The sequence below is a fragment of the Indicator indicator genome, chromosome 8, assembly GCF_027791375.1.
Source record: "Indicator indicator isolate 239-I01 chromosome 8, UM_Iind_1.1, whole genome shotgun sequence".
Classification (NCBI taxonomy): Eukaryota; Metazoa; Chordata; class Aves; order Piciformes; family Indicatoridae; genus Indicator; species Indicator indicator.
Window position 1 is genome coordinate 11148974 of NC_072017.1, and position 144179 is coordinate 11293152.

The 144179-nt window shown below is 40.1% G+C and overlaps 2 protein-coding genes across 7 annotated transcripts; one reads left to right on the top strand and one right to left on the bottom strand.

The window, feature by feature from the left end:
* The first annotated feature begins 826 nt into the window (after positions 1-826).
* Positions 827-21809, top strand: PDGFRL (platelet derived growth factor receptor like). The gene is made up of 6 exons (XM_054383163.1): positions 827-881; positions 7339-7633; positions 16325-16476; positions 17104-17397; positions 17686-17825; positions 21621-21809. Exons 1-6 carry the CDS (start codon positions 827-829, stop codon positions 21807-21809), a joined length of 1125 nt encoding a protein of 374 aa, XP_054239138.1.
* A 5611-nt stretch (positions 21810-27420) lies between these two features.
* On the bottom strand, positions 27421-116353 carry MTUS1 (microtubule associated scaffold protein 1). 6 transcript variants are annotated; one of them, XM_054382888.1, is made up of 16 exons: positions 114356-116353; positions 112057-112252; positions 100959-101135; positions 97354-97359; positions 96483-96617; positions 94756-94845; positions 93542-93589; positions 57657-57874; positions 43456-43522; positions 34734-34948; positions 34098-34203; positions 33044-33117; positions 32841-32936; positions 30303-30419; positions 28846-28943; positions 27421-28094 (listed from the first exon to the last, which is right to left on the bottom strand). In XM_054382888.1, the coding sequence occupies exons 1-16, from the start codon at positions 116351-116353 to the stop codon at positions 27878-27880; spliced, it is 3858 nt and encodes a 1285-aa protein (XP_054238863.1). In that variant the 3' UTR covers positions 27421-27877. The 6 variants fall into 6 exon arrangements, with proteins under 6 accessions (XP_054238863.1, XP_054238861.1, XP_054238860.1 ...); XM_054382886.1 differs by lacking the exon at positions 97354-97359 and adding an exon at positions 98205-98206 and having other exon boundaries at positions 93542-93592; positions 94744-94845; positions 100955-101135; XM_054382885.1 differs by lacking the exon at positions 97354-97359.
* Positions 116354-144179: the final 27826 nt, after the last annotated feature.

A 144179-nucleotide genomic window follows, 5' to 3' on the forward strand; every position in this document is an offset into this window, starting at 1 on the left:
TGAGACTCATTTTCTTTAAAAGAAAGACTGATCACTCTTTTCACAATATAATACTTGGTGGTATCATGAATGTTTAAAAAGGGAAAGGCAATGAAAATACAACTACTCAATCTGTTACATAATGGACGATCCAAGAAGTTGCATAAAATGCAGATTACTGCATAAAACCCCTAAAAAGTTCTAGGCAGGACTGTAATAGGGCTGCAGAATGAAAAAGAGACCCTGATGTTTCATCATCTTACTCCACACCTGAGCTCTATTGGCTCTTTACCGCTAATCAGGTACCCCAGGATATCCGGTTCTGGCCAGCCTGATCTAGTTGGAGGTGGCCCTCGCAGGAGGGTTGAATAAGATGACCTTTGAGGGTCTCTTCCAACCCAATGCAATCTGTGAGGCGGTGGTGGAGAAACCCTGGCACCGAGCTCAACCGCCCGGTGAGAAGCTGCAGAGGAGATGGAGCTGCACAAGGATGAGTTCAGGCTAGGAACAAGCAGGTCCGTCTTCCCTGAGCCGTGAAGCGCTGCAGCAGGTGCCCTGACCGCCAAGGGTGCCCTGACCGGCAGGGGCGCGTGTCGGAGATCCCCTCGCGGCCGGGCCCTGCTGTGTGGCGTCGCGGTTCTTCCCTCCCTCAGAGACGAAGCGCAGGTGGCTGAGGGAGCTACCGCTGGGCCTGCAGAGCCGCGACGTGCCTTCCGTTGACGAGAAACCTCGGGCAGGGAGCCCCGGTGTCGACCGGCTCCTCCCCGCGCCGCGGCCCGCCGAGGCGCCACGGGGCCGCCCCCCGCCGCCGTCGCTGCCTCAGTCCAGCGTCCCGGCCGCTCCCGCCATGCGGCTCTGGGTGCTGCTCAGCCTGCTGCTGCTGCAGGAAACACTGCTACACGGTGAGCCGCGACCCCGCGCCGCCCTCCGCTCCGTCGGGCTCCCCCACTTTGCGAGCTGCCTCGGGCTTTCTTATTGCCTCTCTCGCCGCCGTCAGCGCGGCTGCCGCTGCCCCGCGAAGACCGTGACGGGTGCTTGCCGCCGACCCCCTCCGTCAGCCCCGCCACGACAGTCCCTGGGGCAGGGCCAGGGGCCATCGCGAGGGCGGCGGCCGGGCTCCCGTCCTGCTTGGCAGAGGCGGTGGTCTGCTGGTCTGCGGCCAAGAAGCCGCCGAGACGTTCTGCCGGAGACCACAAACGTGGTTTCAATCATGCTGGGGTTTTGGGAGAGGTGTGTGCAGACGTCTTGCCCTGCGTTTTTTCTGTTTGATTTTTAAGACTGCGCTTAAATCTGTGTTGCCGGGGCTGGAGGAGGGTCAGTGCTAGACGTGGTGCTCGGGTTTGTTGAGAGGACCAGACTCGTAACTCAGTTTCAGCTCCTGAAGAAGAAGTCTTGGTGGTGAAAGTTTTTGCCTGGGAACCAATCTTTGGCTTACATAGACTTAAACTAGGCAAATGACAAGTTGTTGACTTCTTCCAAAACGAGAATTAAGTTCAGAAGAATTCTGAAATTCAGAAGAATTCAGAAGAAACTAACAAAAAAAATTCCTTTGTTTTTCACCATGGACAGTCTTGGGGAACAAGACATATGTAGCCTGTACAAGGGTTTGTAAAGAAATTGGAAACAGACTCCAACATGCATGGTGAAAGGCAATGGAGCAGATACCACTAGTGATCCAAGAGGTCATAAGGAGAAAAATCATCTAAGGCTATAAAAAATAGCCTCTGAGGGGTTGTTAAGCACTGAAACAAGTTGTCAGAGGAGGCTTATAGAGGCTTCAGTCTTTGCAGTAATTGGAACTCAACCGGACAAGGCTCTGAACAACTGAACGGGGCTGGTAAGAAACTTCCAGATGTCCTTTCCAGCCCAGTTTTTCTTATGACTGCGTGTAAAGGAATTGCGCATTGGACCAGTGTGGTGTGGGAGAGGATTTCTGCTGCAAAGTTTGATCTGTGGGTGTGCAGTAATGCATCAAGAAAAGCGTTTTCTGATTGAGAAATAGACAATAAAAAACACAAAATGAGCAATGAGTTGTAGCTTGGGCAAGAGATTTCCCAGGCCTGTGTTTTTCTTTGCCTGGTTTGTAGTGAGGTTTAACAAAGTGCTTCACACTGTCATTCAGAAGCTTAGCTACAGGAGAAAGTATCCTGGCATGTTTAATGACAATTCTTTGTCTCAAGCTAGAAGTGTAAGTCTTAATGTTGACATTATGATTTCAAACTAGACTTCCTAATTTAGTTTATGAACATGAAATAGGTCCCTCCGGATATTCTATATGAATATTGATGTGTTATTTTGTATTGTCTTTGAGAAGGCTGAGGGGAGATCTTACTGCTTTCTACAACTACCTGAAAGGAGGTTGTGGTGAGGCTGGTGTTGGTCTCTTCTCGCAAGTAACAAGGGCTAAGATGAGGGGAAATGGGCTTAAGTTGCACCAGGGGAAGAAAATGCCACAAAAAGTTGTCCCACTGGTCTTATTACATTAGCTGTGAACACAAAGACTCTTGCCTTTCATCATAATCCTGGTGCTTAAGAATTATTCTTTATGATAACTTCATACTTGAGTTGCTTTTTTTTTTTCTTTTTTTTTTCCAAGGAAGGCTTAGTATTAATGAGAGTTGCAAGGTCTGTGATGCTTCCAAGATGTATCATGGGGTCTGCCTCATGGAATGGGTACATCTAGTGGATTGTGAATGCAATTTCTCTGGCCTTCTTGAATTACACCTGTGCAGCTGTGAAACCAGTGGTGCACATGGTTATAGGTGATGTCTCAAGTCAAAACTGGGTGTTTTTTTTAGCGTTATGTAACTGACACTCCTTTGGTGTGTGTGTAACATCTGTGAGGACAAGGGTAAGGCAAACATTAAAGGACAGGATGAGGGCCAGGAGCAAACGTTCTCTGTGGTGTATTTCTGTGATGTGCTGATGTGCGGTCTTCTGCTTCAGCATGGTGAGTTAGTAGGGACCCCGATTGTACTGTTGTAGAAAAGGGAAGTTGATGCCTCTTAGAATGGACTTTAGGAGCTGATCAGAGGTAGAAAGGAGGAGTTTTCTCAATATTTTTCTACAAAGTCTTGGCATCTGTATTAAAAAATAATAAAATTCTTGCTGGATTAAAACAAGGAGAGCTCTGGAAAAAAAAATTGCGATATCCCAGGCATGGCATATTCCTGTAAATGGGCTAGTTGAGTTTGTTCCTGTCCAGGGGAAAGTCTTGCAGTTTGGGTAAGGAATGTGGTGCATTCGTGGAGCGATTTGATTGTGTGTTCCTTTTATCTCAGGTGGTAGACAACTGTACCAGTTAATTTAGTGATTGAGCATGCAGGCTCTTGGTTCCACAACGAGAGAAGGCAGGATTGTGAGGTGCAGAAGATGCTGATCGGGACAGACTTGGAGGGAGTGTTGGGGGAAGTGCACGCTCGCAACTTGCTTGGAAACAACTTCTTGGATAGCAAAGCAGAGAGGCAGAACTAGGTTTTCTGTGCAGGGAGATAAAAGCTCTCATGATGGTGTTTCCTGAAGTGCCCCTGCAGACAGACACGAGTCCCACTGTGTACCTGGAAGTGTGGTACAGCAGGAAAGTGTTCAGACTCACTGGGAACTACAGAAACCTGGAACAGACAGAGCTTGTGTGGACAGGAAAAACTTCATCTAGAGAAAATCAAAACCAGGCTTCTGGCACTTAAAGTTGAAATACTTTCATAGAGGAGTCTTTAAGTGTTTCTTAAAGGCAGAGTGTCAAGTGTGGGAGAGCATACAGTTTGGATGATGGATTTTTTTGTTCTAAGGTCTTTGAACAACTGTCAGGGTTGAGGTTAGGAAAGCATAGTGGAGATAGCAAAGAATAGTTTGAACAAATAGTCCTATTTCAATAGGGCTTTGAGGGGAGAGGGGTAAAAAGGGTGGCTGAACTAAAACTTGTGCAGTGCCACAGACAAATCTGGAAAGTACAACAGGGAGGTGGAGCAGTTGGTTTGAAATGAGTGCTTATCCAAAAGGCACATCAGGCCTATCAGAGGCACCTTCTAATATAAGGGCCCAAGTTATACAGGAAAGATGGAGTAGCAAGACCCAAGGGAGAAGTGGCAGTATGTGTTGAGAAAGCTTTGATGTTAAATCTGAATCCTGATGGGTTTTGTCAGTAAAAGCCATCTGAACTGAAATCTCAGCCCTGTGGAGAGCAGTCAACCTGGTTACTGACCACTCAGTGCGATGGAGGGAATGACTGAAGAGGGATGATGGAAATTTGGAGGGGCAGCAAGGGCTGGATAGAAAAACAAAGGAAGAATTATTTACTCTTGTGTAGGTTAGATCACACATGTCGAGGTGTGATGCTGAGTGCAATTATTTAGGTGCCACAAGTGACGATTTCTTACAGCCACTGCTCGGAGAACCCCTGAGAAAGGCAGCAGTTCTTGACTTGATCCAGAGCAGTACACTGGTAATGGGATTCAGATGTTGTTTTAGAACAGTCAAACTGTAGTTCTGATATTCTTGCAGGAATAATGAAAGCCAAAGAAACAACTGATTCATTTAATTTTGGAAGAGGTGATTACATAACATGAGGAGGCCAGTTAACTCCCATATGGATTAAATATGCAAACTGGAAACAAAGTGTTTGAGAAACAGCCTGCAAAAGGAATATAAACCCAGCCATAAATCAGTTTCTTCTGATGTTCAGTACTGGGGTAAGGAGATATGGCAGCAACCTTTGTAAGGCTCATAGGAACAGGGGATAAGAAGGAACACCTACAGAAAGTAAAACTTAGATTAAAAAATTATTTGTGTGCACCCATGTTCCCTATGAAGGTGCTGACTACAACATTGCTGTCTTGGTGTGAAACCAGGAAACAAATGCTCTTGAACAGGCAGCCTTACTCAGCATGTTGACATCGGAGTCACAGAATGGCTGAGGTTGGAAGAGACCTCTTAGAATCAGTCCAGTCCAACCCCAAGGTCTGGTGCAGCCACCTAGAGCAAGTTGCCTGTGTCCAGTCAGTTTTTTGTAACTCCATGGATTCATCCTCCACAGCTTTTCTTGGGCAACCTGTGTTGGTGCTTGACCATCTTAAGAGTAAAAAGCATTTTCTTGTGGTCAGATTGAATTTCCTGATTTTAAAATTTGTGCTCACAAGGCTCTGTGCCATTTAAGAGACGTGGTGTGTGTTTACCTGGACTTTGAGAAGTGGAAGGCTAAAGCAGTGCAAGGTGCCCAGCTGCAGTGTGAAGAATGTCACGAGCTATCGGTGGCAGAAGTCTGGAAGTGCTGCTGTTCATACTGCAGCCAGTACCAGTTTTAATTCATGCAACTTAGTGTACAGCAGGGCTGGTTTTAATTCCATTGGGAGCCTGTTGATTGACTTGTACAATCAAATAGCTAAGTATTTTCAAGTGGAAGGCCACGTTGTTGTGGTCGAGGGGAGGAATAAATTAATTACCCTTACAAAAATAAATAATAAATGATATGGCAAACAGGTATTAATAAAAATAGTAATCCTTTATTAACATGAAATATGCTGAAACTTGTTAAAAGGATTGTTGTATGGTTGGAAGATAATTTACAATGGGAATTATGCAGTCTTAGGGCAAAATACAAAGTATGCTGTGCAAATTAGGAGGCAACAACCTGGAAAGAGAAAGTCCCCAAGAGCAGACAGTGCTCGATTACAGCGGGGGGAGGCTTGATAAGAACCGTTAGACCCAAAGGGCAGTGAATTAGTTACTCACAGCTAGTTTGACCCACATAGGGATGCCGCTGCTGCTGTGTTAGCTTTGGGGCGCTCTAGTACAGCGCTGGTATGGCAGATTGCCGGCAAGGAGAGGTTTACCTCGTGGCCCCAGGCTGATCTGGCTTCGGCAGGCAGTTAATGATGCTCTTCATGATGGGCTCTTGCTTGGTTCTTGGGTAAACTGAGGCACAGCACGATTCTGGTGGCAAGGGAAAGCAGGCTAGGCTTGTGGCTTCTCCGGCTCACATGTGTATGGCTCGTGGCTTTATCCCAGGCTCTGGACCAGGCACTTGAGGCAGGGCAGGGCAACTCAAGGCAGCTTCTATGGGGTGAGTCCAAGTAGGCTTGAAGCAAGGCAAGGCTTCAGCAGGCTTGAGCAAGGCAAGGCAAGGGTGACTACAAGTCACTTGTATATATACAAATTGCCAGAGATCAGTTCATCCAATGGGGCACTGAAACTAACGTGTAGCTGCCCAATGGAAAGGTGTTCTGCCAGGCTATAGCTATAAAAGGCAGAAGCAAGGACTTTGTATCTGGGGGAGCAGTGGTCAGCTTACGTGCTCTCACCCCAGATAAACATCTTGTTTACTAGACAGGCAGGAGTCCTGTCCCCTTTGTTCTTTTCCCGCGTTGCCCTGTTCTCCTGCAGGAGGAAGGGGAGAGAAAGGGACCCTGTCTAGACATCTTAAGACCTGTCTGGATTTGTACTGGGCCATGTCATGGCCCTACCAGGACACACGTTCAACATGAATTAGCTGTCAGGCACAGGTGATGGAGTTTTTTTAGTGTCTGGGGGCAGCAGTTCTAGGCTCATCTCACAAAAGATCTGTGCTTCCTGCTGCCAGTTAAAGTGGGAATACCTTGATTTTTTTTTTTTTTTTTTTTTCTTGACACCTCACTTTCCCATTTCCTTGCCCTTTTTAAAGGCAGCTGGCCATCCCTGTTGTCTGTATCGGGTAATGAAGTCTCTTACCATTTGCTTTAAGGCTCTCTTTTCATCTGGAGTGTCAAAATAAATGGCTGTTACAGAGAAGTGATGAAGTGAATACTATCTTCAGGTGACTTAGGGGCCCTTTCTATTTTTACAGTACTTACTGTAAAAGAAGAAAACTGCTTCACTACTTGTATTTTATAAATCAGCATGAGGGTCCATGCTTGCCTGTTTCTTCATGTGTCTCTTAGGGTAACATGGTGTGTGAGAAGGTGGTGCAGAACTGAGGAGTGTAACATACCTAGGAAGATGGAGAACTTGTGTAGCACAACATACTGAATGGCGATGACCTTAGGTAGAAATGATGGAAGTAACTGGAGACACAGATGTTGTATTTCTTTCCTTTTCCTGTTGTAATATTCTCATACCTTGCATATTTGTCTGTTCATGTGAACTCTAAGTACAGATTTTCCACATGCTGTGGAAAGCTGTCTTTTCCTTTTTTGCCAGGCAAATGGGTCATTGCCAAAGACTTAAAAAACTTTTGGAAGTTAACTCTTACTCATTTTTAGGCATTCTTTATACGAAGAACAAAACTTCTCTGTGATAATAAGGAAGTTTTTTCTTTGTTTGTTTAAAGACTGTACATATAACCTTTTTCTAATCAGTAACATTGCCTTCTTTTCTTTGGTTTCCTAGTTACTGGACAGCCTGCAAAGAGTAAGCGTCCAAAAGAACCTGGGGAAAGCAAAATTAGGCTTGTTAACAAAAAAGTGAAACCTAAACACCCCAAAATGAAGGAGAGAGAATCTGTTGACTCATCTTTGAAGTCCCAGTCCATACTGACACAGGTGATGGATAAAGGTCGTTTCCAGAAACTAGCTGCCACTTTAAGCCTGTCTGCAGGACAAAGCCTAGAACTGCGATGTAAGGGGAATAATGTCACTTGGAGCTACCCTTCCTACTTAGACACCTTTAAAGACTCCAGACTCAGGTAAGCTATTTTTCATTTTTGTTGTGGGGGAGGGAGTGGAAAAAAAAAGGCAAAACACAACCCAAGACACATCCTCAACAACCAAAGAACCCCCAGAACTCTTTTTGCCTGCCACTTTCAACACTTATCATTTGAATTTTTGTTTGTTTACATTTTTACAATCAAGATGTTCTGCCTACTGGTCAGCAGGAAAGAACGAGCACTATTCAGTTGTGCTGCCCTGTGGTTTGCACTGTGGAGTAGTCTTGTACCTTGTGAACTGAATTTCCTTTAGATGAATTTAAAAATAGATGTGATTCAGCTGGACATCAGTGTGTACCAGCCAGTAACAGGGAACTGTATTAGAGCTAATCCAAAGTAAAACACTCAAAATGCATGAGTGTGGATGTCAAGTACTCATTACCAGTTCTGCTGATCTACAGATATCTGCTTCTGGTGGCTGTACTGGTTGATAAAGTAGCTACCACCTGAGACACTAAGATTAGTTTCTTGAAGACGCTCAAACCCGTATCTCTCAGCTAGCAAAAAAAGACACCAATCACCATGCTAAGGACCAAGGAAGAGTGATCTTTACTTTTTCAGTCAGTTGCCTTTGTGTGCTGAAGAAAGTTGCAGAGTTTGTGGTGTGATGGAGTTTAATGCTGAGGACAGTCACCTTGGGTTTAGGAAAGCTTTTTTTCTTTCATCTAGTGATGTCCTAATGGAAACTACATAGCTGCTAGAGCAGGAATAGGAACTGATGACTCTCCCTTTCACTGGCCCACCAAGTGAGTGTCCTGATGGTCTAAACATGCTCTCTAAAACCCCATGCATTTGTTTCCTTCCCAGTGTTTGAGGACGGTGCACATATCTAAATGTAGATTAAATGTAGTAATTTAGTTCTGTGTTTGAAATGGGAGGGATGTACAAGGAGTTTAAGGATATCTTGCAAAGGCATTTTTTTGCCACGAAGAGTGTTTGTTTTCACAGGCTGTTTAACGGAGATGTATGTGTCTATGAAAGACAAGTAGTGAGGAGGCTGTGATGGCACTGCGAAAGATGCCCTAAGAAAGAGCTGTAAGGAGCTTTTCTTGGATTATGACAAGCAAAGATATCAACTCTTACTGTCCTTTTGTTCCTAAATTAAGCACCAGTATGTATGCTCTCAGTAAATAACTGAGGTTATCTGAATCTGATCTATCTCACTTGACACTGTGTCCTACAACATCCTCCTGGCTGCCTATGGCTTGGATTGGTGTATGCTTTGCTGGGTTAAAAATCACCTGGGTGGCCAGGCCCAAGGAGTGGTAGTCAATGAAGTTAAATCTAGTTGTTGGTCAGTCACAAGTGGGGTGCCCCAGGGCTCAGTACTGGGGCCAGTTCTCTGTAATATCTTTATCAGTGATCTGGATGAGGAGATCAAGTGCACCCTCACGAAGTTTGCAGATGGCACTAAATTGGGTGGGAGTGTTGGATCTGCTGAAGGATAGGAAGGCTCTACAGAGGTGCCTGGACAGGCTGGATCGATGGGTTGAGGCCAGCTGTATGAGATTCAACAAGGCCAAGTGCCAGGGCCTGCCCTTGTGTCACAGCAACCCCATGCAATGCTGCAGGCTTCCTGTGGGAGAGTGGTTGGAAAGCTGCCTGGTAGAAAAGGACTTGAGGATGTTGGTTGAAAGCTGGCTGACCATGAGCCAGCAGCGTGCTCAGGTGGTCAAGAAGGCCACCATCATCCTGGTCTGTGTCAGAAATAGTGCGGCCAGCAGGACTATGGAAGTGATTGTCCACTTGTACTCAGCACTGTCAAGGCCTCACCTCAAATGCTGTGTTCAGTTTTGAGCCCCTCACTACAAGAGAGACATTGAAGCAATGGAGCATGGCCAAAGAAGGGCAAGAGCTGGTGAAGGGTTTGGAGAACAAGTCCTGGAAGGAGCAGATGAGGAAAATAGGGTGGTTTAGTTTGGAGGAATGGAGGCCAAGGGGAGACCTTACAGCTCTCTGCAGCTACCTAAAAGGAGGTCCTTCACTGAAAGGATTGTCAAACATTGGAACAGGATACCCAGGGAGGTAGGGGAGTCATCATTCCTGGAGGTATTTAAAAGACGTGTAGATATGCTGCTTTGGGACGTGGCTTAGCAGCAGATTACTGTTAGGTTAATAGCACCTTAAAGGTCTTCTCCAGCCTAAACAATTCTATGATGCTATCATAAGTCACTCTCAGTTAAGTAATTTTTCAGATACATTCCTCTGCTTTCTAGCTCTCTTCTCAAAGAGGAGTGTTGAAGATTGGCACTGTGATCTAGCATATCCTTCTGAAATCATATACCAGTTCTCTGAGTGCTTCCCCTGAAGGATGAGGAGTTGAAGAGCTACCCTGGCTATATAAACTTCTGTAGCTAGTGCAAGGCTTCTCCCGTAGCAAGTTCCAGCAGCAGGATGGAGTCTGCTATGGGCTTATAGCAGTGATACCTCTCAAAAGATCTTGTGGCTGATGGAAACAACCACTGCTTTTGCTTTGCAAGAGGCTCAGTTTCACCTGGATTTGTTGCAGTAGGTGGCGTTTATGAGCTGCAGTACAGCCCTGTTCTGCCAGCAGGCTAATGCTGCATGTGCAGACTGATGTCAGAAGATCTCAGAGTGGTTTGAGTGGGAAGATCATCTACTTCAACCCCCCTGCCATGGGCAGAGACACCTTCCACTAGATCAAGTTGATCAAATCACAGTTCAGCCTGCCTTTGAACACTTCCAGGGAGGTGATATCCACAGTTTCTCTGGGCAACCTGTTCTATTTCTTCACTGCTCCCATAGTAAAGAATGTCTTCCTTATATCTAATCTAAATATAATCTCTTTCAGTTTAAAACATTACCCCTTGTACTTTAACTGCACTCCCTGATAAAGAATCCCTCCCCATCATTCCTATAGGCCCCCTTTAAGTACTAGAAAGCCACATACACCAGCAGGAAATCTGTGTGTGTGTGTGGTGGTGGTGGTTGTTGTTTTCAAATGTACCTTATGCCTTGTGCATTTGAAAATAGATTGCTGGCATGACTAGCCTGTAGACCTCCAAGTCATGATATCTGAGTCTTAGCAGCTGGTATTGAAGAAGACAAGGCAAGGATTCTGTTTTTTTTGGAGAGGAATCTGAATGCTTCCTAATTATTTATTTGACCATCTATTCCTCTTTTACTAATTGTTTTCTAGTGATGCACGTGGGGCAAAATACAAGAATTTATGGTGGGTTGGGGGGGGGATTAATTTCCTAATCATGTTGTTTGGCAATTGTAGTACTGAAATAGTCTGGAATTCTGCTCAATCAGCAATTTACTCTTCCCATTCAAGTTCACAGTATTCAAATATTTTAACTATAGAAGAAAAGTTAATAATGTCACACAAAAGAAATGCTGGAAGACATTTTGACTGGGGAGTTAAAACTTGCCTAAGTGTTTTATGTTCTTTTGTGTTAGGCTTATATTTAAGGTTCTATATTGAAATGTCTTTAGAACAATTATTTTAAAAGAAGTTATTGAAGCAGTAAGGCTGAGTTGACTGAATCAGCATTTTTTAATGTAAGCAGAAGATCCTATAATTAATAAGAGAAATTGAAACATAGGTTGGTACCACTTTTCAGAGTCACAGAACGGTAATAATTTATGGAGGCAGTGACCACAGAATCTTGTGCATCCCATTTTTAATATGACTTGAGTAATTCTCAAGGTTTTTGCTGTAATGCTAATAGGTGCATATGAAACAGTCTGCTTTAGAGAATGTGGAATATAAAATTTATATTCCATGGTTTTAGAAAGCTTTGATTTTATGTAGATATGTAGTGACAAGTGTTACATAAGAAGTGAAGTGGCAGAAGAAAAGGTTAACAATGTTATCTTAAGAGGAGCTTTGTTCTCCCTTACTCCATACAAAAAAAGAGCATGCACCAAACACCAACTACAACAGTAAATTAAAAAAAATACTGCACAGTATTTGAAAACAAAATGCTGAATATAGGACAAAGGGGGAGAAATCTGAAAAATTATTAGCAAATAAGTTACAGAAAAAAATTTCAGTCATCCAAACAGATACATGTCCAGTATCTTCTAACATATTTTGAATACATAAAGCCCAAGTATGAAGTAATCCCTTCATTACCAGTTAGTGAGGTGTGGAGCGAAACTCAAGCTAATAAACTGGGCAGGGCTTTTTTTACCTTGGGGTTTCAATGCTGGCTTTGGTGGAGTTGGGTCACTGGTTGAGAAAGTTGAGTTGGTGGCAGCAGCTGAAGTGGTTAGGATCTGAGGAGGTAATGGATAGTGAAGGAGTGGGTTGCCAGGCCTGGAGGATAGGTGAGGAGGAGGGGCAGCAATGGTGAGGCCTTTAGAATTGCTGGAGACTAATAACTTCCATTCTTATCTTTATTTGTATGTCTGTACAGTGACAGATGCTCTGACATCCAATTCCTGTTTTTCCTTTAAGTAATAGGAGGGATGTACAAATTCAACTGGTTTAGTGGGAGTTTTAACACTAAACAAGACGTTTTACATATCGTGTGAACTGCTGACATCCTGTAACTCTAGCTGCTACAAGAGGAAACTTTAAGGACCCTGGCATCTAACAGAATTGGAATTAGGGGAGGCAGAAGAGACCTTAAAGTTCAGGGTGATGAGGGTGTTGTAGCTCAGCTGGTTGGAAGGTTTGTCAGCAGCAGAGGTCCAGGGCAAGAGCTGATGCTGAAGATGTTTTCTGTATCTTGTGGTTCTGGGAGAAGAGGATGTTTTTATTTGCAACTAGTTAAATTTAGCATCCACCTGATGTATTTCCTATGGGTGGCTGCAGAAAGAAGTAGGGATCAAAGCCTTTTGTTTTGTTTTTTTTGTCTCCACGGCATGCCTGTCATGTTTTTAACTCACCCCTGTGGTAAGGAGAATACAACAGCCTGGAGGACAATATGACTTTGAAGATGGGAGGAATTATTTCTCTAGTATTAGAGGCTATTAGAGGCTTTATCTTTGTAGCTATACTTTATGACCTGATAAATAACATTTTTTGCTTGCTGTACTAGAGAGTCTTGTATTTTTAACAGGTCTGCAGGTGCTACCATATGCCAAAATTATCATATGGGGGAAGGGAGAGATGCTGAATGAAAGGAAGAGGAAGACTCTTTGGCTGTTTCTTGTTGAGCTGGAGGAGAAAGTATCTTTCCACTGTCTTGAATGGAGCAGATTAATGGCACATGCTCAGGTGATTTGCTTAGCTTTGGAGACTGTAGAATGCAGTGCACCTCTGGGGAGAAAGCTAGATTCATGGAAGTTTGGCTTCTGAGTGAAGGACACACATCAGCTTGCTTGTATTATCTGTAGTGCTCTCTTGCCTTGTGCTACATAATTGCACCCTGCAGATAACTTTGTCTGAAAATTGTGTGTACTGCCCAAAAATCTTGGTGGTCAAAGCTAGCTCTTGCACCTGCAGAACAGAAGGGCTGGGATGCTGTTTTGTAAGATTGTGTGTAATAAATTAATGACTGTGGACTCACCCAGAAACTGGATCTGCAGCATATGAGAAGGATTAAAAACTGAGAGGGATCAAAGGAAAAGAAGGGCAAGCACGTTTTCCTTATGCTTTATAGCAAAATTCTGCTCTAGATTAAGGCAGTCTAGGTTGATGTAGTCTCTGTTCTGCCCCACTTGGAGTGTGAATCGCTCACTTGCCAAAGACTGGCTGCATTTGTCACAGAAATACACTCACATGAAATGGAATTGCTCCAGTGGAAGCAGGTGGGGCAAAGAGCTGGGCATGCATCACATGCATATTTGTGTGTGCATGGGGTATGTGAACAGGAGCACTCAAAAGTGAGGAAACTGTATGTTATAGAGGGAAAAATTAGACTGCTTTCAGTGAATGCAGGCTCCTGCTGGCTTAGTGGGATGTTGGTTGTGCTTCTGTATAGAAATAAATTTCACTTTGTTCCGTGTGCTCCAAAGTCTGAAAGCTGGGGATTTTTAACTTGTGTTAACAGTAGGATGTTATGTTCCTCTCCTAGAGAGTTTGAATGTGAGATTAGCTCTCTTTTTTTCAGTATGAATGTAGCTGCTTGAGAGGAGTTTTCTAGGTACTCTGAGTGATGTTATATATACTTTGTGTGTGTGTATATATATAGTTTAGCCTCTAAACTTGGCATTGTTTTTCTGGCAAAAAACTTCAAATAACTAAAGCTTAATAAGATGAATGTATGGAATAAGATTTTGGAGTAGTTTTCTAGTTTCTTAAAACAGCCTTGAAATATGTGTACATAGACCACATCTAAGTTTTGTCTTCTGAGTCAGATTCCCCAGCGAAATAGAAGTTCTAGTGAAATAGAAGTTATCCTGGAAATACTGATCAGCTGCAGGATTTACCATTTATAATTTACTTTATATGGCTTGTTTTGTCAGCTTAGTATGGTCATAACACAAGTCCCAACACTGCTACCCTGAGCTGCCAGGTTTTGCTAGTGCATGTTTGTGGATGACTACGTCGTTAGGCTGTTTCCATTGATTACTGGATAGCTTGTTCTCAGTTAAGCAGAACACGCTGTACAACACTTAATTAACTCTGACCTTATTTTTCTGTCTGTTGGTATTTTGAGCTATATAGTTCAGTGTCTGCGTTAACTGTTGCAGGCAAAAAAAATATTCTGGCATAATGGTGTCCCTGTACTGTTGACATCTAGTGCTAGACACTAGAAAAGCATTTTATGGTGATGTAATCACATAGCCTATGAAGTGTGATCTGTGAAACTTAATAATGATAATACAGACTAGGACTTGTTTTGGCTTTTGCTTTTCATCCCGTTGGGTATGATACACAACAGAATCTTTGGCATGAATAGGAATCTCTCAAAGCTTATCCAAAAACTGAAGATAATGTATAATGTAAGATAGTGTATATGTGTAAAATGAAAATGCTACATGATTCCAAAAAGCAGAATCAGACAAGGTCATGTAGGACAAGCACATTTGTGGGTAGGAAGCATGATTTGCTTGTTTCCTTAGGCAAGCCTCAAAACTGCTCTGTGGTGAATGAGTGAGCTAATGGTGTCTGAGGGCTTTAATGGAAAAAATAATTCTCAGTTAGCCCTGCTTGGGTTGTGTATTTGGTGTGGGTTTAATTTCTAAGCTACTGGCCTTGGCTGGAGGCTGAATGTTGGGTTATATTGAACCATTGCTTGTGTTTGCTGGTAGTAGGGCAGACTGCTAGCAGAATACCTAAGGAGTCAGAAATTTGGGGAAGTGTCTGTAGCTGGAGGAGTGGCCTGTGTTAAGCAGTTACTCTGCCTGCAGTGCAGCTGTAAGCAAGCCAGAGCACTTGCAGCACAGTAACAGGGCACTTCAGAGGACAATTTCTTCAAAGCATGCTAATCCCAGAAATAAATGATTTGGTCAGGCATGCACATTACAGAGTAACTGTCACATTTAGAAGAAACAGGAGGGTAAATATTTGGAGAACCCAGAGTTGAGTAAGAGTATGGGAGCAGTGCAGACTTCATTCAAGCTGTGTATTTGTCCAGACCTGGTTTGAAACACTGAAGTTTGTAGTCAAATGCCTAAAACTGGAAAAATCTCTCCTAACTTGGTTAGAACAGAAATGGCCTTGTGGGAAACCTTTGTGTTCTGGATGCGCTACCATGTAAAGGGAGGTGGTTGAAAATTAGCGTTTTTAAGGGTCAGAGTAGCAGTGGAGTGCATTAGTGCTGCTACAGGATTGTCCTGACACGGTGTCCTGAGAGCTGGTTCTGTTGGACTCTTGATTTTGCAATCCATCAAAAGGCAGCACAACAGATTACTGCAGACAGATGGTGTTACAGTTAGCAAAGAGCCAGGCAAACAAACCTTAAAATAAAAGAACAAGAGGAGATCGTAACTGCTGAATTTCATTGGACCTTTGTACCTTAGAAACATTGTCACTGTCTATATATATATATATATATGTACACAAATTTAGAAACATTTCCACATTTACAAATGTCAATCCACTGAGAGACGTATTAGGAAAATTTGGGAGAAGGAGTAAAAAAGCAAATGAAGTCCAAAATAATCACAAAGGCTGAATTTTGTGTAGTTAAGTGATGACACCATCAGTATGCCTCCAGCAGTTCTGAGGGTTGATGAAGAAACTCCAGTGGGAGCATGCCAGTGAGGTGGCTTATGGCAGGGGAATGGGCAAAATGTCTTACTTGCAGAACAAATCCTGGGTGAGATATCAGCTCTTTATGATGTTTTTTTGCAAATGGAAACTTGGACCAGTATGTTAAAGATGGCAGAGAGTTCACACTGAAAGCAGACAAAAATCATCAATTATTTAACTGCTTACTACTCATGAATTATCTCTGTATATACTGTTGAAACAGTGCTACAGTTAATGGTATCCAAAAAGGACTGAGGTCCATGCAGGTTGGCTTGGACTATAAAGTACAGGGTATACATGAACAAACTGAGACAAAACATAGATGAACATATTTTCTACAGCAGTCATAGCCCAGTTTCAAAATGGGGACTGAAAGGAATCCCAGAATGAACTGTACAAGATAAAAGCTTGCAAGTGCTCATGTGGTTAAAATCAATAAAACTACTCATCTAAATAGGTAGAAGTAACAAAAAGATCAACAGCAGAAATGAGCTTCCAGAAACGTACAAAGAGATACATCTGTGCCTGTCTGTGCCTTTCGTTTTTGTTCTCCCCAGTATAAAGCAACTTGACAAGTACAGTCAGCTGATCTTGGCAAACTCCACTGCAGCAGATACAGGTGAATATAGCTGCTGGCTTCAGCTGTGCAACGCTAAAAAATGCAGGAAAGATGAGACTAAAACAGGTTCAACGTACATCTTTTTCACAGGTAATTAACTCACTAGGGGATTACTAATGGAAATACATTTGCTAGTAAGACAGGAATAATGCTGCATCAGCAATTTCATCATCAAGAATTTTCTTCCTCAATTTTCATCTTCTTTTAGTGGATGTTAAGGAAGACAGGGATGGTGAGTAGAGGAAAAACTACTTGCCTAGTGTGATTTGTGAGTCCATTTTCTTTATGGATTATGCTGAAGTCATATATATGAAATGGAACATCTCTTTCTAGTAGTATCTATATCACCAGTGCTGCTGTGTTGTTTTTTTTTTTTCCTGTGTGTCACTCTTTAAACTAAACAGAATTAGATCCAGATGAGTATTTGGAAACTTAAATCTTAAGAATTTATTCTTTATTTCTTAGGATTAAAAAAAAATTGATTACACTTTTATTTTTGATTTAATGTTTTTAAATGCAAGCTATGTAAATACATACTCAGATTAGAAAAGGTGGTTTTGTTCTTTTGTATGTGCATATTTAAAACAAAAAGCATTGGGTTCATTTTAGTGTTGCTCAGAGCTCTTTTGTCATATGTGCTTTCTCTTCTTTCTGTTAAACCAATTATTCTTGGTTAAGTATAAGAGTTATTCTAACTATATCACCTCTTCTGCACAGATAAAGAGGAACTTTTTGTACCTACTCCCAGTTATTTTGAGATTGTCTATCTGAACCCAGATAAACCTGCAGTCATCCCATGCCGTGTTACTACTCCTTCAGCAAAAGTTACTCTACACAGGGAATTTCCAGCAGAAGAAATTGAAACCGATGGAACTGATATCATCTATGATATGAAGAAGGGTTTTGTCTACCAGCACCCTACTTTTGATCATAAAGGTATTGTCTACTGCAAAGCAGAGTCGCAGGGAGCACCTCAGATTTCCATCAAGTATCATCTCCTGTATGTGGAAGGTAAGGTGCAGTTTTCTGACTCTTGTTTCTTCTGCTGACATTATTTAGCGAACAATTTTAAACAAAAACGTTCAAATAAGTAATGCAATCACAGAGTCTTGATCAAAAGTAAGTGTGATAAAACTTTGTGGTTTTGAATTCCAGCAGTTTCCCTGTGTAGAGGGAAAAGTTTTGGGTGTACCTCACCTACATACAGTATTCAGCAAACTGAGGGGAAAAAGTTGACTGTCACATTTTATCAATATATTTAACTTTGGAAACTAACTTTTTGTTTTCAAACACTGACAGTTCCCAAGGGCCCACCTTCAACCACAATTGAGGCATCATCCAATAGAGCAGAAGTCAGTGACAGTGTTCATGTGACCTGCACAGTCCTTGGGGAACCAGATGTAGATGTGAACTTCAGGTGGCAGTACCCAGGGCAAGAGGTAAGAGATGTATGCCCTGGCTGAAATGGTTTGTTCTTTGTGAAAACAATGCTTTGAATGCCAGTGTCTAGATTTGATGTAAAGTCCATTTCATATTCTGCTGTCTGCCTCTTGCTACCTCAGGCAGCTGGCAGGAGGAGGCAGCACATCCCTTTTGAACTTCAGCCCACCTTTCCTTGAGAGTCTAGGAATAGCACAGGAATAAGGCTTGAGAGCTCTGCTCATGTGGGCAAAAATCAAGCCCAGCAAAGCTCACTCCTCCTTCAGATTTCTGTTCCAAGGACACTTGGCCTTTGGCAGCGTTTACAAAGAAAAGCCTCAGACAGGGTCAAAGCCAGCCTGCTTCAGGAAGCTATTCTAGAGCAAGCCCCAAAACCTCACTGAAGCCTCTGCATTTGATATCCCTTCCATCTCCATAGCTTGGGCACATGAATCAGCACAGCACAGAATCTTTAATTGCTGCCCACATCCAGAGATCTGCTTCTGCCCAGCCACATCTGAATGAATTGACTGGAAACATCCAGTGAATCTTGAACTTTGTTCTTTTTTCTTGCAAAAAGGTATCTGACTGGCATAATTGGTTGGTCCCCTCTCTTCTGCCCACCAGTTACAGAAGGGTCAGGTACTGCTGTTTATCCTAAGCAGGCTAAGAGCAAAGGAAGAACTGCTGGAAGGTGAAACTCTTCGCCAGAAGACAGGGATGCTCTAGGACCTGAGAGTTTGCATTGTATTCCATTTGCCAGCCCTAGTGATGCTGAGTTGTTAAAGGACAATGCAGAGCTTGCTAATGAGGTACTTGTATCAGCACTGCCAGAAGTAATGGCTTAAAGTGAGAAAATTCAAATCTAAAGCCCCAGAAGTTTGCTGTAGCACTCTGCTGTCATGGGAAGTGTTTGCCTTTTCAGGGGAAAAAGGAGTGAGAGAGCACAAAAGAGATTGGAACTGCTGATGGAGGCAGTAGGTATTTAGAACCAGGTTTTTAGTCCTTGCTTAGATGTTAGTTCACCCTTTCCTTTCTACACCCCTTTCCCTCCACATTCTTCTTCTTTTTCTTTTTTTTTTTTTTCCTGCTTGTCATAAGTTTTCCTGCTGAGAGTGTTGAAGTCAGAGTTCACAAGCAGTTACTATCCTTCCCTGTCTGCCCTGTGCTGGCTTTTAATGAGGTCAGCCTTGAATTTGGTGAGGTGTTTTTTACTGACAGCATGAATTAGTTGAAAATCTGAAGAGTAGCTGCTGGAAGAATCAGGTAGAATTCCTGCTTCTGGTGTGCTTTTGAAGGTAGGAAGAAAACAGAAAAACGTGAAGCTGGTGGAGTGAAAAGTGAAATGCTGGGGAAAACTGAAGTGCCTCCAAGTCCAGGGAGCTGTGGAGCAATAGTGTTTGAGTTAAATGGCTGATGTCTTCCTCTAATTTAGCTCTCAGCATTACTTTGATTGAGATGCATCAACAAATGACAGTGTCTCTATCCTTAAAGACAGTTCTGTAACTTTTAGAAGGATTTTCTGTCTTGGGAGAGGAGGAGAAGAAATGCCCCTGTTGATCATGTTGGCTTTGTTTGATAGGGATTTTTAGTTTTTGGTTTTGTTTTTGGTTTTTTTTTTTTCTGTATGTGGTTTGGGTTTTTTAGCTTCCCTTGCTACCCTGTTTATTGGATAGTTAGGAACTGGCTATACAACCCCCAATTTTATGTCTTTTATAACTAACTGTAATTACTAAGAACCAAAAATTGAAGGTATTAAATTCTAAACTCACCCTAGCTTTCTAAAGCTTTGTATCATATTAGCGTCCAACCTTGATGTATAAAATAAATAGCCTCAGCTCCAGCAGTGCCTTATCTTTGGGTTTCTACCCCAGCAAAATGAATAAGTAAATGTCAGACTAGAAGTACTGTATGCTTGTTGGAGGCTTACTAAAGAAGTATTCACATACTGCAAAGTAAAAAGGTAGTGATGGAGGGAGAAGAAACCATCAGAGATGCTGGTTAGACACACCTTTTGTGCAAGAAAAAGGACTGACAAAGTTCTAAGATTCATTGGATGGATGTTTTCACTCACGGTTCCCCATGCAGGGAAATTAGTGATAGTTCCCTGCCACCGCACCCAGCACCTGGGCTGTCTCCAACTACTTGATGCCTGAGCAGAAGCAGCATTTTAATCCCTGCTTCCTCCCAGGTACATTGCACTGGAGAGACTCTCATCTCATCTATAGTCACTAACCTCTCCTGTTCCCTGCCCCTTCACTCATTTCTTGGATTTATTTTTTTTTCCCCTTGCCACTCCCTCACAGTTATATTTGCTCATTCAGCTCCTGTGAAAACACACTGATCCAGTCCCTCGTATGATTCCCTGAAACTGGCTTCAAAGCAGAAGGCAATTAGTTGGAAGAAAAACTGGGCTAGCAGGAGCCCAACCAGGCAAATAAGATCTGCCTTACATGGCTTTTACCTTCACTTTCAGTAGGGTCAGCTGCTCTAAGAACTGATTTAATCTTGAATTACATGTGTGGTAGTACTTGATTGCAGGTAGTACTTAATTCAGGCTGGGAGCAGGAGGCAGTGCTCTGCTAGGCAGAGCTCTGCTAAGTGGCTTGATGCCTTCTAAAGGGTTAAGAATTTCTAGATGAGATCACCAGCGTCTCCAAAACAGTTCTTGTGAGCTGTAAGTAGCTGCCGCTTCCTAGGCATTCCCTGACTGCACTGTCACTCATCTGTAAGGTTCAAGGAGAGTGGCAGCTGCTGCTTACTGGTAATTTTGCAAGTGTGAGATGGCTCCTTTTGCTGCCATTAGCTTGAGCCTTGTAGTGTTGTATTGGCCAATGGGTAATCCATCTGCTTCATGAAGCAGGAAGAGATGGCTTCCAAGCAGAAACCTCTCTTCACAGTTTTATCCAGGTTATTGGTATAACACAAGCCAACGTAATTTAAGCTGCTGATGAGCATGATGAACTTTGGGAGGAAAAAGACTGCCTTACTCTGTCTTTGGGCCAATTTCTCTTATCTCCAGAACTTTCCAAACTCCTGAGATGCCAGGGAAATGTGCTCTGATAAACAGTCCCCTAGAGAATTCTCATGGAAGACGGAAAAAAAAAAAAAGAAAAGCCTGTTACAACTCCAAAACCAGCAACTTCTAAACCCCTTCCTTCTAAGCTTCCTTGCTTGCACTTGAAGTTGCCCTTTGGAAAAGCATGCAAAGATTAATTTAGCAGCATTTGTGAATCGTTACTGTTACTTGTGTGCTATCTGGTACAGTGCTTCTGAAACCAGAGAATGAGTTAGTTTGCAACACAGTTTAAAGCCAGTTTCTGTGCTAAAGGAGAACTAGGTAAAGTTTGACCAACTAACTCATGCCACTGCTGCTTTCCTTTGTGAGGCGTGCTGAAAGTCTGACAATAAGCTCAGACATCTATCCAAACATCACCCCCAAGGTACCTCACCTATTTGATCCAGTACTCAAATGCAACCTTAGTAAGTGACCCACAGCTGCAACTGAGTTTATTCATGTACTCCAGGCAGAGCTTTGGCAGCCCATTACTGATCTAAAGCACAGCACCTGCCCTTGTGGAAGAGGCATAGTATTATGCTTATTTAGCATTACTTCCTTGTAAGGTCAGTACTTAATGCAGGAATGTTGCTGCAACAGCCAGACACCTTCAGTTTCCTCACTTGAAGGATGATTCTTGGATATAGGCTCCTGAGCTCTTGCTTCAGGATTTGATAGGGTACTGTCACTGAATACACTTTGCAGAATCCTGTGGTTTCTTATGTGGGTGGGTTGTTTTGTTTTTTCTTTTAAACAGTCTGAGAGGCCTGTGATTATCCAAAACTTCTGGAGACTGATCAACAGAGGAACTAGCCATACCACAAGAATTTCAAAGAGCGTTCTTCTTGTTGAGGATTTTGAAGCTGAAGATGCTGGAAACTACATTTGTACAGCTCAGAACCTACATGGAGAAACAGCAGTGGCTACTAAAGTTGAACTAAATTGATAGGAAAGGCTGCTGGACATAGAATGAACAGTATGGTATGTGACAGTATAGCCATTTATTTCCTTTGTTAATGTTTAAAAGATTTTTTTTTTCCTATCACTGTCTCTTTATATATATATATATATATCAATGCATTCCATATTTAGCATCCTGCCAGGCCACAACAGAGCTCCCTAAGCCCAGCAGTAGTCAGTGGTGAGTTAAAGTTTAAGCCTGAGCATGCATGGGGCTTATTATAGTTAGGGGTAGGTGCTCTTGGGCCTTCCTTTGATAAGGTCTTTTTCCTTAAACTCATAAGGTTGGGCCTTTTTTTGTGTATGTGAGCATGGAGAGGATGTTAAATATCTTCCAAAATCCACCACTCTGGTGTATCTCTTCTGGTGCTGTGCAGTACTGTACATGTTGAAAAAAAGAAAAGAAACAAAACCCAACTTGTTACAGAATTAGCCAGTAGCAAATGTTTATTTTGCAAGAAAAAAAAATAAATTTCTGAACACTATGAAAATGTAAATGTGTGAGTGTGTGTGCACATTTGTATGTGTTCATTTGATATATATAAAGACAAAATTCTCACTTCTGGGGAACATGAATACTAAATCTTTATCAGGGAGCTAGAGGGTATCTCCAGAGACGCTTAAGTGGTTAGGGTATGATGATTTTCCTATTGCTGCATTCTTACAACCTTTTAATATGTAGCTTGCTTAGCATTCACTCATCAGTGGATGGGTAGTGTTATTATATTTACTAAATTATGTAGCAGAGTTGTTTGCTAAAGGTAAAAACTTGCATTTATTTACATAGTGTCATTTACAGGAAAAAAAAAAAACCCACAAATGTACCAGCTTAAAGTTCAGTTATACAGGAGGATCTCCTTCTTGGTTAATAACAAGTTCAACTTGACTGTATTAATTTACTTAGAAGGAAAGGAAAAGTGTGTTGATTTACACAGAATAAATAAGCCCTGGGTTTAGTTGCCAGTATCAGGGAGCAGACTTTCCACAGGACAGGTAAGAATTTGAGAACAATGTTGGTGGACCTTTTGGCAATGTTTTTTCCTCCCAGGCTGAAGCACAGAATCCATGTAAGCTAGAACTTCCAGTACAAATATGTTCAGAGGAGGTGCATGACAAAAAAGTCTTCATATAAGTCTTACTATTTACAAGGCATGTGGAAAAAACAACTAACCCTGAGCATACAAGGAAGCAAACAAGGAACCTCTTCCTTGCCTGTGTGCTTCAGGCTGCTTGTGTCTCAGGCTGCATTTGACTGGAATTCATAAAGCTTGCTTCTGGTGAAGGCCTGAAGTAAGCCCTTTGATTCAGATGGTAATTCCAGCTTCTGGGTATGGTGCTGTTTTGAGTAGTGATGTCCAGTAAGTACCAATGTAAAAACAGCAGCTTCTCTATGATGTCATTAACCCAATCATTACTGCTGCTAATGAAAACATGAAACAAGCTTGCTGAAAGTTTTTTCTTCATCATGCAGGAACTAAACTAATGTGACCCTTACAATAAGTATCCATGGTAAAGGCTGAAATGAAATGGCCCTACGTGTCTCCTGAAATAGGCTTCACAGAGAATGCCTGCCAGATACCTGTAGTAGTGCTGGCCTCTGGGACCAAGGTACTGACCAAAACCAAAAAAGGTAAATACAGCAACCAGTAGGACCAACTGTAAAGGTGTAAGAGGCAGTTCCTTGTTAATCTTCCTTCTCCTTGCTATTAAAACGTATCAAGATTGTTACACTGGTACCCCAATGACTAACCACACAATTTCATAGCAGCACCTAACAGAGGTTTTAGTACCACTTATTTAAAAATAAGTCAAGTCAAGCAAGACTTCAATTTCACCCAAGTAACTTTAACAATGCCTGAGCTTCTGGATTATGCTGTGCAATGTGTTCATTCCATTTTAGCATTTCTATTAATCAGAACAATTGATTTCCTTTTGAACTACAGGAGCCATGCCAACTTCTTAAATGTCAAAGTGCTTTGGAGCCTTTGACAGTTGATTTCCTTTATAATATCTGGCAAGTGGGAGATAGCGTCACCTGTTCAGACTTGTCCAAGAGCATAGTGTTTCCATGTGGCAGCATCACTTCCTCTGTTGCAGTCTGACAGGAGAGGACAAGGTGATGTAAATCCATTGCTGCATCGTTGCCTGCGTAGTCACCCTCAGGTTAGTGGTTGTGTGTTCCCTTCACATGCAGTTCTCAGGACTGAATAACTACAGAAGCAGTGCCTTCAAGGAAGACCTTTTGGTGTGGTTTATTCCTGTACTCCAACTTTGTTGTTTTGTTTTCCCCCCCAGCAAACACTGTGAACTATGAAAATTATTTAATGTATATTTTACATAGTTCTTACTTTACCAAAAGCCTCCCGGGCAGGCCTGATTCTTTTCACATTGATGCAGTTACACATTTTCACATAAATGAACAGTGACACAGAGTAACAGAATGAAGCCTGGGAAATGAAATTTAAGTGACTTGTCCAATTCATAGGCCTGGAGCTGCCAGTATTGTTATTTCTATTTCCATACCTCAGCTACTACTCTGCTACAGCAAGGCAGCAGCAATGGACAGAAGGTGTTTGATTCTTAAGGGTTCAATGATTATTCCAGCATTCTGATGACCTTTTTAACTCCAGCTCAGTCCTGAATTATTTCCTGGCTGTCAGACAACTACAGGTTTAAAGATTAGTGGTTACTTACTGTCTAGAAGGAATTTCCTGCATGAATTGTGTGGTACCAGTTTACATACAAGTGTCTTTAGTGTTTGTAATGATAAAGTTAAAGCCGTTGTTAGCATAAGGAAATGATGCACCTGAAATCTTTACAGCAAATACAGCACAACTCTAAAACGACCTTTATGGTGAAGTATCTAAAGGAGTGGTTACATGTTTTCAATTGTTTGAATGGTAACAAAACTACTTGGTACAGATAGAAGTGTCAATGTTAACTTCCTTTGAAACTTAATCATTAGAATTGGAATTGCTAGTTAAGGTTGAGTGTCTGAGAAAAATGAACTTTATTGCTTGAATAGTACTAGACCTTTGGCAGATAATTAGTCAAGCAGGTTTCTAGCTTTTCCTGAAAGTTTATGCTAAAAAAGTCACTGGATCAAACAAAGCCTTTGCTAACACATGGTGTTTAGTTAAAGCTTGAAAAATTAGTATTTCAACAGAAAAACACTGCAGCAGTGTTTACAGGTGAACACAATTATTTAATTCTTTTGGACCAACAGGACAAACACTAGACAGGTACTTCTGTAATCTCATTTTTATACACAAGGATTCTTCATTTCCTCATAAAAGCATTAAAAATTCTACATGAAAGAAATTTAGAGGTGAGGAGTCTCCTGTATTCTGGAGGGAAGCTATTGACAAATGAACAGCCTTTGTATTATGTACTGTACTATACTTATTTTTCTGTGCTGGTAGCCAGGAAAAGCTTCTGCCTCCCTGTTACTTGAACAGGTAACACTAGATTTGATCTTCATGCACCTCTGCACTCTCCTTGCATCTTTTATTTGAGGCACTAATATGGTAACTTAGATGATAAAGTTCTTATCAGTGGCTAAACAACTGTTCTTTTGACATGAGCTATTAGACTGCTAAATTCTAGGTGGCTTTTTTTCATACAAAAAGATGTCCTGAATAAGGTAAGAATTTTAATGAGTCCTGGAGGATGCCTTTGCCAGGCATATGTGCATTGGGTCCCTATATTAAGCTGACTGCACTCAAGTATTATTGCTTAATTCTGTAATGCTATCTACAGTCTTCCTTTTTTATTGTAACAACTCAAATTGGATCCTTAATAATTACAAGCAAGCTCTGTGTAACTTTTACCTACATTACAGTATCAAGGGCAGAGTTGAATTTTTCTGCATGTTAGCTGAACTTTAATTTGTGCAGTGAAGCTTCACTATTGTTGTTACGCTGTGCTGAGCAGACACTAAGGGGGTATAATATTTGGAAAAAGGTTTCTCCTTTGATTAAAGATCATTTGACTAATACAAGCAAGAGAAAACCCCTTCAATCAGTAAAAAAAAATAATTATTTAATAAGCATTCAGCTTACATGTGAGCACATCCCTTTGACCACAGAAAATAAGAACGTTCCAAGATACACTTTAAGTGAAGTTTTAGCCCACAGAGGATTTTCATAGTTAAAATTTGAAATCCCTACAAAACATTAAGTACTGACACCACTAACAAGTGGTATATGTACAGTGCCCTAAATAGGATTAGAAGGGAGCATAATGTTCTACAGAAATGGCACCCTTAACTTGAACATTATGGGATATTAAGTGAATTTAGTGATGAAATAGTCAATCACAAGTTTATTACAAGTTTACTTACTGCATGAGCACTATTAACAGTCTTGTTTATGTTTCTGTTCCTCATTACTAACCAAGATTTTTCATGTCTTGGGTAAAATGGCTTGAAGTGGTTCTCCAGTTAAGTTTCCTAAACATTTTCCATTCCCTTGATTACTGTCCCCAAGCTACTGAAAAACAGGGAAACTCAGCAGAGACAATTGACAGTAACAGTTAAAAGTCCAGCTTTGCAAACAGCCTTAGCTGAACAGCAGTGTAACAATGGTCCTGGAAGTGGTACTGCAAAACCTAGGCTGTTGTAAGCACAGCCAGTGTTTTGTAATACTAACTTGAAGCTGAACCTGTGTTTAGTAGGTACAATGTAGACATCTTAAACAGGTCTGACCAGGGGTCTAACAAGGCAGACAATTACCTCGTTGAAGCTGAAGCTCAGCATATGACATCTGCAGAATCATTGACACCCTCAGCCTCCAGTTCCAGCAGCCAGGACAATTTTTGTTTTCTCTAGTCTGCAGAACCTCTCGTACAGGATCGTTTGCCAAATGGCCTGGCAAAACACTGGTACCCTGCAGTCTAAGAGAGAAGGTATGGCAGAATATATGCACAGCTCTACCACTTCCCCCCTTTTCCTGAAGAATGGTAGTCAAATGCTCATGCTTAAAAATGCAAAGTGTGTCACCAGATGCACTGGAATTCACAAATTGCTTAAGATTCTTCTTGAGAATTGAGTTAATTATGCACCCGATGACAACTGCTGCATTTTTCTTATTGGCTTTCAAGTCTGCATTGAGTTTATCCTCAGCAGATGACCTTAGCAATGGACATGCTATTTTGGGGGAGTAAGTGGTTCCTTTCCAATAGGCAAGATCATAGGTGTAGGTTTCTAAACCTGCTACTCAGCTAATATCTTCCAATCTACTGTGGTTCTCACTATGACCCTGTTGACTTGAAAGCCAGAATTCACTATATCCTGCAAAAAAAGTCTCCTCACAAATGGCAGTTGTGCATGGCTATTAAACCACACATCCATGCAAAGTATGGCTGCAGATTCAGTTGTTTTTTAAATTTAAAGTTGCATGCTCGGGTTGGCCAGGACACTAATGAATCAGTTGACAAAAAGTTTTTCATGCCTTTGTTTTTTTAAAAACTGAACTGAAGCCAGAAAGATGAAGGAAACTAACCTATACTACTAGTGGCAGTTTCTCCTCATTCCTGGATGAGGGTACTCTGTGCTAAAAGCATGCATGCTGACCAGGTTATTAAGGAAGTAGATGTCAATATATAGTCTTCAGCTTTATCCTTTATTACGTACACAGCAAAGAAGGCAGCATTAGACACACGCTCAGTGTGTTACATCCACTCCATCCACAGCACACACACATACAGCCTTAAAAAAGTGTCTGTGATAAGGAACATAATATAAAGGTTGTGATCTTTTATCTCTAAGCCCCTGAGCTTTTTCGTATAGTTGGGTGAAAAGGCAATGAACAAGTCTTTCCTTGCTCTGGAAGTGCTTTGTGCAACGATGTCCATAGAGGTCCTAAACAAGTCTTTTTGGGAGGAGCAACACAACTGTCTTGCTCCCACAGTCTCAGTCTCTTAGCGCCATTTTTGCACCAAATAGTTTCCAGTTATGTTTACTTGGCTAATATAGCTCTCGCTCTGGTGATTAAAGTCAGGACCAGTTCTGCAGATCAGAAATGAAATGCAGCCCCCTCTTTCTCTCAAGAGATGTCATCTCGGTGATACTGTGGGACTAGAGAAGTTACCAGAATTTCGCGGGGACTGAAGAGGCACAGATGGAGAACTGGGAGACAGTTTTCTGGGGCTGCATAGGTCACCATTGTGCAACTTCCACAGGAGTTCTTCATTTTCCATGGACAAGCGTTTGTTCACTTTTGATTCTTTCTCCAGTGACTCCTGCAAAACGGCTTGCTCCGTAGAAAGTTGCCTGCAAAGGTAAGATGTACATCAGAGCATATCACCCAGGTTGGAGGCTCCTGTACTGAACTTAAAGAAAGGTTTTGAATTGCATAAACCTCTGCTGAGCTTGCAACTAAATTATTTCCTTAAAAGGAGGATTTTGCTTGAAGAAGGCAGGAGAAAGTCCCATTAAGAAATATCTCTAGCAGTCAGAAAAAGCATCTGAGAAGTGAGAATTGTCCTACTTAGCTTTGAAATGGCCATGCTGGGTCTTATAGGCTCAGCTTGACGTACATAAATGCAGGTAAACTAGAAGAGTTTACTCATCCACTCCAGCAACAGTTGAAATTAAGAGAACCTCAGACCCATTTTATTAATGTTAAATATTGCTATTTACTGCAGAGTAAGACACTGCTCTAAACTGGGGACAAATCACTCAGCTGCAGTGGTTAAAAGCAGTATCAGGTCTAGCTCACAAGCCTTATAGATTGGCTCTTTCCCAAGATGATATTCCTCAGTTGCTCTTTCTTTCCTGATATACTGCTTTAGAGCACTGAAGCACATACTCAGCCTTTAGCCCCTTAACATCTGTTCCTGCTTGTTTTTATACATAGGAATGCACATTTGTAGAGATACAAGTGGGGGGAAAAGGGATGGGATCTTTCACAGAGTACTACACAATCCCCATCATGAATATTTAGACAGAATTTTCATTCTTGCCACAGGAATGCCTCCCCCTGCACCATAAGAACATCTAAAAGTCCCCAGCTATTTTTCACCTTGAAAGCTCCATGTGTTTGTCCATCCGAGCTTTTAATTCTTCATTTTCTTGCTGAACCTTCTTTAATTTATCCATTAAGACTGTGTTGGTCTCCAGCTTTGAAAAGGAAGGTCACAGTTTTAAACCCACACATGAACACATTGAGCCACTGACTCAGCTATCACAGATGTTCATATTTAAACTCACAGATGAACACATCAAGGTACTGTCCAGCTATCACAGATGTTCATAATCTAGAGTTTGCAGACCTTGTTAGAGTAAGCACAAAACCCCAGAGTGAAGTGAGATTGAGTTGCATCAGTGTTCTGTGCCTTACCCTTGCATAATAGTGGCCTTTTGCCACTTGTGCTGATTTAGATACCAACAAAGGAGGAACAGGAAAGGGATCTACTAGTTAACCAGTACATTCTGCTAACTTCTGCCAGTGATGGGCAGCAGTTTTAGAAGCTGTTGCAGACAGAGGATTGTTTAGAAATAACGTGCTAAGGTTAAAAATCAAGAGCTCCCTTGTGTGGATTGATCTCCCTGTTGCTCTCCTGATTCCACTTCTTTGCTGCAAGCTGTTATCCAAAGTCAGGGATAAACAGTGGTTAAATGGTCAGAGAGTCCAAGCGCTTCTATACTGTGGCCAACCTCTGTTCAAGAAGATGAAGCCTTACTAGTAATTTACAAGTAACTGTAGACCAGGGCAACATATGATGCTGTACAACAGTGAACACCGGGCAGGACTGTATTCCTTTGTTTCCAAACCTCCTTCTACACTTCATTAAAATTCTGCTTAAGTATTGCAACAGTGTTCGAAGGCTCCACCCAGGATAAGGACCCTGTCCTGCCACAAACACGAACATGCTAAGTAATTACAAGTTCTGCCCCCACAACTCCCTTTTTGTGAGGAATTATGCACAGATTGCACATCCACAAAACTAAACAAGTAGCTTAAAGATTAATAGCTAAAATGATTGACCTAAGCTAATCAAATTCAGATGAACACATTCATTCCATTTCATATTTGACTCCTCCTTGTTTTAATTAGGATCATTTCCATGTTAATGTTTTCTTGACAGTGCAATCTATCTTCCGTAACACTCAAGCAATGGTAGCAGGTGAAGATTTTTTTAATTTCAGGCAAGGGGAGAAGTGAGGAAAGGAAGTGTAGGAGAGACTCCCAGATAACCCTGTACTAACTTACTAATAGCTTATGCAAACCAGTACTGTCTTAAGAGCTAAAAAGGTCATTTACAGCATCAGGCGATTCCTTCCCCCCTTTTTATGTTATAGTCCAATGCAGATATAGTTGTACCTGCAATGTGAACATGTTATTGTTACCATTTCAAGTTTCCTTTTAAATAAAAACAGTAAGAAGTCCTGGCACATAAGACTGACCACCCTGACTTCACTATCAGAACATCAGACACAGTCCAGATCTGCATCTGCCAGACCCCAAGGAAAACTCACCAGCTTTTCCATCTTCATTAATTTTATATCCTGCTGATGGAGTTTCTCGTTCTTGATCTCCAGCACTGCTTTCAAACTTTCCAGCTCCTGTTCCAGGTACATAATCTGTGGATTTTTCTGAAAAAATTCCAGAGAGTTTGCTTAGTATCCTGAATTTCAGGAACAATTCCACTATTTAGAAAGAGCAAAAAAATGACTGTGGTAACAACAGTTAGTTGTTCTACATGAAATCAAATCAAACAGGTTAAAATTAAAAAAAGATCTGCTACCACTTTCTTCCCTGAATTTGTCCTTTGGTGTAGGTGAGTAGTTGTAGTTTTCCATACAAGCTGTTCAGAAAACACTTTAAGCACAAACATGCAAAAAAACCCTGTGAGTCAAAGGAAGGCACTAAAGCTGTCACAGCAAAACTTGTTTTGCAGGAGTGTCCAAAGGCTCCCTTTAAGGCTAGGAGTTCCAAGATTTATTTCTTATTACTCATAACCCATCCCAAGAGATAATTAGAGTAAACATCTGAAGAGTTTTCAGATGCTGGAGTAGTTAAAAAGGCAGCAGAAATTCAAAGCTATGAACTTGACTGTAGCTGATTTTCCCTCTTTTGAGTCTGAAGGTAGCTGCTTCATAGAAAATTTCCAAGTTTACATTCTTCTTTAAGCCCAGCAATGGAAGCAGGCATAAAAACCTGCACTGCTCTACAAGGACGACTTAGCTACAGTATAGCAAGTTAGGCCTTTCTTTTTCATTTTTCCTTTTTCTGGCATTGTTTTCCAGGGGGTGGAGGGGAGAGCAGGGAGAGGCTGGGGCAGGGTGAGAGCTTTCCTAGAGTGAAGAATTGAACACATGAAGTAAAAAATATATTTGCCAGATTTCAAGGGCAAAGTCACAGGCAAAAATAAGGAGAAATAAAGCAAATCTCAGTCCATTTCCAGGTATCTGAGTGGAAAAAAACCAAACCAAAACAAAAACCAACCAATGATTAAGTGTGTTGTGTAACTAAGTTTCTCTTAAAATCAAACCTTGTTTTAGCATATTTGGGTAAGAATATTGGTGTGCCACGTTGAGTAACAGCTTCACTACTACATCAGAAACCTAAGACTCAGAAGGCAATACCTGCAGCAGGTTTGTGCGGTGCAGACCTACAGGGAGAAAACCAGAACATTTCACAGGTAATGAGGGCCTTATCTACGCATTTCACTCTCCTGTTTTTTGGGATGGTGACATGAGTGATTCTTGTTTAATTTCTGCTTTTGAAAAGAAGTCCATGGGAGTGCGTCATGCTGCCTCAGAGGAGGTGACAGACAATTTGAACGTTATTCCTCCCTTTACATGGAATCAAGAAAGGTGATCCTGAAAAGTTTAAAGCCAGCTTACAATATGTTCAAAATGTATCTTTTTTCTTCCCTCCTCTTCCCCTATAGTCTTAAAATGTCTTTTAGAAGTTACATCTGAACCACAACATTAGCTATTCATAATAAAACAAGAGGGAGATAAAAGGACTGAAAGGCCTGCATAAGATATTAGCAAAAATGCTGGGAATAACAAGTGACACTGAGTAATACTGGAGAGTTGGAAATACAGCTGTCTTCAAATAAGTAGTGGGAATTCTGGTAGTGCAGAGTTGTGTTTAGTACAAAAGACTATAGTGGGTCCAATCAGCCTTTATCTATATAGAGAAGCTTGAAGCTCATCCTCTGCCTTACACTGTCAGGATGCAAAGTGCACTTGCCAGCTGTGTAAGGGCATGCCTGTAGAATGCAGTTCAAACTCCCAAGCGTACAACATGTTCTCTTTGGTATCATCTCTCCCAACCACAGCAACAGTGTGGTTTTAGACTGTTCTTGCAGGAGCTCTGTCCTGCCACTAGAATAACCAGTGACAGGAGGTAAAAAAAAAAACCCAACAAAAACACAGAAACACACCAACCAACATTCCAGTGAAAACTAGGACAACTTCTACTAGAAGCCTACTAGGCTTTCTTTGTGGGATAAGCAATACTAGTGGCATTCCAGTTATTTCCAGGTAACCAGAAAGATGTGCCTGCTTCTAACTCTCCTAGCACATGAGAAACCTCCTCTCAGAGCACTCAGGAGCAACCTAGACAACAGCAGCCTTGGGAAGAAAGATAGGAGAAAAAGTCTATCTGAAGGTTAAATTAGCAGTAATTATGAATCAGCTTTTGAATAAGTACATTCAAGACTCAAGCAGAAGAGGTGAGTTTGCAGTAGTTATGTAAAGCTTACATGGATCATCTTGCCATTAGAACATTTACCGACTGCCTGGCAGAAAGCTATGTTAGGGTCTTCCATTTAACTTAGGCTGTAACTTGCATCACTGACTCAACAGCTGTATGGATTTATAGTGTTAAGGTTAATACACAACATTGTAGTGCTTGGGAAAAACTTCTGGCAGGCGAGCCATTTACATAAAATATTTATCAGTATGGGAGCACCATCAGGCTCAGTTACAAATGGTGCAATAAAATAAACCCAGGTTTACGAAGTCTGCTCATCTGCATTACTCTTGAAGTTCAACACTTACAAGATTGGCTTTTTCTTTGGCTATTTGTTTTTGCTCTTCTAATTTCAACTTCTCATTCAGGGAGTCGTTTTCACATTTTAATTCATGAATTTTTTTCTGAAATTAAAAGATATTGTATAGTTAGGCCAAGAATTCAGTGCCCATCTCCAAAATACCTTTCAAGTTTTAGGCTGTTGCAATGACCCCAATGACCCTTAACAAACCTCCAGCAATTCTTGCTTCTCTTTAAAGGAATCTTCAAGCAGCTTCCTTTCAGATTCATGGGCACTCTTGAGCTCTGCAACAAACGGTTTTTGCAGATTTTCAATACAACATAGGACATAACAATATTTTGAAAAGCAGCAGCACAGAAAGCCAGCCAATACACAATATGCACAGATGCAGAGGCAGTGACCACATCTATCATCAGCTGATCCAGAGCATGAACAAAGTACCAGATTTATTGCTGCTTTGGATTTGTTGATTGCTCCCTTGCATATCTTTTCACTAGCTGACAATGGGTCACTTTTGAAAGCATTCACCTACCTGCAGCAAATGGATGATGAGCACAAGAATCACAGATGGCAAAGCTGAGATTCTTATGGCAAATAGTCAAAACTGAAATTGTGAATACCAAATACTTCTAGTAAAACATTTCCTTTCCTGCTCTGGAGATGCCACACAGGAATTTGTTCTTTGTCAGTGGATGCATCACCAGTTTTAACAATGCAGAAGTAACACTGGAAATTTGGTTATCAAGTGGAGGAAGAGGGACAACGGGAATCACCATCACTTAAATCAATTGGATGCAATATCATTTATAACTAAGCACACTCATCACCCCCTCCTTGAAAAGCAACCTTTGCCCCAGCACACTGTAAGATGTGTAAAATACTTCTCAATGTTCCCATGTCAGTCTGGCAAGCACACAGCCTCACTTGTCCTCAATGCCAGTTTTGAGGTGCTCCTTATAGAACTATTGGGGTGAAAGCAGTTACTCATTAACATGAAACTGAGGGAGACTGCAAATGTTACTGAAAGAAAAAGTCACCCCTACTCTTAAATTGCTCTAAAAGTTTAATTCAGCTACAATGGGATCATGATTATTTCTGTATATAGATTAAGATACACTCAATTCCAAAAAGGAGGAGTTCAGCCAAGTTTTTTAAAGACAGCTGACCACCAAGAACAAAGTGGACATACTGATGAAAAAAACCTTGAGTTTTCATTTGTAACTAGCAGCACTACAGAGTGTGTACTTGAATACAAAATACTTGCCTGAAAAAGAGGATTCATACTCCTTTTTCAGCTCCTCTACTTTTTCTGAGTGGCTGTTCTGAAGTTCCAGCTTCAAGTTTTCATGCGTGATGTTTAAGTTGTCCACCTGCAATACGATGACTAATTTTTCCCCCTGTTTACATATGTCAGCCCTTGTTTAAAGTATAGATCAAATGGCTTCATGCAGTATGTTGAGTACATTTTAAATGGTCATGGTAGCACTGAATGGATGGTCCCAGGAAAAGCTAAACCACATACAACACAAAACAATCGAGAATGATGCCGTCTTACAGTTTATGGCTGCCAACAGGGTGATACATGCATGTCTCACACATGGAGCTATGGCAAGGCAAGGTCACAGACCAGGGGTGTGTTTCTATAGATCTTAAAATTCAAGTTGCCTGAAATATCTAATGGAGCTGTAGAAAGTCATTGAAGTCTTGCAGGCCACAAGAAATCACCACGTTTAAACACAAGATCTGGACAACTTAGCAGAGTAGTATTTTCATACTTAGAGTGAAGGAGTTCCACATTAGGTAAGTAACTCCGTTATTAGCAAACCCCAGGATTCTCTAAAGGCTCACTCGTAGCAGAAAGCACTTGCTAGAGAACATTTCTACTTTGAATGTCACAAACCTGCTCCTGGAGCTGCGCTTTGTACTTTTCAGCTTCTTCAATGCAGATACTTTGGAGTTTCTCACATTCTGCAGTGTAGAACTGTTTAAGTCTCTCTTCCAGCTCAGCTAAATCATTGTCATGTTTCTGGTTTAACTTCTGCAAATACCCTTCATAAGCAACTTGTAATTCATTTCTGTCTCTCTCCAATTTCTCACAAGCTGCAGAAGTGGTTACTGAAGATGTGAAAAGAAAAAAAAAGTAAAAAGTAATTGGATCAACAAGTTCAATGCTAATTTTACCATTTTCATTGAAAGTATTAAAGATGATGATCACTCTGCATGGCAACGTGGTTATACAAATAGAATTTATCTATGAAATCAGCACCACCACCAAGGACACATGAAAAAATTCTTGCAAAACTATTGAGTCCAGTGTGTCTTATGCTGAGAATTAATTGAATCTAGTTAAGCCAGCAACCCATATAGAAAGCACAAGTCTGACAGTTTGTCACAACATAAAAGAATGAATCTCTCACAAGAGACATTGGAGTGCTCAAAAAAAAAAAAAAAAGATAATTGGATTTGCTACTTTACACTACTGAAATGAGGTCAAATTAGGTGTTTGTCAGAGTACTTAGATTTTTTTATATATAAACCACTCAGCTGACATTAGTCACATTCAGATATGCAGCAGAGAAGAAATTCTAAGCCTGACATGGACTGCCCGGTACAGAGTGATACAGAACTGCCAATATGCATGTGCCCAAGATACTTCAATATGCAAGACAGAATAGCTTCAGGCAGAAAGTGCAGAGCATTAAGAAAACAGAAGGAACAGCTGTACAGTTCTATTTACATCAACACAGGTCAGCTACAAAGACTGACTAGGTTTGTCTCCCCAAATTACAGCTGAATAAAAGGCAAAAGCAGAAGTTGGTAACTTGCACTTCCGAGCCTGCAGTTCAGCATTCCCAGCTCCAGCCAGAGAGGCTGAAATAGGAGTCATTTTCTTACTGTTGGTATGACTGGAGCAAGAGCCTTATGCAGTTCTAGCTACACACAAAGCCTGGAAGCGAGGTGAAACAGGACCTCAAACACAAGTGCGTGGACACTGACCTTAAGCAAAATTGCTTCTCTAGTGTTTTGGTTTAAAATAAATCAGTCAGATAAGCATCTGCTTATGAAAAAAGTCAACTAAAACATCAACTTGATCTTCAGTCAGATACAGGAGAAGCCACGCATGCGTACACACACTTGATAGCAGCTTGGCACACTGCCTAAGCAGTATAAATATAAACCCTATGTAAAAGCATGGGAAGATTCAAGGATTCTTCTACAGATAGTACAGGAAATTCTCATCACAGCTGTGTTTGAACCTTGAAACACATAAATCACAGCATATCCAAGGACCAATTCCCAAAGTCGTACTGGGCTTGGCTCTAGGGAAATCAGCCTGCCCCAGCAGTGTGCCTCAAGTTACACAAGTTCCAGATTCCATGCTCATCAAGAGCAAGAGGAACTCCATGAATTATACTTGCACTCTTTAAGGAAACTTTGAAGAAGTCTTGGCCCTGCTGCCATCACTTGGAACCTGCAGTTGAACTAGAAAGCATAAGAAAGTGAGCTGTCCTGCATGGAAATCAATGTGCATGTGTGTCTACCTGAGTTAGTTTTAAGAGCAGGCTTAGCTCTGTGCTAGGACTGTATGAGAGATCTACTGATGAGGACAGATGTAAGCCAAGCTGTTCATTTCATGACTAGCAACAATGCAACCCAAATGAAATGTATATACAACATTCTCTGCAACTCAAGTAGATTTCACAGAATCACAGAATGTTAGGGGTTGCAAGGGAACTCAAAAGATCATCTAGTCCAACCCCCCTGCCAGAGCAGGATCACCTGGAATAGGTCACAGAGGAACACATCCAGGCAGGTCCTGAATATCTCCAGAGAAGGAGACTCCACAACCACCCTGGAGAGCCTGGTTCCAGTGTTCTGTCACCCTTACAGTGAAAAGATGTTTCATCGTGTTTACATGGAAATACACTACTTCCTATACCAACACCAAGAAAGGTTTTATTTCCGTTCTATTATAATTGGTCTCTTTGGGGGGGCCAGGAACTGAACATTTGGCTTTCACATTTCTATCACATCACACTGACAAAAGTTACTGAATATGCTCTGCATTGTCATGGTTTTGGGGAAGAGTAAACATCACAGGTAGGGACCATTATTTTATAATGTAAAGAACTAGGCAGCAAGCCAAAGAGACAGTACGCAGCCAACCACACAGAACAGACCTGACCATCTACAGCAGAGGAAGGAGGGTATAGCTGAGGGACAGGCAACTCACATGCCTCATTTGAGATAACTCTAGCAAAGTGCTTCAAATGATCCACTTCCTTTAAAACCAACAGAGGAAGAAGCAAGCATCCAATTCTTTATTTGTAAGGCTGCAGCTATTCATTTGCCTCCAATTCAGCTAAAAGAATGTGCTGCCTATCATTGTCTTATCTTTAAAGCATCAGCATGCAGAACTTCAGATGATGCAAAAGCACTTCAGAAAAAAAGCAAATAGCAAACCACACCTTTGTCAAAGAAAACAGACACATCGGGTCTTGTTCAGCCAGTTCCCCGTTCAGATTTATGAGGACTAATGTTACAAAGGCAAACAACAACTTTTCAAACTTGTATTGGCAGTTGAATGTTGTGTTACCCTGAAGGTAAGATCTGGCCTCCACAAAGCTGGAGGCTGCAATGCTTGCTTGCAAATCACAAGCCTGACTTGAATCCTCGCTATCTGAACCAGAAGCAGAACCACCACACCACCAGTGAGTTCTCAGTATCATGGTGGTGCAAGGAACTACGTGCCTAGTTTCAACAAACACATGGATTGAAGAACTGTCAATCTGAAATTATGAGAAGTCCTGTAAACCAAAGTTTGTCCTCAAACTCGAGATTCAAGTGACTGCAGCAAGTATTTTGCACAGACCCTCCAGTCTGAATCACAGAATCATAGAATCAAGAAGGCTGGAAGAGACCTCAAAGATCATCGAGTCCAACCTGTCACCCTAAACCTCATGACTATCTAAACCATGGCACTTCATGTATGACTCTATGCTGCCCTGTTTTTAAAAAAGGACAAGCCCTGAAAAAGGCAACTTACTCCTTACCTTTGGTCATTCAACTCCTGACTAATCAAACGAGATGGCACCTAAAGTTTTCCTCACAGAATTGGTGCTTAATTTTGAAGAAAAATTTGTAACTAGAACCTGTATTCTCCCTGTGTCACTCACACACACACACACAAATGATCTATTTTGACTTCTCATCCACTTCAAAGACTCTTAAAGAACATGCCTCAGAGCTTTCTGCACAACTATTGTGCTTCCTCTCCCTTCCTAAAGCACTTCCCCCCACAATTCCACATCATCATTATGCCATGCATTATAGCAGACCACAGACTTTGAGCAAAAAAACAAGAGACAACTGTTCCAACAGCACTTGAGAGAAAGTCAAGCTAGAGAGATTCGAAGATGGGCTATCCATTTGTTCATCGAGTTTGTTCAGTCTCATCTGTAACACTAAATGGTTTCAAGCTTTAAGGCTTGGCAGCCAGAAGCAAGATTTACTTTTTTATTCAAACAGCAAAGCCATTAACATTTCCCCCCCCACACCTGGTTGTCCCAAACTTTCCTCCCAGTCATGCAACACTGTCTCTCCCTATATAATTACAACAGAGGACACGATCACTCTATATTCCTAGGCTTCTTAACACCTGTTCATTGTAAATGCAGAGTCTAGTTGTTCTGGGCAGAACCACCACCTCTGGCTACGGTGGGAAGTTTCCCAGCTTTGGTAACAGCATATCTTGAGAAATGCTGATTTTTGTGAAAATGACATTCACCTGTAACAGTAACAATGGCCACTTGCACCTGGAGTATTCCATTGCAAAGCTTTGTGTGCCAGAACTATAAACCGAACACCTGCAAAAAGGCACATGGCAGCTCCCTGCAACGGTGCAAACAGCAGTGGATCCAAACCACAGGAATTGTGGCACCAGCTGAAGGCCTACAAAAATCATCTTCTTTTGTACTATTCCCAAGAAAATCTATTTCATGTTTTCAGTAAAAACTGACAAAAGATAATAAATTATGCAATATCTCCTTATTACAAAATCTATTTTTTAATTATAAAACAATTAATCATCCAGTTCAGTCTGTACAGCTAAAATGCTGATACAAAAGCTTTTTTCTAGCTTACATTCCCCTAAAAGTCACCATACCACAGCTCTAACAAGATCAAACACAGTGAATTGTTATTTTTTTAATCCTAAATTAAGCTCTTTTGAAATAAGTGATCTTTATAAACTTGGCTACGTCATTGGCTGCTCTAGTTACGATTTATGAAAATCCATTAGACTGACACTTTCAATCAGAGGTCACTAGGACAGTAAGCCAGCAGCATTTTAATAGATGTGGGGGATGTGAAAAGGGAATAATTACCAGAAAACAGTGTTTAGTATGGCGTTATGTATTGTTGTATATAACCTTAGCACTTAACTTTATATTTCACACTGCAAGACCTATTGTGTATGTTTTGTTGATGAGCAAGTCTGCTGTAGACACAAAAACTCTTTTCCTTCCCCAAGTAATTTAAAAAAATAAAAATGGTTAACTAATAAAGACCAAGTTTCTCTTGGTGTCACTTCTAGGAGATTAGCAGTACAGGATAATAAACTATACTTCGTATTTTTGTTCTTGGGCAAGTGGAAATGAAGCAGGTAGACCCAAAAATGTGTTTTAAGCTACATCTAAGTGAGTATGGTAGAACACATGTGAAGCATTCAGATACCTGCCTGGAAGTTAGTTCTTATCCTCTAATGCTGCTAACACTACAGCGTCAACAAGCAACCAAGTGTACAATGCAGTTAAGCCCTGCCCCAAATACTTAATAGAAATATCTACCTACTATTAAGTATTTTTAAGGACCACCTGAATCTGCAAAATGACTTTCATTCCACCTGTCTGTAAAATATTATAGTTGCTTTTTTTTTTATTCCAACCTCCAACACATTTTAAAGGTCATTTGTTAATAAAAAAATAGCAGTAAGGTATTTGGAAGAAAACAGCATTCATCAATTGCAGTGCAGCATCTGGCTGTACAGGGTACATGTAAGCCCCTCCAGCCTGCTGAAAAAGGCTCACAAATGAAAATCTTCAAATGGCCAAGGCCAGCACGGGCTGAGCCAGCCTTGCACCTGCTGTTTTGTAGCAGGACTGAGCTGGAGCACATCCAGCAGAGTTGCAAAGAGGCTTCGAAACAATTGGCTGCACAATTAATTTAGAGGAGTAGTTTCGTACCTCTGAAGAAACATGCAGCCCTTGCAATTCCTACTTACGTAATTAAACAAGTAACCAGAAATAACCTATGCTAGTTTGCATCTTCATAAGGGAAACAGGTTGATAAATAGGACATTTGTACCTGCTCCAGGCTCCCATAACTAAGTTATTTACATTCAAACCACAAAGTCTTTGTGGCTAGAGATTTTAAGGAAACTCAAGTTGAAAACCTGAGTGTTGATGAATTTGAAGTCCTTTGGCAAAGCTCATTCCCAAGCATATTATCACTGCTAATCGCTGCACGCATTTCCAGCTATTGAGAGCAGAAAACTGTCCAGTAACCCACCTCACGTTCTGCACAGCCATGTGGTTGCTGTCAAAGGCAGGTTCTGGGATCCTAATACATATTTAAATCATTAAACAAAAAGGTATTTTGGTAGAAAGGCTCACACACAGTAACTGCCCAACAGACAGCTTGACAGGAAGCCAGTTTGATTTTGCCAGGAGAATCAAGAAGCTTGGGAGCACATACAATTATACTTCAAAGCAAGAAACAGAGGAATCCAAACTGGGCAGGGTGCAAGCTGCAGGAGATTTCACCTTACTGTCAACCATGGCAACAAGAAGGGTGCGGGATACACTGAAATGGGCACACCTGGTTCCTCCTCCTAGACTGCCTGCTCCCAAACAGCAAACTAACAGGCACTTCAAGCACAGCAGCTGGAGCTCAACATAAAATGTACACATGGCCAAAGCAAGACTCAAACTATACTTAACCACCTAAGCCAGTCTGAGCCTAGATAATACTGTGAATCAAAAATCGTGGTACTTATGTCAAAACAGCCTATGGGAACCTTAAGTTCAGCTATATCCATTTAACACTGGCAGTAGAAAGCTGATTAGCAGGTGCCTATTTAAAAAGATTAAAGCTACTGTAACAAGAATGCTTTTATCACACCTTGTCAACAAGTGAGCTCTGGCTGGCTTATTTATTTTTCTTAATTTTATTTCTGAAACATCTTTTTTAAAGCCAGATGGAATTCAAGACCTGTACAGTTTTTCATTTCTCTGATTAAATTCACTCCCTTTATGTGCTGCAGAGAGAAGTACAGACAGACCAGACATGTGACGTGGTTGAGACAAAGGAGCTGCATGAAGATAAATGCTCCAATGAAACCATGGTCTGGAAACCTTACAAAGGGAAGTGAACCTGAGGCTGCCACTCAAATGCTCCTGTGGAGCTGACCCAGTAAGATCAGCTCTGTGAGGGGAATAACTGAGGACCTTATCCACCAGCATGCCAGCCAGAATCCCTGGCTGACAGCTCTGTGCATTTAAGTATCACAGATCCATCAAGCTCAGATGCATTTGAGTGCATCTGAGTGCATTTCTAGGTATCAGCCTACTGAATGGCATATTCTTGCAATGGTAATGCCATAGACCAGCTCAGTAGACTGTTAATCAAAGTGGGAAGGTAGGAAGTTTATGGGTAGCTCATTTAAGAGTGAAGCACCCTTAGAAGGAACCAAGCTTTGGGAAAAACCAACCAACCTCATAACCAAAACACCCCAAGAAGTGGTAATGGGCAAAAGAAGCTGGCTAGCATTTGGTCTGCCCATTTAAGCTGAATTCTGCCGTTCCTGATACATAACAAACAGTACCCAGGTTGACAAAGGAAAAACAACATAGGAAAAGAAAATAAATTATGCAGGCACATGGAAGAGTAAGGACTTCTTGTTCCATCAGCAATCCTTCCAAAGTCATTTTCTTGATAAGGTAAACAAATGGGTTTGCCCAGAAAGCCATATGGATGTACATTAAAAAATAAATGTTTAGAACACAACTTCATAGGGACTGATTTTGACAAAGTCTCCAGGCTCTTTGTTGTCACTTCAGGCTAACTGGCTGCAGCTGATGGGGGACACAACCCTTCATCCTGCTGTTCCTTCCCATTTATTTGCTTGAGCACTAGTGCTCCTTCAGCTGGTTTACATCCCCAGGCAGCTCACTCTGTGGCTCAGTGCATGGCTGCCTGGGCAGCAGTGCTGGCACAAGGCAGGACAGAGGGACCAAAGACTGAGGAAATCCAGACTCTTTCAAAGCCAGCCCCTACTGAGACCTGCCTGAAACAACTGCAAAACTGCAATCCAGGTACTTCATAGAATCATAGAACGGTTTGGGTTGAAAGGGACTTTAAAGGTCATTTAGTTCCAACCCTCTTCCATAGGCAGGGATACCTTCTGCTAGATCAGATTGCTCAAGGCCCTGTCCAACCTTGATACACCCCATTCACACATCTCCAGTTTTATGCACCATCAAATAAAGCTCCTGGAAAGCTTAACCCTCTAACATAACCCTCTAAACTGGATGAGAGTAAAAATGTCAAGTAGGGAAGCTGCACCCTGTTGCTTCAGCTGGGAGGACAGGGAAACCTCTCCTTCCTCACCACACTTCCAACTCTTGCGTATTTGCTGGGGAACATCCACCTTATTAATCAGTGTTACAAAACACAAATTAAATGCACCATCTGCATGCAACAACACCTACATTCACACTCAGTGTAGGCTGAAACAATACTCAGCTTTCAAAGCATGTCAGAATAAACATTTCCAACTTTTCAGTAGTAAGTAATGTAACTGAAACTGCTCCACATGTATTACTTCTATTTTTAAATCTTTTCCTTCCCTTTTTTTAAAAAGGGTTTCACCATAACAGAACTGTGCTTTTATAAAACTCTAGCTTTACTTTCCAGCCCCACCATTTTCAAGTCAATGACTTTCTGCACACCGTAAGATGATTCTACTTTGAGTTCAAATATGTTATATGGTTACCAGTAAATGGAGTTAAATCGAGCTTCAAAGCCTGTAAAACCAACCCCTGCACATTATAGCTCAATTTTGTATTATAGCTGTCCACTAGGATGAGTTCAAAGATTTTTCTCTCATTAGCCCAACAGCATTTCCTTCTGTTAATTCTACATTCATTCACCTACGAGCCACTAAGGCAAAACGCTGATTTTGCACAGTGCGTTTTATTGACGATGGAAAAGTTTATGCATTCTTTGCCAGCAAACCTTGAGGAAACACTGTACAAGTAAACTGAGGATCAAACAGAAGTATATATACTGTCAGCCATACCCCCGCTTTCAAGGGAGTGCTTTGGTCATCAGACATGTTTTGCAAGGAGGCCCCGCTAGGCGCAGTCAGATCAGTGCCAGGAATTCAGTGAACCTGGGGTCACGCTGTCAGGGCTCCAGAGAAATGCAGCGATTAAAGCATCTGAGCAGAATTCAGTCAGGGAATTAGATGACTGCCATTACAATACCAGGACATCTGTCTTTCTACAGATCTGTTTTGCTGCATTTCTGTTCTTATGAAGAATACACAAATAAATTCTTACCTAGTTCTCCTCGAAGGTTAACTAGTTCTTGAGATAACTCTTTCTGCTGTTTCAGTGCTTCCTCCCTCTGCAGAGATAAAAACAAACACACACACACATACAAACAAAACATTTGGTTACTAGAGATCTGAGCAGGGCACTTTCCAATAATTAACTTACAGGGGTTCTGTAGGAAAACAAAGAGAGGAGGAAGAAGCCAAGATATGAATCATTTAGGATAACAGTTCTGTTGTTACAAAATACACAGATGTTCTCTGTTGTTAAGGAAGTTATACTTTAAAACAAAGAACAGCTTTTTCCAGGATAACACTGCAATTAAAATCCTACTTCGCAGCAATTAATTATATATTTTATGGTGGGTGTAGCAACATAAGCCTCCAGAACAAATCAACCAATAGCTGTGAAGGGCACAAAAGTACAGTAAACATGTGAAGGACACATGCATTAATATTTATCTTAAGCTTACTCAAACACGAAACCAAAAACTTTGCTAAACGCTTAGCCTTTCACTGAGGAAAGGCACAGCTCTGCTCAAAGTTGAATGCAACCCACTCCCCACTGCTCACAGCTCTTACTTTAAATATGATGTCTCTTATACTAAGACATCACACAAATCCATGCTCACCACAAGCAGAAGCACCCATCTCCCTGCTTTGCCTAGGAGCTGCACCTCAGCCAGGTGAAGGTGGCTGGCCAGGCTCCTCTGCCCTCAGATCTGCACCCCAGGGAGAAGCCGAGCCACAGCCACAGCACAGAGCTGCTCCACAGCTCGGCACCTCACACCCATGGCCATGGCAGAGGACTGACTTCCCACTGCCAGGGCACTTCCACCTTGCTGAGGGCCAAGCTCTCATCCAGCTCCCGGCCACCGGAAAAGCACTGCAAAACAAATACTCACTACCCTTTCTGCAGCACACTGAGAATAGAGGCACAGTTTGCTGCTAGAGCAGCCCATCTTCCAGCTCCAGCAGCCCCCCACTCGGCCCCCCGGCACTCATAGGCGACGTGCAGGTGGCAGAACCACCGGCCAGGATGGTCTGGCCATGGCCAGGCAGCAGTGCTGAGCACTGGACCTTGCTGAAAGCTGGACCTTGCCTCTGCAGGTTATCCTACTTCCGCGCCGATCGCTCCGACAGCGGCAGATACTGCAGCTTCTGCAATTGGCACAGGCAGCCAGCGAGCACTTAAAGCCACAGCCCTTCTTTTATGAAAGGCGAGCCCCAGACAGGAGACTGATCGATCTCCGCTTGCTCCAACCGCAGCCAGGGTGGCAAAGGGACCGCTGCCCTTCTCTGCAGTAATGGAGCTAATTTTTAGCTGTTTTGAGCTTGCTGTACGCTGCTTGCACACTGAATGTGTAGATGTAAAAATAAGCCACGGGAGGCCTGAGCTGAATGGGAGAGACACAGAGCAGCCTTGCTGCTGTCCCTGCCCAGGCTTGTGTTCACAGCCCATGCGCATGCAAGGAGCCTGAAACTCACTTTGCATGCTTTTCCTTCAGCTAGGGCACGCTAGGAAACTCACAAATAATAAACTGGCCCAAAAATCACTTGGACCTTTTCATTACTCACTACACAACTAACCACACACTGTCAGGGCCACACCTGCAGCCAGTTTCCCTCAGGGGAAACCTCACCGTTACAGCAGGTTCCCCATTTGTCCCCCTGGCCAGTCTCACTGCAGGTCTCCCAGTTATGAGCATCACATCCTAGAGGTGGGAATACCCACTCCTCCCTGCCTGCAGAACAAATAAAGCAGTAAAATACACCATTCTTAGGAAAATAAGAGAGGGAATGAGCAACCAGAAACCACTCATGTACTGAGGTCTGACACAAGACTAATCAAAATGAGTGATTATTATACTATGCACTCTCATCTTCTGTTATAGGAAATTATTCTTCATCTGAATAAAACCCCAACAAACCTGGTTAGATAAAAGGGCCAGCCCTTTACTGGAAATATTTGTAATTCTTACCTTGTATGGGAAAGACCCCCTTTTATTCACTGCAGTTTAAGCAGTCTTAATAGTTATTTGGACACTGACACACTGGCAGGGGTATTAAGTAGCTGTGTTGTAGCTTTACATTGAACATTTAGAAGCTTTTTACAGCGACAGTGGCTAAGATGGAAAACCATGCCTTGCCCTCCATGGTAAATTCTCAGGAGAGCAGAGCTTGGTTATTGAAAGGACTAGCCCTCCTCAGGAAGGAGAGATGAGTCATCTCACTCCTGTGAAACACCAGTTCCTGCTATGGACACAGCATCTGATGATGAAAATGTGAATGCTGCAGTGAGGTATTTGAGCTGCACCTTAGCACGCTGGGACACAAGCAGGTAGTGGATCTGCAAGTGAATATAATAGCAAAGCACTTTCATTTTCATGCTGTGAGCGCCTGATGGAATTTTTCCAAAGCACTTAAAGTAACCTTGCCCATTACTAAATTAGTGTACAAACACTCCTAAATTAGCAGATGTATTTTAGTTTTAATGTCCCTCCTCCTTTCTCTGCGTAATCTTTCTTTGTTCCAATTCTCATAAAATCATCTGTGAATCTGATTTCTTCCAGCCTGCTCTGTCAGTGAAACACCTCAAATTTTTCTCCCTCAGCATAGTGGCTGGATCACACATCAGACCCTTTGAAAACACTAATGGTTTTGGGTAGTGTTTCCAAATGGGCTGCCTTACAGTATGCACATTTGGTATTTGTTTTTAGTTACAGCAATTTGCTGAGAAAAGAGCATGAGATCAGAATATACTAAAGGGCTGACAGAGGCTGAGACTAAAAACCCAAAATAAAACATCATCCTACTGATTTTTTAAATTTGTTTTTCGTGTTTCTTGCTTTCTGCTGCTCTTCAGCTTTGTTGCCCTTTTGTTTTTTACTGGTGCTGTTTAACCTTGTACCTCAACCTCCATCTTATCCATTCCTAGTTTCAAAATCAAGAAATACAGACAGAGTTATATCATCACTGCCTGTTAAAGAATATGTTCAGAAAAAGCTAGCCAAAGAGATTGTCACCCAAAATAAGTTGGTCATATGGTTAACCAGCCCCATGAAGTAGTCAGACTGACTAGCAGCTAATTTAGCAACCTTTATCTAAGAAAACTGAACCTCCAGGTTTGGGAGTCTCTAAAGAAAACACTGAACTTTCCAAGATCTGAAATCTAAGTGTAGTAAAATACCAAAACCCACCTGAATAATCAAGTAAGGGTCATCTTCAGTATTCAAAAGACATGCATGCATGTACTTTGGGCTGGAATATCATAAAACTTCCTAGTTTATGATTTACAAGATTCTACTAAAAATATAATCAATGCCAGAAACTGAAAGAGCAGATTCAAGTGGAAGCATATAAGATTGAGCAATTTTGGCATTATTCATTTATCCAGATAAACCTGGCAACAAGGATCACCTTTACTTAGTTACCAGAGGCTCAAGGAGGGTCTTCACACTCATTTAAAGATGTTTCTGGCACAATTTATGAGTTTATGCCAAGATCATGTAGGGTGACTGGATACTTATTTTTCTTATTTCAAAAAAGCCTATTGTAGATGCACAAGAAATCCAGTTGAGGTTTAGCCAAAACATTCTCCCTACCATAAACATGGAAGCTGTAGGAGAAAGGAAAGAGAGTTTGGGGATAGAGGCTTTGCCACAGGCAACATCAGGGTGGTGCAATTCTGCTATTGTATGCTACAAAACCCTCCTCTCAGCTAAAGGAGGAGACTTTGAAAATTTCCAGTTCTGGGAAAGCTGAGGCAGTTATAAATCCTTCATGTTTTAAAACATTGACAAGTGAGTTCAGGGGGATGCATAACAAGGACACTTGGGAAGGTGAGGTATGCTCCACCAGAACTGCATGGAAAAAGAAGAGGTCCGAGACAGGGGACAGGAGAACATGACAGTTTCGAGATGACAAAAATGAACAAGTCAAGAATGGAAAAAATGACCAAATTTGTCATTGGTGTTTGTGTAACTGGAAGTTACACAGCTCAGTTACATGCTTAAGAGTATTTTTCCTGGCAAACAGCTGCTTTTGCGAGAGCCTGAGATTTAAACAGACCAGCCCAGGGTCATTCTAGATACAAATTAGAGTGAAGACATCCACATCAAACTGTTTCCATGGCTCTGCTTTAAAAGCAGGAAGCTCTACAGAAGTCTACATCCTAGAATGAACAAAGAAAGAATGAACCAAGCATGCAAGCAAACAACCTTCCTGGCTATGTATCTATACCAAATCTTCTCATGAGAAAGGCACCAGATACCTCCAAGGCTCAGGTTATGAGCAGTTCTCAAGCTGGAATGGGTGGGTATTCTTCAGGCTCCTTTGCATGCAATTTTATGGCAAACTGGCAACTATTTTCTTGAGAGAACATGGAACTAATTGGACTAACCATTTTGGTTTCCCAGCCCAGTCCTGCTACTGGTAGGGAAAGTAGGCTTGCTATGGGAGATCCATGCTCTGCCTGAACATCAAGGCTTCAAGAGCCACAGATAGCCTGTGCCTGACCAAAAAGCCCCATTCGCACTTCACAAGTCCTTCAACAGCTGCTCTATGCAAAAAGGCAAACCATGGCAGAAACCAGACTTCAAAAGTATGCCTGTCCAAATAAGCTAACACCACCCATCTGGTACCTGTTATCCACGCATCACAATTCACACTCTAAACACACTCCTAGAAACAAAGGATGTACACTTTTCGAGTTGTACTCAAGAAGGAAGAATTCACAAGAACCAATACTGAGAAGTTTATATTTGAATGCCTAAATATGAGGGTTTGTGTGTAATTTCAAGCAGCTATGTCACACCAGTATCTATGTGATAAGCTACTTATCAAAGTTGCCTAGTCTACCCTGTGCAATATATCGTCTCCTCCAGGACCTTTGTGGTATTTCAAACTTATTAGCAAGCTTCATTTAACAAAATGCTCTCGACCCCTTTTTTTTTAAACCTCATGTTAATGTTTCCAGGTCTTCCGCACAATTGTACTCACGTGAAGCCTTTTGTCTTCTACACATAAACAGGTTCAGAACAAACCTCATACACTGCTGCAACTGGGAACTGCAAAGTGCTAGAAAGCTGCAAAGGAACAGACTCAACCCACTCTGAGGTCCTGAAATATCTTAGAGAATCAGGTCATAACTTTTCCCATGACAAAAACATATTGTGCCATAATGGAACCTTTCCCTCTATCCCTCAGGCTGGGATACAATACAATCTTCTCTGACCAGAGAAGATGTAGTAAGGCCCAAGTGATGCTGGTATCAAGCACTCAACAGCATGCAGGCAGGCAGCTCTGAGTCACATACAAAGGGCAGCAACTGTACCTGTCTCAGGCAGAACTGGTAAGTGGAAACAGCTCTTAGATCAACCTTCAGCAGTACACATTGTAAGCAAGTTATTTCAAGAGTCAAAATGTACAGAAGGAGAACATTAAGTGTCAAATATAAAAAAATCCTACATTGCTCTTAAAAAGCATTTTATTAGACCAGATTTGTTCAGAGAACATAAGGCAGAATGTGTTTAAGTGCTTCCTGTCACACACAGGGTCAAATTAATTTTATTCTGGGAAAGGAAAGCCTGGTTTTTGAAAAGTCATTTGCTCAAACCACAGGCACTTACTTCTAAAAGTCAAATTCAGAGAGCAACACTGAGCATATTAAAAAATAGTAATAAATTATGGTTACTTGCAAGCAGTTCTGAGTGCTTAGACTTTACAGGAGATGGTTTGAATGGAAGCCTAGAGTAGCATTTAACTATTAAAACTGGTGAAGTCTCAGCTGCTCACACTTCGTAATTCATAATGCATCTTTCTCATCTGAGCAGATACTCTTCTTATGGACAAAGTGTTAGAAACTGGAGTCTACTACATCCTTGTGCCACACTAGTCATGAGAAGGTGAGCATCATCATTTTCTGTACTACAGAAACTGAGTCATGTCTTTGCATAAACTCCAGTCACTCACATGTCATCAGCTATGGCCTGAAGGCGATTATGAAGTGGTAACAAAAGGGCCATTCATGTCCGCTTTGCAGTATGACATTTGCTTTGATTATTTTTGTCCTTATACTACAATATTTCTACCAGCTCCTGTTCCTTCTGCACTGGCAAAACTCAATCCTCTAAATAAATCTTCTAATTAGAAGTCAACAATTTTAGAAGTTGTTTAAAATACAGAAAATCCCCACACCACACAACAAAGTCAATAAACTCCACCTGGCCCCTACCCTGCTTAAAAAAACCAAACAACCCTTAAAATGACATTTCATTTGCATCACTCAGAGGAAAAAACAAGCTAAAGAAATGAGCCAAGAAGTTCTTCACAATGAGAGTGGTAAAATACTGGAAGAGGTTGCCAAGGGATGTGGTTGAAGCCCCGTCCCTAGAGACATTCAAGATCAGAGTTGATGTGACCTTAGGCAGCCTGATCTAGTTGGAGGTGTCCCTGCTCACTGCAAGGACAAGACGACCTTTGAGGGTCCCTTCCAACTCAATGCAACCTGTGAAACTTGCATGGCAAACAGGCTTTAGTCCCCATGCTCCATGTAGATTTTTTGAATGGAGGAGCAAGCTATTCCTGCAGTAAAGTAAAAATGCCATTAATCATCTCATTAAATGAAAAATAAAAACATCTACAGCAAAATTGCTACTTCCAAATTACTACTGGCATACACATACAGTAGCGTATGCATTGTCTTCTTACCAAATGCAACAAGCAATCAGTTTTTACCTTGACTTAGTACTTCAAACAAAATTCAATTAAGTCTCAGACTGCAACACTTAGGAGATTAGCTGATGCAGATTCATTGTAATTTGTAGTATTTTACTTCTCATACGCTAAGTACATTCATGGAAAATCAGATTGTTATTCCCTGATGCTTCGTGTGAAACATTAAAGCACAGAACCAGCCAAACAGGATTCCTGTGAGTCAATATTTAACAAGGATCTTACACTTGCAGGCTTTTTATGCTTTTACAAGCTTTACATGGGATCTTTGTTTTCCCATTTTGAAGTGATGTCCATCTTCATGCAACAACTTTACTAAGTTAGGCCCTGGTGTAGTAACGGGGGATATTTAATTTTACCTCTCTATTACAACCTGCTTTCTATTTTACAGGGGTTTTGAACTCTAATGCACATTTTCCCTGGCCACACAGAATGGCTCCTTTCTTCCTTGTAAAAACTCTGATCTCAAAAAAGAGTTACCTTGAGCGATTACTCATTTCCCAGTATTTAAAGTGGGGTTTTTTGGGGGTGTCTTCATCAATCACATCTGAGCACGAGGCAAAGTCTCCATGAGGTACCATGGGGCTTTAACAAGCTACACTGTTACAGCTAGGTTCTCACATCTATAAAAGTTACAATTATCTTTATAAGCTGCTTTGAAATGTTAGGATACAAGATCCTATGCTGAAGCACAATATTACAGCATTTGTTTCACATAACTTTGTTAAGGCTGTTTAGAATTTCATCTGAAAAGGCAGTACAAAACAAGATGGAAACAAGAAGCAAAGATACTATTTTCTTTCTTCCACCAACCCCTCCCTACATATCTATGTAATAGACCATCAAGCTTGCTACTGCCACTAATGCTGCATCTTCTTGAAAAAAACTAAATTAAAAGAATTAACGAGCTACAGGACAAGACTCCCAACTGTCTCCAGACATAACTCATTCTAAATACTCATATGCACCCAATAAACTGCTTAACTGAGGTGTCTATTTGTACCACAGCCTAGTTTCACAGTAATTAATGGATTAAAATATTTTTCTGGATGTTAGACCTCACAAACCTCCAGCCTGTTGCCAAAAATACTCTTGTGCACCAGCAGCCATGTGTTATAGGGACCTTGAGAATAATTTGAAACTTGCTTTCCAACAGCTACCTATCACATGCAAGCTGCCAGAGTCTACATTTGCCTTACAGGAGGAAGCTATTGTGTTTTCTCAAATGCTCTACTGAACAGAACATACTTGAGTTCCTCAAGTTCGAAACGTTATCTTTTTACCTTTTTTTTTTTAATATGAAGAAACAAAAAAAATATCTAAATTAAATATTCCTATTCTCTCTTACAAAATGTCATGTCCATACTTTGGGAAGCCAGATTGAAAGAGCAGAAATACACTTTGGATGAAAATCCTAATGAGAGCTAGTCAAACCTGACATTAGGTTCTAGAAAATCAAAACTATAAATTTGGTTTAGACAGCTGCTCTAAATGAGAGGCCTACCAATAAATTCTGAATTTATAGGCTAAAAGATGACTTTTCAAAGGTTCTTCCTTTTACTATAAATGGGTTTGGGTTTAGAGATGCAATGTGCTCCTTAAACTGGCTTTGTATTTTTCACTTCATAAATACAAACATTTTCTGCTGAACTTCCAAAGAGGCTAGGACAAATTTTTCTGATACATATGTCTATGTATACCAAGATGGGGAAAAAAAAAAAAAAAAACTCATTAAGATACTCTTGCAGTCATCCTCATGTCAGGAAATGCCAGTTGTAGCAGCTCATTTACCAATGGTTAATTTCTGCTTCCACCTAGAAATACTGAAGCCTGTTTAAGCTTTAGGTAAAGCTTTAGCACATTACTTTGTTTGCTTCCTGTGTCACATCCACAATTAGTGCTACTCCCACGTATTATTGTCAGGGCTCTATAGCCTCTCAAGTGGCATTTCCTTGTATGAAGAGGGAAGATGTCACCACACTCATTCCCAGGTAGAGTATAAACTGTAAACACCAGTCTTCCCATAACCATACCAAAAGAAACACAAGAGTGAAATTTAGTTTCTGTTCATCTCTGAAGCACCCTGTGGCACAGATAAAAATGTGAAGCTTCTTTCTACAGTGCAATCTGTTGAGAGCTCTCAAAACACTTAATTAGATTAATTTACTAAGCTAGAAGAACAGAAATGGGTGTTTACAATAATTAAACATTTTACCATGTGATTTTTTTTTTTTTTTTACACAGCCTGAGTCATTCTGAATATGTCAATTTATGCACTAAAACCAGAGGAATCAATTAACACTTTGAACAGTGACAAGGCTTTTCGAGTCACACTAACAATGCATTTCCTTTTCACTCACAAGCAAAATCTCCCTTAGAAAGTCAAAACCAGATTTAAAAACAAGCTAGTACTGCGCTGCTTAAACAAACAGCCTCCACCCCTTAACAGGTAAGAGTTTATGTACAGCAATGAGTTAGAGGTTCAAACTCTCAAGCTACAACGATCATGCAGCCTTGCAGGGAAGGCAGCTCTAAGGCAGGGGAAGGGGCTGACTTCTGAATTCTGAAGCCCCAGAACGTGAGTAGAGTTTCAGACACCACAGGCTCAGTTTCATCAGTTGATGATGTACCTGTAGGACACCATGAAAACAAGTAAGATTTTGGGATTTTCCTTCTCAAGGCAGCATGTGGCTGCAGGGAATAGCTGCAGACCTCTTGGGCACACGTTCCCACTGCAGAATCGGTGGGTCTTCACTCCCACTCTTTAACAGTGAAACACTGCACAGAGGCATAGACTTAACACTTTGGGTATGGACAGACATATAAAACTAGACCCATAATATTTTTCTTAATTCGTGACTCGGTGCCTAAATTAGCTTCTCAAGGCCAGGCAAGCAGGAGCCCGTGCAGACATGAGGGTAAAGGGAAGAGAGGGCAGGGCTGCAGGAGTGGCAGCCACAGCCTGACTTACTGCAGGCATGCTAAACCATGTCTTTCAAAAACCTATGTGAACACATCTGTTACTGGAAGGATAAGTAATAAATTCAAAATTAAAATGTAATACTAATACCAGAGAATGTTAAAAGATAACTCAAATGCAGTGGTGCAGATTTCAGAGCTTAATACAATGAAAGGTTAATGGTAGATGGCTTTCCTTGGCACTTCATGCTCTTGCTGTAAACCGTTGATTTCAACATTTCCTCTGTAGCAGCGCTTTTCCTTTCTCATTTAAACTTAAAAAAAAAACAGGAAAATACTTATGAAGTCACAGGAATTACCAGAGGATCAGGGGGAATGCAGTAGTGTGGAAAGACTAAGCTTGTTTTTGAGACTAACCCACAGTTTGACGTATGTTTCTGACACTGCCAGTGCACATGCAGCTCTCTAACAAAAAACTTGGTGCATCGTAGTGTTCTCTCCAGCTACACCATTCCCTGCATCAAGCATTCTGGTTACCAAGAGCGTTTCTATCTGTTGTTAACACAGTGCACTGGCAGCTCCTGAGAAGTAGAAACAATTTTTGAAAGTTTTTAAGTTCAGAAGAGTCTTCATAAAGGTAGTGAGGTATATAAATTCCCTGGATAAACCCTGACAGCTTGAGCATGAAGGTATCGTCAGAGCCAGTTGTTGATACTGACAGCTCAAGATAATGGCTGCAACAAACAGGTTTGAACTCAGGCAGAGTTTTGTGAGAGATTCCAGCTGGGCTAGAAACAGCACAGCAGCATTGCTTAATCTCATTTAACCCTTCAACAGCAGCTTCTCAACTTTACTCCATGATGGGCTGGCTGCATTTTTGACAGAAGTCATTGCCAGCAAGTCCTGATTCCATTCACAGCTACCATATTCAAAATGAGTTCATAAGGAGCAACTTTAAATTTGTGTGGAAATGCATTGGGACCTTTTTAAAAAAAAAAAAACAAAACAAAACAATAGGAAAACAAACCAAACAGATTAATAACTTCAGCTTTGCAAGGAAAATGGGAGAGGCTGGGGCAGGTTTTGGCAAGAGGCTCAGGCTGAGCTGCCCATCCTTGAAATGACCTAACAGCTCACTCCAGCTCTTTTCTCCAGCCAGGCAGGATGTCCTCAACCCTGTCTCACCCTCACATGGTCTCTGACCACACATTAGGATGGTCCATGTCACTCATCTGGCAAAGATATAATCTTTCTTTAGCAGGGTTAGCTTTCCAGTAGTTGCAAGTGAAACCAGCCTTCTGCAAGGACACATCAGCAACAGAGGGGTGCAGAGCAGATTCTTCTGATTACAAGAAGCTGCTTCAATCAGCTTACACTGCATTGTGTCACTTCACACTTGCCCTACTGAGAGATGGAAGCACAGCTTTGTTCTTTGTGTAATCAGCTAAACACGATTTTTTGGTGATTTTTTGTTTGTTTGGGTTGGGTTTTGGTGTTTGGGTTTTGTGTTTTATTTGTGGTTTTTGGTTTTTGTTGTAGTTTTTTTTTTATGGAAAAGCTGAAGCTATCTCCAATTGGCTCCTTGCCTTATGAGCTAAATCCCAACCAAGTTTATCCCTGGGTTTACCCAAAGAGTTTCAAAACTACACTTACCCATAGAGATACTCCAGAAAAAAAGAAGTATGGCCAGTTGAGATTAAATTAGTTATACCAGACACCACACCTCACCAGAAAGGAAAGGGGAAAAAAACCCAACCACCCCACACAAAACCCACCTACATAAAAAAAACCCCAACCGAAACAAACAAACAGAAAAACCCAACAAAACTGACCACCAGCCAAATAAAACAATGGGTAAAAACTAAAATAAACTACAAAGCTCTTCACAGTAATCCATAAAACCCAGAAACCATAGAGGAAGTTTCCCCAGCTAATCAGATTCTGAGCATTCCTTGTATCTCCAATATCTCCATGGCAGAAGAGTCCTTCTCACCCCATGATAAGTACACAAAAGTAAGACAGTGACTCTTCAGCCAGAGATATCTTATCCTGGCAAAGGAGAGAAAAACCTCAATACCAAGTTTCAAAGCTCAATTTCATGTGTTCAGAGACAGGGTTACTCATTTTACACAATTTGGCAAAAATAAAATTTCTGTTTTCTATTTGCAGAAGAAAAAATGAACAGTAAGAAGGAAGAAAATTACTAGTTTTCTCCAAGCAATTCTTTCTTCCCTCCATCTTCATCATCACTTCCTACCCTCCTCATTTTGTTATTTTGTTGTTGCTGGTTTTGTTTTTTAAATAACCATTCCTGTTATTGTAAAAAAAAAAAACCCGAAACAAACAAAAAACCCACCCCAACCAACACCACCACAAACCAAAAGAAACAACCAACAACAAAAAACCACACCAACCCCCCAAAAACAAGAACAAAAAATTAAAAAAAAACCCACCATGCTTAGACTACGTGGTGTGTAAAATAGCCTGGAGGAAGTAAATATGACCTTTTAATAGGAAGACGACTGTGACACTGATTAAGCATTCCTGAATTTTAAAAAGTTGCAATATGAAATATGAGAGGAGAGTCTAGGGCAAGACATCTAATTACAGAAGTTCCCAAAAATCAAGGTGCTTATTACACAGTAATTAGAAGACTGCACAGAAGTTTAGCAGTGAGAATTTCACATACAGTTTTCACAATTTTGTATTAGCTGACAGACATCCAAAAATCCTGTATCAAATTGCTTTGAAGATCTTAAACTAGATCCTTAGCAAATGAAGGTGTTCTAACCAAGAGTTAAAAAAAACCCCAAACAATAAACAGCAACAACAAAAAACCCCAAGCAAAGCAAGCCCACAAAATTAGCTCAGAGCCACTTACTCTTACTGAGTTGAATCAGAATTGGACTTAAATGCAGTACCTTTAGATTAAATGAGAGCAAGCAGATATCACACAAGAAGAGAACGTTATGTTTCTGGCAGCACTCTAAGACAACTCAGCACTTTTTTGTATACCAGACTACAAAAATCACCAGATACTGGAAAAGCTGAAATAAAATTAATATCAGTCTTGGAACATTAGTTATAAGTGCAAGGAAAAAATGCTATTAAAGCCTGCATCAACCGTTGCAGCAAAAATCCAAAACTTACAACTTTCTTCACTTTTGACTTTCCTTCTCTCAGAAGTTTTCAGAACAGACCACAGCTATCTAGTGTATCTCAAACCGATTGAGTCATTATGTATGTCAAATACACTAGAACAAATTAACATTAGATCACATCATATTAATTACACTCAGAATTTTAGTTACATTTTAGTTACATTTCTAAATTATTTTTTAAATGAAACGCTGATAATTTTAGGATACCACCAATAATGCAGGATTAAATCAACACCACCAGTATAATTTACATTTTATTCTGAATAGCTCAAAATCGTATCTACCTCTTCTATCCAGTGTCAGACAACAAAGCAAGGTCATGCAGATTATCTGTTGAAACTTCTCCTTCCTACAAGGGCAGAACTTGAAGCATATACTTGGAAAGGTACTCAACCCTGAAGGACTCTGACCACAAATTTTTTAAAACTAAAAGTGATGTGAAGCTGCAAAAAGGCCATAAAACCTAATATGTTGTGGTCTGTTGTTTTTTTTTTTTTTTTTTCTTCCTGTCCATCTGCTGCCAGGAGCAGGTTTACTGCTGCCTCCACAGGAAAACAGAAACAGATGTTACGGATATTTTCAGAAGCCCTTGTTGAGAAGGGGTAGAAAACTTAAAAGCCAGAAGTGATTAGCTGGAGAGGTGAGCCCAGGTAAACCTCATGAGGTTCAACAAGACCAAGTGCTGGGTCCTGCACCTGGGGCTGGACAATCCTCATTATCAGTACAGATGGGGGGATGAGGCGATAGAAAGCAGCCCTGCAGAAAAAGGACTTGGGAGAGTTCTGGTGGATGAGAAGATTGACATGAGGCAACACTGTGTGCTTGCAGCCCTTTGCTCTGGTGAAACCTCACCTGGAGTACTGCATCCAGGTCTGGAGCCCTCATCACAAGAAGAACATGGAACCTGATGGAGCAGGTCCAGAGGAGGACCATGAAAATGATCAGAGGGCTGAAACACCCCTCCTGCAAGGACAGGCTGAGCGAGCCAGAGTTGTTCTGACTGGAGAAGAGCAGATTCTAGGGAGACCTAATAGAAGCCTTTCAGTACCTGAAGGAAATCTATAAGAAGGTCATAAAGGGACTGTTTGCAAAGGCCTGTAGTGATAGGACAAGGGGCAATGGTTTTAAATTAGAGAAAAGTAGATTTAGGTTGGATGTTAGGAGGAAATTCTTTACCATGAGAGTAGTGGAACACTGGGATAGGTTGCCCAGGGAGGTAAGTTGAGGCCCCATCCTTGGAGTTATTCAAGGTCAGTCTCAACAGGGCTCTGGGCAACTTGATCTAATGGAGGATGTCCCTGCTCACTGCAGGGAGGTTGGACTAGATGACCTTTGGAGGTCCCTTCCAACCCAGACCATTATATGATTCTATGATTAACTGCAAGATTTTTACCTTGGACTGCAGGTGCTGGATCACAACTGTTAACGCTTCAAACTTCTGGTTGCTGCATGTCAGGAACTTTTTCAGCTGCAGGATGATTCCACTTTGGGTCTCACATTTTGTTTTGTACTGCGTCAACGCAGCTGTTTTTGTGACCGGTGAATGCCCATCTGTGGAGGCTCGAGTCTGTATGCATGAGCTCTTAGGACTCCGTGGCTTGCCCTTGTCAACTGAAACAAAAACAACAACTAATTACCATGCACTTCATGTAACTTAAAATTTGAAACACAAGTGCAAAAGAAAAAGTAATTGTAAATTCTTCTGAACCTATGAAGAGAAAAGGTTATTTCAGTAGCAGTTCCGAGCACACACTATCATCTGCCCGGTTAATTTCTAGCACCATAATGTTGTGTACATTTTGTACTTCATTCTCACCTTCAGCCATTTCTGTGGCTTACTTTTCAACATACTCTTCATACTGGGCTTTGAATAAATATTTTCATAAAATGTAGTATCTCTGTCATCCAACCTATCCAGTAACTTCTAGCATAAAATTTGACCACTTCCATTTGCAATATATTATTTCATATCTCCTGAATTCAAACCCATTTTCCCTAGACTTTGACTTTTTCCTTTCAAAATTTTCATTGCAAAACCTCCCCTCTCTGAAGCTCAGGTCTGATTATTTTTTTTTTAGCATCAGCAGTTTCAGTCACAAGGAAGAGATTTTAAAAAATGCTCTAAAATGCAATAAATTTCAGGTTTGCCCTGCCACTATTCATGGTCCAAGGGTTACATTGCTAACTTAGTATTTCCAGTTATGTTGCAACCTCAATCCCTTCACAGCACACAATCATTTCATGTCAGAGGAAACCATGTTACATAATCCAGTGCTTGACTCGTAAACACCATGAAGGTTACAGGCTTCTCCTGCTGCCTTCAGACTGGAAAAGGAGTACAGAATTGCTGTGCAGAGAGGGCCAACCTTCCCTATTTGATCACACATAGAACAAGCAAACACTTTTGCAATAAAAAGCTGATGCAATACATAACCCTTGCCAATTTAATCAAGCCACCTAAGCACATTACTTTGTTCAGTTTCAACTTAACAAGATATCTTCAAGATAAAGTGAAAGACCTGAGAGATGAGATTTGAAGGAAAGAAAAAAAAAAAAATAGGAGCATGCAGAAAAACAGGGATAAACTAAGATAAACTAACAAACAGAAGTACTCGCTCATCAATCCTTTCTGAAACCCAGGGTTTGAAGGAATTGTCCCACAGGTGCAAGGTTCAATCACACAGCTGGAGATAGTGTTCATAACAAAAGCTTCAATTCTAAATTCATTTTAGCCTGACTGATGCTCAACTATTGCATTAATACATCAGCCTTGCACAGACTCCACTTGTTTTCAAAGCACCTGAAAACAAGTTTCTTTTTCAAAATACTGTCGTCCTTTATGCCTCTCTTACTGAGCCTGGTATGAAAATTCCTCCTAAGCCTATTAATTTTCCAAATAAATCCTCTCTAGGCAAGATTTACTGTCTTCCTTCATAGCTAGAGAATTGTCACCATACTGCTTTATCATGGGCAGATGCTCTTGTATTCTTGGAGATTTCACTGCCCTTCCGCTCAGAGATGCTAACTACTAAAGAGTTTCAATCAGAAACATAACATCCTGCAGTTTAATAGTAGAGCTATTAAAAGGTATAATCAACATGATAACCCAAATCAAAATATGAATCTGCAGGGGAAAAAGATCAAGCTTGGCTGCTAGTTCTAGTTAGCTTTGAACCTCCATTTTAAGTAAATGTGGCCATTTCTTTTCTTCTATTGCAGACATAACGTCCTTTGAGTAGACATCTTTAAAATGAATGACAGTTCACATTTGAGAGCCACCCTGTCAGATCTCCAGCAATTGTATGGAGAATACTGTGTTTGGGAAAATAGTTGTTACCTTCTGAAGCTCCTTCAAAAAAGACACAAGAGACAACAATCAAGAACAGGAGGGGGGAGGGGGAAAGGGGAAAGAGCAAGGACTAAAGAATAAACATGAAGAGTCAGTCCTTCCCTGTCCTAATGGCTCATATACTCCTACTCATTTACTCCACCTCCCTTCCTGAATGCTCCACTTACAATAAATAGGGAACTAGAACACTCTTGATTTAAGGGTACTGGGTAAATTCACCGATACAGATAGTAATGATATCATTTAATTAACTACATGAAATTACTTTTACACCCATCTGACCCTGTCAGAGCTGCATTAAACCTGAACAAATGTTTGCAGACAATTTTCCTTCTGGAAAAAACCTAACATCATATACAGTTACCTAATTTAATTTAAATGCAGTGATACAACAGCTAACCACGAACAAGATGACTGCAGATATACACAGTTTTCAGAGTTCAGACAGCTCCACGCTCCACACCACTGCTTTTATCATGGAGCCCAGAGTACCAAGTCCTTTCCTAGAAGCTCATTCAAACATTCAACCAAGCCAAGCCTGGATACTACACTAAAAAAAGCTGAACAAAACCCATGCACTAGAGAAATTCAGTGACATTCCTGTTGGCAATTTTATCAGATATATGCTAGACACAGCCACTTCAAATGCTGAAAAGCATTTCTCTGCTAGCATGAACCCTCTGCAGCATGAGCTGCCTCTACAGATTAACACCAGTGACACTTCAATGCTTATTTATGGCCTGTGTACCTCTGGGCAATGACAGATTGTTTCCAGATTCATATAAAAGCATGCTGTTGTGTCAAAACAAAAGTCATGCTTTCATTAAAACAAAAGATTGCAAGTCTAATTACTGATACAACACATCAGTACTGGGATAATTTAAAGCCAGTATTGGTTACCAGCACAAGCCCTCCTCACTTCTGCTTTCTTGTCAGCTTTACCTTGTAAAGCAGAACAACTTCCACCCTTCAGTTAGGTTCCGGACTCCTCTCCAACAGTATCAAACCCAAACACTGTACCAACTCTAGCTGAAGCACTCAGTTTCTGAAGACAGAAAAGCAGATGTTCAAGCAGAGCAGATAGTACATTAACCAGACAGAATCACCAGCTAATGTCTATCCTTATTCATATCGCTAAAAGAAAAAAAAGAAAAAATATAGCAGCGATTTTGCAAACACTAAGCCTTTTCTTTTGATCAACTGATCATTCACAGAAGATTCATTATATTCCTGGCAAAAATAATATCCCATGTCTTTGGAGAAGGTTCAAAAATTCTTCCACTTTCTGCACAGTTGCTACTCGGACAGCAGCAGCTGATTCCAGTTTTTTGGGGAGAATATTAGACCCATCCCAAGCTTTTCCATAGAGCAGATTGTTTCCCGTATGTAGCTGTTCTAGTTAACAGTGTTCAGAAGCAAGAAATACACAACTGTCTGTAGAGTAAGGTGTGTTCCATAAACTTAAATGTAAGTGCTGGACTATTGCCCATGCTTGACTGGCTATCACAGAGCTTGCCTGGTTCTGTAATTTCATGAACCTCTCTATCTTGTGCCCTGTTGCTGGATTACCACATGAAATATTTATCACCTACTTTCTGGTGTACATGTCCAAATTAAAGCCTTCTTTTGCCTCTCATAGCATGTGCTAGGAAGGTCTGTGCAGTAATGTCTACACTAGCAAGAAATAATCTTCTTTAAAAAAGAGATTAAATTTTTAAAAAATCCAAACATTTCTTAAAAGCATTCCAAACAGCCTAAACAAACTACTTGAAAAGCGCAAGTAGGAACAGCCTCACTTCTCTCCCCACACTTTCGCAGTCACCATTTTCTTACCCCTAAGCACCTTCTTTACACATTCCTCATCCAAACTGTTAGCTTCCACAGGTTTTTCAAAACCTGTGTGTGTCTTCTGAAAGTATCTTTCAAAGAAACATCCTTGCTCAACGTTTTCTCTTGTAGGAAGATGCAGGCTGGTAAACACTTTCTGCCTCTCCTCCATTTTCTGGAAAGCTTTGTCTACACATGTTAAATTGGTGCTCACTTCTTTGATCAGCAAGACCAGGTCGGCTTGAGTATTTAATCGAGTTTCCATTTCTTCTCTTACTCGCTGGATTTCCTCAAGCACAGTTCTTATATCCAAGTGACTGGACTTCACTTCTGCTTTGAGATCTTCTTTCACCTGTTGCTGACTCCTCTGCAGTGCTAACACTGTTCTGATTTCCTTCTGAGATGTTTCCACATCACGCTTTAGTTCCTTCTGTCCAGCCTGCATTGCTTCTTGACTAGCTTTAACTTCTGCCAACAGAGCAGCAAGGCACTCCATCCCAAACCCACAGCAGTCACAGGACCTCTTCCAGTGTCACAGCTTCCAAGCAGTCAGGAACACTCGTGAGCTGGCAGCAGATTTCCCCAGATAGCCAGAGAGCTGGTACATAGCCCTTGGTATGATATCCTACCTCAGCTTACAGCATGCTGCCATGAAGGTACTAGGCAAAAATCTAGTGCAGGGTGAGACAAAGGCACTAAATAAAATACTTCAATAAGCAGGGCTCTGAAGCCAGAGCTCCTTCTCAGGCCTCTGCCAGAGCACTAATCAGTTTAATTGGCAGATTATGCCACACCTGAATTTTTTAAATCTTTTGCTGACATCATTGTAGGTGGGACGTCACCCCAAAAGCCACTCCCAACAGTCACTTGATCTGCGCATCAATAAAAGTATGTCTGGGCATCAGTAACCAGGTTTGTTGCAACACAGTCAAACGCTGCAAGGCAGCAGCGGCCCTTTCTTTCCAACACAAAGGCTCAAACAGAGCCAGAATTGCCTGCAGGAGCTGAAAAACAAACAGCTCAACAGTGCTTAGTTATTACAGTTGTGTATTCAACATGGTGATTATGCACCTGTCCTTTTGCTAATGTTTGCAGTGAGGGTTCAGGAGTAGATCTGTGACCACCTTGGACATTGTCCATTCCCACTGAATGCCCTCCTCATTCCCACAGCTAGGCATGCTCTTTTAACAATCTTTAGAAGAACCTAGATCCTGGGGAAGCCCTCTAGCCCTAAACAATAAATAGTTACCCCAGCAAAATAGGAAAACTGACTAATGAGTTATTTTTGGCACACTAAGGATGCTCCCTTTCAGCTACCAGGTCTGTGTTAACTATGTAAAAGCTATTGTTTCTTACTTTTAAGCACAGGACTCATAATTGGTCTAGGCTCTATGTAAAACATGGTATATTAATGACACCAGGCCATCAGCTGTTGTGTTACACAGGAACATAATTACCCAGTGCTTGGATTCAATTTGGGAAGCAAATAAAAAAAAAAAAAAAAAAAGAACAACACAATGTAGATCTTGCTCCATGGAAGAAGTCAAGTTCTGCCTTCAAAGAGACGAGCTGGCATTCAGCATAACACCCAGCATTCAGAGCCTGCAACGAAAGTTTACTGTTCACTTTCCAGTTTGCCTCCTACACTAGACCAGGCATACTCACAGGACCAGGAAGGTATCAAAGGCACGTTGTCCACACAGAGTGCCTCACAGCTTGTAGGTTATCTCCTGTCTTGCTATCACAGTGGTATCACAGCCCCTAACGGACAAGATGCCAGTAGTGGAGCTTTTTTCCAGGTCTTTGTATCACCTGCTAGAAGGTCAGAAATCTCTGATGAGATTTCCTCAGCACAGCTACAGGCTTGCAGGTGTAGTTTCTTCCTCCTTCAGCCCCTTGCCCCATTTCTAGCTCAGGAGCTCTTGGAATAGCTATCCAGCATTAATATTTACATACAGTTACCACTAAGGACTGGTTCACAAAACAGACTGCAGAAGCACAATCTGAAGTTTGAATTCAGGTAACATCTTTGACAAAAGAAAGAGTGCCAGGTATGAGCACCAGCAATATTTCTGCTGGTGCTAGACCAAACCCTTCTGTAATTCAGGTGAGCAGTGTAACAACACTTCATTCCAACCTTCCCCATACCTTAGTTGTTCCTAAAACTCTCACAAATGGAGGCAAAGGATTTGCAAAGATCTTATCAGCCACCTCCTGTCAGCAAATTGGAATCCAGTTGAATTGATGTCCACTGGTTCTAGTATGATACAGGCGCAGAATGGGTCCCTCTGTTAGAGGGATTTTATTCACCATGCTTAGTGATGTAACCACCCAAGATCTAAGTTCCTGGCAGCCCCAAGGGCCCCACTTCTCTTTCTCCATGTATGCACCCATTCTGATTGCCAAGTGCTCTCTGCTGTAAGATAAGCTGTGAAGAAAAGCTCTCCTTGGAAACAAGTCCTGCTCTATATGGAAATATTAATTCCTCCTAGAATGTTATCAGTGTGTGTGTGTTACTTTCCTCACTCAAACTAAGAGATCTCATATCTAAGGACACTGGTGATTTAGAAGGTCACCTTCTTTACATAGCTTCCAGGCAGCTTTCCTTTGCTTTTCTGCACTCTGGAAGACACTTTTCAAAAACTTACCTAAAACTAAATTTGTGAGTAAATACTACAAAGCTGACTGAAAGTCTACAGAGGTTGCTGGTACTCTGAAATTCACAACCTGTCTTTCAACATGAATACTTCACAACAAATGACACACAAACAATAGCTTTCAGCAATGCACAACCTTCCCAATCCAGAATTTAAACTCTGGGAATCACCAATTCCTGCAGCTTCTGCTCCAACTGTGCCATCTCTAGCCTCGATACATTTCAGGTATTTTAACATTTTCTCCTGTTTAGGTGAAAAATCTCCTGATTTCATACACTAACAGAAGTTAAACACTGATGAGGATTTCCTCTCAAGAGTAAATTAGAGAAAAAAGATGCAACTTCTTCTGAAATAAAAACTGGCCTATTTGGGTGGGATGTTTAGGGGCTTTGTTGTTGGTTTTGGATTTTTTTTTTCAGTGTGGTGGTGTTTTAGTTTTATTACTTTTAAAATATTTCTTCTGCTTTCTGAAAACACAGAAATCCTTTACACAACTAGCTACCAGCAAACACAAACAATCTCTATTTCTATAAGCTCAAATATTACAAGAATAAAATCCCTCATGTTAAAACATCTGAGAAAATCCATGCATAGTTTGGAACTCAACACAGAAACTTGCTTAAACCACAGTAAATTATATTTCACAGTATTAAGCAATACAGCAAATATAAAATACTAAGTTTACACACAACTTACAGTAAATCATACCAAAAAAAATCTTACTTTACCAGGGTGGTTTCAAATTCTGTATGGATGACCAATTTGTGCAACTAGGACTAGGATCAACCTTCAAACAGCAGCCAGATATTTTCACTTTCCAAGCACAAAAGAGGAAGCACCTAGCTGCTTCTATATATTGACCTTCCCTTTTTTCAAAAAGTCTGATTTACAACTAATTATAACTACTAACTGAACACACTCCCCCACTGCAATAAAACACCAAAGTGTCAAAAATAAAAATAATCTCATCCTTGGACTTCTTGGTGTTAGGCTGGCAAAGAAGTTTCAGAATTAACAAGAAAGACCAAACTAAAAATTAAAAAAAGGGAGTAAGGTCTAGAGAGGGATGCAGAACAGTACTTGCTACACAGGAGGGAACATTTGTACAAGAGTATGTTCTTGCAAAGAAGATATATACTCAGACTTATGAAATCAGCTAAATTACAATTAAAATAGTGAAATGAAGGTAAAGAACTGCTGCCAACACGTCCCACAACACACACTGACCCAAGTTGTGGAAAGCATTACCAAACATGCATCCTGTACAATATTAACAGTCATGAAACAGAGCTAACTGTGTTCAGTGGAGTTTTGGGCTGCATCAAATTTCTCCAAATACACTGATAAACATTAAATTAAACTTAAAGGTCTGCCTGGTTTTGTTAGAGTTTGAAGAACACAGACTTACACTCCTGACCTCTACTCCAGATGCTTGATCTTATCCTCCTGTAAGAGAGCTAGCCCCATTGATGCCCTACTGCATGACAAAGGGTCTGATTCTGGGTTTTTCCCCTTCAGGGGTTATTAAATGCCACTGTCACATCTGAACCCATGACTGAGTCCATAACTTCACCTTGTTAATCTTTACACAGCTAGTTCTGCATCCTCAAAAAAATCTCTACAACCCTCCCACCATCCTTCTCTCCGTGTTGCCCCCTGCTGTGATGCCTACAAGCTATTTGAGCAGCAAGGCTGATCAACCATTTGATTTCATGGCTTTGATTTTAAAGTCTACCTTGTGACAAGCTATGGCACTTCAGAGAGGGAGACTTAAGAACATCCATAGAGATAAGGAAGCTGTTTGGTTTAATCTGCAGCAGTACATACATTATCTTTGAGAAGATCTGGAAATTTGGCTAGCTGTAAATTGTCACCCTAAATTCTTTCGAAGCTGTTCTGGGCTATAAACCCATGGAGCAGCTTCAGACAAATATATAGGGAAAACAGTTACAAAACTAAATTAATAGTTTCTGCAGAGGGCTTGATAGGCTAGACTTGGATGGAAGCCTTCTACCTCCTGATTTACTCCATAGGTTCGTCAACTGTAAATTTTGCCTGCATCCAGCTCAGCAAGTGGTGAACACACATCTTCCTGATGTGCCTCAGAGTAGAGGCTGGTGACTACACAAACACAGACTCCTGAAGAAGTAATCTTCTGTTTCTAGGCTCTGCCTTAGGCCTGTCTGTATAAGCTACTGCAGACAGTCCCAACTTGCTCTGTTCATACATCAAGCACATCAGTCATGAGCCAGTTCAATCAACAGGAAAGTAATCTCATTTTTCAGAGTTGTGCCTGCATAATTTGCCCAACTGAAATTCTGAAGATGATGCTACACCTCAGAAACTCTTCTAGCTACTTATTCAGCTGATCTTGTCTCAGAAACAGCACTTTCATCAACATGGTCTGAAGCTCAAGGCAACTAAATGCACTCTAGAGCAGAACTGCAGCTTTCCCTCCTTTCCCTTTATTGTAACCTCTTGAGATTTTCTTCTTTAGTCACTAGCCAGGAACATCAGCTTATTTTAGCTGCCACCAAACCCTTTTCAAGCTATTCTGAACAACACAAACAGTAACCATCACAGAGGCTTTTAAAAAGTTTGCAGGAACTGAACAAGATTTAACTGCAGGCAGGTAGAATCTGACCTAGATGCTTAAACTGACATAGCAGGGTTAAAACATACACAGCAGAAATCCATCTGCCTTTCTTTGCAGAAGTAAAAAGGTTTTTCAGCACATTTTTTCTTAAGTGCTAGTACAGCCTGGAGGAGAAGTGCAGAATCATCATATATTCCAAACATGCAGCCTGAAGTACTGTTTCTGATGTCTGTCTGTCCTCTCATGCCTATTCATCCGTTTACTTACACTATTACATAGCACTGACTTTTAGCCCCAGTACAGCATTTTAAATCCCTTTTTGTTCCTCATTTCTAGCCACAGAACTGGATATTCCCTTTATACACAGAATAGCAGAAAGGAAGGGAAAGTCTCAGATGTATTTACATACTTCAAGGAGTTCTGTGCCTGCTGAATGTTTTAATTGCATGCTTAACACACATATCTTGCAGCACTGGTCGTACTGGGTTTCACACTGGCAGAAGCAGGTCTCTGCTGAGGCAGAGCCTATTAGCATGTCCAACGCTTCCCTGTCCGTTAGGTAACAAACCAAATATTTTTTAACCACAGCAGAGTCCTGCAGCCTAGATCTGTTAACCCAGAAACTGTAATATATTACGTACAGCTTTTATTAGCTCCCTGCTTGTTGACAGAACAAACGGAGCATGTGAACCAAGGCTACCATTTATCACACAAAAAACTGGAAGAGGAAACCTTCAAATCCAAGAAAACTAAGAGATACGAAGAAAGGCCAGTTTTCCAACTGCATACCTTTCTAAGAGAGCTTTTGCACAATCAGCAAAGACTCAGCAACCCTGAGCAGTCCTTAACTCCTGCACAAGGGTTCTTCTTAAGTCAGATGTGAACCTATTCATTGCCAGTTAATCTGACACTTCAAACTCTTTCAGGCTCTTTAGTGATAACCTATAGTGTGTAGCAAGCCCTCTGCCTCACAGTGTGACAGTCTCGACTTTTCCTGTTGGGTCATAAGCATGCCCCAAAGGTCTGCCTGTTTTTTTGGGAAGGAGAGAAACTCTTCCTGCAATCAAGAGACACAGGGGGCAGTCATGAATTCAAGGAAAGAAAAATAACAGCAATCCAAGCGTGACACTGCAATAATGTTCCCAGATAAACCTCAGTACATCCTCTTTCCAATTCCTACCCCAACATACTCTTACCCACATTACAGCCTTTGAACCAGGCTCCTTGTGGGTACATACCCATTACAATTAGTCACCTATTAAAGCCTCAGTGTTTCTCAAACACAAATACACTTTCATCCAAGTGATTAACCTTGATGCATCTTTGTTACCCTAAGATGTGATTTGTCCTATGGAATATGGGTCCTGAGCTTGTACAACTGTTTTAGGACACTGTCAAATGCACTACTGACTGCCTGAACACAGCACTTTTCCTCTTAGAGGAAGCATGTTAATGACACACATTTTCATTTGCCAGAAATTTGGTATGCTCTGCTGTTTACTTATTAAGCATAGAGAATCTCAAATCTCCATATTGCATAAGCCTCACTCACATTTCTGAAGATTGTAATTTATGTCTTAAAAACATATATTATCATTATACTGAAGCAAGAAAGTAGATTATGATGTTTGTAAAGATACCTAAACTACATCAGAGAAAATGCATTATTTTCAATTTGCTGATGGCTTCCAAAATTAAAAGCACAGAGACAAGGTGTAGCTCAACTCATGTAATCGCTGCAAGTCCCTGATCAACCAGCTTATGCATTTTTTCAAGAGCAAGTTTTCAAGGAAAGTTGGTCATCATGACTCTTGAACTCTGCTTTACACTGTCTTAGCATTACACATTCCTTTGTTAGTTCATTAGTAGCTGGTGGACTGACATTCCAGTCTTGATGATGATGAACTTAGTACCAGGTGAAAGCATGTCAAATTGGCTACACATTTTGTCAACCCTAGTAGTAGTGCATCGGTCAAGTCAGTGATGATGGCAGATAAGAATTTAAGAAACACTGCAAAATAGCAAAGCTGACATTTTATAGTAGATTAGAAGATTGGAAGGGATAATCTCCACAAATAACATTTTACAAAGAATTACGGAGTCCCAGACCTGGTCATTAAGTGTGTAATTAATGTATCAGACAGATGTCTGTTTGCTAAATGCATCGTACATTTGCAAGCCTGACTAATACTCTGAAATCTCAGTCTTGTGCCCATAACACTTTTTACTTTATGTACCACGGGCCTACCACGAGTTGAGTCCTGAACACTTAATACACAAACTGATTTTGTGTTAATATTGCATTCACAGTATATTTAGTAAAGTTTACTGGAAGTAACATCTAGAACTGAATTAGGTTTTCACCTAGCTAATGCACTGTCAAGGGTTAGGGCTACTAAATGAGTGACAGACACTCCACTAACCCCTTTCCCTTCCCCATTCCTGAAAGGCACACCTGCCCAAAGAACCAAGCACAGAGTGATGTTGAACACTGATGATCTTCACTCCTCCTCACTCCTATTTCCTGTCTTTTCTCTCCATTTCCAACTCCTCTACAAGAAGTTGCTCCGTGTAGTCTGGTGCCCTCTACTGCTTCATCACAAGTACAGGACATGACATATTTTGGCCCTTCACTCTGCAGCCTCTTGCAGGATCCAGAGTCAAATGGTAGAGGAAATCCCACCTAGATTACTTCATACCATCTGCAAGCCCTTACCAGATCCCATTAATTGCCACCCCAGTGCAATCCCTTCTCACCTCCACATTCTTCCTGGATATGTTCATACAATCACAGATAAGTTTAGTTTAGAAGGTACCTTAAAGACACACCTGTCATGGGCAATGGCATCTTCCACTAGATCGCATTACTCAAAGCCCCATCCAACCTGCTCTTGAACACTTCCAGGAATGGAGCATCCATAACTTTTTTGGGCAGTCTGTTCCAGTGCCTCACCACCTTCACAATAAAGAATTTCTTTCCAATCTCTAGTCTAGATCTACCCCCTTTCAGTTTGAAGCCATTACCCACCCCTCATCCTATCCCTACACTCCCTGATAGAGTCCTTCCCATATTTCCTGATGGCTCCCTTTAAGTACTGGAAAGCTGTTATAAGGTCTCCCACTCAGGGCTGCTGCTGTCCTCATTTGCAGATACTTAGGCGTGTGTGGCGTTACAAGAAGCCTGCAATATATCCACATGTGTGGGGAACCATCAGTCAGCACAGAATGCAGAATGATGTCAAGACATTTCTTCTCTTTCAGAAGATCCTAGCTTTTGCATGTGACTGTGGGGTTGGAAAGGCAGAAGAACAGCCAAAAAGGAAGAAGCCATGAGTTGCAGTGCTTGAACCTACTCCTTCCCCAATACTGTAGGCCATCTACTATGCTCAGCATCAGCAACAGGGCCAGAAGAATCCTCCAGAAACTATTTACATAGCTCCTAGTTGAGCCAAGTAAACACTACTTTAGATATAAAAGGCATTTCACCAGACTGCTCAACTGTTTCAAGTCTTACCACAAAACTCTCCCCTGCGTTTTTTTTCATGATACCTTTTCCTCCAGCTCAAACCTGATCTGACTTCATGCAGATTAAGTCACTGACTATAATATCTCTACATGGACATATTTCATGCAGATACTAACAAGGTACCTCAGAAGTATTCCTTTTTTGCTCTCACACATATATGACAGTCTAGGAAGTCAGGTATGTGGACAGCTTAACTATTTTGCTACAACTTTTTACCTTGCTTCTTTCCAAAAGGGCTGCCGAGCCGTTTTGGGAAGTATGGTGGGAATAAACATCAAGTAACTGGGAGATACTGTTACTTACAAATCCAATTAAGAGTAGTTAACAGATTTTTTTTTTTTAATCACAAATTTATTCTAGATCTGTGTATCAAACTTGGCTGCTACAACCCTAGATTTTAACAGATAATTGCAGGAAGAACTCAAAAAAATCCAAACAGTATTCTTGTAGCATATGGAATTAAGCCTTTGATAGTCCCTTTCTGCTTATGTACTATGGAGGTTTACTTTGTTACAATAAAGGCAAAAAACCCCAACCAACCCACTCAGAACTAATTTGGAATTTTAACTGAAATTACCCAACTTCATCAATTGTGCCTGCCTTAAATACAATGGAGTGATTCTTCCTTCATAACCATCAGAACATTTATTAGCTCAGCTTAATGCCAGATTCAAGAATTTATTATTTCTACTCTTTCTGAGTTAAGTCTTTCAGAGTAAGAGTCTATTTAAGGCTCAGTAATGTGCAAGGAACCATAATCTTTCATTGAAATCAGCTGTAACAAAGGAGACCTGTAAAACACATTTTTTTGACCACAGGACTAGGACATTAATATGCATCTTCATTTCCTGTGCAGTATCCATAGCTATCTTGGAAGGAGAGGACAGAGTAGCTTTTAGTTTGAACTCAGGAGCTATGTATTCAATCACACTGGTGTGAGCTGATATTATATGACTGTAACAAATGTCACTGACTTAAGCGTGGCATTGAAATGCTGCCTAAAGGATATTATGGAAGAGAAAGTAGGACAGAGTGGCAATTTAAAGAGCTTCCCGAGCCTTGCTTGTATTTTGTACCACCGCCTTTGTACCAAAACTGTTTCTGAATGTATCCAGCAACAGCTTCCTGTGTTTATGAAACTCTACACCCATTTAGAAAAACAAATCCAGATGAGACACAGGTTTACTGATGTTGTTCTTGAAAAAGGAGGTGACAGCACTTTTAAACTGACACTTTGGGTCAGTGCCAAGTGACCCAAAATAATATTTTATCTACCAAAAGATCATTAAAACATTCAATTCTAACATTTTCCTGAAAAAGGTAACTGCAGTTTGCAACTTCATGTTACAAAATAGTAAACATCCAAATTCTCTTTTTAGTACATAGAGCTGTACTTTTTAGGGAAATCTCAGATTTCTGAATATAAAATGGACTATAAAAGATTTCAGAGACCAAGCTAGGACATGAATTTTGCCCACGATTAAAAATAAAATAAATAAATTCAGTGATATATAGGCACAATTAAGCTTACACAATGGAAATTAACTAAGAAAAGTGAAGTTTACTGTAAATGTTTCCCAATCCCTTTAAGAATCAGTCCTAGAGCTCTTCGGAGCTATGTAGAAAATTCTAACACAGCATTTTCAACATTGTTCACTGTGGTATCACCCAATGACCCTGTTTTAACCAGTATCTCCATTTGTTTTAATCACAGTCCAAAATGGCAAGCCAACAGGCTGTTCCTTTCCAGCTACACTGACTTCACTCGATGAGTTCAGGTTCAGTAACAAAATTAGGTGTTTCTCCGTAACTGCAGTTATTTGCAGAGCGTTAATCCATACCATTGTTTCCACACAGTGCAGAGGTGTACATTTACCCCATTTGCAGAAGGCTACCCTGGCATGTCTGGAAGATCATATAAGACAAGTACTACATGAAACTAGAGGATTATCTATTTCTACAACTGTTTCATAGTTTGGTTCAGACTGGTTACTCGAAAATCAGTACTGTTCTTCAAAGGCACTAGATACAGTATTGACACATACCCATCTCCCTGGGCTGGTTCACATAGCACAAGTTCATTTTCTTATATATGTACTATTGTTCTAATTTACAGTTTAAGCACCTGTGCTATTCATCGTTTTGATTACCCATATCAATATTAAATTGAAATAAAGACTCTGCAGAGTGAAGGAAAATTTAAGCAGTCACCAAAATTAGACATAAGATCACAATTTTAAGAAAATGTAGGAAGCAGTATAATTGTGCTACTGTTCTTTGAAATACACTGTTGAACACGTGTCTAACCTTGAAATGGTGCTTTAAAGTTACTCTAGCTGTGAAACACAATTTGTTGGTTGACAAAACAGCATCTTAAGAGAACCATTTCAGTTGCTGCTGGTTAAAACCATCCATGTGAACTCAATCTTCCATGCTTCAATGTGCAAGTGCAAAGCAGAAGATACGGCAATTCAAGTGCCCCATACCAGCAGTAAGTGGTGCTGCTGTATTCCCTTTTCAAAAGGCACACAAATTGCACTTATACAGTTCCTGGCAGTAACCACGTCATACTTAGGGACCTATTTGTGTCTTTCCTCTTACATTAAATTGTTTCTCTTATTAAGCATCAAAGACAACTCCCCAGGGACATGCCTAGAACACTGCACACCATTGTTTCAGGAATAGCCTGACTGCAACCCAACACAGCTCATGTGAAAACATCTTACCAAGCTGAAAACAAAACAGAGAAAAAGGCAGCACCCAGCACTTTTACTAGCCACAACATATATGTCCCCACCCTCTCAGAATCACACTGTCCTTCCACTGCTTGCTGACTACACCTGGAAGTTAAGACTTCTCTTCCCAATGACTCCCAAACTGTACCTCTGGCAAAGGCTACCCAAGAACTACCAGTTCTCATCTCATGGAGTGATTGCTTGTTGTGCCTGCTGTGGAGACCAAGCAGTTCCTGTGGAGGAGGTTTAAAACATTAATCACATGTTTTGCATTTTATGTTCCCTCAAGTTTCTTCTGTTTGAGCTAAAAAACAAAGATGGAAGACTTACATCTTAGCTTAATTGGTTGGCAGGCAGGAAGGGAGGGAAAGAAGGCTATAGAAATTTGAGGAACTGGTATCTCTGTTAACTGCAGTCTCCATGCTTACGGCTAAGAAAACAGAAGTTATTTGGAGTATAATAAATTGCAACTGGCTTTATAATTAAGTTCAATCATTCTTCTGCTGGAAGCATTTCTAAAATCCCTGTTTTGCTTAGCACAAAGTATATTCTTGCAATAAGTATAAACGCAACATTTTTAGTTTCTCTAGAGCTTTTGATATTAGCAATATCCACAAACAGATAAAAATGAAGGTCACTGAAACATCTGAGAGTCTCAAAATATTACTAAGGAAATCATTAATGAGTACTAGTTGTTACTTTCCCTAATTTTCTACTGAAGAACTGCTGGTTCTCTTTAAAAGGATGAGCTGTCATTTAAAGCTCAAAAGATGTTCCCAGCTGTCTTATTTCCTGTTTACCTATAAGTATTTCCAGAACAGTACATACAAACTGTTTACACAAGCATCTTGAAGAATTTTTACTTGCTATAAATGTATAAAAGGAGCATAATACCACAACAAGAAGTAGCAAAACTAAATTTAACCAGGAGATGAACACAAGATACAGGGTTATTAGTACCCCTACTACAACCACTAGACATCAGTGAAGGCAACACCAGTGGAATGTTCATAAATAGCAACTGTAAAGAAATATCTCAGACAGATACAAGTCAGGTTATTTAGGGTGGGTTATTTCTATGTTTGACAGGCTGCAAGAGCTGGGGCTGTTCAGCCAGGAAAAAAAGAAGGCTCCATGGAGAGCTCCACAGTGGCCTTCCTGCACCTGAAAGGGGCCTGCAAGAAAGCTGGGAAAGAACTTTTTACAAGGGCTTGTTGAGATAAGATGAGAGAAAATGGACTTAAGCTTGAGGAGGGTAGATTTAGACTGGACATTAAGAAGAAATTCTTTGCAGTGAGAGTGATGAGACACTGAACAGGTTGCCCAGGCAGGTTGTGAATGCCCCCTCTGTCTCATCCAACCTGGCTGTTCAAGGCCAGGTTGGATGAGACCTTGCACAACCTGGTCTAGTGGAAAGCGACCCTGCACATGGCAGGGAGGTTGGAACTAGACAATCTTTAAAGTCCTTTCCAGCCTAAACTATTCTTTGATTCTATGATATACAATTTGATTTCTAATTTTTTAAAAATATTTGAGTTATACTGCTGATGCATTCATTTTTCAGAAAAATCATATAATCAAATCAAATTAGAAAACAAATTATATTTTCTTCTCCCTGTAGGATGGAGAACAGAAATGATACTCCATGAACAGGAATTGGGAAGAACACTGGAAGTGGACATGGTTAGAAAGGTGCTCATTATACAACTAACTGAGATCTAAATCAATAACTCTGCAATGCTAGTTTACCATTATTACTATGTTAAAGATTATTGCTTAATGGCCTCTTAAGATTTAATTCTATCAAATCTTTCTGACAACACTACCCTGTTGGTCCATAGACAGCAGATAGGTCTAGAGAAGAACAAATAGAGCTAAAGGTGATCTTAGCAAGTTATCCAGCTTGACCAGTGCAGCCTTCACTGTATTTTGTTCTGAGGTAATATAAGACAAGAGAGGTGGGGACTGCTTACAAATAATTTTCCATATAAGTCAGTTTGGATACAATATTTGGTGAAACAGTCAAGAGCTGGGTGAAACACCAGCACTTTTCCTAATAGCATCAAGCCAATCAACTTCAGCCTTAGGTTCTTGCTCTGCACCATACCACTCTGTGATCAGAACTTCCTAAAAATAACAAAAGCAGCAGAGAAGATGTTTCATTACAGGACACTAAATTGACAGCCAGTTTCTAGTTTCTATAAACAGAAACTGTCATCTCTTGCCATCAATTGTAATGAGAGTGGCAAGAGTGGTCCGTCTTTTCAGTACTGCCTTCACAGTACTTAACACACAATCATATTTAATTAATTGAAGATGCTGGAAACATTTTTTGCCCTCTGTTCCATTCCCACATCAGAGTTTTCTCTGCTAACAACAAAAGAGTAACACAAAACAGTGAGCCAACTGGCTGCAAATAAGTTGCATTCTAGCACTGAAATTTCAGGCTATTGTTTTCCTCAAAAAAAGCTACTGCTTTGTGCCTTAGAAAGCTCAGATTAAAAGGACTGAATAGTTGGCAATGCTTTATTTGTTTGAATACTGCAAGTTGTTCCTACTATGATGATAACAGATTCATTTGCACAAGCTGCAAAACTGATGGAGGCAACTTTTAAGTCCAGTTTTACCATGCTGGAGGTCCCCCAAAAGTAATTTAAAAGCTATGCAGGTTTTCATGTGTCACTTTTTTAATGTGTGCTTCACAGCACAGCAGTTGCAACCAGGCCCTTTTCACCTATCAGATATATCAAGTGGTAACAAATGCACAATTGGTATATGCAGTGATATTAGCAGAGATATTTACTCTCCAATTAACTATTCTTCTATGAAGTTGACCTTGAGATGGCAATTTCATTTATTTCACATTGACAAATACTTACAGCATCCTTGACATAATTACTCCATTTTGGTGAAAACAAAAAAATCCAGCATCACTCAGGGAAGGCAAAAGTGCAACAGCTGCCATGCATCTGCTTTCCACTGCATTCTAGTTGTTCCTTCTCCAAAGACTTTGAGCAAAAATTCTCATCTACATTCATTTTCATATTGCATTAAACATATGCACAGCTTAAGTATAAAAAAATCACATGTGTAAACTGATGTTTTAAATTTTGGCATATTTTTTGTTGATTTGCAGAGATTTTTGATGGTTATTTTTGGTTTGGTTTTGTCATTGGGGAGTTTTCTAGCAGTTCCTTTCTGCTTCCTTTGAAAAGCACTAGTATTATCTTCATTTTATATCCATTGAAAATGCATCAATTCAATGATCCTTGTATAGAGTACAAACTATACTTAAAAACTGCAAACCACAGAGCCCTACCATGTGAGAGTAGGAACCTCCATTTAGCTATCACCTACATGCCTGCTGAAGCTATGATTTCTTAAGACTGAAATCAAGTACATCAGACAGATCATTTAATACCCAGGCTTGAACTGATGAAGTCAAGAGCAAAGACTCTCACTGACTTCAAGAGGAACATGATCACACCTAAAATCCCTCATAACAAATGGCTTCCAGCTAGCCAATTTCTTTTCCTCAGAATAGATAAATTAGCTTTATTTCTGAATTTTTCCTTGATAAGTGACACATACTTAGCACACTCATCCTGTACCAAATCTATCAAGCAAACTTAGGTATTCTATGGAATACTTGCTAGGGTTGAGTGTGATGGGTATCTTTCTACAGTTCTATATTAAACTGTCATGTATAATGTTAATCAGTCCTTCAGGTACTCTTCAAAGGGGAAAAAACACAAAGGCATATGAACAGTGAAGCAAACTCATGACACATGAGGTTCTCAGATTTCTGCTTTAAGAGGGATGCTTTGTGACGCACAGAAGGCATTCGGTAGCTCCCAATGTGATCTGAAGCATGATTTAGAGAAGAAATTGTATTGGAAAAGGATGTCACCTTCTCAAAGAAACAGGTCCGTGATGTTTCCTTGCTGCTAGCAATGCAAAAAAAGAAATTTCTTAAAGATGATTTTGCTGTAATTACATCAGCTACTGTTTGACCCCTGAGACATCACTTACTCCGAAGGTAATAGAGGAACTAAGTTTAGTAAGCAATAGAAGTCAGCAGAGATATAAGAGTACTGTTTGCTTAGGGAAAGAATAATAAGAGCAGCAAGAAGAGCTGGATGAAAACACTGAGACAAGACAGTTTACCACAAAAGCAATAATCCAGTTCAGCACAAAAATCTTCAAATACTCTGAACAAAAAGCACAACAGCTTTGACCTCCATTTGCAGTACTAGTTATTTGACTAGAATTTTATCTTTATGCAAGAGAAAACATAAGTAACTCAAAATTATTCTAAATCAAATCAAAAGAATGTCCTCTGACATTTTATACAGAACCATAGAGATGACGATTTACTCTGTCACACCACTGATGCGTGAAGAGTGTAACAGCACTTTGGTCACACTCTGCTAAAAAATTCTTAATGGTTTGATAAAGGTTGTAGACGTTATATTCCATCACTGAAAGACACTGTTTCACAACTTTCAATTGGGTTTATGCACTTCTGCAGTGTTCAGATTTTTGTTACTTGGTGCAAGTAAGTTTTACAATTCACAGTATGGGTAAATAGAGTATTTCCTGAAGCGTTTCATTGTTTCTGCTTTGCTGAAGAGGGCACTCATATATAGCTAACAAAGCAGGTAAACACATTTCCAGTAACTGAGAAAAATGATGCTTCAATGCCTGCCTGCATTTAAAAGGAGAATAAACTTCTAGATATGAAGCAGCATAGAACACACAGCAATGGAATTCAGACATAAGCCAACAAGCTGATTGTCCTTAAGAAACACTTCACATTTTACACTAAATTTCCTCTGGAATTATTCAATTTCTGGAAAAATATCCAGTTTTATTTGGTTTCCTCTAAGCAGGCTGTATGCTTATGCAGCAAAGGGGTTGAACTACTCCAGTTACTTTGACACCTCCACATCTCAAACACGTAAGTAATGCACACATACTCCAGCCCAAGGACCCATTTAACAATAAATGCAGTGTCTAATCCAGACTAACTTAACACCAGCATTAACAACTGCATGTCCAGCCATAGTACCTACTGTGAAGAAACTGTGGCAGGCTGCTGCAAAACATCCCCGTCTCAGAATGAAAACTCAGGAGTGAGTTCCATTCTCTTCCTCCCAATAGTACTTTCATCCTAACTTCACCAAGTTACTGTACCAAAACCTGTCAGCCAGGACACGGTAACAGAAGAATTCAGCTTGACCTGTGCTCTAGACTACTTAAAAACTGTACATTTCAACAATTGCCCTAAGTATCTCAAGGATGCTCTATGTTATACAAGATAATTGGTCTATGATATTATAAAAAGGCAGTAAAGGATGAAAACCATGACAATGCTTATTAAAAGCACGATCTATGCAAAACCTGGAACTGAATATTTCTTACATGACACTCATTCGTATTTACATTCCTGTGTGGAGATGGAAATTTCTATTCTCAATTACTCTCTGCCTTATTTGTTGACACAGTCCCTAAGTTAATGTTTACGTGACCTTGGAAAAAAGTCACGCATCATTTTAATCCAATTAAACCACTATAGGAAAAGATACTCATACTGGCACTGCAAAACCAAATATGGCTCCTGGCATTTAACAAACCAACCAACCACAAATCACCAAAACCAACAAAACACAACCCCCCTTTTACACTGTAATAAACATTGTGATTTCACGGCCTACTGTTGCTGAAATAATCACTAACAAGCATCAATGCATTTCACTGTTTCTAACCCCACAGTATATCTATACATACTTGCATTCTCCACTATACTGAGTATGACCTGGTTTACAGATGCCCTACTTTTTGGGCATATTCAGCTCTAGCTAGCCACTGGTCAGCTTTCTGCAAACACACTGACTTCCCACGAGGCACAGGGATAGGAGAAAGGGGAGACCAGGCAATAACCTCCCTAAGCTTTCAATGCTGTACTATTAGCCTGTACATATTGCACAGAGAAAACACACAGAAGGTCTATTCAGCACTTCTTATTTAAGTGAAGTGCTGCTTAACTGGAGTACAAGCCTAGCAATTTATTTTACATGCTGTTTTTAACAGAGGCATCCTGCAAGCAGGTTTTACTTTCACATCCACTTGAATCAAATACCACAAATGGCTTTTTATCATTGTAAAATTCCCTTGATACATGTACTGACATCTATTTTTATTTTTCAAAATTACACCAATTTCAGTAGCAGTTAATGAACACTACCTCTTTCCCTCCCTTCCCTTTCAGGATTTTTTTTGTCCCTGGAGTATGTGCTATTTGGAAATTTCCTACTCTTAGCTACATCAAAGATTTAGGTATATGCACAAAGACTCCCCTACATAAGAATTTTTGCCATCAAGGTACTTTAACACAGCTTAAATCCATGCAAGCAAGCTGCAAACAGAATCCTCTACTGCCTTTGGATAGTCAGCCTGTGCTGTGTTCATAATTGAACCCAGAAACTGGATTTACTTGGCCAAAGATAAGTAATGACAAGGTGAATGGTTTAAGCTGCTATGCAAAATGCCAGGACAGGAAGGAAAGCTCCTAGAACTGAACTCCAGAAAATAAAAGCAGAGGGTGGTGTTCAAGAGAAAAAGGAAATGGTTGAGAGGAAGAGCTTCTGCAAAACTAGTTTATGTAGCTCCTTGCTCCTCCCGAAGTAAAATGCAAACAGTGCAGCAAAGAGAAGGGATTATGTAACTAACATGCAGATTGCCATACATTTCTCTAGATGTCATGCATCTTAGCCAAAACAAAAACACCAAACAACTGCCAACCGTGACCAAAATGACACATGTATATGCTGGGATAAAGCTCAGCTACCAGAATCTTGTTCCTATTCCAGATACTTGCTTTATTTGCTTTACCTGCTATTGAAGATGAAAATTAGGTCACATACAAGTGAGAATTTTGTGGTGGGTTTTTTGCAAATTTTTGTTGGTTGGTTGGTTTGGGGTTTTTGGTTATTTGTGGGTTTGTTCTGTTGTTTGGCTTTTTTTGGCGGGGAGGGGGGGCAGGCGGGGATGGACATGTTAAACACACACTGATCTCAAGCATCTCTACAACTTCATACATTTTAGACTTGTACCAGCACAACTAAGTTTGCTTGCTCTACTTCTAAATTAGATGGATTTAACATGACACGTATGCTAACAGATATCTACATGTAAGTATTCAAGTATTTCTCCCAGACAAAAAAGCCACACTGTGACAGCCTATATTCATTCCACATCCCTCCCCATTCCCCTCTCTATTCATTCCCCCCCACACACTTTCAAGGTATAGAAAAGACAGTGCTCCCAGCAAATAATCATTAAAATTATTAGATAAATATTTAATAGCACAGACTTCCTGATGCTATTTTTGGACTTCTGCTAGGAAAGAGCAAATTCCAATTTGCATTTCATAAACGAAATAACCATCTTGCAGACAGGCAGCTTGGTACGGGCACAGGCACTCAGAGACTCAGAATATGAAACTACTTTGATCAGAAGTCAGACTTCTGCATGAAACTACAAAACTTCCATGCCCAGTATAATGTCTATTTGCTAAAAATAAGCTGCTGTTGAAGTAAACAAGCTGATCCCTCAATGCATGCTCTGACCATCCCATAAAAACCCCCACAAACCTGTATGAAATATAACAGTGCTTTTCTTGTAGCCAGAAGGTAGACGAATGTTTCGGAGCAACCCCTTTGCTGTCAGCCGTACACGCATGTTGGATAAGGAAAATTTTGGGGACCATAACATGTCTTCAGTGCAATTGGAAGATAAACAAGGAAGAAATAGCCTCCATGTACTGTCACATACTATGTCTTTAAATCACTACCAGCAGAAGTGACCAACTCTCGCTGAAGAAAACAGGCTTGAAGAAATAATCAAGTCTCCATTCCTTGGCTCTTATTCCTTCTGAACAGACAAGCAAAAAAAAAAAAAAAAAAATCAGCAAAAGCAGATATCCACAGTGTAAATGCTGCTGGCAGCTTCTCTTCACCAGATGTTGTGGAAACAAAGCTGGTCCTCAGAATAAAAGCGACTTAGTGATTTGGAAAACCAGCAGCCTCTGAATTGCATCACAGTGTTGATGCTTAATCTGCTGTGGGACTCAGTGGGCTGGGAGCTAGAAAAGGAGAAAAAGGAGGAGGAGGGAGAAGGAGGAAGTGGGTGGTCTCCCCAGCTGAATATATCATCCAGCTATGTCACAGACCATGTAATTGTTCTTTGGAGACTGTTAAGGACATGATTTCAATACTCCTGGAGGCATATTTCAGCTCTCCTCTCCAAGAATCTTTTCAGGGTGCCTTTTTTTTTTATTTTGTTAAGCAGTTTCTTTCAATTAACATGAATTTATCAGAACAGATTTATCAGCTAACATTTTCTACCAGAGTTTCTCTTGACATTAAATATTATGTCAACATTTAAAATCTACAAATCCACAAGCACGTCCATTCTCTTAAGAACAATTCAGTATTTGAGATCTGCTTTAGGGAAATACTATTCAGCTTGGCAACTGAATCCTGCAGATGCTTCCACTTATCAGAAGAGGAGCAAGGAAGTAGGCACTAATTTCATATTAACAGAGATCCCTGCCAGATGGGTTTTAAAGGCACCCAAACAAGCAGCGTTACAGGAGTTCCTTCAAAATAGACGGTGTCTCTATATTTAACTAGCCCTCTCAAAACATATTTCTAATTACTACTTACTGAGCTCAGAAGCTAGTCCCTTTCAGCTGCCACTAGCAACAAGAAATTGAAAAATAGAAAACAAAAGAGGAAAGGAGTAACTGTTTAGCAAAGATCAGAAAAAATGTCACCTATTTCACCCATGACCATGACTACAAATGCATGCACTGGCCGCTTTGCTATGTAAAAAAACCCATTTCACTGCTTTGCCTAGAGTTAGTAGCTGCCTTGCTAGGCAGCCACAGGAGCAGAGACCACCCAAACATCTCACAGTTTGTGCAGGAAGCAAGACAGTAACAGGCCATACCTTATGAGTTGCTTGAAGAGCTGCCCTCCATAGCCTTTCTATTGTTTTGGAAACAACAAAATTAGGTACTACTTTATTGATTCTGCACTTCTACCATTTCACCAAACCACAACTAATGCACTCTAGCACCTATCCCTCTCAGTTTTTTTCCAGTTCCAGAAACAATTAACCCAACTTGCTGTGAAGCAGGTATAACCCAAAGCAAACAATCACACTGACAGGTCTCATCCCAGCAGAGCCTTGCCTTTCTTCTCCTTACCATAAATCTATTGTATTTTTGTAGCATGTCTTACTTGCTTAAAACGCTTAACACTTAAAATTCTCTAGTAGTTATTTACCATATCACCTAGAACTAATATAGCGTTTCATTGCTTAATCCTGGTCTCTGCATAGCTACATCACACAGGCCAGTGCAGTGACAATAAAACAGCTTAACTAGAGCAAAAGAGCTGCAGCCCAGCATTGAGACCATGAGACCTGTCAAGTCAACCTTCACAGCATACTGCAGAGGAATGCTGCTGAATGTTTTATGATCACTTACCAAAATATTTCACAACCCAGAGACGTACCACCAACTCTGAAACACTGTAATATGTCTTCAGTCTCCACAAAACCATTCAAAATAAGTAAATTAGCTTTTTTGTTTGGTTCCCAGGGCAGCCTCTGCACATAGCAGGGCATGCATGTCATTACTGTTATAAAATCCTCATCTATTCCTTCTAGTCTGCAGAGCTTTAGTGCTAGCAATGCGTGTCCATCTATCTTTCCAACAGCCTGCAGATCCAGAGCCTTTCCTAATCCAACATCCCTATCAAAGACATTGTCTCCTTTATGTGCTAGAGGATTATTATGCTCGGAAACCATACTCAGCAGTAAACCCAAAGGCTTGTTAAAGCACCTTAGAGCAGCCTTGCACATTCAACATAGTTTTAGACCATCTCTTCAAATATTAGATCAGTAGTATCAAATTCTCTCTTAAAGAAGGCATCTTGAGATTTTTGACCAGGTCTAGAGACAGTCTTCAAAGATCATTCAACACCCAGCCATACCAGGTTTTACTCTTCTGCCAGGGCACCGACAAATACTCATTTCTTTTCCTTCTGCCCCAAACTGCTCATCAAGGGAGGAACTGCTCCATGTAGTAAGTTTTCTCACACCATCCCAATTTGACAATCTCTCAAAGGTGGAAACGGTCCAATTAGGTTAAAAAAAAAAACCACTCAAAATCACAAGCCTACAAACCAACAACAAAACCTCACCCCTTCTCATCTTTGCAGTAGTGCCTGTGAGAAAGGTAAAGAACTTCTCAGTAGCCTATAAACTAGGGAAGTGGAAGTACCCAACTGAAACCTTAGGTGCTAGAACAAAGAGTCTCCAGAGAGGAAGTGTGATGCAATGAACTGGTTTGGAGACTGAGGAAGGAATGAATCACCAGGTAAAACAGGAGCAGAGAAAAGCTATATATGGACATCGAAATCCTGGAAACAGAGACGAAAACTCCTCTTAGAAATACACAAAGAATACTTTCTCTGACTACCTTTTCCCACTCTTAGTTTGGGGGGAAAAAAACTGATATATCACAGTACCTTTTAAAAAAAAAAAAAATCCACAAAATTTCCAAATGGAGGAAAATGCCTTCCTAACATCTAGAGTTGGAACCCTGTTTAACCCCAGAACCTAAACCACATCTGCTTTATGCAGCAGCAGACCCATCAGCACTAATAAAAACCAAAACACGCACATTTGGCTCTTCCAGAACCCAACACATAGACAGATGACTCTGACAGCATGCAGCAAGAGGATGGCAGAGAACAGCTCTCAGGAGGGATTTAACTTGCAGAGTGTTTCCTCCAAAAAAGCCTTTCCAGCGCTCTGCATTACACCACACCACACTCCACTGTGGTGACTGCGTGTCTGCTACTGCCACTCCCTTGGCTCAGGAAAACAGCACCTCCGTGCGTGCATCTGTACTCCTATGATGACCATTCAGTGCCTGTGCTGGCAGGGTACAAAGCTAGCCTGTAAGCTGTGGGACCTTAACATAGCACACCAAGAAAACGCACTGTCTACATTTCATGCGTTACATGAGGATCACAGAGAGGTCTTTTTCTATCTTGACACTGAGTAAGGGTGATAGAAAATAGCATCAGAAAACAGCAGAATGAATCGGATAAAATAGAAAGCGATATACAACCCAGACAGAAAACAAAAGGAATGACAGATTTTATTTACTAGCACCTTACTAAACATTAATGTTGAACATGGTAAAGGACCTGTATCTTGCTATGACCATATAATTCAGTCTGAGTTGCTAAATGCATCAATACCTGATGACATCATCATATTGATGGTGGGGCTAGACCTATTTTAACCCTAACAGATTTAGCATACCTGCCACTCCCTGGGAACTTCAGCAACCTGACAAGAAAGGAAAAAAAAAAAAAAAAAAGGCACTAGCATCTGTAGGATCTTCAATTCTGACTCATGAGGCCATCTGCAGTCCCTTTATGTGTGTCTGCTGTCTCTGTCCCTCTTTTTACATTCAACAATCACTAAGAAAGCCATCTGAGCACAATTAAGTGTCTCACTGCAAAGTATTCTAAATCAGAAGCTAGATATTTACATCTGAGAAACCCATGTAGAGGGCACCTGGCTTCATGTCCTAAAAGAGTATGGGCAGTGCAGAGCAGATGGATTTTTCTGGCATGCTTTACTTCAGGAAGAAAGAGAAAGCCGAGAACCTGGAGCCTACTAAGAGCCAAAGGGTCATCTGTGTTCTTGTTTTTGTTTCTGGAGAATGACAGCTCCCTCCCCATTTCCCTGTGACCATTTTGCTCTAACCAGCACTCCAGTTTGAGAAGCTAACCCTCCTGCAGACAAGTTTCTGCCGCCATGCCAAATGCAGCTTGTAGCTTCAGGACTTATTTTAAGCTCCAATCTTTACCTGAAGAAAAAAGGAAATCTCCTCCTGTCTCAGAACAGCAACTAAAATCTTAAATAATTTAGGTTTCTTCTAGTACACAGAAGCTTTTAATCATTATAAATTCATCAGTCTGTCAAACAGAAGGTTCTGCTGTAGTGGATTCTCAGGCAAACAGCTACAGGAATCAGGCTGGTGCGTGCCTCTCTCAAGCAACAGTGGTGGCATTTATGTTGTCGGCACTCTTTTCAGAATTGAGGACAGCCACAAAATACTGCAAGAATCATTTCACTTTTAACTTCTGAGTTCAGGGAACAAGAAGCTGTTTTTCATGTGTGGAATGTCCTTTCCAAAATGACGTTTTTATTAGACTGTGTCAGTGAAAATCCTACAGTGCTTTGGAAAAAAACCCCAACCAAACAAAAACGACAAGCAAACCCAACCAAACCCACAAACCCCTGCTACTCTACAACTGTGAATAATATCATTAACATTATGATAACATGTGAAGCTTTAATGATCTAATCATCTGTGTCAAAACCCAACTACCTCGTGCTAAGGATTTCTGCTGTTCAGCAATAGGCTGTGCGTATACATAAGCCCTTGTGAGCTCATGCCTCAAGGAGTGGAGAAAAAAAAGTTTTATTTCAGGTCATAGCCTACAGATCTATTAGTTATTTATTCATACAATACTGATTTATATGCCCTGGCCTCAGAACAATACCCAGACAGCCTCTACTGTAGAAAAGCAACTTAGTAAACAAGGACAATTTAGACAAGCATGTCCTAAGACATGCTAATCAAAAGATTGCAAAGTGTATTAAACACAACCCACAACAGGTTTGTTTTGCTGATCTCTGTGGGCTTCATATATTCTTCATAGCCAGAGGTATGCAGACAAAAATGCAGATGTGCATTCAGCTCACAAGCTGTTCAACCATCTTTGACACATGATCCATGAGTTTCACAGCTCTGGGACAGTTTCATGTTTTTTTCAAACACTACGTCAACTTATCTTCCTAATGGAGGTTATTGAAAGCAATTATGAGCAGCTACTCTATCTGCTGAAAAAACACCTTAAGAAATGTAGGGAAAGAAAGGACTTATGAAAGCTAGAAGAAATAGGTTAGAGGACTTCAGAATAACTTCAAAAAAAAATTATATTGTAAGAGGACATTGAGTCAGCTTTGAGATACCTCATATGCCTCATCTCAAAATAAAGGAAGAGCTCCAGTACAACACCAAATTTTATTCACCGTTTACTGCAAATACATTAAACAATGTGCACAACTTAAGGGACTCCAAAGAGTTAAAAAAACCCAAACCAAACCATACAAAACACAAACAAACAACCAACAAAAAACAAACAAACAAACAACCAACCCAAAAAAAACCACCCAAACCACCCCACATCTGAGAACTTCAGGAGAGATTGATATCTAGGTTTAACTGGAGAGGAAAGGGAAAGAAAAGAGTGGAGAAGGAACCAAGTACCAGGATGACATTTTCAAGAAGGCAATATAATTAGGCATTGCATACAGCAACTCAGCTGAGAATAACAAAATTAAAACACTTTGACACTGGTACGTTACCCTGATGGTCAAAGTTCTAAAATCTCTTAGCAAAACCTTATTGCCCTTTTAATTGAAAAAAAAAAAAAGTGATAATTTAGACATTTTAAAATTCAGACAAAATAGAATAAAGCCTCTGCCTAATCTTAACAATACAGTCATATTTATAATATAAGGTCATTAGGACAGACTTTCATGTTAGAAAAGCCTTGAACTCCAGCTCTCAACACTGGAAATTTTCTTTAAGGATCCCTTGGACTGACCTGATACAATCTGTGGATATCCTGCTCTACTCATGCAGAAGTTGATCTATCCAGTATTTAGACAAGTGTGAGAAAACCACAGCTCTGTGTTCGTCTCCTATGTGGCTTGCTATTGTGAAACATCAAAATAAATCTACAGACATTCCACCCAACATCAGAATAAACACCACAAAGTGAACTGCAAACACCCCCCTCTGTAGAAACTCTGCATGCTTTCATGTCACCAAGAATATGTCTGTGCAGAGTAATTTTCTCACAGAAGTCTGGAATTAAATAGTAATAAACATCTCTGGAATATGCAATTCACAACCCAGAAAACAGATCCTTCCTTAAAAGCATTAACAGAAGAAAGAGATCTTCCAAGTGTGAAAACCACTTGGGTTAGGCTACAAAAGGCCTTAATGAATGATGCTCTGTCACTACAGGAAAACTGATAGGACCCACATCCAGTACCCTCACTTCTGGGTTTGTAAAAATAATCCCAACTTTTTTTGTCCACTCATTTGAGAAACTAGGAGCAGAATACCACCACTTGAACAGAACTGCCCCATGGGATATTCTATAGCAAGCCCCATAGAGTCTGTAAAACTAAGTTTTCCTGCAAAATTTACAGGCTTTTCTTTTGGAGAAAAAAGGTAGACAAAGACTGACAAACCCATCTCATCCACAAAAGCTGAAGCCATTAACATGAGAGATTGTGAATTCAGCCTCAACACATCCACACTGAAATTCCTGGTCAGAACCACTCAAAGAACTTCCTGCAATCTGGAAGACCCGGATCAAAATCCTCTTTGCTTGGTTTCAACAAACAGTTAAAGCACTGCTTTTCTACACTCTGAGTGCTTTAAGCACTGGACAAACTATTAGCTGTTAAGAAGCAAAATCATCCTCCTTGTTTTAACTTCCCTGCAGAAGCTATCTAGTTTACTCCAGTGCAGAACAGGAAAAAGCCTTGAAATATTTAAGATATTTACCCATCAAACTGCTTCCTGCATGATTCTTAAGGGAATTTATTTCCCATGAGTTGCAAAGCACAGTATTAGAACATGCTGAGAGAAAAGCAGAGCTGGTTCAACAGCAGAAGACTTACTCGATGGGAAAAAGTCACAGAGCAGCACACAATTTTTTAAAATAAACAAACAAACTTAAAATTTCATAAACACTGAAATACAGTTTGTTTGAAAACTATCACAGAGCTCTAACATATATTCTTTAATCAGAATTTTTGGGAGGTAGGAGTGATGTTTTCCTTTTCCTTTTTTTTTTTCTTAAAGCACTTTAAGACTTGTGATTCTTTTATGAATGAACATTTGTCTGAATGGAAAAAAAGTAATCTTGCATTTAATAAACTTGCACCTGCAAAGTTGGATACTCAAGAGAAACAAACAAGTTTTGCCTATATTCTCTTGCAACAAACCTAACATTTAGTACACTTTTCATGCTGAATAACTCATATAGGAGTGAGTTCTAAAATAAAGCCAAAGAACAAAGCTCCAAGTCCTGAGACAGAAGCAGTTTTCTCTGTTTTCTGCATGTTATGAGCATCAGTTTCATGATCTGTGCTAGATCTACTACTGAAAGCACTATTCTTCTGACATTTCTAACTCAGGTGAGCTCCCAAGTCCTACCCTCTCTGTGATCAATCATAAAAGCACTCATGTTAGAACAGAACAGACTGTTTCAGTTGGAAGGGACCTACAATGATCATCTAGTCCAACTGCCTGACCAATTCAGGGCTAATAGCTAAAGTATATCATTAAGGACATAGTCCAAATGCCTCTTAAAGCATTGACAAGCTTGGGGAATCGATCACCTCCCTAGGAAGCCTATTCTAGTGTTTGACCACCCTCTTGATAAAGAAATGCTTCCTCATGTCCAGCCTAAAGTCCCTCTGGCACAGCTTTGAGCCATACCCATGTGTCCTAGCACTTGGAAATTGGGAAAAGAAATCAGAACCTCCCTCTCCACCTCCCCTCCTCAGGAAGCTATAGAGGGCAACGAGGTTGCCCCTCAGACTCCTCCAAACTTGACAAGTCCAAAATCCTTAGCTGCTTCCTCAAAGGACATCACTTCCATCCCTTTAACCAGTTTTACTGGCCTCCTCTGGACACATGAAGAACCTTCATGTCCTTTTTAACTGGAGCCCAGATCTGTGTGCAGTAGACAGGGTGAAGCCACACCAATGTTGAACACAGCAGGATGAACACCTGTTTGGATCTTCTGGTTTTACTGAGTTGATGCACCACAGGATGTGGACTAGCCTCTTGGCTGCCAGGGCACATACATTCATATATGCTTCAAGATCTTTTCAGATCTTCAAGCAACAAGAACACTGTTTGAACACTTCCTTCTACAACTAGCAAAATGTTTTTGCAAGCAAACACCTCCAAACCCTCCCTCAAACAAAAACAACCTGCAAAAGACCTTCTGATCAGATAGGAAAGGAGAAATAGCCACTTGACCAGATATCCCTCATCAGTAGTGTGGTTTGCCATAGCATGCTGACAACTGTTTTTGTTCTACTAGATGAAAGAATTCACTGAAGGCCTAAGTACTTGACATTCACAATGATGTTCATTTGCTCTCAGAATTAGTCTTCCCATTTTTCAAGGAAAGTTTGCATATTTTCACATACTATCATGTATTACTTTAAAAAAAAAAAAAAAAGCTTGTTCGTTGTTAGAAAAGCACAAGCACAGTGTGATATACATTAATCCCTTGACTTCCAGACACAGAAAGGGCAAGAATTTTGAGGGTACTCTATTCTATCAAAGAATCTACAATGTTAGAAGCTATGTTTATCCTGTTTCCTCTGAGTTTCAACAGTGATTACTGAGGGCATCACAGTATATCAGAGGCTGGAAGGGACCTCAAGAGATCATCAGGTCCAACCCCCCTGCCAGAGCAGGATCACTTAGGGTAGTCCACACAGGAACGCATCCAGGTGGGTTTGGAAAGTGTCCAGAGAAGGAGACTCCACAACCCACCTGGGGCAGCCTGTTCCAGTGCTCAGTCACCCTCACTGTAAAGAAGTTTCTCCTCATGTTGAGGTGAAATCTTCTATGGTCAAGTTTGAACCCATTGTTCCTTGTCTTATCACTGTGAACCACCCAAAACAGCCCTGTCCCCTCCACTTGACACCCACCCCTCAGGTATTTATAGACATTGATGAGATCCCCTCTCAGTCTCAAGACTAAATATCCCCAGGGATCTCAGTCTCTCTTCATAGGGGAGATGCTCAAGTTCCCTAATCATCCTTATGGCTCTCCACGGGATGGGTGTTAACTGAACCTGAACGTATGCCTCCAACAAGTTTTGTTTGAACCAGAATACTGTGGTAGTAAAAGCATTCTATCCCTGCATAAGAGGAGAAGCCAGCATCCACCATTAACGGCTTGTTCCAAGAGACCACTTCATGGACTGTTATACCCTATTTGTGCTTTTGAGCTTGATCCAGCACTGCTACTCACTGCTGCAGTAAGCCCCCTGACTGAAGTTACTCTCTCCCCTGTGCTGTATTTTCCTCATAAACAATTAAACAGCTTTTTAACCTCTTCATGAGCATGAGGACAAGAGACTAAGTCTTTCATGATGGAGCATGTACTGTTTTTTGATAAAGCACTTTTTAGCTTTCATAACTTCTACAGGATTTAGTTGCTGGTTCCACTATGCGTAGTCCATCATAGTACAAAGAGAGGACATAAATTACACTGTTCATACTTTACAGGTTTATCCAGCAGTTTCTCTAGCACTCCTAACAGTGTTGTGCCACAAGCAAAGGCTAACTTGTTATTCAAAATACACTACACATCCCATTGAAAAACAGCATACAGCTTTCTGACTAAAATGTACATGCTTTATTCTTAAGGTGGCAGCTTTCCCTTTGGAACTGCCAAAAAAAAAAATTAGCTCTTGATTGGCTTATGTAGTTCCAGGATTTACTGCACTGCAACTTATGCTTAATGTTCAGTCAGCAACAGTGACATGAGAATGCACTGCATATGCACTCTGCATTGCAATATACTTCATAGGTGTTAGAAGTAGGTCACTTGTTTTCTACAGAGAGGATTGGAGAAACAAAGAAAAGGGCACAAACGTCACGCATTTTTAGGGGCAGTTTTGCATCTAGTTCAAAATTACAGCTCACAAGAGGGAATATTATTAGTCATATTTACATTAAAACATCACAGTAAGTACACATGTACCACCTTCATTGAAGTTAGCAAGTTAAGAAGGATAATAAACATATTATGCTCAAGAAGTTAATTTTGCCTTAGCTTTAAAGCTAGTGCTGAAGCAATAGCAATACATTGAAGAACTTGTAGAAACGACTTGATCCACTGGAATATCACCCATACAGAATTCACAAAAAGGAACCTTGTGATTGTTTTAACATCAACAAGGAATGAACAGCTGCAAATACGCAAGTCTCTCCAATTTTACAGGAATGTTAACAGTATGCTGTGCCTTGATTTGTCAAGCTGATTCTGGCTTTTACAAGAATGATGCAATGAATGGAAAATGGATAAAGAGCACAAAGAACACAGACCATATCCTAGAAAGGCCTACTATTTTACCATTGCTATTTAGTAGTGTGAAAAGAAACACTAACAAGTGAGCTAGACAATTAATGCCTTAATATTGCAATCAGTTAACAGAGTCCTGCCACAAACTATTCCTGACTCTTCAGATGGAGTACATGGGCAAGAAATAGAAGTAGAGTTAAAATTCTCCACTGGCTAATAAACTGTGGAGTTAACTATGGCACTGAAACAAAAGAACAAAAGCCTCACACTAGCTAAAATCATTAAAACAAAGCTTCACTATAATATCAAGGCCATTTAAAAAGAAAAAAAAAAAAGAGAGATAGTAAGCCTCATTCTACATGGTACCAGCTGGCATTATTTCAGTTCATTTCAGAAAAGATCATTTGTCTTCTCTAAAAATGTAAGTCACTGTACTGCAGAACATCCAAGAAGCCACACAATATTTTTATTCAGCAAGAACTATCTGCAACTGAGAAGACAGAAAAACCTCTTTCTTAGAACCCCCAAAATATTCCATCAGAAAGCTTTGCATTCAGAAATGGGAAGCTATACTAATGCCCTGTACCAGTTAGAAACTTATTCTCTTGAAAGTCTCATCCAATGTTGGAAGCTGATTCAGTACAACAAAGAGTTCAGGCTTACAAAGATAAAAACTGAAGCAGCTATTCAACTGAAAAAAGTATAATGCTAAAGAGCCTTTGCTAAAGAATCACTAAACATTACAGCAAATTTGGAGTTTATAGTTGTGCTTTTATGGCATCAAACATAATACTTCAAGACAATGTAGTTACAGACTTCATTATGCTGGAAAAGATGAAATCACAAGAAAAAAATAGTAAAAAGGGTAGGGAACACTAATTTTTTCCCTATGTGAAAAAGAGAAGGAAAGTGCCATGCTAAATTTAAGGGGTAAAAAGTCATATATTAAGACTAATCATAAGCAAGTGGAAAAGGAATTTCATTTTCTGTTTCTAGCCTAGAAACAAACTGAACCTCATCATTCTATGAGTTTCCTCAATTGAGTTAACACATTGCGTTGCTAGCTGTATTCTCTACACTTCCGTAACAGACTGCACATGAGTTCATGAAATTTTCTGTCAGGTTATACCTAAACTAACAATGGTTCAGCCAAGTATCAATAAAAGGAACAAACCACTAGAACAAGCACTTTGTGCAAAGGCTCATGCTAGCTGTATGACAGAAAGCCTAGCTCTTAATTGAAGATATCTAGCAATGTACTCAGTCATGATTAATATGTAGACATTTGACACCCAAGAGAATAGAAGACTCACATTCTGACTACAGGAAATTAAAAACATACTGCCACAGTACCCGAGTTACAGGTCACAACTAATCTACCCAATAATTCCAGACTCAAATTCATAACATCTGCTTAGCTACAGCACTGCTTTCAGAAAGACATCTGCTATTCACTCAGAGTACACAGGGCTTTCCAGGGATCTTCAGTATCTTTCAAAAAGGGCTTTTCAATGAATAATTAATTACAAGCAGCTTTTAATTCAGCAAATACATGCTGACGCTTGGGAAACTAATTTAGGCTGCCAGCTCTCATGAAAAGACTTGGAAGTTGCTGCAAGTAGAAACATCATCTGAAGACTTTTCTGTCTCCTGGCAGAAAGAAACTAACACCAGGTGTCCTGACTGGACACCAAAATCAAACCCAATATGAAGTCCTTAAAACTCTGCCAGATTTTGGAACACCATCTGCCACTTAATCAAGTGCAATTCCTCCCTCTGACATACAAGCAGACACATACAACAAGCTCAAATAATGTCAACTTCTTATTCAAGCGTAGTCTGCAGTGCTACAGAAATAGCTCACACCAAAAGGGTATCTACCATGAGCCTTCCAGAAGAACCTGTTATTCTGCATGATTCTTCTACTTATATTTGTTAAAGCCACAACACAATAGCTTTAATCATTACTTACCTGACCATGGCTAAACAGCAAAACTGCATCCAAGTTTCATTGCCACACTCTTTTATCTGCTTACAGTTAAAACCACCTTATGCTTCACTGGAACCAGTGACAGCACAGACTACATATTCTAAGAGAGGTAAGTAGATGGTAAAAGATGGCAAGTAGAAAAAAAGCCAAACCTTTCCACCATGTCTCTTGAAACTGGAATCAGTGATAGTTTATGGAGTTACCTGTTGCCAAACCGTTCTTCCAAGAAAAGAAGCAATATCATGTATAAACCTAATTTAAGCTGCATCACAGAAAATGCAAAATCACATTCAGAAATCTCACCAGAACTCAAACAAGATAGGCTTTGGTGTCCATTTCTTCTACGACTACCTACAACATTCAGAACATAAAGGGGGAAAAAAAAAAAAAAAAGGAGAATTATTGTTCAAGCCACAGAAGCTCCTCAAACTTCAGTTTCTTTCTTGCAATGGCTGATGGCATGTTCAAAATTTAGCACTACAAGGTTAAACTACTTGGAAATTTCATAATGAATTTCCAATAAACCATTTTTTTCCTCTTTCCATTACATTACTGCACATCACTTAAGCCACATAGCTCTATTTTACTCGTTCATAGAGGACCACAGACAATTAAAACATCATAACTTTTTTCCACCAATATGGTCCACTTATTGTATGAAGGAGAGATAAATTAACAGCATTCTCAAATGTGGTACCAATCAAATTAGATATAAATGAAGGCACTCAGAAGGTTAATCTACCCTTACTGTACTTTTCTTAGGCCACATGAAAAGTGACCCAAGAACCTCATTATTCTGAAGGCTATTAATTAGCACTCTTTAGGAGTGCTAGCTGTAAGTGCAGAAGTAATGCACTCATGTTTATAAAAGGCCTATTGACAACATCTATCAGCTTCTTTCAGGCTTTACAGAGTATGTATTCCTACAGCAGGTGTTTCAACAGGAAATAATCTGGCTTTGCACCACTACTGTACTTGTTTGCCTCACTTCAGCCATGCAAACGCAATTTTGACCCCAAAGTGAAAATTTTGCCTGAAGATTTGTATATATGCTTTTGATTCACTCATGCAAAAATTACTAATTTCAACTGAAAGTTAAAGTAAGCTTCTGATACAGAAGCAAAGTGGAGTAAATATTATCCTCAGTAGCCAAAGCTCATCAGCAGGCTCTCAAGAGTTTTGCTGAAATTAAACACAAACTTGGGTAGTCTGAGTTGTCCTGCAAGTGTATGATCTTATAAACAGGTGACAGAACATCATTTAACAGACACTATCAAGCATTCTGAGCCCTCATGGGATGCCACTTTCAAGCAGATAGTAGACAATGAATGCCCTGATTTCCCCCCAAGATAAAACAAATACATAAATAACATTCTGTTTCACAGAGAATCTCCAATACTATGAACTACAACAAAAAAGAGCAGACTGATTATCTCAATTATTCTGAAGTCATAGAACATTGCTGCTCTTTCAAGACAGATGAATTCAAGAATATAAGGGAAAAAACAGCCGATTACCTCTAGCATCACTGACTTTCCTTGCAGAGAGCAGCGGCGAAGCTGATTTTGGTGTATACTGGTTCTGTGAAGTGGACCTCGCCTTGGTTCCTAGAAACAGAATCTTACATCAGGTTTAAAAGTAGAACTACGTCAGCAATTAAAGACAGGTAATATTACATATTGAAAGTTAAGTACAAGACACACAAATCTACTCAAATATGAAAAGAGACCCCTTCTAGAAAACTGAAGGTATATTTAAACTTAGCTCTGCTTCACCAGAACTCACACTGGAAGAAATAAAAAGGTGGTTTTAATAAAGTTATGCGGTTAGAGACCCTAACTATCTTCCTAAGTCTCCAGCTGATCTTTCAGGTTTCAAAACAACCTTCTTGAACTGGGAAGGCCCCAAAACACAAGAGTAGTCTAAGTAACAGAGCCAAGGGGAGAATACCAGCTGCTTCTGGCCACACTGCCCCTTCAGGTGCTGAAGGTGCATTTCTAGTGCCCAGGTCACTGAAGATATTGAACGATGTGTTGCATGTGTTGGATCCCAACAGAAAGCATCAGCTTGTCAGCCAGCCATACCATTTGTGTTTGTTTCAAAGTGATTTACAGTCTTCAGCAAATTCTATTTCTTTTAACCGTTTACCTTTTAACTGTTTTACCTTTTAAAAGTATGTCATTATAGCTTGACATTTGGCAAGCATTTCTCCTATTTGTTTTCAATTATGTCAGATAGCAGCTTAAAACTTAAGCTTAAAGACGGAGCATTGTATTTAATTAGGTTTATCCAATTACAACAACCATCTCACCACAAAGGCGGTCAGAAGAAAGCTGATTATAACTATGATTAAGGAGACAGAGACAGTAAACTTATTTATCAGCTCCCATTACATTTAAGTTTGGCCACAGAATGGGTTGTCGACTGTTGTTTGTGGCTTAAGTGGAGAACTGTAGGCCAATCAAGGTGTTCCGGCTCAAATAGGACAATTGTACTTCTTCATCTAGTGCTAAAGGAAACATTAATTTAAATGTGCTTTTGGTTTTGTATTAAACATGGTTCTGGCTCCTATTCCTATCTCCATTAAAGTTAGAGCAAACCCCTGCTTCCACTTCATTCAGGAAGAATATTGAGAAAAAAACAGCATGAAGAGCTAAGCTGTTTCTTAGACTCTTCCCTTGCAAAGATGGGACAATGTCACTCATCTGTGAAAGAAAATACTTCGTCTAGTAATACCTTATTAAAACAAAAAACAAACAAAACCCCCATATCCCAGTCTCCCAGAGTCCTCTCTGTCCTGACAGGGGCAAAGGTAATGCAAAGCCTGCATGATGAGGACAACCATACACTCAGAGTAAATCCAGGGTAGGTCTATCCTGCAGATTACAGACACAGCCAGAGACTGTGCCTGAGCTCTGTGACAGAAAATTCTTATTATAACAATGACATCTGCCACAGAGCAAAGTGCATTTAGTCCCTGTGCCATTCAAACCCTAATCATATCACAGTGCAAATCTCCTCCTCATTTGACTGAAATACCCCAATCATTTACGGCAGCACAAAGGGTATTTTAGCCTAAGAAGTCTTACAAAACTTGAAGCACCACTGATGTGATTTTACTTCCTTGGACTATTTTTCCAGACCACTGTTCAATAAGCACTGCTTCAGGAGGTAGCCTCCTGCAGAATGTAAGTTATTGTAACGGTAGCAACTAAAATTTCACTCTGTCTACAGACCTATATACCTTTTGGAATTGAGTTCAGTGAATGTAATCTAGGTCTTGGTACTGCTTTCAAAGGGACATATTCTGAAGTACCATTCTGGAGGGATGGTTTTGAAGGGCATTCTCCATTCTTGATGATGACTGTGGCACTTGCAGCTGCAAAACAGAACAACAAATAATCTGCTCTAGGCAGTATCTAGTTAGGGGTAAAATAAATTCTAAAACAAGTCTGGTTTAGTAGAAGCTAAACTTAGGGAAAACACAAGTTGAGATAAGTATTATGATCACCTGTGATATCTTCAGTACAGACTGATGAACTGTGACAGATCAGTCTGCAACAGTTCCAAAAGTTTCAAAGCTGTATGCCTAATTCTAAGAAGCATGCATAAGAGGGGTATATATAAAGAAGTGTATTTATTAAGATGAATAACTAGAAGTCTGAGCTTGCTGTACAAAGCAAATACAGAACACAGTTCAGTTTAAGCCAATAAAAGCATCATCAGTACACAAAGACTTCTTCGTGCAACGTCTTCCTCTGTTCTAACTCATCTGGGCTAAGTTCACTGTTTCAATGACATGGTGCATGCATCCCCAGCAGACTTTGCATCCCCTCCATCTTCCGTGTCAGCCACTGAAAAAGTAGTGTGAGCTCAACTGTTTTCACCAGCTACCAAACAAGTTTTAAGAAAGGTTCCTACAGTCTGTTCACAACAGTAACCTCCCTCAGCAACAGAGGACTGCCTCACTCCAACCCGAGGGAGCTGAAATCATATAGCAAAATACTCCCTGCAAAAGGAAGCAGACCCATAATGGGAAAGGCAGGGCAATAAGCAATTGCTGTCTCAGGTCAAAAATCAAGTTTCCAACTAACAGGGTGGTTGCTACAGAAAACAATTTGCTCCATTTCAAAGGAACTTGAGAGACTTAGATTTATTGTAAAAACATTTTTTTTTAAATTTGGGGAAAACTGTTTTGTTTCTCCAGAAAAAAAATTAGGAAAATACTTCTAAAATAAGTATGTATTGAGTATATTTTGGTTCAGGTACCAAAAAATTATGTATACACAAAAAAATAAGAAATTTACATTGTGTTTACTAGAGACAAGCAAAAATTAAGTCATAGTGGAATAGTTTGTCACACTAGCTTTTTTCTCTAGCCATTAAAACAAAGAGTGGAGGGGTGTCAGGTTTGCTTCAAATCAGTGTTTTAATAATGCTGATAAATGTTTTTAAAGGCAATATGAGCATATTGTTAATCAAAGAATGGTTTTGAGATTTTAATGGCTTTAAATGCACTAGTATAAACCATTTATGTTAACTGCTAATCAATAGGTTTTTAACCACAGAAAGAGATAGAACTGCTTTGCCTTTTAAAAACATTAAACTGAAGTCCCCCTTTTTATTTTTAAAAAAGTTGGAGTCTCTCTAACGGCACAAAAGCTACATATTTCCAAAAAGTCTATATAAGGAACAATTTGCATACCACGTTAACAACACAGTTCTGCAGAAACCTGACCATGATCAACATCAAGTGATTTATACCAGTTTGTTCTAGTAAAGCATAAAGCCTGAAGCATTACCTTTTTCTGTAAATCAATAAATTAAGGATTCTTGATCAGAGTTCACTCCAAACAGCCAACTGCCTACAAACTGCTGTGCTACTTTCTACTAAATCAGAAGCATGCCACGGAAGTAACACACTGGGTAAGCGAGCACACTTCTGTTCCAGCACTAGTTAGGGTACTGCTTTGTCCTATTTGGAAGGTCTTGATTCAGCTACTCAGGCTGCATGCAGGGGGAAAAAAAAAAAATTAAAAAAGGGGGGGGCAATTTGCCAAGACTGATCACTATACAGTTCAAAGATGGTTATTCATAGAACTAGGAGTAGCTACTGCAATCTTGATGAAAGGCAAACAAGTATATGAAGTGATTTCACCCCAGCTAAGCTCTTAAGGGTTTAAAAACTCATCGAAAGAATTTTAGTGAAACACTGGCTCTGCAGAAATCAGTCAGCTTTGTAACTTCTGGAACTATTTTCTTTATATGCAATTATTCTATATAAATTCAAAGTTGGATTCTTGTTCATAATCTCAGAGTTCAAGCATTACAGCATGTTCAAACATTAGCGTTGTCAGCTCAGCACCAAAGTGAGGATTATTGTTAGAAACTAAATTTTTCAATGCTCAAACTGACAGGTTGCATGTAAAATACACTTTTATAAACAGCAGCATTTCAAAAACTTCATGATTTCCAAACTTCCCAAAATAGTGTCATTTCAGAGAACAGAATCACAAAACTTAAGTGCTGATTAGACAACCCCCCTCCTCCCACAATGGTGCCGCTGGAAATTACCAATCCAAAGACATCCCATAACAAAGGGCTGAGCTGACACAGCAGGAGAAACACTCTTTTGTACTTTTTTTTCCTCCTTCTGATAGCACAAGACATACTCCTTCAGCAAAACAAGCCAACCGACTGTCAATTTAATACCGCTGACAGGATTACAGTAAGTTGTCATAAATTTCATGACATTCAGAGCATAAGCCTCTCATCTTGATCTTTGTGTGTCCCACCAATCTAATAAAAAGCTTTTATATTTACAAATAGATATTTATTTTTACCTGGCATCATTGTATAGGAGACTAAGTGAAAGAAAAAACAAGAACAGCACTGTATTAGAGTACAAGGTAAACTAATTAGTTCGTTTGCATTTGATTCACAGTCATAAAAACTTCACTTCACTAACATAAATTATATGTAACTAAATTCATTATACTCACAAAACCTGACCATCATGCATAAATCATTTTCATCAAGTGTAAGAAATTAAGATCACCTCACAGAAAATCAGCAATTCAAAACACTGCATACATTTACCAACCTCCACAAAATAAAACACATGCTTTAAAATAGAAATTAAAAGAAATACAACCTACTTCTTTTCCCAGTAATCGTGGCTAACAAAGGAAAAATACAAAAGCTGTAAGATCCCACTATCAGCAGTGTAAACAATGTAATATCATAGTGGCTTCCTGTGTCATTCGGTGGTGTTAGAGTAGAATTGACAAAAACAATAGGAGAAAAATTAGTTTCTGTGCAACTGCGGAGTCCTCCTGGTATAGTCATTTAAAAAAGAAAAAAAAAAAAAAAAAAACGATCAAAGCAAGTTTAAAGCCAAAGAGACTGCAGCCATGTTCAACCCCTCATATTGCTCTTGCTTGCTCTTCGTGAATCAGAGTGGAAAAAATTGTAAGCTTGAAGGCAGTGGACAAAACAGATCAAATCAGCTAGCAAATCAGGCTAAATAAGGAGTCATCTGTTCAGATACTTAATCTGAACACACGTCTTTGTTATGAAGCGGTGACCCTTTCCTTTGTTACAAGAGGCAGTAAAATGAAGAGAGGACAAAGCTGCCTAGGAATTCCAGATACAGTCCTAAACCTAAACAGCAGAAGTCAACATGGCTGTCACAATAACTGAACCGACCTGATTACACAGGAACATGCAGTGCATATTTTATTCCTCAAAGGAATAAGAGTATGTGTAATATGCTTGATTATTTTTTTTTAATGAAGGCACTAGAGGGAAAAAAAAAAAAGAAAAAGAACAAGGGAAAAGTGTAGTTCTATATGCATGCATATGCGCATATATAAACTACAGAGGGATGTTAAATCACAGTTCTTTTTCAGGCCATTGAAGATAGATTTAAGTGACATCTGGCACAAAGGAAAGGCCTTTACCCAGTCTTCAAGATACAACAGATGAAGTGATAGTAACAAGATCCAAGTACATATAGAGGGGAATACTAATGTTTCTGACAGTCAGTTGCACTTCCGTCATATTTTTGCCCCTAGAACTCCTACAGACCCTTTGGAGAGTTTCAAAACAAAGTGAGTTCTTTTATTTTTCTTTCTATTTATTTTATTTTTCTCTCTAGTTCTAATCTGGTTCAAGTCATACACTAATGCTTACAGTTACTTCAGCAATTACACAAGTTTACCTGGGCAAAGTTTAACCTTCTACAAGCAGTTTCACTTACTTGCTTTTTGATCTGATCTACACAGTTTGCCTTAAAACTTTGAAAGCAAATATAATCTAGTTTAAAAAAAAGCACTTAATATTTGGAACAGGGTTTTGATATCATGGAAGGTAATCCATTCACATCATTCAGACTTACTTCTCATTACACTACATATAAACACAAGGAAACTTTTGCTCAAGACCACCTGCTAGTGTTCTAATGTTTCAGGACAGAAGGAAAGCTGTACTGAAACCTGTACTCAAAACAAAATCCAAGGCTCAAAGCTCCCTTAGGTGACATGTCTCACGAGGGAAAGTTGTAAGTTAAAAGGCAAAAAGAGTAAGACCTAGAACCAACAATAAGCAGTACACAGTGATAATTAACACATTTTTGTCAGACAGGAAGGGGATTTTTTTTTCCCAACAAGCAGCTGATGCTGGCTATCAGTTAAAACCCATAACCCTGATGGATACTTACTGCTGAAGCGACTTCGTTCACTCTGAGTGCTGCTGACTGATGTGGTGCTAGGTGTTCTCTCAAGTACTAATGTCTTGATAGGCACTTTGGATTTGAGGAGTGGTTTACTGGAGTTAGCACAGGAGGCTGCAGAATTTTTCATGGAGGCATGCTTCTCTCTTGCTGATGATCCTATAACTGTCAGTTGAGGGGGAAAAACAGGGAGAGATAAGAACAAAAAAAGTTACAAGAAGCTTAAACAATTGCTGCTTCTACACATGTGCCTGTAAGTGAAAAGATTTACACGTATAAAAAAGGCTTAATCTACTTCATATCAACACAGGTAAAAAAAAAAAAAAAAGCTGTAAACTCAAAGAAACAGTTCCCAGGATTTAAGAAATCTTGTTTTACCTGCATATTGACCTCAGGAACAAGTGAAGAGCTTTACAGACTGGCCTTCAAGGCAAACATCTACATGCACGACATCTTTCTTGCATTCTCCTACCTCTGTGTATTATGTTTAGCTGTACTGGTATCCCATAAAAATACAAAACCTCCAGCTCAGAGATAATCCAAGAAAGATCCTTTCATTTCTTCCTGCTTCTCAAAAAGAGATTTTTCCTCCACAGTCTCCATTTGACAGAGCACTCCAAAAGATAGTTATCCTTCCAAAGACAAACACAGTACTAGAGTATAAAACTGTTTTGTATTTGCATAACATACTGAAAACTGACTAGCTCTGCAGAACTGGTTAAACAGCACTCCCTGGAACCAAGTTCTTAATGGCTGACTGGTGCAGACACATTTCTGCATTAATTGCTTTCATCTGAGTTTGAACACAAACGCCCAATAACCAAGTTAATCAAATGGAAAGTGTGTCTATATAGGAGACAGGTGTGCCACCTTCAGGTGGGACCCTACTCTTGTACTACTAACAAAAGCAACTATCCTTTCTGCAATTAAACAAAATCTGTTTTTCAAAATATCTTCTGATGTCACTACCATTTTCAAGTCTGACAGACATAGTTTACCTTACTTAGACCACAGTGTCTCATATTCAACCTAGAACAATCAAGTTTCTATTTCAAGTTAATTCCCTTCCCTTTATTCTTGTCACTAGAAACCACACTTCAACAGTGCTTAAGCTATGTAAGAAACATCCGAAATACAACAAAATTAGCTAGTAACTCTGCTTTGTTCAACATCAGTTTTGCTGTAGGATCTCCACTCTTAAATACCAACAACCAAAAAAACATGAATTTGCACTAAGATGAACAACGTATGATGTTAAAGCATTAAGATTTATCCTCAATGTTTGCTTTCCAACAGTAGGTGGTGTGACAGGATTAGGTAACTTCTCAAAACATCCTGATGCAAGCACACAAAACCAGAACCGGCACCAGCAAAACTAAAGTATGTCCAAACCATTTCCTTCAGATCAACTCAGCAACAAGGGAATCACTACATACAACATATACAAAACATGCATTAGTGTATTATATAATACTGTTCACTGAACATAACTCAAAAGCTAGGATGAATCATTAAACATACTTTATGTCAGAATGTCTCTTCAGAGATGCACTTTTACTACTTGTTTGGCATTACTATGCAGAACTGCTTTATTGTAGCCTGGTATTATACCTCCAAGACAAAATTATGAGCCATACCTTAGAATTTTTTGTAAGTTACTGTAATGGTCATTTGAATATATCTAACACACCAAAGAGCATCCAGACTTTGTCTTACTATAAGACCACCACAAACCACAAGCTCAGACTTACTGAAAATGCCTCCGAAACACAGCACCCCAGACAACATCTGAAATAACTTCAGTGTTTGACACCAAAAAAATTCCAAAAAAATTAGTCTGTGACACATGAAGTTCACACAAGAAACCTGACAGCTTTATAAAACTTGCCATGTTGTTTTCTAAAACCTTGTTTCATTAATGGATCAACATACCAGAAAAGTGATTCATCTAGACCAGTCAGAAATTTTTTCTAAATAGCGCCTCAGAAAAACTAGGTGTAAAAACCAAACGAACTCCACCCCAACAAACCAACACACACAACACAAAAGAAAGGGCTACTGTACAAACACAGCTTTGCCTTTCAAAAAGCAGCTAGAGGAACAAATGCAGCTTATCAGCTGCATTTTGTTTTTTTAAGGGTGAGGGTAGCATGCTTGATTGCTTTTGTGCTGGACTTAAGAGACAAGCATGTGAAAATGCTACCTCTTCTTGCACATCATATCCCCTACACATGACCTGCAGCCAGTCCAGCTGCGTACAGACACTGGAACCTGGCAGTGCTCTAAACTAGCTGTCAACTTGAACCCATTCAGTAAGAACAGCAAACCCAAGGATGGCCAGTTTCAGATGCAGGTCAAACAGATGACCTTCACTCTTACAGTTCTTCTGCACTGCTCAGTGCTTCCCTATAAGGCTTCTATTACAGTAATTACTCAAGCATTCAAATACATTTTTCTAAAAGCCCAGCCTGAGGAAGAATTTAAGTTATGACTCAAGATCATTAACAACTATTCTAGGTGTAACTTCAACTAACAACGCTTTCACAAAGTATTTTCTTAAATACCATTCCCTAAGAAAGGAGTCACACAGAATTAAATGCAAAGGTTTTGAAGACAGAGGCAGGAAAATAGGGTGTGTAAACAAAAGCAGTGGAAACAAGCACAAAAGCAGGATATTAAGCAAACCACTATTAAAAAGACAACAAGCAATAGCATCAAAGTAACAGGCTTTCATCAGTTATTTAATCTGGTCACTGATGTGGAATACTAGAAATATCACATTCCTCTACAGTAAAGTAATGAGTTGGCAATTCTTTAGGGAAAAAAAAACCCCACAAACCTTTATGAAACAATCATGTTACTTTATTAGAATGGAAATAGGGGGGGAAAAAAAAGCAGCTCATTTTTGAAGAAGCTCTGAAGTCAAATTTCATATCCTTACTGTATCATCTCCTCTTATAGGTCATTCTTGGCAAGGATAAATTAAGGATTCCTTTAAATAGTTCTGGAGCACAAGAAATTAAAATTGAGCAAACATATGCTAGTACTGGTGACCTCAGAGCTTTGTTGACATCAGGTAGATTGTAAAGCTGAATATGTATTCAACAGTTCTGAAACTCCATGTCCTCCAACATTTCAAATCACATCAACTCATTTCACATCTAGAACCGAGCACAGAGCAACTTAAATTTACAGAGCTATATCACACATGGAAATGAATGGTTGTAAGCCTTTCCCGAACAGAAACTTAGGGCAGACTAGGTGCAAAAGAAGTCTGTGGAAGGATGCTTTTTGTTGTTGCTGATTTTGTTTAACCCTAAAGTTAACAGTAATAGCTGGTCTGGCCTTTCATTGCCTTAGCTTGTGAATACGTGGAATTTGGGATTTCTCCCTTATGCTGTTCTAACTTTTTTAATGGAAATTTAAAATTCCAGAGGGGTCTATTTTAATAATGCAAAACTTCTTAGCTTTAAAACAAAACACACACACACAAAAAAGAAAAAATCCGGAAGCACAATGGAAAAGGCCCAGTCTAAGCCTACAGCTTTATAAAGCTAGTTTTAAATATTTAAATAAATAAATCATGGAAAAACAAATTGGACTTTGGTATTGTTTCCAGCAGACTGATCTTAACATAAAGAACCTTTATGATTTCTATTTTGAGCCCTGTATCATAGTAGCACTACTAACAGATTTCTGACAGCTGCAAGCTCCCCAGATTTTCTGATTAGCTAATATTAGTTATACAAATTATGTTATACATGTGTCAGTGGTCTTTCAAGGAAAAAGGGAGTGATTACAGCACATTTCATAATTCTACTAAAGGTCAGTTAATCTCTCTGTAGCTATCGCTCCCTTTTAAAGTTTCAGATTACTACCAAAATTACTGAAGAAAAGGGTAGGACTATAGAGCTACGTTATGTTGTTATTAACAGCTCTGATGCTAAACACAGACAGAGAATGTGACGTTACTGATAGGTCTTCAAATATTTACCAGAAAGATTTGTTTAAGAAGTAACAACTGATTAGAGAACAGTTTGCATATGAAGGCAAGTTTCCACTCCCTAGCGGATGCAGAATTTCATGGTATTTTCCCCATTCACCTACAGTCCTCCAGAAAGTACTCCTCTTTGGCACAGGTATCAAGGAACCAGCAGCATGCTACTGTCAAAAATATAACTGGGCTGCTAGAAGCCATTCAGGTAGATGCTCATGTATTCCTCCTCTTACAGCTCAATACTCTCAGGCTAGAATGCTGATGTCAGTACAAGAGCATTGTATCACCAGTTAACAACCACCAAACCAACCCTTCTCATTCTCTCAAATGCCCCCATTGTCAAAAGAGTGACTGGGGTGGGGGTACCAGTTATAGGGAGAGAGAGAGAACAACATTCACGTAGGTCTACTGTTAAAGTTCACTTTTCCCTCTTCCTATGTGGCCCAGTTTTGAAATGTAGCAGATTTCCTCCAGTTTAAACCATTCCACAATCAGAGAGACTTTTCCTCATCTTCCTTCAGGCTGAGCTCCCTGAATGTGATGTCTCCAGAATCTAGAAATGGGTCTTCCTTCCCCAGCCTCAAGTCCAAACTCCCATCTGCTCTCCCATCAACAGTAGTCTACCATCATGCTGCCTGTTATATTCACTCCATTTTAGGCTTTTTCTTTTGTAGGCTGAACTAGAGCAGTTCCATGAGAGACCATATCTGCAGAGTTATGCTGCCATCTCCTACAATCCCAGGCAGAGCCAGTCTCCAGACAACAGGTACTTCAACATCAGCTTCTCAGGGCAGCTGCACAGGGTGGGGAAAGCTTGCCTATTCCAGCTTCGTCAGGAGACTGTCATAAGCAGTTTGCATCCTGACTTAAACAAATCAACGTCTTTAACAGAGATACTAAAAAGTTCTGTCCATTTAGGAATAGTGGGCTCAGAAGTCAAATCAAGGAAAGCTGAAGCAAAAGAAAACCAACAACCACATCCAATTCTTGTTCATCTCTTCATACCACACATTCCCTCATGTTATGCACTGAGAATTTTTTGATAGTTTGCAGCTTTTATATTATCTAAAAATGGTTTAAGTTTTCTGTTGCAGAGTTTGTGCATTCCTTGCACGAAGAAGAAACCTCACTACAGCAAAACACAGAGTTTTCTTCAGGATGACAGGAATCCTTATTTCTCTGCTCCTTTACACCTCTGCCCTGAGAGAATTCATAGCTAACAAGTATAGGTGAAGAGTTATTTGAAGACACACCAGCATGTCCTTGCAAGTAAATGACTAGGTACCAAGAAATTCCCCTGCAGGGAAGTAGATCACTCCTAAAGAACAATACTCTCAAAGATGCATTCACATTTCTAACAGCACTGGTATATCAACTGTTAGTATCAGCTGCTGCAGGTATGATCATGCTTCTTGCTATTGGTATAACAAATTAAAACATCAATGGGGCTAGTCACAAGTCACCTGTAAAGGGTCTGAGAATGTATGTGAAAACTTTAGTCCCCTAAGTACGGCCCCAGAAAAAGCTGACAGGATGAAACGCTCCTTTCTGGAATCTGTAAGTCAACAAAATACTGGAAATACCATAGACTTCAGAATAAAGATCATTTAAGCCCATCTTCAAATGTTTTCACTTCCCTCCATCCCCACAAAACTCAGAGGATCACACCCAGGGATTACAAACCAGAGATTAATCAACTTGCTTTTAAATCATTCATTGTAACAGATCCTGTATTACCTCGAACACAAAACCCCTTCTACTTGTACTCATTTCTCATGATCAGTTTTGACTTTTAAAACTAAATAGGAAGTAGTTTATTCCAAATGGTTGCAATATATGAGCAGTATCTATCCTATGGTGACAGCTCCCCATTAATGAAAAGTAAAGGAAACAGGTGTCAAAGTTATAGCACATTTTTCTACTAGCATACATAGCTAAAAGCAAATTGACTGAGCTGAAATCAGATTACATTATTTTCTGGCTCTTTTCTGACTTCAAATTGTGAGTTGACCATTCTGTACCTCAATGACTAACACCTGGGGCAGAGTCTTAGAGGTCAATTCGTGGTGCAGGGATATACACTACTCCAGGCAGCTTCCAGCAAATCATTCCTGCTGAGGAGGGCCAGAAAGTAAGGGTGAAGTGGAGTGGAAACATTACCAGGGAAGTCCAACTCAAGCAATCAGAGAGGATGACCTTCGAGGCTCCTAAGATCTCACAATTTACACTGCTTTCTGAATTCTCACCAACTGATCAGCTGGACAAAAGTCCTTTCAGATATACTGTGTAAGTTTTCTCCCACTTCATACTGCAAATTAAAGCAAGAATGGTTATGAGATATACAGTCACTATGCAGTAGAGCTCTCCAAGTGAAGATGACCAAAGAGAAATGATAGACAAGCTTTATGCAGACCTTATGCTCCATAGAGACCCAGATATTAGTTTCCTCTTTCCTATACCTCTGAAGGTGAATATGGGAGCTTTATGCTCACTTTTAACACAGGCTTTAATTACTGTAATGAAGCCCTGCATATGTATTAAAGAAAAGGGGAAAGGGATCAAGTAATCTGGACTCATAAGGAAACCTAATGATCCCGGGTAAGTTAGTAGGAAAAACCTGTTTTCAGTCCTTTTAGGATCCATTAAAAGCTGGCTGTTCTGCAAAGGGAGAAGAAAAAAAAGGCATAAAAAAAAAAAAAAGACTGTTAGAAACTAAATTTTAAGCCTTACTTGTAAACCCTGGTGCATTTCTGATCTGTTCATGAGAGAGTATACAGACACCCTTACAAGTAAGTCTCCAATCCATCATTTTGAGAAAAGTCCTGACCGTTTCAGACCAGAGAAGCTGGAAGTTATGTTTGTCTTTTAAAATATTCTGGTTTCCTCTTGGCAGCATGTCGATCCAATTTTACAGTCACATGGTAGATAGCAGGAACGATACAAGCTGGAAAGTGATTTGCAGCAACCATGTTTGGTTTAGCTCCTGGTTCAGTGTCAGAACAGAGACTCAAGGATTATGGGAATGCTTACAGCAACTAAATTGCTTTGGTTCTGCCTCACTAGTGTTGTGAAAGGCTATACCAAAAAGTCCTGAATTATCAAGTTTGTGCACGTTTCCAGCTGTATGAAAACCCATTAAAACCAGTTGGTTTCAATTTTCCATCTGAAAAGCCTTTCTTTGTGCAATAAGCAGCAACAACATTCAATAACAAACACAGCCTTAATCTGTCATGGCCTGTTCTGCTTTTCATTTTGGAAGCTTCTCTGAATTACACATTTAAGTGTAAAATCAAGCCAAAAACCGAAGGAATTTAGCAATTATCAGCTACCAAGCAAATCAGCATTTCAAAGTATTAGTAAACCTGCTGTGGTCTATTACTACTTAAACATATTTCCTATAGCACATATGGAACTATTTTTCCTGTGCTTCAGTTAGTTGCAAAATACCAGAAAAAGCCCTTCAGTATGAACAAGTTTTCAACAGGAAAAGGTCTCACTTGTCCAAAACCTTCATGGAAACAGAATTCAGACTGTCGAGCTTCTCTCTACTCAAGCTTTATGTTGCCCAAACACAAATCATACCATTTTCTGTGGCTCCACCTGTCACAGTGCTTTGGTACAATTGCATGGGTGATAACATGCAGTTGCTGGAGCAGGCTGACAGTTGAAGAACTTGGAGTCATGTTCCATAGGACCACCAAAGCTCCCTGGGTTTCAATTCCTCTCCAACTCCTTTCAAGTGACAGAGAAGACATTGGCTCTTCCCAAACCGTAATACCTCAACTATTACTCCTCCACAGTGGTTATGTACCTTCAATTAGAAGGCTGTGTGCATTTGCTGGGAACAAAACCAACAGTTGCTTTCATTTCTGGACTGGTTCAAAGTCCTGGATGAGGGCTCTAAAATTACACGTGCCTTCCAGTAAAAAACAGGTAACTCCAACACCTTAATCTGACTTGAATGCTAATAAATGTTTTCACCAATGGAAAAATAACATAGATGTATACTACTTGCCATCCAGTACTACAGAAATCTACTGTGCTGAGGGAGCTGGGGTTGTTCAGCCTAGGCTGAGAAGACTCTGGAAGGACCTTATAGCTGCCTTTCAATACCTGAAGGGATCCTGCAGGAAAACTGGAGAGGAACTTTTCATAAGCCCATCTAGCAAGAGGACAAGGGGGAATGGTTTTAAGCTGAGGGAGAGTAGGTTTTAGGAAGTTCTTCAGTACAAGGGTGGCAAGACTCTGGAACAGGTTGCCCAGAGAGGTTGTGGATGCCCCCTCCCTGGGGTTGTTCAAGGCCAGGTTATATGAAGCCTTGAGCAGCTGAATCTAGTTGCAAGGTATCCCTGCTCATGGCAAGGAGCTCGGAGTAGATGATCTGTAAGGTCCTTTCTAACCCAAGCCCTTCTATGATTCTATGAAATAGGGCTTTGCCATTTAACAAACCACTTGGGCACACAAATCAAGTTGGGCTCACTTTTAAGAGTTATTTCTAATCAGCCAAAACACACCAAGACTGGAGAACAGCAGTCAGCTTAACTTGCTCTGCAAATAGCCTCACAAAAATATAATTTTGTTATATGAGTTTTCTTGTTCTGTTCTCTCCTGTTTGGTAAAATATAAGGAGATTACTTTTGAAGACATGCTTCCTATTAGATTAATGCATTACCACTGAAATCTTAAGGTTTACAAGTAAAAAAAAAAGAAAAAGTACCACAAACTCCTGTCAAATAGCAAGGCTTTTATAACTGATGTTCAATGCAGGGCATTATTTTCTTTTACTTCTTGGATGCAGGGGAGATTCCTGCTTCCCACACAAAAACTAAAATACAGTGCTCACAAGCTCTCAATCGTTCTGGGAAAAATACATTTTTGACAGATGGGCTGCTTCTCTCCCTCAACATATAGGTGAGAGATGTCACAGAGCTATACCATAACTTCTCTTGTTCAGTGCTTTTAATGGACTCACTACACTGATTTGTCTTTTTGCACAGCAATATAAATGCAGCCAGCAACTAGTTAAGAATCAGGATTTGGACATTTTTAAGACTTGGCTTGACAAACGCCTGAATAACCTAGTCTGAATTTAACGCTGACCCAGTTACAGGCAAGGAGGGCTGGACGACATGACCTTCAGAAGTGCTTTCCCATCCTGGACTTAGCTAGTCTGTCTGTGGCCTGGAGAAATCCTCACCACGAACAACTTGTACAGCTACTGAGTTACTTACCTGTGCTGCTGAAAGTACATCAAGGCACAAGTTTAATACTAGCATTCAAATGACTCAACTGCAAGAAAAAGGTATTCTCTACAGAAAGGCTTTATCCAAAACAGATAAATGGTTTTGGTTTACAAGCTGCCACTTGGCCACACTAAACATATGCACAGTTTTATTTAAAAAGCAGATAGGGTAAGTGACAGTAGATATGGTTTTATCTGAAAGCTGTGGTCACATAATACAACAGGGCTTTGCTGCCATACCAAGTAACTCCTACCTTTCCCCTTCCTTGCTTCTCCCACCCTGTATTCCCAACCTGTTTTGCATCAGTACAAAGTTTAGCACAGAGCAACGTTTGACAATTCCCCTGACAAGGAATAGAAAATATAATCTGATACAGTTTAATGCATCAAATTTTACCTTGCAGCAGCAAAATATTGCATAAGCAAACTGAAGGGTAAAATGTGTTAGTAAGAGTAGGCATTCACAGCGGTGCTAGGAAAAAAGAATGGAGAGAAAAATAAACAAATTCTTTGACATTAAGGTTTCAGTCTCATCAGATCACAGAATGAGTTTGAAATGTTGAGGTGCTGCTTCATGCATACTGACTACCATAATTTCAACATACAAGTTAAGGAATGGCAGGTTTAGTTAAAGAAACTTGGGGAGTTAAAGGTCTCCATTTTCAACAGCAAATGACTTCTTAGGAAAGTACACCTGCTTTGTTTGTTTGTTTTTTAGAAACGGAAGAAGTTAGTCCCACAACTTCTGTAAGACACGCTTGCATTTATTTCTCGTGACGATGTTATAAATCTACTCTGCATTTATCATCTCAAGGACAAATATACATCTATATCTCAGTTCTTCCAAGCACATAATTACAGTATAGAATTCAGAGGTGATAGAGATGATTAGCTTTCCAAGAAATTGGTGGTTTACAGGATGTATCAAGGGTACCTAGTTCACTGAGCAAGTCCCCCACATTAGTAAATACAAATACAAATTTTTATCACACTTCACCACCTGTATATAATTAAAAGGAGTATTTTGGACTAGTTTATAATCTTGGATTGAGTGGGTTTAAAAAAAAAAAAACCAAACCAAACCAAAACAGGTTTTACAGGGTTTAGTTGGGTGTGCACACTTCCCAAATTACAGTGTATTGCATACAGCCACTTATAGCCAGGCTACCTTTGCTACTAGCTATTATTACCACACATGGTTAAAAAAAGCACATAACCTAGAAGAGGATTTCTGAAACAGTAACAATACTGCTACAGAATGTAGTTCCCAGTCACCAGATTTGAACAGCAGCCTACAGACCAGATGTAAGATTTGTCCCCATCCTGCCCTTGGTATTAATCACTCTGAGTTTAATTAGCAGCTCAGGCAGCAGTCTCTCCTTTAGTTATGTTCTCCCCTCTCTAGAACGTATAGATCTGTACTGAAATTAGGTTGAACAAAATATGTTAACTCCCGACATAAGGGCTCATGCCCACTGGGATAGCATTCAGTTGCTTATTCTAAATACATTGTACCTGGCTCATTTCTCCACTTTCACACCTTCTGAGTAATTTACCTTAATTCTGTGAAGTGCTGTAACTATAAATTATATTTAAATACTGTTTCTTCCAATAGCACCACACTTTCCTAAACATTTCTTGCAAGATGAGATTTTACAATTGAGGTGTAACCTGCCCTTTTCTTTCCCTCCAGTACTAGCAATTTGCTATTTAGATAGAATCATACCTAGCACCAAAAATACAGGTTTGTACCATCCTAAAAGTTCTCTCAGAAAGTACATTAAATACAGTATATTATAATTAAGAAATTGGTTAAGCAGTAGCATTCCAGTGAAAAATTCTCTTACCAGAGCTTGATGATGAAGCAACTCCTTTGTGAGAAGGTGCTTTGGGTAGGCTGATGGTTTTAGGTTCACATCCTCTCTTCAAGGGCAATGCAGGTGGCACTGTTCTAAGCTTAGAAGTTGATATACTCTGTAGTGTGATTAGGCTTTTCTTCGGTATGCTTTTCCCTTGTGTTGTCCAATCTTTGACAGAAGGCATCTGTTTTTTTTTTTTAATTAAAAACAAAACAAAGCTAGAACAAAACCTCACACACCACTACTGAGAGAATGTGAAGAGCTCCCTTTCCAGCTTCAGTAATGAAATACTGAGCATACATGTAAGGGATATTCTCAGATGTTCACCGTATCATTGTCCACATCTGCACTTCAGAACTTAAAGAATTATCTCCTGCATAGCCTTCAGCAACACAAAACTATTAGTTTAAAGCTAATCACTGGTAATGACAAACATACTAAAGAGGTTACAGAAGTCATTTCACATCAGAATTTCTTCCTCTTCTTCCCCAAACTCCAATTAAGTCATTCAATTACATGACTGCATCTAATCTCAATATGAATTCTTTACCAAGCAACTACACAAGTTAATGCATTGAGAAGCCAGTTGTCCTGTACTACCTGAAACATCACAGACCTTAAACAGGTTTCCTGATCTAGGTGTATTTATGTTACAACACAGAAGCAGGTTAAAATCTTTCACATTCAGATGCCACAGATAAAGACAAAATCAAGGGTACACTCAGGAGTTGAAAATAACTGCTTTTTATGTAGCATGTTTATATGTTTCACACAGGTTTCCTGCTCCAGTTTACACAGGCACTATTTTATGATCACTCCTGCTGTAAAATTCAGCCTATAAAGGTAAACTCCTAAGAATGTATAGCTTTTCACATGCTTCTCTATGACTCAAGCTGATATGCAGCAATTTGGTCATATTAATGCACTTCCCACTTTTAACTTCAATTCTCATCTTCATTTTCTGATGTTAATCTGTGCTTTTCAGAAGACCATGCACTAAGTTTAGTCCAGCTGATTGGTCTAGTGCATGTTTTATAGCATTTATTCTACTGATTTTCTGTGTCAACAGAATAATTAGTATCACAAAGGTTTGCAGCACCAAGAGGAAGGAGTGAAGCCAAACTCCTGAAAGATTTCACAATTAGCACAGACCATCCTTGCTTTCATGTTCATTTAGGTTTTCAAGTTAAATTATTTACTGTAACAGAAAAAATGCATTATTAATGTAATTTTTTTTTCTGTAAGGTTTAAAAAACGGATAGCTGCTTGAAGCAGATTGCTCTGTATACTGAGCTTTACCAATTCAATAGAAGCTGTTGAACCCACCTGTTTGAATAACAGCAGGGACTCCATACAGCATCAAGACTCCAACTCTGTAGCCCTACCGTGCTTCCTGAGATCTTGGTTGATCCAACCCAGAACTTCTTCCAGTCTTTCCCACAGTTCCTTTTCTTTTAAGCTTCTTTCAGGCGTATTTGAAAGTAGCACGTTTCTCCTGACAGGCAGCTGACTCATGTGAAAATACTTCCCAACCAACGAGCACACGCATACCTCCCGGCCAGGAAGTTTGCACCTTCCAGCTGGCCGACTGCCCAAAACCAGGTATATGCCCTCTGCCTGAGAAATATTTCCTGGCTAATCTTAACTATTCTAATGAGTCCTGGTTCTGCTTCAAATAAATAAACTCCTGAATTAATCAGGACAGTTAAATGAAGGTGTTAAAAATAAAATGCTTGACCAACTTGTTGGTCCTCAGGTTTTGTGTGACTTAATGTTAATACATGCACAGCATTTCTCTAAGTTAAAAAGTGTAATCTAGTTGTAAAGCAAGTTTCAAAAGAAAACAAATACTGAAAACAGCAATTTAATGTCTATTCAAAGTTACAGCACCACTAAAATTATCTTAATAAAAACACATATTTAGAAAAACTTCAAGCTATGCTATGCAATTTTAATCAGTTTGACTAAACTAAGAGTTGTTTGCTTTTATTAGAAATCTAACCAACTGCATTGTCTTAAAAAGACTTCACCAAAAAATTTTATACCACAGAGTAAGGTGAAGGCTGAAGACACTAAATTCCACCTGAAGCCAAGTGCAATCAGTTTGTACAATGGTTATTTCTCCATTCTCTTTAAGGGGGAAAGACTTCACCTCAGAAGTCAACACTATGGTTATACTGGTAGACAAAATCCACCCCACGATTTCTATTCAAGTACTGTGCCATTCAGAACCCTTTTTCAAACATACAAAACATTTAAATTGTGCATGTAAAGAAAAAATCCTTACCGAAGGAAGAGAGTGCAGGTCAAAAGTTTCATTTGCCACATCTTTCACCATGGTGGCTTCCAGAATTTCCATGTTGCTGCTTTGTTCTTTTTCACCTCCAGTTGGGCAAACGTTTTGAGCACAGGGCTGCATTAAAGAGTCTGAACTTTCCATTTTATCATCCAGCATCTCTCTCGAGTTCTCTACACATGTTGGAAGTGCAGCAGAAACTGAGGAGCATGATGAATGCATTGAGCTTGCTTTGCCAGTGTCTTCCGGATTCTGATTTAATGCAGATGTCTTTGAAGCCTTGTGGGAAGCATTTCTGGGATGCGTTGTGGCATGTACAACTTGGCTAGTCAAGAGGTGTTTGTTAAGATGTAGCTTATGGGGCTTACTCACAGGCAATTCCACTTTATCTTTAGCTAAATCTGTTTTCTTTTTCAGCACTTTTACAGAGGGGGACAATTGCTTTGGGGAAGCAATCAGTGAGGGTGAGGATACAGCTGACAGCCGGGGGGGTGGGGGAGACTGTTTTAATTCTACACTGTTTCTGGTCTGTGGAACAGGTCTAGACATAACCTTCGGCTTAATATTTTTGAAATTAGGTTTGGGAAAACTAACGATCTCCGATTTCCTCGCTTTGGTTACTGTTGACACAATAGCAGACCGGCCCACTGGTTTTCCAGCAGTTTGACCTGAACTAGCTTTAAACAAAGGCCTTTTATTATGCTCTCTTACAGGGGTCTTACTTGGTCTTTGTTTAGGAGACTTGTCTTCAAGTTCCACCAAAGATGAAACAAAAAATTCTGTATTTTTTGATTGTTCTTTAGGGGTTGAAGTACTTGGAGAAAAATCGCTTTCATGAGCAACAGGACTGCAGACCACAAAAGTTGCTTCACATTTCAGGTCAGGTACAACAGTCCTCTTTAATTTGGGTACACTGCAAGATGTGAGAGAGGAGGTGTGCATATCCTGAAAAGCAACACTTCCAGAGATATGTTGTTCTTTGGTTAAGGGTGTACTGGTTTCCTTTGATACTTGTTCTCTATCCATGCAAGTTTCAGCATTAGAGTTCCCAGCTTCATCATGGTCAGGATTATCCTGCAAGGATTTAACTTGGTCATCTTCATTAATATTAAAGCACGGTGATAGTGCATCAGGCCAATAAGGATCTAGACATTCAGCAAGTAGTTTTACAGACTGCGTTTCTGTTTGCTGCAATTCTCTATCAGTCTTGTTAGCAATTTTCAGATGGTGTTCAACACCTGCAGAGGCAGGACAACATACTTCAAGTTCTGCATAGGTATCCAGGCTTTCTGAAGCCACAGTCATAGAGGAGAAATTAGGTGTTCTTTCTGAGCTGATTCTATCAAGTTTCTCTCTTGTACGTACTTCAGAAGAAACTGACATTTTCCTCAGATGTATGTCATCATTTTGATCAATTCCCAGAGTTTCACCTACAATATCAGCAACATCCAATGCACTCAAGTGGCGGCATACCCCGTCAGTTATCAGGGACTGTGTGTTCTGCTCTGAAGCAGGAAGAGGTAATACATGCTTACTGTCACTCTCACTGTAAGGCACAAATTGTTGAATACTCTGATTTTGCATTTCTGCCACAGCAATGTTACCTTTGACTAAGTTTGTTGTTTCTTTCACATCACAGTTCAAAGGACACACACAAATCTGTTCAGTCATGGAGCACTTGCACGCAGCATCCACATCTCCCAACAGAGCTCCTGTGCAATCGTACTTATCAGGTGTCTTCTGTAGATGTGCTTCAGTACATTGATGTTTTAAAAGAGTATTTCTGAAGTCACCCTTGTTTCCAAGAACAGTACCATCTTCATGGTCAGTCATACTTTGGTCATCTGAATTACCACGTATCTTGGTGGCACAACTCTTTGCAGAAGGTGTAGCTGTGTCACATGCATAGTTATTTCCATTTTCATCCCTTATAAGTAAGGAAGACTTCAAGCCATTCTTTGCTTTGTCATCTGACTTTTCAACGTTCATTTTGAATGCTAAATCTTAAACTGTTTTCATTTTATTTTATTTAAAACCCCAGAGAGGAACAACTCTTCTAAACTTTGTAGAAAAAAAAAAAGGCAGCTTTTCCTTGGAACGTGTCAACTGTCCTGTAAGTTATTTAAAAAGTAGTTCCTTGTTTTCATGTTTCCCAAGCAGATTTTAAAGTCCTAGAACTGAAAAGAAATGAAAACAAGAATTAGCTAAAACAGCATTTTAGGACAGTAATCATTCTTAAGCTATTAGTCTTTGAATCAATTGCAGCCATTTTGATCAATTTCCTTAAGCAGATTAGGCTTTTACAACAATGTTGTCTGTGCATGCTTACCTTCACAAACCATTTCTGACTCCTTAACTGCCAAGCAACTTCTGAACCCTTGGGTCAGATACAATTGAGTGTGACTTTAGGAGTGCATTCTTAGATATTTGGCTTACACACAAGCAAAGGAACAACCCAAGAGTTGCCTCTTCAACAGCAAAACGGTATCTGAAGGACTACGTGTTAGAAAGAACCATAATTTTTCCCTCTGTCAATTAGAGGTACACAACAAAAGGGCATGGTTCCTCACACGGAGTGTAGCCAAGCTATGAAGCTTCTTACTGCGTGATGCTTAGAAGCTGAAAGCTTACACAGGCTCAAACATAAGCAAGGACGGGTGGTATAAGAAAAATCTGTCCACAACTGAACACCAAACTGAGTCAAGAAGCTCTCAGTTACAAGCAGCTAGAACTGTAGGGAAGGATCACTACAGACTCTGTTCTTGTACTCTCCACTCAGCATTTACCCCTGGTTATTGCTGGGGACAGGACACAGCGTTAGGGGGAGATCTTCAGTCTGACCATGGCTGGTCATGCATATGTTCTTATGTACAAATTTGCATGGAGACAGGAAATTAATACTTCAAGAATGATGAAACATTGCTGTATAAGCTCATGTCTAGAATAGACATGACTAGCAGCAACATAGAAGCAACATTATGAACACCCCAGTGAAGAAAAACTTCGGTGTTCATTCTTTGATGTATATCATAAAGAGCAGTAACATCCTGTGGCATGGTTTAACCCCAGCTGGCAACTACGCACCACACAGCCCAGAGGGATGAGGGAGAGACTCAGGGAAAATGAAACAACAAAAATCATGAGCTGAGATAAAGACAGATTAATAGGACAAGAAAGGAACAGAAAATAACAACAAAAAAAGAAACTGGAGTATAGCAGTGATGCATAATGCGTGATGCACAACACAACTGCCTTCCAGTCACCAACCCATGCCCTCTCACTTCCCAAGCAGCAGTCTCCAACCAGCTTTCCCCCATGTTTATACACTGAGTACAACATCATACAGGATGGAATATTCCTTTAGCCAGTTCGGGTCAGCTGTCCTGGCTGTGCCACCCCTTCCAACTTACTGTGACCCTACAGTCTACTTGCTGGCAGGGCAGTATGAGAAGCTGAGAAGTCCTTGACTTAGTATAAACACTACTTGTAACAACTAAAAACATCACTGTGTTATCAACATTATTCTCACACTACATCCAAAACACAGCACTGTACCAGCTACTAGGAAGAAAATTTAACTCTATCCTAGCTGAAACCAAGACATCCTGACAGCAGTTTTCTTCTACACTGTGAAGGCTCCTGTCCTGCCTTTCAAGCAAGCAATGCACAGCAGGTGCATCTCAAGATCTTCAAATTGTCTTAAGACATCTGATCTGAAATAAAAAAAATAGATGACAAGAAGATTTGTAATTTGTTCTGGGGCTACACCTGTATGCAACCTCAGTGGTGCTGGGGTAGCCAACAGGTATCCACAAGACCCCTTCAGAATCATTGGAGAGCAACTCCCGACATAGCAACAGCCTCCACCTTCTATAAAGATCACACAAGATTATCCAAATCTTCAAACAATTCCAATGTTCTTGCCAGCAGAGAGCCACATAACCTTACCCAACACCTGAAGCAGAGAAGAGAGGGGGGAAGAAGGGGAAGGAGAGAAACATCCCACACACACATACAATTAAACACAGAAACCTAAAGAAGATCAAGTTCCTAGCATGCACCAAGACTACACTCAGGTACCAAAACCAGAAGGACATGAATGACAGAAGATCCAAACTGTCCAAAGCAGCTGGATACGAAAGGCTTCTAGTACCAGAAATGAGGCCAGAGTAGGAAGAACTTCAGATGTATAAGATATGGTTGCAGTGAGGTGGGGCCATCTGGCAGGAACAATGGTCCTTTGAGGCAGTAAGTCTAAAAGAGGGAAAGGAGAGTTCACTGGATTTAACAAGAGATACAGGCTGAAAATGCATTTATTGACAAAGGAATTTATTCCCAAAACAAACTGAGTGAAGAAACTGAAGTGACAGAGTAGCAGAGGATGGTTGGGGACATTCATTGATGGCATTTGTCCTCCAGAGCAACCGCTGCATGTATGGAACCCCCGCTTCCCCAGTAGCGACTGGACCTCATCTGCTGATGGGAAGTAGAGAATAATATTTCTGTTTGCTTTTGCTTCCAAGTGTGGTCTTTGCTTTTGCTTTTTGCCCCATTAAATTGCTTCTATCTTGGCCCAAGGACCTCTTGTTACATTTCCCCTCTTCTCTGTTCATCTAAAAAAGGGAGTGATAGAGCAGCTTTGGTGGATGTGTGGCTGTCAAAACAAGCAGGACATGAACACCAGGATTAAGTCTTTAGATGGACAGAATAGTGCACACTAGTATGAGAACTGTGTTGAAGTCTGAAATGATTTCACTGTAAGTTAACTACAACCAGTAGCAGAGTCCCTATAGACTTAATTATATATTATTATAATAATAGGAGATTTCTGCTAGATCAATGTTGATAAGGCACACTGAAGAGTAACTCCATATTCATACTTTTATACAGGAATCAATAAAATTCAACAAGGCTAAATGCCAGGTCCTGCACTTCAGTCACAACAATCCCCAGGCAATGCTACAGGCTTGGGAGCAAAGTGGCTGGGGGTGCTGATTGACAGCCAGTTGAACATGGGCCAGCAGTGTGCCCAAATGGCCAAGGCAGCCAACAGCATCCTGGCCTGCATCAGGAACAGTGTGACAAGCGAGACCAGGGAAGTGATTGTCCCTCTGTACTCTGCACTGGTGCATTTTTTGAGTCCTCATTACAAGAAAGACATTGACATGCTGGAGTTGGGTCTGGAGAACAGGGGAGGCTGAAGGAGTGGGGTTGTTTAGCCTGCAGTAAAGGAAGCTGGGGGCAGATCTCATAAAAACTACCTGAAAGTAGGCTGTAACTAGGAGGGTGTTAGTCTCTTCTCCCTAGTAATTAGTGATAGGACAAGAAAAAATACACACTCAAATTAAGACTGTTCTAGAACTGCAAGAAATTTGCCTGCTCACTATTGACCAGAGTGGCTTGTGGCCCAGAACCCTACCTTTACAAGGTACTTTAAATATCTGCTTTGGACAGAGGGTAAAAAGAACACCGAACAAGGAAGCAAGCTACAGAAATTAGACAGTACCCTCCCCTGCTCCTCCTTCCTCCCCCAAGAGAAAATGGTTTCTCCAGCTTAAAAATCACCAGTTTAAGGCTGGACTAGATTCTTTGCCTATCCACTATTAATCAGTCCCTACAGAAGTATGAACAAATTTCAATATCCTCATTTTCATCTTTCATTAGAAAATCTAAATTCAAGAGCTCTTCCAAAAATGTCTTCCTTGAAGGCAGGGCAAGAACCTGTCCTGAATAAGTTTCCATGGGTTTAAGTCAATCACAATCACAGAGTCAATGGCTGTGAAATATTTGCCAACTTCGCCTTCACTGTTGTTTTGACACATTAAAACTAGTTTCTACATGTCTGGAGACTAGCCCATAACACAGCTTGCTCACCTAGTCATGCAACAAAAAGTTAATATTCTGCTTTGATTCAGGATTAGTTCAGATGCAACCAGAAGCTTTACCTCTTTCAAGAACTTTCTTACTAGAGAAAACAGAGAACTTCAATACGCCAAAAATTAACAAGACTGAGATCCCAAGAATTTGAAGAATGATACATTAGCGTACAGTATGTATTGCTAATAATGCCAAAATTTAAAACAACACAAGCAGCTAAGTAAAACTTGATTGAATTCTGAAGAAATGCCAAGGAAAAGAAAAGTAGTTTTGAGACTGCATAGTGAAGTGAGGAAGTGTGTTGAAGTTGCATATACAAATGTGTACATGCACATATAGAGGTTTGCTCACTCAGTGCTCTGGGCTTTCACATCACTAGAGAACATACAGTAATAAAACACTGATTCAAATATTTTGAAAGCAGTTTTTCACTTCAGTAATCAATACTTTTATGAACAAATAAGTCAGCTTCAAATATAGCCTCACACCCACTTCAGTCCTAAAATAATTTAGGTATTATAAATTAGGATTAACTATAGTGTATATAAAAATAATCTGTAATCTAGGTGAACATACTCCTCAAAAAAATTCACATTCTGTAACTCTTCAAGTATTAATATGTTCATCAGAACACTGTCTAGTGATGAAAAAATCTTTAGATTTAAGATCTGCCATGGCAGGCTGAATGAATTTAACCTCAGCTGTCATCTTCTCCATAGGAGTGGTCAGTAGCAGAATCATAGACACAACAGTTGCCCTTCCTGAGAACATTCCTTATGGAGAATACTGATCCTGGCCTACTAATGACTTAGGGGATTCTCTAAACTAAATACTACTTATAAACTCGCTTTAAAAGTATGTCTAATATCAACAAGCATTATGCCTGCCTGGCCTCTACAACACCCTATAGCGCAGTGCAAAAGAGTTGAGCTGTTCTGTGTCTTCTGTAAAGCTCAACATGCCAAATTCCAGTCGTGTATTTCAAGCGCTCACACATTACAAAAAGTCTTAGTTATCAGATCTCTGAGCTGCCCCTTTCTCAACCAATATAAGAACTGCAGGGTAACACCTAGTCCAATCCCCCCTTGCCATCAGCAGGTTGCTCAGGTCCCCAGGTAAAACAAAACCAAAAAACAAACCAAAACAAACCAGACTTTGACAAGCAGATTCTCCTAAAAGATCGGCTTCTGGCAGCCCCAGATCTAGGATTGTTCAGTGAAATGCTGTAGAAGGGCAGAGAGACAGTACCTCTTTCAGTGCTGGCTAGACAGGAATCAAAACCCTATCAAATACAATAGATAATTCAAGATCCAAGTTTAAAAATTACTACAAGAATGCAAGTCAGTTTGTGTCATAATGCAGACAATAATTTACACTTCTGCTACTCCATCTAGAACTTTTTTCTTTCACCCGAACTATCACACAGTGTTTATTCAAACCCATGAGCTATGTTTGTGCAGCGAACATGTCAAAGGAGGGTTGGGGGGTGGGAAGGCTGTAAATCTGAGCAGGAGAGGCTGTGCCCAGACATGCAGGAAGGCAGTCCAGAAGTCCTCTAATCAACTGAACATGGTTTGACATCAGACAAAATCCACCATCAGCATCTGCACTCATCTGAAAACCGTGCTACATAGTCACAATTACCAGAGTCACTGAAGTCAGAAGCCATTTATGGCACTTCACATGTCCACATCACACAACCACTTGACCATACCACATTCTGGAACACGACACAATCACACAGGTCTGACTTTTTCAGCACATACACCTGAAAGCAGATCGGGAGCACTCAGGAGAGAGTCCACAGCAAGCAGGCATCCTTCCCAACATATTCTGTCCAGTGTTGCTCACACGTGTTCCATCAGAGAGCACTGGGAAAACATGCATTACAGGTAACATTGCATTTACACACAATGGCAATTCCAGAGCTCCCTGTGCAGGCTCAGTAAGGTCACAGCCTGATGCCAAGCTAATGCAAACTATTAGAGGACAGGGTGTGTTAAGATTCTAGAACAACTGCAGCTAACCATTTAGAATATTATCAGTACAACACATTCCTAGATGTGAATTGCAGTAAGTGCTCACATGCTCACGGCTTTGCTTGCTGAAGAATACATAGTATCACCAGTGCAGCAACTGAGAGGGTGACGTGTTTGTCAGAAAAACACACCCATAGGGTAGCTAAGTGACATATAAATGCTTTACTCAAAGCCATCTTAAAAATCAAAATCACTGAGACATTTGCTGTAGTAAGCAGAAATAACATGCAAGTTATGTTTGTAAGCAATCATGCTGGCACAGCTCACTGAAAGGGTAGTGTCACTTTCACAGGCATGAACCATCAGGTTTTGCCTCCTATTTGGCTATTTGCCAGCCTGTTTCAAGGCTGAAGTACAAGTATGATACACACAGGATAGTATGCAAGTAACATGGATTTTCAGCAGTTAAGTTACAGAAGCACAGAATGTTAGGGGTTGGTAGGGACCCCTGGAGATTGAGTCTAACCCCCTTGCCAAAGCAGGGTTATAGGAATGCTTCCAGAGATTTTTTAAAGTCTTCAGAGAAGGAGACTTCACAAGCACTTTGGGCAGCTTGTTTCAGTGCTCTGTCACCCTCGCCATTAAGACGGGTCTCCTCACACTGAGGTGGAACTTCCTGTGTTCTCATTTGTACCTCTTGTTCCCTGTCCCATCACTGGGCACCACCAAAAAGAGACTGGCACCTTCATCTTGACACTCGCTCCTCACGTATTTATAGACATTGGTAAGATCCCCTCACAGTGGAAGGTATGGAGAGATGTAAAGCGAAGCTTAAAATGCTTTTAGACCCTTCTTTTTCTTGCCCATAAGTCATTGCCTTCCTAAAGCAAAGAGTACTTAACTACTCAGTCCCTGTCTTTAGGGATGTTAGGCTGTTGTCTCCATCTTCAAGGTGAGGTTCTTATTTGTAAGTACACAATACACTAGAGACATTCCAGTGGATTTATACAGTGCCTTGGTAATACAATTTTTCTTCCTTTAATAGTTGCCAGCTTCTGATTTTTGTTTTAAAGTAAGTTCTAGAACTCTTTATTCAGAAGGAGAAGGGTGGTCCAATGACTTTTCTTAAATGTAAATTGAGTCCATCTTTTACTTAGATAACCAAGATACTTGAAAACATTGTCTAGAAATGGCATCTACTACTTGGGAGATTTGGACGTGCAACCATCTACACCAGGATATTCTGCAAATGCCTTTCCCCTACTCTGTTTTACAGCAACTGACAAGGTGACACTCCCAGAAGTAAGAGGTAAGCATACACAAGCCAGTGACAAATCCTAGCTATTAAGATAGCAGAAGTAAGCAAGTGAATTTTATTGCTTGAGATTAAGTGCCTGATCAAAACCAAAGCCATCTATTGGAATGCACAGAGGTGAATACTAGCAGCTTCTTACTTGGATATTCCAGAATTCTCTTATGACTTAATCAGGCTCTCATTTTTTTAAAGTTGCACAGCCTACTGAGGGGGTTTCCAAAGTGTGGTGCACTACATGACTGCACACATGGTCAGTTACATAGTTATTTGTTGACACATTGCCATCACAAACAAAGGCTGTACATGGTTTTCCATAAGATCAATATTCAGTCTTAATGTCTTTCTTACAAGTTCCACAAATAAGTTGTTATTTACTGGTTAAATCAGTCATCAACTTTTCAGGAAGATGCTTTGGGGTTTTTTGTTCGTTTGTGGACTTTTTGCTATTTTATGAAACTGAATTGTGGACGCATGTGTTCTTGTACAAGGAAGAATAAACTTTCATTTTGACCAGAAAGGGAGGAGTTGGAACTTGGAAAAAAAAAAAAAAAACCAAACACACAACACAAAACCAAACCCGAACAACACACACACACAAGCACATTTATTATGGCACTTCCTTAGAAGGCCAAGGTTCAAATCCTTTTTCTTGAAGGAGGTCACCAAATAACTAAGCAGCAGCAAGACTGACTGAGCCCTATGTTCAACAATCCTAATCAGTGTTCAAATTCTTTAACTAGAGTTTACAAATATTGTTCACCTTGCGTGTTTTCCTGGAATTCAGCTCAAATTATTTTCTCCATTGCTACAATTTAAAGCATACATTTATATGTTTTGGTATCTTCAAGTTAGTGACTCAGGATTATTCATTGTATTTTCCCTTTAAGATTGAAATATCAGTGTAGGAAGGAAGGTGGTAATAGATTATGAAGAAGAAAAATGCTTTGTGAATTCATGCTAGGTCTGCCCAGCCATACAGAGAGCAATAAGGGTTGTACTCTCCAAGAATGTCCTCAAGTTTCAAGATAGCCTTCCGATATCTGTTTTCCCACAAGTCTCTCATCTTACGCTCTTTATCATGATTTTTCATTCTTTACGGAAATTTCAGCCATCAACATCCTTGGCTACCCATCTTCCTTTGAGCAAACTTCAAACATTCAAAGCAGAATTTGAGCTAACCTGTTCTGAGCTAACAGCCCTCTCAGAAACATTTCTACTCTCCGCTACCTGTTTCTCCTCTTCTACAGAGCTGTCAATCCCCTTAACTTATTCCATATTCCTCACTTGTTTCTCATCCTAGCTGAAGTAAAACCTAGTACACAAGGGAAGCTTATACCTTGGACTCTCAAGACAAGGGAAGCTGTTGCTGTGTTCCATTTTGTTCATTTGATTGGGGTTTTAAAATTTTGGTATTAAGTCTACAGATGTTTAATTAAGTGAAGACTTCTTATCTGCCGATAATCTCCTCTTGACTGGCAAGTACAAGGCTATCACAAAATAGCAAGTACCAAAAAATGGCAGAACTACTCTGCAGAAGCATCACCATGCTGCAAAGGTGGTGACTAAAATGCCAGTCATAACACTGGAAAAAAGTAATTCTTGTTTCCTAACAATGAGCCAGAACTTAATCATTCATTTGGCAAGTCAGAGCAGAGACAGCTTTAACCATCAGCACTGAAGTAAGTCCTGCATTATATAATTTGCTTTTATCATCAACTTTTAATGCCAAGCAAATATACAACAATGTGCTATGCAGCATACACCAAGGCTACTTAAGGTCATGTGCTGACTTGAAACTTTGTGCTCCTCCACTATTTCACAAAGCATCTGTGCACCCAACTCTAGCATGAGTGCCACACAACATGTGGCTGACATTAGTATTGCAGCTACACAGTGACTGTGTGGATGGAATCAAACAGTTAAGGCCACCAAAAACAAACCACCCCCAACCAAAAAAAACAAAACAAAACAAAACAAAAAAAACCCCAACAACAACAAAACCCCCCCCCCAAAAAAAACACCACACACAAAAAAAGAAAAAAAAAAAAAAACAAACCCCAACAAACAAAAAAAAAAAACCCAACCAAAAAAAAAACCCCCAACCAAAAAAAAAAAAACACAAAACCCCAACCAAAAAAAAAAACCCCAACCAAAAAAAAAAAAACCCCAACAAAAAAAAAAAAAAAAAAAAAAAAAACCCAACCAAAAAAAAAAACACCCAACCAAAAAAAAAAACCCAACAAAAAAAAAAAAAAAAAAAAAAAAAAAAAAAACCCAACCAAAAAAAAAAAATAAATAAACCCAACAAAAAAAAAAAAAAAAACCCAACCAAAAAAAAAAAAATAAACCCAACCAAAAAAAAAAAAATAACCCAACCAAAAAAAAAAAAACCCCAACCAAAAAAAAAAAAAAAAAAAAAAAAAAAAACCCAACCAAAAAAAAAAAAAAACCCAACCAAAAAAAAAAAAAACCCAACCAAAAAAAAAAAAAACCCCCAAAAAAAAAAAAAAAACCCCACCAAAAAAAAAAACCCAACCAAAAAAAAAAAAAACCCAACCAAAAAAAAAAAAACCCAACCAAAAAACACATCAGCTCCTGTGCACTTCATCTCCATTTTCAGTGGAGATCTGAAGGGACAAGCTGTTCATTAATTGGCTATATTTAACACCAGTATATAATATGAACTAGTTTACAGAGCCATTTGTAGTACTCACAACATAACCTGTAGCCAAGCAAGTACAGCAGTATTACTTAGCTCCTGTGGGTTATTCTGTGTAACAAATCTATAACCAGATTAATTATTCAGAAAAGCAGATCAACACAGTCTCTAATGACTGAAAAAGCAGCATCTTTGCCATTATATCCTTTTGCAGCACAAACTGTTTAATCAAGATGCTTAGGATTTCTTATGTTAACCAGGTCAGAAGTTTAATCAGCTTGCAGTTTTTGCAGACTCAAAAATGCTTGCACAAGTGGTCATTCATTCATAAAAGACCACAGCCAGCCAAAAATAGTTTCCACTTACTCTACAAGAAATTCTGCCACCTAGTTAGGACTGCACTTTTGCACCGTAAGAGCACCACAGCAAAATTTAATTCTGAAGATATTGTACTTGCCAATTAAAGAACAGCCATTACTACACTCTAAATTCAAATCTAGTAATTATATACAGTGAGCAAAATCAAAGTGCAATGAACTGGTTAAAGGAAAAAAATACTTTGGTAGCCAAATAGGAAACAGCTCCAACCCAGTGATTAGAAATCCTAAAGGTACAGTGGCTGTTAAGGATTTTCAGTACATGTTACTGAATAATAGTTTAAAACCTGTCAATCCTAACAGTTTCACCACCATTTCACCTTCAGTGTTGCACAGTTGGCACCTGGAACAACTGCACAATTCACAACCATTGTTTCAAAGCATGTAGTCCCACAAGATGTTTTTATATTCAAAAAAATCTTATGTTCTGTACAAAGAAAACTATTTTTCAAAGTGGGATTAGTCCTGCTACAATAGTTTGTGGTTCATTCTTTTTACAGTTTTTGTTTGTTTGCCTTTAAATCCCATATCACACACAAGATTCCAAATTCAAAACAGACTAGCTCTGCACCTCCCACAACACACAGATGACAAGAAAGACTCCATGACAGTTTTGCAGGACTGTACAGAGAAAATAAGTTTATTTATGCAACACTATTAGGTAGCAGGCTGCAGCTGATGCTCTCTGGAAAGTACGAGTTCATGGTGATGCTTGACACAGCTGCCAACAGGCTGCCTCACAAGGGCTGATATTTCACCAGGACATGGCAGGTAAAGGACTGAAGGAAAGGGGGAGCTGAGCACATGTTTCTTGAAAGGCTGCCAAAGCAAGGTTAGTGGTCCCAGTGATCCAGAAGGGACTGAGACATGCAGGCTGCCACCTGACTCCCTGCAAATCCCCGTCAGCTCTGAGGAAGGAGCTCTACTAAAGCTCTGAGCATCAGCACTCCTGTGGAATGTTCTGCATCTGCAGGGCAACAGCAGGACTCAAAGCTCCTGTACAGAAATTGTCCTGTCTGTCCCTCTGAGACCCTGTAGGAATCTTGCAGTCCAGCAAAGAGTTAAAAATTTCTTCAAGATTCATGCAGTGCAAATCCACTATTATTATTTCTTGAATCAAGCTGATTTAAGTTGGGCACCACATCTAAAAGCTACTTATTGTAGCCTATATTTTAGGTATAGCCAAACCTCTACAATAAAGCCAAAAAGTGTTTTAAAGTCAAGTGTTAGTTGAATGGGGAGAACCGTTTGAGAAACTATTCAGCTGACTTGCCTGCTCTCCACAAAAGTAAAGCATATACATATCACCAGGTCACTGCAGGCACCCTGGAACTACAGTTACCTGGAATAATGGCTTACATTTCAACTCAGGCCTGACCAAAATCAATGCCACAGGCAGTGACAGAAGGTGCAACGCACAGTGCCATATCCATACCTGATGTTCCAAGTGAGTTTCAGGTTACTTCCTCTACAGTATTCCCTTGAGAGGAAGAGATGCACAGAAAGAGAGAATGCACACACTGGCAAAATACTGCTTCTGTGCTACTAAGTGAAAAACCAGCACTCTGGTTTTATAAAAAAATAGGCCCTTGAATAACTGGCAACTGAACAGGAGCTACATGATTAAGAGGCAAGAACTGCTGGACTTTTCATTTGGCTAGTTTTTGAGAGTGAGCTCTGTCTTTTTTGCTAGGACTGATCACACATTAACTGTTATTGTACACACCCCCTGGTCAGATGATTCACTTGTACACATGGATTAATTCTCTGGAGTCTCTAGGACTTGGTGCCATGTATAAACTACCCAGTCCGCAATTCAGCTCACCTCACACTTAACCATGTAGGATTTTGACTTCACCAGTTTTACAAGCCTGATGGAGGGAAAAACTGAATTGCAGTGCAAGCAGAGAGACAGCAGGAGCACATTTAAAGGATATTGTCTAGTACATTTTAAGTAGCCATTGTACAACCAGACGTAGTAAATATGTCTATACATAGCACACTATTTCTTGGACTAAAGCACATCTAGGACATTCAAATCTGCAGCAGAAAATAATTAGGAGAGCACAGAGATAAAGGGGCTTTCCATTACTGCCATCTTAGAAAGTGTTCAAGAAAAAAAAATACTGCAAATTCTGTAGGTTCTGCACAGGGACAAGCAATACACAGACTTGATTTAAAGGATGCCTCAAAGCTTCCTCTGCTAAAAAGCATGGAGAGCACTAGGATGTGCATTTTATTATTCTATATACAGCATCACTATGCACAAATCTCTCCAAAGCTGTGCTTTCCAGGCTTTTCCTCCAAGGACATAATACACATTCAGCACAAGGAGGGCAGCAGAGACAGAATACTATTTCTGGATTTGTGCTGGTCACAGACTTTCACTATTTAATTCAGCTAAGTGCCAACATCAAATAGCAGCTACCTGCTCAAATAGCCACCAGTACAGAAAGCCATGAAACTATCATCCATCCATATGATGAGTCATGAACACAAGCATGTCATACAGCAAGTACTTCACCACTGCAATTTGAGAGCAAAACTCCCACACAGGGCTAACAAACGCACTTGTAAGTTCATACTTGACATGAGTTTGGGACACGGATAAGCAACTCTGCCTCCTGTGTGTCAGCTTAGAACAAGGAAACAATTCTTTCACTGGGATCAGTATTTGGGCTGCACATACCATAGGTAGGGGGTTTTGTAGGAATGAGGAAGAAATGCTGCTGAAAAAGGAAAAAGAAATGTTCCTTAAGTGCTGATTGAACTACTGGACTTGCTCAACAAATACTGTCCTGTGAAGGGTGACCAACTTTTTTTTCAAAGCAGTATCAGTAAGTTCAAGTTGCATGACAGAGTTGCTTCATCTAGCAGCATCAACTTCACCAAAGCATGTTAAGTAATGTTGCAGTTCTAGATACCCATCTAGAAATTCACCAATTCAGTACACAAACAAGGATGCTCAAGTCCTGCTCAATGAGGATACTGAATGCACAGTTTGTTGATACAATTTTCTGGTAAATGAATTCCCAGAATGCTGCAGAAGTCTGAATTTAAAAGGGTTGCCGAGGCAGAGGGAGGGGAAAAACGTAACAACACATAAAAACCCCAAACCACAGACACACACCCAGTGGTGAGTAATTCAAGAAAATAAATAGGGGGAAAAGTCAGGAAGTTTCTCCTGCTATGAAAACACATAGCCCTAACTACTGAATGCTGAAGAAAAAAGTTGAACTGAGGAGACCATTCAGGAAGAATCCATAAGAAATCTCCACCCCCCAGATCTCTGATTTACATTTATCTACTTTTAGAGAGTATTTCATAGTTCAAGTGCTCTCTTCCCTCCTTTATTAGGTATTGGGGGATGTTCTGGAAGAGGAGACTGTTTCTACTTAGATGATTTCCCTTCAAATCCACCTCTGGGGTTCTGTTTTACTCTGAGCCAAGTTAAACATACCAGAGGCCTTTTCACAATTTATTTGGGTAAAATACTGCTCACAAATGTCAACTCCAAGCACTTAGTGGTGCATTAGGATCTTTCTCCAGAGAAAATTGCCTCACGAGAAGCAGGGGTGGAAGGGCTGGCACCTAGAAACCCCTTGTTTCAGTCCTCTGGAAAGTCTGTCTACTGCTAACCCTTCCAGGTTGCAAAGCATTTTTTGGTGCTTAGACATAAAATTCTGCAAGTGTTTTCAGAAAACAATACAGAGGAACAGCAGTTTGTTCAAAGAGATCTAGTCAAAAGTAGATATGCCAAAAGTCAGGAAGACAATCCCCAGTGACTGAGACAACCGTCATGCAGGAGGCCAAGGTTTGATTTGCCTGCAAGTACCAAGTGGTTAGAGTTAGTTCTGCTCTTCTGATTTTCCATATGATAGACTGACTGGTGGCTTGGGTACTTCATTTCTGACCACTGATAAGGGTCTTAAAAAACAAACAAACAATCTGGATGTGTCTTCTCATTTTTCTTAAATAAGGAGGCAGATGTATATTCACAAGTGCCCATGACAGGTAAACAGGTACACCTTCTACTGAAGTATACAGATCAACCTAAAAATCAAGTTGTATGTCAGACAATCAAGCTTTCCATATAAAAAAAATTGTTAGACCAAGTCCTTTGACTGTTTTCTTCACAAATCATTGTATTAGAGAACAGCAGACATGAAAGGCATAAGCAATCATTTTCAAAATATTAAATTGTACTAAAGTCCCATAAATTGTTTCATGCAATATTCCTCTCTCTGCCCAAAGCAGAAGCAAAAGAAACCACCTGCTTAAGCTACCACTTTCTAAAATTTTAAGTCTTACCAGTTTTCCACCTCTCTCTGATTTACTAGTTGCACCAAATCTGGTTTAGGTAGCCACAGAAGGGAGCTTACTGTTAAGTGTCTGATTCATCAAGTTACCCAATCTCTATCTTATTTTTTGATATAAGGTATAACTTATTTATACTCTACAAGGCAAAAAATATCACCTCTAGTATAGCACTATAAAATACTAGTTCTTTTAATAACAAAAAATATGTTCACTAAGGTCCCTGTGAAGTACTCATCATGAAATATATATGCAAATCTACAGTTAGATCAGTGAGTAACTTGGATCCCAAATCTATGAGATGAATTGCTTCTATTCTGAGCCAAACAATGTACTAACAAAGTTGAAGTCAGGTCCTGCTAACTGAAATCAGAGCACCAGCAACCATTAAGCATCAACATCTCACTGAGCAAAAGTCCATGCTTACAGAGACTCACCCCTCATCTTGCACATACCCAGAAGGTCACTACATTCAAAGATACTGAGTATTGAAGAGGAAACTAAATACCAACCTAGAGAACATTCCCATGGTCTCACCACCAGACCTCTCTTAAACTGAGGCTGCCAAGTTTCGTGTATCTCATATTACACAAGCCACAAGGGTTTGACAGCCCTGTCATGCCAACCCACCTCTCTGCTGAGTTACATGCAGCCAGCCACAGTCCAGGAAAGCTGACAGCTCCTCTCATTAGCATCTCATGAGAAATTATCTCATTAGCTTCTAACAGCTAAAGAGATGCGCTCCCAGCAATTGGAGCTGCCCAGTCACTTAAATAGCAACAACAATTACAAGGGCTACATTACTAGTCACTAGTGGTGTCCCCCAAGGATCAGTGTTGGGCCCAATCCTGTTTAATATCTTTATTGATGATCTGGATGAGGAGATAGAGTCCACCATTAGTAAGATTACAGACAACACCAAGTTGGGGGGAGGGGTTCATCTGTTGGAGGGTAGGAGGGCTCTGCAGAGGGACCTTGACCAGCTGGACAGAAGGGCAGAGTCCAACATGATGGCATCCAACAAGTCCAAGTGCCGGGTGCTGCACTTTGGCCACAACTACCCCATGCAGCCCTACAGGCTGGGGTCAGAGTGGGTGGAGAACAGCCAGGCAGAAGGGGACCTGGGGGTACTGACTGACAGCAGCTGAACATGAGCCACCAGTGTGCCCAGGTGGCCAAGAAGGCCAATGGCATCCTGGCCTGGATCAGACACTGTGTGGCCAGCAGGAACAGGGAAGTCATTCTGCCCCTGTACAAAGCACTGGTTAGACCACACCTTGAGTGCTGTGTCCAGTTCTGGGCTCCTCAATTTAAGAAGGACATTGAGATACTTGAACGTATCCAGAGAAGGGCAACAAAGTTGGTGAGGTATCTGGAGCACAAGCCCTATAATGAGAGGTTGAGGGAGCTGGGGTTGTTTAGCCTGGAGAAGAGAAGCCTCAGGGGAGACCTCATTGCTCTCTACAACTACCTGAAAGGAGGTTGTAGACAGGTGGGGGTTGGTCTCCTCTCCCAGGCAACCAGCAACAGAACAAGAGGACACAGTCTCAAGCTGCACCAGAGAAAGTTTAGGCTCAAGGTGAGGAGAAAGCTCTTCACAGAAAGAGTAACTGGCCAGTGGAATGGGCTGCTTGGGGAGGTGGTAGAGTCACCAACCCCGAAAGTGTTCAAAAAAAGCTTGGATGTGGCACTTGGAGCCATGGTTTAGTTGTCATGAGGTGTTAGGTATTAGGTAATAGGTTGGACTTAATGATCTCTGTGGTCATTTCCAACCTGATTGATTCTGTGATTATCAGGATGGAGGGGACACTCCAAAACCAGCCTGTCCTGGCTGCAGGCTACGACACATTTTCTTAACAAAAAGAATAAATCCCACTAAATTCACGCACTCCTTTAGAAAGTATGTCTGGGGGGTGAAAAAAACCCACAGAAAGCAAAACTAAGATTCCTCCTGTAAAAGGGTGCCTACTGCTGTCTCCATAGCCTGTACTCCATCCGTTGAGGAAAGGATCAGTGTCAGAGAGTAACGGAAAGCAGCGTATTAGTCACCTGTGACCATTTCTTCCCCTTTTCAGTTTGGAAAGCATATCTGTGCTCACACAGACACGGATATAAGTCAGCGACCATTCCTCACATGCTCACACTTCCTTGCATGCACTTTTCACATTTCAGTAGCAATAAGATATTTTATTTATGAAAATCATAAGTTTTTTTGGAAAAGCACTGGCACCAGCCCTACTCTGTTAGCAGAAAGCCACAGGTGAAGATAGGCATGAAACTAAAACTAATTCCTCCCTTTCCCCTCTAATCCTTTCAGGGTCAGAATGGGGGATACTGAAAATATTTATTATTCTTAAAATGTTGTTAAATAACCCAAGAAACAGTATTGGAAATTTAAGATATTACCATTGCACTACAGGTTTTCAAAAGCTACATCTAGGATTTCCTTAGAAATAATTACTACTCTTCCCTAAGAGAGAGTTACGTGCCAGTCTCACTGTCACAACCAGCCTTTCTGCCTGTACATGTTTCAGAGAGAAAGGTAAAAAAATCACAGTAGAGCTAAAAACTAAGGTGAAGCCATAGCTACCTGTTTGCCTGACCCAATGCCCTCGAATCACTAAGGGAAAATGGTAGCAAGAGAGAGGTAGCTCATCATTACCTAACTGTGTCTGATTAAGCAGTCAGATTTGTCTGTCCCTGATGTTGAGCTCTACTCGGGCAGTGGATGTTTGCTTCTAGGTTAGTTAGTTCTGCCCACAATCTGGTTCTGTTAAGACAGAGCATTGCAAGGAAAATAATTCATTCCAGTTTAAACACATTTTGCAACGCTACATTAACGTCCTTTTTCCGCCTCCCTATTCTAAGTACAGGTCTTCCCCCTTTCCACAAGGGATAAGACATTACATTTTCTTTGCCACCTTTCCAATTTTCATTTTTCCTTCTACTTAGAAACCAAATACTCACAGCTCCTATTACAGAATCTTAGCTTAACTAAAGATAGCAACAGACAAAAAAAGGCAATGCCTTAACATGTAAAGATCAATAATCAAAGACTATCTTAAATACTGAGAAGACAAAAAAGCAGTTAAGTAGAGGCCTTTTATCATCCCAAATTCTCAACTTCAAGAGATGCAACTTAATTGTTCTTCCAAAACTTATAGAGAAAATGGCATATTATACTAATTTTGCCAACACATCAACCAGCCTTCCAGGAAATAACGTGTCAGTAACATATGGAAACTACTTAGAGGGCTTTTTTTGGCATTTCTCTCTCAGCCTGGCATGTTTTTAACATTAATTGTGAAAGCCACTAATGGTTATGGTTTAGCTGTTAAATTTAAAACACCAGGGAACCAGCATGTGGTTATCGTTTGACAGAAGTCATCAAACCTTCCTCAAAGACTACCAGCTTCTCTGTAATTCTTGCAACTAAAAGCTTTACTTTGGACTACATTTAAGCAAACAGCTTCAGAAAGTACAAGTAATCTTATTATCCTCTAAGTAGCAAAGAGCCACATATAAGAGCATGATTCTGTATGTATGGAATAAACAACTTTCAAGTAATACTTACCACAATCAAAGCTCAAGCCTTTTAAAAGAGATGAGTTAAGGCTGAGTTAGATTAGTCATCAAAAGTTCTCCTCACAGTGGCATACATCAGAGCAAAAGCAATCAGTAAGATTAAGGGGGGAAAAAATAAACCAAAACAAAACCATATAAGCCAGACTATATAAAGTCCTCTCACGAGATTTCAGCTTTCAAAGATCAGTCCAGCCATGCAGCAATAAAAGGCTCAAGCTGAAAGAATTTTTCTTAGACTGTCTGCCAGCACTGCATCAAAAGCTCCCGGCATGCTAGCAACAGGTCCTAAGAGCAGGCTTGACAAGGATTGGACAGATTTGACAGATGAGACTTGTGAAGAGGTATTTTCTGTAACACTTCAAACCTTATTTACAGTGAGGGACAAGGACTGTGTTCAACAAAGACGTGGTTTGCTCAGCCAGGTCAGGAGTAAGAGAATGGACTTGTCCAACTCCACTTTCTCTTACCTAGGGACCCATTAGATGTAAACACAAACTGCTATTTTCATAAATCTGTGGGCTACCAGAACCCAAACATAGAGCCAGGCTACAAACTTACTCCACTGTGCCCAGGAGTTTTTGCATAGCGCCAAGCCGTGCTCCCTGCACAGGGCTCCACAAGGAGCTGAATGTTCAGAGCCCACAGTGCACAGGTGCTGGGGTGGTGAAACATTGCCCCTGTGCTCCAAGTCACAAAGAGAAAACACACAGAGACACACCACCATCTTTACCCTGCTAATTAAACAATCAGATACCCTAGAAGACAATTTGCAAAGCAGATGGGACAAATTTAATCTCAGCTTACATTCAAACAGCCTGGGAAAAGAACAGTTGTTTAGAAAATTCATATTGCAACATATCAAATATTCATTTTTGCCCTAGAGAACTAACAGTACTCCATCACCTTTTCCAAGTGACATAAACTGCAGTCTCTTACTCCTGTCTGCTACAGGCAAGGGAAGATGAATATGGTGCTTCCAAAAAGCTGAACTGGAGACTTTCCCTTACTCAGTTAATTTAACCACATCATAGATTTGCCATAGAAGCATATAATTTGCTTTTATACCTATTTACAGTAGCATTCTCAATTAATTCAGCACTGCAGGAAAAAAAAAATAAAAAGAAAAGCTAAGACAGACTAGCTATGTAAAACAGTGTTAAGGTTACTTCACTCTCTGAAGGTATTTCTTTCCTCAGGGTATAAAAGAACTGCAATAAATATCAACAAACACATTTTAACAAAGTCAATTTAAATGTGAAATTATGACACCTATATTAAACTGCACTGTAACACAGTCATCATTCACACTAAAACATTTGAGTGGCATGTGCTCACTGTTTTAAACACAAAAACCACTGGCTTTGGGTGCATTAACTTAATAATTAAAGCATCTCGTAACTTCTCTTTCTGAACAAGAAATAGAACTTGCTCTCTGTTAATGTAACTTATTCAGTTCAATGGCTGGGTTTTCATGCTGTAAGAAATTTAACCAATTTGAAGTCTCTTAAAAGGTCACAGAATTAATGACATTTTAAAAAATAACCTCTAATATTTCTGAAAAAAAGTTAGGAATCTAATGTATAGAACACATAACGTGCATCCTGTTGGATATACAGAAGTACTACAAGAAATGATGCAGTTATCTGTGATTATAAATGAGAATTAACAACACATCCTTAAAAGAAAGCATAGAATATCGACTAATCCTTTTTCCTACAGAGAAATATGTGAAAACACTTACTCTACCAAGATATCCATTAGCAACAGATGCTAAATGCTTGCTTTCAGAGCAGGAAACAACTCCTTGGGCTACACCATGTTCCTAGACAACAACCTCTACCAATGAGCTTTGTAGCATCTAAGTGCTTCAAGGTGTCAAATGAATTAATTTGGTAAATCCAAGACTCTGCTCTTGCAAGAGCCTTGCAAAACTTGTCTGGATGGCAATAGATTTGTAGTGCACAGCATGCTACAACTCAGCTGAATTACCTGTGGAAGAAGACAATGGAATACTGAAAAAGACTTTGGCACTACATGGCTTGTCATTGAGATTGCATCTCAATGCCTCAGTGGCTCCCAGTTCATTTTATTTACCATCAGAAAGAAACACTACACCAGACACTTAATAGAAAAGCAGAGAGCTGAACACCTGCAGAATAGGAATAGCTGTCTGCAAAAGGAACTAAAGTATAATATCCACTGACTAGGAAGATGCTCCATTTGAAAAAAAAAAACAACAAACCCTCAGCACCACAGGCATCCTCCATGCAGAGCTTCACTGGGTGGCAAGTCCTGCCACTGCTCAGCTACGCACAGGACAGGACACATTAATTGTATCTAACAACCATGTGTTACCACCATCTGCAAAACAAACATCATCAGCTAAAGCTTGCATGTTCAGGCCATTCCTTACCTGTTGTGCCAAGCATGGCATCACTACACCATTACCTGACCTCCTGGGTCACTACTTGAAGTTGTTACAGCTTGGTCATAACCGTAAAGATTTCTGAAAGCAAGCTGATATTTCTGCTTTCTTACGAGCAAAGTGGGGAGTAATCTCCCTTGTGGAGACTAGCATACTTTTGATCTATTTAAATACAGCTCCTTGCAAAAAAAAGAAAATGATCAGCAACCATCCTCCCTCCTCCTCTTCCCTTCAGAACAACACGGATCCAGGTTTATCTTCTGTTTGACTCATTCATATTCCATCAACAAATGAAATGTGTGCTTTCTTGGGCAGGTTTCTCAAATTGTTCACCTGCCACTTTGATTGCAAGAGTCTCTTCCCTTGACTAAGGGTGCTAAAGAGTGATGCCTGGAAGCAAGTCAACTACGTATAGCAGCAGCAGGCAGAGATCACAGTTAAGTGTCTGAGAGTTGAGTCAGTAGTCTGAATACATTGTTCTCCTTCACCCAACTTAATACATACGGGTTAAAAAAAAAAGCCTTTTTCTTCAGAAGCATACTTTTTAAATTTCATCTTAAAAGGTAGATGTAGTAAAGCTCCTACAAAAAAAAATTCTGGACAAGGTATTTACTGTCTTATTTCTTGGATGAAACAAGGGTTATCATTTTATTATCCATCTGTAAAACACTGAAAAATTTCTTTCTCCTCTGAACCACCATCAGTTGATATGAACAGACTGGTCAACCAAAGGGATGTCTGCCTCCTCTTCCTGGGATGGCAAGTGAAACAGCTATTTAAGTAGAAATTTATTTCTTTTATAATGAAATATCCAAATATATGAAATTATCATAAAACTTCATCTCAAAATTACCGACATAGATGACAGAAAAGAATAAGCACTTCATACTAGAGTTGTAGCACTCATGCTACCCACAGGAAGATGCTTTTTGTCACTGTGCGTATTCCATAATCATTTACAGAAGCACCACCCCTTTAGGCCACATAAATCACATGATAATAAGTGATGTATTAATTCTGTACTGGCCATTTGCAGCATTGTTCCTTTCTTTAGTGTATGCACACAAGAGCTCAAGCAATTAACTGAAACAGTGGCCCAGAGTATTTCACGTCCATGCTGAAATACAAATACCACAGAACTTGATCAGAGTTAAGCAAAACACTAGTTTGTCTGGAAGTTGTTGCAACCTCAAGTATTTCTTTCATAGGCTTGAAATTATGGGATTTGTATTGATTTTCATTAGGAATTCTAAAGTGTAAGGTTGCATATCTACACATCTATTCACATCACATCAAAATTCACATACTACTTGAACTTGCAATTTAGTGTGAAAAAGCAAGATGAGGAAAGAAAATCTTCTCCCTCTGCCCAGGCAGGTTTATTTTAGCACACCTTGCATGCTGTTTCATTCCCTGAACTACAGAGAGCCTCCAGTCACCAAAGCAGCGTGGCTGTGACCACTAATAGAAAATACTTAGGATACTTGGCAGAAAACCTGGGCTTACATCATATGGCAGAAGAGACGGGAAGCACTACCCTAAGAGGGATGCTTGTGGCAGAGCTCTTGGTAAGGTTAAGGTCAGAATAAAACCAGATTAGAGATGAAGTCCCAGCATCAAAGCCCCCAGTTCTCCTCCAGACACAGGCAACAGAGTCTGCCAGATTAAGGTAACTAGTACTAGACATCTGAAGAATGCCAGTGCAATTGCTCTTGGTTTTCTTTTCTAATTTTTTCCATTTTGAGTCATAAGTATCAAGACTCCCAAATTCAGTTTGAGCTTTACACTCAAACTTTTTCTTAACCTTTGTGTTCCAACCCAAACAGAACTAAAGATGAAATCCCATTTTAACAACTTGCCCAGTTTTCAACAAGTGACAAATTCTTTCATGCAGATCAGTATCTTTTAGGATTATTTTTACTGGAGTCTACACTACCTTGTTTATATTGTACTTTGACCTGTTCATGAGTGTTCCTATTTAACCTAGAGAATTTTGTAAAAAGTTCCAATACCATCTGTAAAAACTCCCTTCCTTCCAGCTGAATAGGAAAATCAAACCAATAGTCCTCCTTTAAGATACTCTTGTTCATGGTTAGCCTTCAATTATAATGTTTGAAGTTAGCAGATCACTGCGCTATTAAGTAATTTTTGTTTTTGTTGGCTACCAGGGAACTGTTTGAGTCTCAGGGTTAAGCACATGCTGTTCTACTTAAATGGCAATATGCCAAACCTGTTAAAACATTTAAACATTAACCTCAAAGTCACTGGTTTATAGAAAGGCAGCCGTTAGACCGGAGATATAAAATTTGTTCTCCAGGCAGTGCACCACTGAGTACAAAGGCCATTTTGCCACTTTCTGACAGTGATTTCTGGAAGAGCTGAAGAGCATGGAAAGTTACTGGAGTATTCATAATCACTTCAATGACAGACTTCTTTTCTTTGCAAGTATGGACAGGCGCACATTATGTGACATTTTCCCCTTCTGGCACTACAGATTCATCTTCTGTGTTTAAAATGAAGATTCCATAGGCAAGTCTTCCTTTGGTTATTTTATATCAAATTTACCTCCCAAAAACCAGTAACCAGTATGCTACACTGACAGCTTAGATTCAAAATAAAGCAAATGAAAAAAAATTTATTCTGGAAAATGAATTAAAAAAAGGAAAAGGTATACATACTACAAGGGCTTAAATAAAACCCCCAAGACAAAAGAGCCCTCAAACAACAACAGGGAGCTCATATCTATGTTTACAAACCAAAACCTGGACAAGTAAAAGCGAAATGAACAAGCACAGAGATGCTACATTTAACAGGCTGTATTATTACCCCATTATTCAATGTTATTTTGAGACAGAAAAGAAGCTGAATTTTCCATTTAAGATTTCTCTGTAATTGTGCTTTTCTTAAAACCAGAAAACAAACCACATGTGCTGAAAAGCAATTAAGAGATTAAAGGATCTGCACCTTTGTGCACAGTTAAAATTGTTTGTTTATAACTAAATATTAAATGGGATGAACACAAATTAATTTTTGTTGGGGAGAGAGGGAGAGGCCAAAGAGATGCAGGGAAGGAGCCAGCACACTACTTTTGCAAGTATTTCATAAGCATTCTTCTGTAACCTGGAAACCATGGTTAGTCCTGGAGACCATGGTTAGTCAGTTCTAGAGACCAAGAAATCTACTTCTCAACAGTATCTGGCTGTACTTATAGTTGACAAGCACAAAACCATTTTAATATGAAACTATTGGTTGGCAAAACAAAACAGCCATCAAGAACACGTGGCAACTGGTGATTTTTTTTCTTCCCTAGAAACCTTTTTCTCTGCGCTTTTTTTTAGGAACAAAGTTCTAGGATGCCCCTCTACAGGAAACTGGCATTCATTTTATGCTTATAAATAAATACGCAGTTTGTAACAGTAGCTTTACTGACACCAATCATCTATAAACAAGCTCTAAATTTAACTTACGTGGATGCTATGGTATGACCCCTACAGAACCATACTTTTAAAAAATCAATTATATGCATCTTATTACAGACTAGAGAACAGAAAGACTCACCCCAAAATCCTCCACCCAGCTTTCAGTAAGAATCTTGAACAACTGGAAATATCCAAAAGCCTATGATGGAGTGACCTTGTAGAAGATAAATCTTTCCCACTTTGCGCTGAAAATAGTCCTTTGGGGGGAAAACAGCAAACACCCCACACAGGCTTACTATATTTAGATGACAACTTACCTAGAGTATTCCACATGAGAGTAAAGGCTGGAGGCATGCCCACATGCCAAGCTATACCACTGAAGTGTCAAGTGTTCCACTAGAAGGGCTGCTCTAACTACTACGATTCATCACCTCTGCTCTTGTCAAACAGTTTTGGGTATGTTACAGTGACTCCTCCCAAGGCTCCACAGAGATTGTCTAGATGTTCATATAAAAAAAAAAATAAAGTATGTTTGTGACTACAAATCAGTGTAGAGTAAGGCTTAGACACCATTTCAACAGTGCAGTGACCTCTGGGATGCCAACAGATGAGTTACAGGAGACTGCTATAAAGATAGCTGGGCACAGAGGGAAAGAATTACAGTGCTGACTGCCACTAGGTAGGATAGGTGGAAAAACCTGTGCACCGAATAAAAAAAAAAATCCTGAGACACCAACTCATATGGCAGGCATCACTGAAGCTTGAAGCACCTAGCCAAGAGGCTATAGGGCAAGCAGGGAAGCTACTGTTACAATACAAGAAGCACACTCAATACTTTGTACATGAAAGAAATGGCTGAAGCTGCAATACCCCTTTCAATAGGCGCAGCTTCTGGCAAAAAGGTCTAATAATATAGCCTCTTCATCCAGGAAACTGGAGACAGTTGCTATTCATTTATCACCTTGCAATTAAGCTATTAAACAAACCACCAGCTCAAGCTGACTAAAATTTGGAGCCAGATTAAGTGTCAAGATGCTGCACTATTAGAGCAGAGAAGCACAAATAAATACTAGTTATGTCTAATGCAACCATTATGAAACCTACAAGAAGTTTATGAGATGAAAGATGTGCTTTATGGTATTTGACTTGGGAGCCCATTTGCTAAGTAGCATGAAATTTTATTACATAAAATCCATGGCACAGGCAACAGAGTCTGCCAGATTAAGGTAAATAGCACTAGACAGCTGAAAAACAAACACAAATAAGTTCAGGGCAAAGAAAGCAAGCTAATGATGAGTCCTAACCACATACAGAAACTGTTCAGATATCTTGATCTGTTTCTGTGGTAAAGTAGAAGCAAACTTCCACCATGAGCAGTACACATAATTAAGCAGATGACCAAGAGCCTTTATAATCTCCTGAGAAAATTGTCAAGGTCACAAGGTTTGTATACTTAGTATTAGAACATCATGGAACTACAAAGAAACCTTAGATGAAGCAGGAATTTACACAAGTCCAAATGAGTATCAGAAGAAGCTACTCATTACATGAGTTGGTGCAGAGCAAGAGCATTCATTCTACAAATACAGATTCAAGCACGCTAAATAAACAAGCTTCTTAATTGCTTGACAAGCCTCTGCCATCATTCTAGCCAGATACCAAGAGTGCAAATGCCTAAAGGCATTCATCTGCCCAAGGCCACCAACCCATGCTGACTGCAGAACCAGCCATTATTATCTCCTGGCATCAAGGCTCTGGCTTATTACATGACTATAGTTGGAGACAACACCCAGACAGTTCAGTTTCATAATACTCAGCTATTACAATTCCTGAACAGGTCCTAGGAACTATTCATGAGCAAAAAACAAAGCAGAGGAAACACTACAGGGGACACCTATAGCTCTAAGATGCCTTTATACTGACACAAGTAAGGACAAAACCAGATTAAAATACCTGCCAAGAATTCCTTTTGTTTAGGAAAGGCTTGCAAGGGATAACTCCAGCAATCCACCCTCACTGCATCCCAAAAAGTGTGTAAGTATTCTGTTATGCAAGGGAAGAGTGCTTCTCAGAAAGACAATGCTGTCAACAAATTCATTAAACCAAGCCACGTGTTACACAGTAACACGTGCTGCTCTATGAATCCTATCAGCCACTTTTCTTTCAGTACTTTCATGCCCTTGAGGGCACCTGCTGCTAACAGAAACCTGAAAAGGATGAGAATGCAAACAACAAAAAACTACATGCTCCATACTGCTTGAAAGATAAAAGATTAAATTGCTGTAAGTCTGGCTTGCATCAATAAACATCAAGTAAATCAAATTCATGAAACAGCATTCTCTTTAATGGAAATCAGCAGGGTTTAGCTCCTGTAAACTTACATCTGAAGTACAGCAGATAATACAGACACCATATAGACTGCCCAGTTACAAACTTCTAGCAGAGAATATACCTGAAGCAAGAAGTTGTCTGTATAGAAATGTGGCGTTTATTGATGCTAGTGCTACAGACATCTCCTAGGCATCTACAACACAATAAAACTATCAAGTCAGCATTGAAGGTGTCTTGCAGAGGCAAAACTGGCAGACAAGCCATGCAATTAGATAGTATTGCAACAGTGGGATATTGCAATCAATTGGCTTCCCAAGATTAGATAATAGTCAAGCAAGGAGCAATGGTTTTAAGATCCTTGACTACTGATGTGAGGAAAGCAATAACCGGTGCCAAGAACCGCTAGGCCAGCGCATCCAGAAGTGGCCTCCATCAAACAGCCATAAACAAACAGTATCAAAGGTGAGGTTCACACTGTCATGCAACACTGGAGAGATGGAGTCAGGGCAAACAGCATCAAAGTGAAACTCTCAACATGCTTAAGACTGCCAGCATCAACAAGGAATCCACAGGACCATCAGGAGCTTTAGCTATGACTCAGAAGTAATCATGTATACACAGGACCAAATGACTGACATCCAAAACATGGAAAGGAACAGTTGATACAAGCATTCCTCTTCTTCACCCCAAATCAGTAATGAAGGAGGTGAGGGAAAGAAAATAAAGTAACATTTTAAAAAAGCTAAAAAGAGCCATGGAGTAATGGTTTGAACACCAGCACATTTGCAGGAATGAAAGTTGTCAAGCCTCTTGGAGGGAATCACAAAGTCTGCCCACCTTTGAATGCAAAGTACCATACATTTTCATCCACCAGACACCTACAAACAAACAAAAAACCACCAGGACAGGAATACCTGTAGCAAAGCACACTGAGCCTTACACAGAACTGTACATGGCATTAAAGACAACAGTAGAGGCTCCCTCAAGCAATCCAAATGCAGTTGCCCAATCTCTGCAAAAGACCCAGATCAGGTCTCGTGCTGTGTAACAGTATGAGAGGACAATTTCAGTGCTAATTTCTTAGACCAGCTTACTGTTTCAGTCCAATAATGTGTGTAAATGCATACTTTCAAAAACGAAGACAGGAGATCATAAAATTTGCTTTTACATTCCATAAAGTGGAAACCGTAATACTGCATCCACCTTGCTGCAAGAATTAGTTATTCAAACAATCTGTCCTTTCACTCTAGTGCATTTTCATTTGATTTGTGCTGAGTGCATTTAATTCCCAGCTCCTCCACAAACACAAAGTCAGTGTTCAGACCTGGGCCAACAAATCAAGACAGACCAGTTAATTTTTTATTGCATTGTAATTACTCTGCAGTTTCTAGGAAAATTATAAACTTGTTTATTTGACAGAAGAACACTCACTAGAAAAAAGCATGAATTTTGGGTTTGCTAATCCCAAGGAGCACTAGTCAAGTGCAAAGAGAATCAGTGCAAATTAGCAGAAGGTTTAACAAGTGGTTAA

Coding starts and splice junctions, on each gene's coding strand:
- PDGFRL (XM_054383163.1), top strand. CDS start 827: ATGCGGCTCTGGGTGCTGCTCAGCCTGCTGCTGCTGCAGGAAACACTG. Junction 7,634..16,324: donor TTTAAAGACTCCAGACTCAG/GTAAGCTATTTT, acceptor TGTTCTCCCCAG/TATAAAGCAACTTGACAAGT. Junction 17,398..17,685: donor TCATCTCCTGTATGTGGAAG/GTAAGGTGCAGT, acceptor AAACACTGACAG/TTCCCAAGGGCCCACCTTCA.
- MTUS1 (XM_054382886.1), bottom strand. CDS start 116,353: ATGAACGTTGAAAAGTCAGATGACAAAGCAAAGAATGGCTTGAAGTCT. Junction 94,846..96,482: donor ACTGAACTCAATTCCAAAAG/GTATATAGGTCT, acceptor TTCTGTTTCTAG/GAACCAAGGCGAGGTCCACT. Junction 34,204..34,733: donor AAGCGCAGCTCCAGGAGCAG/GTTTGTGACATT, acceptor ATCGTATTGCAG/GTGGACAACTTAAACATCAC.